Source organism: Esox lucius, chromosome 24 (genome assembly GCF_011004845.1).
Source record: "Esox lucius isolate fEsoLuc1 chromosome 24, fEsoLuc1.pri, whole genome shotgun sequence".
Lineage (NCBI taxonomy): Eukaryota > Metazoa > Chordata > Actinopteri > Esociformes > Esocidae > Esox > Esox lucius.
The window spans coordinates 2,572,323-2,684,865 of NC_047592.1; the positions used below are offsets into that span (position 1 = coordinate 2,572,323).

General features: G+C 41.6%; 12 protein-coding genes and 1 non-coding gene across 19 annotated transcripts; 1 reads left to right on the forward strand and 12 right to left on the reverse strand.

Moving 5' to 3' along the window:
* Nucleotides 1-2,551: 2,551 nt before the first annotated feature.
* On the reverse strand, nucleotides 2,552-5,414 carry LOC106024070. The gene is made up of 3 exons (XM_034290723.1): nucleotides 5,270-5,414; nucleotides 3,691-4,010; nucleotides 2,552-3,318 (listed from the first exon to the last, which is right to left on the reverse strand). The coding sequence occupies exons 1-3, from the start codon at nucleotides 5,397-5,399 to the stop codon at nucleotides 2,563-2,565; spliced, it is 1,206 nt and encodes a 401-aa protein (XP_034146614.1). The 5' UTR covers nucleotides 5,400-5,414; the 3' UTR covers nucleotides 2,552-2,562.
* A 5,725-nt stretch (nucleotides 5,415-11,139) lies between these two features.
* On the reverse strand, nucleotides 11,140-24,383 carry LOC105010231 (myelin-oligodendrocyte glycoprotein-like). Of its 2 annotated transcripts, XM_034290724.1 has the most exons (6): nucleotides 24,044-24,383; nucleotides 16,991-17,082; nucleotides 15,167-15,300; nucleotides 14,959-15,088; nucleotides 14,032-14,172; nucleotides 11,140-12,793 (listed from the first exon to the last, which is right to left on the reverse strand). In XM_034290724.1, exons 2-6 carry the CDS (start codon nucleotides 17,061-17,063, stop codon nucleotides 12,666-12,668), a joined length of 606 nt encoding a protein of 201 aa, XP_034146615.1. In that variant the 5' UTR covers nucleotides 17,064-17,082; nucleotides 24,044-24,383; the 3' UTR covers nucleotides 11,140-12,665. The 2 variants fall into 2 exon arrangements, with proteins under 2 accessions (XP_034146615.1, XP_028973707.1); XM_029117874.2 differs by having other exon boundaries at nucleotides 14,959-15,300.
* A 7,830-nt stretch (nucleotides 24,384-32,213) lies between these two features.
* On the reverse strand, nucleotides 32,214-35,125 carry LOC114830333 (type-2 ice-structuring protein-like). Its single transcript, XM_029117883.2, has 7 exons — nucleotides 35,056-35,125; nucleotides 34,702-34,742; nucleotides 34,453-34,530; nucleotides 33,845-33,933; nucleotides 33,572-33,712; nucleotides 32,913-33,006; nucleotides 32,214-32,561 (listed from the first exon to the last, which is right to left on the reverse strand). Exons 2-7 carry the CDS (start codon nucleotides 34,733-34,735, stop codon nucleotides 32,485-32,487), a joined length of 513 nt encoding a protein of 170 aa, XP_028973716.1. The 5' UTR covers nucleotides 34,736-34,742; nucleotides 35,056-35,125; the 3' UTR covers nucleotides 32,214-32,484.
* A 1,359-nt stretch (nucleotides 35,126-36,484) lies between these two features.
* On the reverse strand, nucleotides 36,485-38,503 carry LOC114830336 (galactose-specific lectin nattectin-like). The gene is made up of 3 exons (XM_029117891.1): nucleotides 38,127-38,503; nucleotides 37,467-37,578; nucleotides 36,485-36,625 (listed from the first exon to the last, which is right to left on the reverse strand). The coding sequence occupies exons 1-3, from the start codon at nucleotides 38,289-38,291 to the stop codon at nucleotides 36,558-36,560; spliced, it is 345 nt and encodes a 114-aa protein (XP_028973724.1). The 5' UTR covers nucleotides 38,292-38,503; the 3' UTR covers nucleotides 36,485-36,557.
* A 2,515-nt stretch (nucleotides 38,504-41,018) lies between these two features.
* Nucleotides 41,019-41,975, forward strand: LOC117593967 (zinc finger protein basonuclin-2; the record flags this gene model as incomplete). The annotated part of the gene is made up of 1 exon (XM_034290778.1): nucleotides 41,019-41,975. A coding segment is annotated over one exon (957 nt), but the record flags the coding sequence as incomplete, so codon positions are not given.
* A 320-nt stretch (nucleotides 41,976-42,295) lies between these two features.
* Nucleotides 42,296-49,020, reverse strand: LOC106023752. 2 transcript variants are annotated; one of them, XM_029117824.2, is made up of 2 exons: nucleotides 48,285-49,020; nucleotides 42,296-43,897 (listed from the first exon to the last, which is right to left on the reverse strand). In XM_029117824.2, exons 1-2 carry the CDS (start codon nucleotides 49,002-49,004, stop codon nucleotides 43,175-43,177), a joined length of 1,443 nt encoding a protein of 480 aa, XP_028973657.2. In that variant the 5' UTR covers nucleotides 49,005-49,020; the 3' UTR covers nucleotides 42,296-43,174. The 2 variants fall into 2 exon arrangements, with proteins under 2 accessions (XP_028973657.2, XP_034146616.1); XM_034290725.1 differs by lacking the exon at nucleotides 48,285-49,020 and adding an exon at nucleotides 44,289-44,385.
* A 12,587-nt stretch (nucleotides 49,021-61,607) lies between these two features.
* LOC106023750 lies at nucleotides 61,608-64,756 on the reverse strand. Of its 5 annotated transcripts, none has more exons than XR_004575347.1 (3): nucleotides 64,666-64,756; nucleotides 63,570-64,254; nucleotides 61,608-62,407 (listed from the first exon to the last, which is right to left on the reverse strand). It is a non-coding gene; the product is annotated as an uncharacterized LOC106023750 (transcript). The 5 variants fall into 5 exon arrangements; XR_003778001.2 differs by having other exon boundaries at nucleotides 64,582-64,746; XR_004575346.1 differs by having other exon boundaries at nucleotides 64,561-64,746.
* An 11,981-nt stretch (nucleotides 64,757-76,737) lies between these two features.
* LOC105010205 (type-2 ice-structuring protein-like) lies at nucleotides 76,738-79,398 on the reverse strand. The gene is made up of 7 exons (XM_029118717.1): nucleotides 79,329-79,398; nucleotides 78,975-79,015; nucleotides 78,726-78,803; nucleotides 78,182-78,270; nucleotides 77,909-78,049; nucleotides 77,248-77,341; nucleotides 76,738-76,896 (listed from the first exon to the last, which is right to left on the reverse strand). The coding sequence occupies exons 2-7, from the start codon at nucleotides 79,006-79,008 to the stop codon at nucleotides 76,820-76,822; spliced, it is 513 nt and encodes a 170-aa protein (XP_028974550.1). The 5' UTR covers nucleotides 79,009-79,015; nucleotides 79,329-79,398; the 3' UTR covers nucleotides 76,738-76,819.
* Nucleotides 79,399-83,198: 3,800 nt separating this feature from the next.
* Nucleotides 83,199-84,888, reverse strand: LOC114830332 (galactose-specific lectin nattectin-like). The gene is made up of 5 exons (XM_029117879.2): nucleotides 84,377-84,888; nucleotides 84,169-84,257; nucleotides 83,899-84,045; nucleotides 83,718-83,811; nucleotides 83,199-83,635 (listed from the first exon to the last, which is right to left on the reverse strand). Exons 1-5 carry the CDS (start codon nucleotides 84,435-84,437, stop codon nucleotides 83,499-83,501), a joined length of 528 nt encoding a protein of 175 aa, XP_028973712.2. The 5' UTR covers nucleotides 84,438-84,888; the 3' UTR covers nucleotides 83,199-83,498.
* A 1,078-nt stretch (nucleotides 84,889-85,966) lies between these two features.
* Nucleotides 85,967-88,882, reverse strand: LOC106024071 (type-2 ice-structuring protein-like). The gene is made up of 7 exons (XM_029117886.2): nucleotides 88,813-88,882; nucleotides 88,461-88,501; nucleotides 88,212-88,289; nucleotides 87,594-87,682; nucleotides 87,328-87,468; nucleotides 86,667-86,760; nucleotides 85,967-86,316 (listed from the first exon to the last, which is right to left on the reverse strand). Exons 2-7 carry the CDS (start codon nucleotides 88,492-88,494, stop codon nucleotides 86,240-86,242), a joined length of 513 nt encoding a protein of 170 aa, XP_028973719.2. The 5' UTR covers nucleotides 88,495-88,501; nucleotides 88,813-88,882; the 3' UTR covers nucleotides 85,967-86,239.
* A 1,438-nt stretch (nucleotides 88,883-90,320) lies between these two features.
* Nucleotides 90,321-94,499, reverse strand: LOC106023994 (galactose-specific lectin nattectin-like). The gene is made up of 6 exons (XM_029117872.2): nucleotides 94,429-94,499; nucleotides 93,940-94,209; nucleotides 93,680-93,774; nucleotides 92,478-92,612; nucleotides 91,274-91,385; nucleotides 90,321-90,427 (listed from the first exon to the last, which is right to left on the reverse strand). Exons 1-6 carry the CDS (start codon nucleotides 94,493-94,495, stop codon nucleotides 90,360-90,362), a joined length of 747 nt encoding a protein of 248 aa, XP_028973705.2. The 5' UTR covers nucleotides 94,496-94,499; the 3' UTR covers nucleotides 90,321-90,359.
* A 5,696-nt stretch (nucleotides 94,500-100,195) lies between these two features.
* LOC105006504 (CD209 antigen-like protein E) lies at nucleotides 100,196-103,426 on the reverse strand. Its single transcript, XM_029117929.2, has 8 exons — nucleotides 103,361-103,426; nucleotides 102,747-102,839; nucleotides 101,740-101,790; nucleotides 101,302-101,643; nucleotides 101,090-101,184; nucleotides 100,854-100,988; nucleotides 100,527-100,650; nucleotides 100,196-100,386 (listed from the first exon to the last, which is right to left on the reverse strand). The coding sequence occupies exons 2-8, from the start codon at nucleotides 102,805-102,807 to the stop codon at nucleotides 100,319-100,321; spliced, it is 876 nt and encodes a 291-aa protein (XP_028973762.2). The 5' UTR covers nucleotides 102,808-102,839; nucleotides 103,361-103,426; the 3' UTR covers nucleotides 100,196-100,318.
* A 2,698-nt stretch (nucleotides 103,427-106,124) lies between these two features.
* LOC105006505 (galactose-specific lectin nattectin-like) lies at nucleotides 106,125-109,688 on the reverse strand. The gene is made up of 7 exons (XM_010865090.2): nucleotides 109,631-109,688; nucleotides 108,515-108,676; nucleotides 108,257-108,369; nucleotides 107,290-107,382; nucleotides 107,068-107,202; nucleotides 106,866-106,977; nucleotides 106,125-106,192 (listed from the first exon to the last, which is right to left on the reverse strand). Exons 1-7 carry the CDS (start codon nucleotides 109,686-109,688, stop codon nucleotides 106,125-106,127), a joined length of 741 nt encoding a protein of 246 aa, XP_010863392.2.
* Nucleotides 109,689-112,543: the final 2,855 nt, after the last annotated feature.

Here is a 112,543-nt window from a genome sequence, read left to right on the forward strand (position 1 = left end):
GTGTTCACCATTTTGAGAAGGGCAGTTCAGTGATTGCCCACCATTTTGAAAAGGGCAGTTCAGTGAATGGCCACCATTTTGAAAAGGGCAGTTCAGTGACCAGCCACCATTTTGAAAAGGGCAGTTCAGTGACCGGCCACCATTTTGAGAACTTTCCTCCCGATCTGTCTATTCTCCTCCCATTTCAGTTTCCTAGCTCCTCCCCATTGCTGGGTTTGGCCCCTCCCTACAGACTGGGTGGTCTACGGAGGCCTGAGAAGTCCAAACAGAGCCAAGGACAACAGGACCAGTCAGATAGCAGTAGGTCTGTGTCTGGGTCTCCCAGCGGTAACCAGGTCGGTCCGGTACCTGTACTGGATGCTGTTAACAGTGTAGTAGAAGGAACAGGAAACAGGACTGGGACAGTAGAACCCAGAATAGATAGAAACGGGACAATTGAACCCAAACATGAATTAGACGGGTCACCAACAAGGTCATCGTCATGGAAGCCACACAGTGATGAGGACCAGTGTCAGCCTACTAGTAATCTTCATGATGAACGTGGCCAACCCAGCAGGCCCAGTAACCTACTATCTGACCCAGATCTTCAGAACCCATCACTTACTCACCCACTGACCAACCCAGATCACCATGACGACAACAACACCAATAACAGCACCTCCTCCTGCTCTCTGTCTATGCTGGCCCAGAGGCTGTTCCGTGTGGGCTCTTCCCCCTCCTGCTCTGCCTCCCAACCTAAGGGCCAGCTGTTCCCTGAGCCGCCCCCCTCCCACCGTAAGGGCAGGGTGTGCTGCGGGGCCTGTGGTAAGAGCTTCTATGATAAAGGCACCCTGAAGATCCACTACAACGCCGTCCACCTGAAGATAAAGCACCGCTGCACCGTGGAGGGCTGCAGGATGGTGTTCAGCTCCCTGCGGAGCCGGAACCGCCACAGCGCCAACCCAAACCCCCGGCTACACACCGGTCCACTCAGACAGACGCTGGCGCCATGCAGGGAGACACACACACTACACACACACTACACTACACACACACTACACACACACTTCGACAGCCAACACACACACTCCAACAGTCCACCACATAACCAACCCCTCAACATAGCTACAGCTGTACCCCCAAAGTACCCCCACCACCAATACACCCCCCAATACCCACCCCTGAGACACCCGGGCTCAGAGCCAGCCGGTTCCTCCAGTCCTGACCCCCACAGCGGGCCCATGTTGCCCAGACCAGGGCATCCCTCAGGGGGCATGACTGTTCCTCTGTCTCCCCTGGAGACTCAGCTGCTGGTTCCATCTCTGGGGGAGGGGAAGACTCTGTCCCAGCTCCATAGACTTACTCTAAAGACCTCCTCTCCTCCTCTTCCCTGCTCCTCTCTCCTGACCTCACCTCCCTCCTCATCCTCTCCCCTCACTGCCCTTCTCTCCCCTCTACCCTCTTCCTCCTCACTCCCAGACCAATCAGAGGATTCCTTGGGGTCAGTGGGAGGGGCCAAAGCTCTCTTGTCATCTGGTCAGGTACTCAGGTGTTTTTCGTCTGACCCCGCCCCCAAGAAGAAACCCAGGAAGTCCAGCATGCCTCTAAAGATCGAGAAGGAAGTGATGGTTGCATCTGAGGAGTGCAGAGGAGAGGAGGAGGAAGAGGAGACAGAAAGAAGAAGGAACAGGAAGTGGTAGCAAGAGGCTGTTGAACAGGTCCCTAAGCATCGAGAGAATACGACCGCACAAAGCGTTCCAAAACCCGAGAGAAACGTGTTGGACAAGAGGAGCAGAAGAAAAAAGACGAGGAGTATGAAGTGTTACAGTTAGAATATAATAAATGTATTGTATTTGCCTACAGATGGAGCCAAATGTGATAATGGGAGCCACAATGACACAACCAACATTTACATGACTTACTTTATTTAATCTTTATTTATTTTGACAGATCTAGATTCATTTTTCATGGCTGTGGTAAATCAGAACTAACTGTATTCACAAATACACTTTAAACCAAGTTAATAAAACTATATTTCAATTGGGACATGGTTTCTGGTCCATAATCAGAATTCCAATACATAGAACAGTCCTGACTCATGTCAGTGATGTAATAATGGAGGAACTGGCAGCCATTTTGACTGTCCTCATAGCAGATGAACAGGGAAATAAAAGCAGAAAGGGAGAACTGACATAACATATTCACATCCAGGTAGATATGCTTTGGAAATGCAACATCAGGCATCAGTCCTGACATTTTTAGTTTAACCACATGACAAACACACTCAGATGGGGAGCTCTCTAACACTTCTCTATGACAACAAATCGAAAGACAGTAAAACATTTTCTAAATGTAAAAGGTGATTGGGCTTTAATTTTAACCTTAATGTAATGTCGCTTTGGATAAGAGCATCTGCCAAATGACTAAAATGTAAATATAACATACAGTAATGTAGAATGTCCATAGTAGTCAGTACTTCCTACTCAGTGAAGCAGCCAACACCAAAGTCATTGGTAGATGGAAAACAATACAAATATTAAACATAGTATGAAGACAACAGGGGGGGGGGGGGGTGATGTGGAGTTATTTATACTCTTTGGGACGTTTGGGTTTCAAAGGAACTACAGAGTCTGATGGGATTGATGGAAGGGACTTGCTTCGTGTTAGTTGAGGCACACATTTATCAAAAATATGGATTGGATTATTCAGCTTTAAATGTAGTTCCTTTTCAATTAATGTTTTAAGTTTGACTTCAAGTTTATCTACGCTATCAAACTCTTCAACCTCTCCATCATCTCTGTTAGGACACAGAGCTCCTCCAGACAGGACAGGGACCTCATTATTTTGATCCATCCTGGTACAGCAGTGGGCACTCCAGTAGTAACTAGGAACATTAACTCTCCCAAACTGCCATGTGTTCCCAGGCACCACCCCCGTCACTACATACAGATTATGACAGTTCTGTATCTGTGTCTGTGTAATCTCTAGTCTAACCATGTCTTTGTCTGATTTGAAGTCACCTCCATATTTTATCCTCAGCTTGGTTTCATAATCATTCCAAGGCCCATTGTTCATTATTTTACTCTGTGGTGCCACGTTGGTAAAGGTCATGGTGGCCTCAGAACCATCTCCTTCAGCGTGGTGACCAGCAGGGTTCAGGTGTCCTCGGTCAAAGGAAGTGAAGTCATCATCGGTTGCCTGGCTCCAGCGAAGTTTGTACGCTATACGGACATCAGGGTGTCTTTCAGGGCATTTATTTACCCCGTTGTGGTCTTTAATAAATGTATTAATATCCCTTATTGATTTCTGCTTAGATTCAGGAGCGTCCCAGTGCACAAGCTGAAAAACAAAAAAAATCACACTTTTAGAAAAAGACATCTGTAAACTGGAATATAATATGACAGTCAGCAATGTGCTGTACATTAGTGTATTTAGATTAACTAACTTCAAGGCCTCATGGGTAATGCTTCAGTGTTGAGTTGAGTGAGGTTTCAGGAGATCTTGACTGACATTTATTATGTGTTAAAATCTGAGCCAGTTTCATAGACCCCAATAAAGCCTAGTCCAGGACAAAAAAAAAAATCTAGTTCAATAGAAAACTCCATTGAGCTTGTTTTTTCAGTCCTAGAATAGGCTAAAACTGTCTGCGAACTGGCCCATTGAGTCAAATGCTTACGTTAATAATGATGTAATGAAGAAAACAGTTCAAACCTGAGGTTCATAGTTGATTATACCTCCTTTCCTTTTAGGAGTCCCACTTCGGTCCATTTTGTAAGCAGAGTAGAGAGGCATTCTTCTAGCTCGGTCGTACAGGGTGGCAAAGTGATAGTTGTCACCAGGTTTGTTGCCATACTTCTGACAGATGTATGCAGGACTGGCAGCCTCATAAGCAGAGAGGAAGTGTTTTTGCAATTCAGGGAAGGCCAATGGATCACTAGGTTTGATATCCGTAATGTTTTTTATAACCTCATTACATGTTTTAATAATGTTTTGCAAATGTTCTTTCAATTTAGAACATTTAGTCTCTTCTGGTAATTCAGAATACGGCCGATAGTAGAACCTCGGATTTAGGAGGAACAGTGTGGTTTTCGTCCGGGCCGTGGAACACTGGACCAGCTCTATACCCTCTACGGGGTGTTGGAGGGTTCATGGGAGTTTGCCCAACCAATCCACATGTGTTTTGTGGATTTGGAGAAGGCATTCGACTGTGTCCCTCGCGGCATCTTGTGGAGGGTGCTTGGGGAATATGGGGTCCTGGGTCCTTTGCTAAGGGCTCTCAGGTCCCTGTACAACCGAAGCAGGAGCTTGGTCCGCATTGCCGGCAGTAAGTCAGACTTGTTCCCAGTGCATGTTGGACTCCGGCAGGGCTGCCCTTTGTCACCGGTTCTGTTTGTAATTTTTATGGACAGAATTTCTAGGCGCAGCCAGGGGCCGGAGGGTGTCAGGTTTGGGGACCACACGATTTCGTCTCTGCTCTTTGCAGATGATGTTGTCGTGTTGGCCCCTTCTAACCAGGACCTTCAGCATGCACTGGGACGGTTTGCTGCCGAGTGTGAAGCGGTGGGGATGAAAATCAGTACCTCCAAATCCGAGGCCATGGTCCTCAGTCGGAAAAGGGTGGCTTGCCCACTTCAGGTTGGTGGAGAGTGCCTGCCTCAAGTGGAGGAGTTTAAGTATCAAGGGGTCTTGTTCACGAGTGAGGGAAGGATGGAACGGGAGATTGACAGACGGATCGGTGCAGCTTCTGCAGTAATGCAGTCGATGTATCGGTCTGTCGTGGTGAAGAAAGAGCTGAGCCGCAAGGCGAATATCTCGATTTACCAGTCAATCTACGTTCCTACTCTCACCTATGGTCATGAGCTTTGGGTCATGACCGAAAGGACAAGATCCCGGATACAGGCGGCCGAAATGAGTTTTCTCCGCAGGGTGGCTGGGTGATCCCTTAGAGATAGGGTGAGAAGCTCGGTCACCCGGGAGGAGCTCAGAGTAGAGCCACTGCTCCTCCACATCGAGAGGGGTCAGCTGAGGTGGCTTGGGCATCTTTTTCGGATGCCTCCGGAACGCCTTCCTGGGAAGGTGTTCCGGTCCCGTCCCACCGGGAGGAGACCCCGGGGAAGACCTAGGACACGCTGGAGGGACTATGTCTCCCGGCTGGCCTGGGAATGCCTCGGTGTCCCCCCGGAAGAGCTAGAGGAAGTGTCTGGGGAGAGGGAAGTCTGGGCATCCCTGCTTAGACTGCTGCCCCCGCGACCCGGCCCCGGATAAGCGGAAGAAGATGGATGGATGGATGGTAATTCAGAAAGAAGCTCCTGACATCGTTGGGGAACTATTTTTAACACTGATTGTATGTCATTTAATTCAGCTTGAACCTTATCAATTCCAGATTTAAGCTCCTGTAATGGTGATTTAAACAGATTCATTTTCTTCAGTGGACATGCTTCTAGACCAGCTTTATAATTTGATAGGAAATTGCTACACCTTTACAGACTCTTTTCTAAGCTCTTCTTTACTGATGGTGACTCCGTCATGAGGTTTGGGGGTGTTCATAGCTATATCAAGACCCAACACTGGTCTTCCTTTAAAGAAAAAATTGTTGCACTGGTTGAAGTTTTCAAACACTTCTCCTCTGACAGCTGATATAACAGATAGACTCAGAACCAACAGGAACAGCCGGGCCATGTTGAAACTAGAGACAGACAACATTAATCCACAGCAACCCACACTAAACTACATAATAACCCAGAACTACATCAATCATTTATCTGACGTCAACACAAAAATACCAAAAGAACAACCAAATAGATTATCTTTACATGTCATATGTTTTTTTTAGTTTATGTTAAACTCACCTTGGACACTTTTGCAGCTCTATAACAATGTCTGCCAGCTCTGCAGAGACCTAAACCAGCCCCTCTCTCTCATCTGTGAGGACAGACACTTTCATCCTCTCCTCATTAAGCACTGACTCAAACAGACCCCTCCCTAATACTCTCTTGCTCTATCATTCATGTACATTTCTCCTGGACACTTAGTAAGGTACAGAGGTATGACCATAAATGGAAATCTACATCAGCAGCCCCCCCACATCCTCGGGTACACCGGTCCTGTCTGTTAGTTAATTACCATTATAATAACTGATAGAATAAATGCATAACTATTAAATTATCTCAGTGTGACACAGTCCAGAAATGAATTCTGTTTTGAATCAAGTGTCAAATTTTAACTTTTATTCATTTGAACTGACAAGTATCTAGGTTAAGTGGTTAGAGCCTCCACTCTATTCCATATACTGTATAGCATTCTTCTTTCTGGTTAGAGGCTCCACACTATTCCATATACTGTATAGCATTCTTCTTTCTGGTTAGAGGCTCCACACTATTCCATATACTGTATAGCATTCTTCTTTCTGGTTAGAGGCTCCACACTATTCCATATACTGTATAGCATTCTTCTTTCTGGTTAGAGGCTCCACACTATTCCATATACTGTATAGCATTCTTCTTTCTGGTTAGAGGCTCCACACTATTCCATATACTGTATAGCATTCTTCTTTCTGGTTAGAGGCTCCACACTATTCCATATACTGTATAGCATTCTTCTTTCTGGTTAGAGCCTCCACACTATTCCATATACTGTATAGCATTCTTCTTTCTGGTTAGAGCCTCCACACTATTCCATATACTGTATAGCATTCTTCTTTCTGGTTAGAGGCTCCACACTATTCCATATACTGTATAGCATTCTTCTTTCTGGTTAGAGCCTCCACACTATTCCATATACTGTATAGTGTTCTACTTCTGGTTAGAGCCTCCACACGATTCCATATACAGTATAGTGTTCTAGTTCTGGTTAGAGCCTCCACACTATTCCATATACTGTATAGTGTTCTACTTCTGGTTAGAGCCTCCACACGATTCCATATACAGTATAGTGTTCTAGTTCTGGTTAGAGCCTCCACACTATTCCATATACTGTATAGTGTTCTACTTCTGGTTAGAGCCTCCACATTTTTCCATATACTGTATAGTGTTATTTTTCTGGTTAGATGCTCCACACTATTCTATATACTGTATAGTATCCTACTTTTGGTTAGAGCCTCATCCACTTTTCCATATACTGTATAGCAGGCATGGGCAACTGGCGGCCTGTGGGCTGCATGCGGCCCCCACTCATTCTTTGTGCGGCCCTCAGATGAATTTAGAAAACTGTAAAAGGATATATACACAAACACATTTTTGTAAAGTTAGTATTGGAACCAAAATCTTTGCAGGAAACCAAACATGAAATAGACTTAATATTATTTTTGTATGTTTACATATGAAACAGTAACAGGTTCTCAGAAAGCTGTTGTGATGTCTTTAAGTGTAGCTGAGATTGGGCTAATATTTGAGCCATAAAACACTTGATTATAACTATAACAGAAGTCTCTGTACAAACCAAAATATCAAAGTAGTGAAAACAGCCAAAAAACCTATAGCGTTCAAAGGGTTAATGTGTTTTATAACACAGCGAACGTGCTGAATCCCGGGAGAGATGAGCAAAGCTGGAAAATGGCACCATGATCAATATTTTTAATTGCCCAGATACAGCTCCGGAAAATATTAAGAGACCACTGCACCTTTTTCTTTCCTTTCCAAAAAAGTTGGAAAGGAAGGTTTTGAGTGAGGAACAGAAGGGTTCAAATTGAAGTGGCCTCTTAATTTTAACCCTTGTGTTCCTCATTCAAAAGCTTCCTTTTCAACTTTTTTGGAAAGGAAAGAAAAAGGTCCAGTGGTCTCTCAATTGTGTCCAGAGCTGTATATGTTATGTTAACTAGCATCAGACCTAGTGTCCTTTAATGCATTTGCATTTGTAATTACATACAATACATGGACATGTGTGTATATACACTCACCTAAAGGATTATTAGGAACACCATACTAATACTGTGTATGACCCCCTTTCGCCTTCAGAACTGCCTTAATTCTACGTGGCATTGATTCAACAAGGTGCTGAAAGCATTCTTTAGAAATGTTGGCCCATATTGATAGGATAGCATCTTGCAGTTGATGGAGATTTGTGGGATGCACATCCAGGGCACGAAGCTCCCGTTCCACCACATCCCAAAGATGCTCTATTGGGTTGAGATCTGGTGACTGTGGGGGCCATTTCAGTACAGTGAACTCATTGTCATGTTCTAGAAACCAATTTGAAATGATTCGATGGTGCATTATCCTGCTGGAAGTAGCCATCAGAGGATGGGTACATGGTGGCCATAAAGGGATGGACATGGTCAGAAACAATGCTCAGGTAGGCTGTGGCATTTAAACGATGCCCAATTGGCACTAAGGGGCCTAAAGTGTGCCAAGAAAACATCCCCCATACCATTACACCACCACCACCAGCCTGCACAGTGGTAACAAGGCATGATGGATCAATGTTCTCATTCTGTTTACGCCAAATTCATCAACAAGGCATTTTCGCACACAGGACTGCCGCATACTGGATGTTTTTCCCTTTTCACACCATTCTTTGTAAACCCTAGAAATGGTTGTGCGTGAAAATCCCAGTAACTGAGCAGATTGTGAAATACTCAGACCGGCCCGTCTGGCACCAACAAACATGCCACGCTTAAAATTGCTTAAATCACCTTTCTTTCCCATTCTGACATTCAGTTTAGAGTTCAGGAGATTGTCTTGACCAGGACCACACCCCTAAATGCATTGAAACAACTGCCATGTGATTGATTGATTAGATAATTGCATTAATGAGAAATTGAACAGGTGTTCCTAATAATCCTTTAGATGAGTGTATGTGTCACTTGAATTCATTTTCTTTGACCAATGATTTTAACATAAAGGTTTTGCTGTACTATGTTACGATTCTGTATAATGAAAATGTGTGATCTTGGAGTTAATACGAAGGTAGTGGTCTAGAAGCAGGTAAATGAGGATCCAGGCATTTCAGATTTGTTCCGTTCTCTAATCATTAGGGTAATGATATTGACTGGGTCATGTTGTTAAAGAGTACTGTTTTGATGCAGTCTACATCCTAATGAGTGAACTGTTTAATCAGAGTTACTTTAAATGATGGGAGGTGTGTAATGACTTCTAATTAACATACGTTTGAATGTGATTGGTTAATTCTGAACACAGCCACATCCCCAGTTATAAGAAGTTTTTATTTTTCCCCCTTGAAGATTTCAGTTTGTTTTTCAATTGAATTGTTCCCATTATATGTCACAGTACAAGTGGGAAAGGTTCTGACATGACTTCTTAGTCTCAATCTTTCACATCACAAGAACCTGGCATTTTAACAGGGGTGTGTAGACTTTTTATATCCACTGTATATGTTTAAAAAAATTACAAAAATGAAGATAAAATATAGTCGCATAGCAACAATGGACAGGGTCCTCCAATAAGGTGAGTATAGGAAAATGGTCACGTGAGGCACACACACTGTATATCTTTGTATGGTCACACAGACGTTTGACTCAGGCCAAGGCTAAGACGTGTGTGTGTCTGTGTATGTGTCAAAGAGACAGACAGTATAGAAGCATACTGACATATGTGTCAGTGTGTGTGTCTGTGTATGCGTCAAAGAGACAGACGGTATAGAAGCATACTGAGTATATACAAATGGTAAGTATGATAAACATTTTCAGATAAGGGACTTTTGTGTCCGTGTGTGTGTGTGTATATACCTCTGAGCCAACAGATTACTGCCTAAGACAAGAGACACAAGCATTGAGGGTGAAAGAGGCAGTGGTAAGGCAGGTGTATGTATGTGAGGGAACGGTATTTTGAGCAGAATTTAACAGAATCAGACTGTGTCAGATAAACATTGAGAAGCATTTCATGTTGTCCAACATATTCTTCTGGATCACAGTATATGGGGAGATGTATCAGGCAGAGGACAAAGAGCATAGAAGGAAAATATGAAATAATAAAAATAACAGGAATTAGAACAAGGTATAAACTGTAAAAAAAAAAAAAAAAAGTTAGTGTATGAAAGAAAATAAAAACAGGAGGTGAACACAGTGGAAGCTGTATTAAAAATACAAAAAAAATCCATGGATGAAACCAACAACAGTAAAATCAACAACAGTTTCAACATGTGTGTGCCGTCCTCTATATGTCTGCTTCATATCCTGACAGCCAGCTAAACTTTTTCCCAACACCAAGATGAATTCTTAATTCTACAGGTTACAAGGAAAATAGTGAAACTGCAACACACAAAAGAGCAATGACAAATGACACCTGAATAAAGGCAAATTTGCACTATTACTGTTGTATTTCGTTTGTACTCATTTTAAAACTAATAAGAAACACATGTGAACTACATTCAGGACAGTATAGCACCTTTACCGTGCAGATCGTTAACAAATGAACAAGTGAGAGCTAGCATATAGCCTACCTAGCCGACGTGCATTCAAACCATCCTCAGATTACACTTTACAAACTTAAAATTATTGTCAAAAATAACAATACTTCCAGGATAATTTCCCAAAACACAAAAAGTATACATACAGACGATGCTACGTCAGACATGAGAAGTAGACAGATAGGATAGAAGCGCCGTGAACACACTCGAGCAAACTGCTGAAACGCGCATGAAGAGCGTGAGTGTTCACTTCCCAACTGCGGATCACGCAATAGGACATTTAGAACAGCGCGATCATCAAGTGACCATTGTGAGGGCAATTTCTAAAATCCAAATAGTTCTATGAAAATGGTAGGTAAGACAGGAAAAATCAATTGCGCAATAAACGGTTTTAATGAAACTTGCAAGGAGAAAGTATACAGGTTACAAAGTAACAGTGAATAGTCTCTGAATAAAAACAGGCAATCGACAGTATTTAAAGACAGGAGAGGGGTGTGACAAATCCTGGACATTCCAGATCAATCAGGACACATTCCCTTTGTTCCATCACACAAGTCAAATGCTATCTTCCCCCACCTTATCCTTCCTGCCATAATGTTTACTGTAGTGTTTACCCAAAGCTTCACACCAAGGACAGCTCTCCTTCCCGCCATAAATACCTTCTTCAACTTTAAGAGTTCTTACAGTATCTGGACAGACAATAGATGCCCTGGTGAGTTCAAACAGATAAGGAGATAAAGAGTAACCCTTTCATCAGCTGACACCAGTCAATGATGCCCCCTAAGCAAATGCCAGATCCCCCACATTCCTCTACCTATCTAAACAGTGGGACTCAGTCCTTTAATCAGTGAGAATACATTGTATTAAGAAATTTCCACAACACCATGACCTAAATAGAAACACATAAGAAATGCATATTCCTGGAACACATTAGAATACTGAAATGCTGACTAAAGGTAAGCACGTTAATCTTCTATAACTTTAAACTTAATGCTTATTTACATGTTGCTATACTTTTGTTTTTAAGAATAGAACAATGTGTGTAAACCAAAGTTGGTTTTGTGTCAGTAGCTCAAATGGTTCAAAGGATACAGCCTAGTAGTTAAAAGTAAGTACACTAATTAGCATATCAATAACCGTTTCATAATTCATAATTCATAGCTTAAACGTATGAAACAAAGTTGCTTTCATGACTGTGGCAGAAACGGTTCAATAATAATGTTGCCAAATTAGGCTACATTATAGTGCATTGCAAAACTATTCTAAACTATGTTTAAACGTATTGAAATTAAGAAACACTAAAGTGATTGTCCTTCTGGCAAATGTCCTTCTTCTGGCACTAATAGTGTGGCATTAGTTATGTGCACAATGTGCCTTCTACCGATCATTGTCAGCAACACCCTTGCTTCTAGTGTGTCAACGGCTCTGCGCTTCTAGTGGTAAATAAGTGTAATACACAACTTCACAATGCGCTTTCACAAAATTATTGATGCACAACTACTGAAGCTAGGTTCAACCACAAATGCTTCAAGTTATATCAATTCATGTAGCCCCTGCTCCTTGCTGGGACAAAGGGGGATTCACAGACTACTAAAACTGTAAATGACATTATCAAAGAATTAAGACCCCTGGGGCTAATTACCCCACTCTAGACTCTGAGGTAGTAAAACTCATCTAAATGTTTCTAGTGATACCAGCCTCCTCTTCATCAGCAGAGACATTTTTCTGTAGCTTATCCCGATTAAAGGAAAACAACCATGTCAGCTGTTCTTCATGCATAGAGCTGGTATCATTGTTAATGTACTCTGTAACATTCAGTTATAAATACTGTCATCATACATTAAATTGTAAAAACCATATTCACAATATAATAATAAAAAACATATTGCATTGTGACTAATAACATGATCACCACTAACCCTCCCACCCATTAATTCTACACCAACTGTACTTCAAAATATCATGTTATTGCCAAAGTACTACATATAAAAATAAAAAAAGTTTATAATAAGGCCAGTTATGGTTTTGGTGTGTATGTGTGAGATGGAGGTAGGATTAGCAGCGCTGGTTAGGTTAAACCCCCATTTAGATGGTTCACTGTCCAGTCAGGAGGTATCTTCATTGTCCCAGGGTTGTTGAACTAACTGCCATTCTATCATGAGAATCTGCAGTGTGTAACTGGGTCCATTATGTATAACACACGGCAGTTACAAGTCTGGGTGTCTTTTACATTCAGAGGAGGGACAGGAACCAACAATCCCCCCGATGAGATTCAAGTAATGCAGGACCAGCAGTAAACCTGAAGAGCTGCCTCCCTCTGTGTCCTAGACAGCATTGTTAGCTTCACGGGGGATGGTGCCATTTTGCTGATTCCCGTTGGGCGGTGCATTCCTATTCAGAAGAGGAATACTGTTCTGTGACGTCCCATTTCTCTGTGGATCCCCATTTACTTCTGAATGGAACAGAATAAGATGATTAGAAAAGGGCCAGTTAGCTAATAGTATGTTTCCCACATTAATATGTTAAATTCAATATTTAGTGGGGAACTACTAAATCTGACCAACTTTATCATACCAAATTTACCATATGTTTTTGGTGTTGGGGAATGTTAAAAGTAACTAATTACAGTTAGTAGTTATGTAACGTAGTTACTTGCTGTAGAAAGTAAGACGTTAAGTTAATATGTATAATTACATAGTCAGTGTCACTCAATGGCATATAACATTATCAATCATTATACAGCAAGATTGTGCAATGCTATTATCTCAAGTAATCATATACCATAATGAGAAACAATATTTGTGTATAGGTGTTTAATCGAGAATCTCTTAAATCTAGAAATTATTTTGTATTACAAGCGCCTCCACATTTTCAGGCTGGCTTATTCAACAGTCTATATGTGCAGACTTCCATACTAGTTAGATCCATTGCAGTGAACAATGAAGAACAAAAATAACAGCTGTAGCCTTGTACACTGATGAATACCTCAAAAATAAAACTGCAATTTGAAATGTTTTTGCAATAATGTGCATAATCAATTAATGTTTCATGATTTATGGTAATTATGATGTAGATTAAATGGTAAACTGCTTCCCAAGCCTGAATCATGCAGCTCTGCCAAGCTCAGCCTTCCGCTGCACAAATCTTTAGTCGACGCTACAGATGGTTTAAATGAATGGGAGTGGGGCGAGTGGCTGTGGTAGGTGTATCATGTCCTTTATCTGGGAGACCTGGTGCAGCCATCTTTGCTTCCATTTGTTGCCACTTGCTACTGGAGAAAATCAACATTTTGTAAAGCTAAGTCTGTCGCACTGAGGGAAATTGAGTAACGTGTTATCTGCTTGAAAATGAACTAGTAAGGGATTACTTAAATTAAATAATGCGTTGAGTTACTCGTTACCTTTAAAAAGTAGTCTGACTACTACAACACATTTCCCCCAACACTGAATGATTTACCTAAATTAATGACTGAACTAAAATGTGTAGCTAAAGCTGGACACCTCTGACATTTTGTTGTCTGTCAAGTTATTTTCCACTAGATTCCACTGTCACATCAGGATCTCATTGGTCACTAGATTCCACTGTCACATCAGGATCTCATTGGTCACTAGATTCCACTGTCACCCAACAAACCTAATTTATCACAAGATCTAACTGTCACATCAAAGGTAACTCCCATCAGTGACTCACCTCTTCCCCAGTGCAGTAGACCTTTATTCTTCAGGATGTAGAGAACTACAGCTACAACAATCAATACAATCAGACCACCGATCGGACCATCAAACCACCAGGACCTCCATGACGACTGGATTGGCTCAGGAAACACTTTTTCTGAAACAGAAGCAATGTAGAAAAATAATAGAAGCATAATGTTTATATTATAAACCCAATAATATAATAACCCCAACCACAAAGCAGAATCCTTTATTACCTTTTGGGAAAAGTTGAAAAACTACCTCACCTGGGACATGAATCTCTGTCCACTAGTCTGGTCTAACAAGGTGTCTGGTATTCAGGTTAACTAATGAAGACCTCACCTGGGACATGAATCTCTGTCCACTAGTCTGGTCTAACAAGGTGTCTGGTATTCAGGTTAACTAATGAAGACATCACCTGGGACATGAATCTCTGTCCACTAGTCTGGTCTAACAAGGTGTCTGGTATTCAGGTTAACTAATGAAGACCTCACCTGGGACATGAATCTCTGTCCACTAGTCTGGTCTAACAAGGTGTCTGGTATTCAGGTTAACTAATGAAGACCTCACCTGGGACATGAATCTCTGTCCACTAGTCTGGTCTAACAAGGTGTCTGGTATTCAGGTTAACTAATGAAGACCTCACCTGGGACATGAATCTCTGTCCACTAGTCTGGTCTAACAAGGTGTCTGGTATTCAGGTTAACTAATGAAGACCTCACCTGGGACATGAATCTCTGTCCACTGATGTTAAAACTATTCAGTAAGTGACTGTATGGGCGCTTTGTAGCTAAAGGCATGATCACTAAAAAGGTTTGACGTAAGGAGGACAAATGCTTTAATAGTTATTTGCCAGTTATTTTATGTGTATATTTGACAGACTGACCTAGACAAAACCCTGATCAATATTTAAATCACTCACCAACAATGAGTTGAACAGATTGTTTGTTATATTGGCTTTCCAGTGTTGGAACAAAGCAGGTGTAGTTTCCAGCATCACAGAGTTTCACTCCGGTCAGTTTTAAGGAGATGTTCCCATTCTTCATTTCTTCCTTAAACAGAGACGTCCTTCCTCTGTAGATGTTATTCTGGTCATCATTATAGTCAACAAGGTTGCGGTAGAAATGCACCTTTTTAGGTTGGAGGTCAGGTCTCTGCCACTCCACTACTCCATCAACAGCGCTGACTGTAGTTCTCAGAGAACAGTGAAGGATGGCATCATCACCTTCGACCACAACTGATTCTGACTGGCAAACCACCTGGACTGGAACAGAAAAACACATGACATTGGGACCATGAGGTATAAACATTTATACAATATACCATGAGGTCTGTATGGTATAAACATTTAATAACACTTGTTATTAAATGGACATGGATATAGTCAGTTATACATAAAATATATTAGTGGTTTCATGCCAGCAGTTTCAAGGACTTCATGGAATAGATACAAAGTAGCATGTTCCTACTGTCAGACTTAATCAATGAATACTTGCATCAATTCAGTGGCCCTTTTACATTTAGTAGGAAACTGAGGAGATATGAGATCTGTCAGTTCAGACACACAAACACACACAAGTTCCAAGCAGGATTTTTTACTTTTGCACTAGGGTGCAGAGAGCTGCCAGAATGAACAACCAGGGAGGATTAAGGCTTAACAACCTTGCTCAAAAACAGAACAATATTTTGCACTTCCCTGGCTCTGGGATTTTAATCCATCTACCTCTGGGTAACAGGCAAGATGCTCTGGTAGAGCCCTACAATGTGACAATTTCACTTGCATATGAAACTAAGCTTACAGAGCGTAAAATAATGTATTCACTCATACAAGTTTATTCAATGGGTGGTTTATTAACCCAGGTATATTGACCACATCATACAGGGAAAACTCACAGGGGAGTTTGTGCCGAATCAACATGACAATTCTTTTATTTGCCATGAGGTGCCATGTTGAACTTCCAGTGACTAGTATGAGGGAGTGTGAGAGCGATGACACCACATTTAACACACCTGCTCCCCATTCACACCTGAGACCTTGTAACACTAACGAGTCACATGACACCAGGGAGGGAAAATGTCTAATTGGGCCCAATTTGGACATTTTCACTTAGGGGTGTACTCACTTTTGTTGCCAGCGGTTTAGACCTTAATGGCTGTGTGTTGCGTTATTTTGAGGGGAAAGCAAATTTACACTGTTATACAAACTGTACACTCACTCCTTTACATTGTAGCAAAGTGTCATTTCTTCAGTGTAAAATGTGAGGGGTGTACTTGCTTTTGTGAGATACTGTACATGGCCAATATACCACAGCTAAGAGCTGTTATTAGGCACAACATCACATAGTATATATCACAAACCCAAGATGACTAATTACTCTTATAAACCAGATACCAGATACCAAGCCGTAAAAGGTGAGTGTGTCATAACCGTGGCATACAATCTTATACCATATGGCTGTCAGCCAATCAGCATTCAAGCCACCTGGATTATATGAGACTGTATCCCAGAAGTATGACATCACATCACTTGGTAAGACACTATGACATCACATCACTTGGTAAGACACTATGACATCACATCACTTGGTAAGACACTATGACATCACATCACTTGGTAAGACACTATGACATCACATCACTTGGTAAGACACTATGACATCACATCACTTGGTAAGACACTATGACATCACATCACTTGGTAAGATACTATGACATCACGTCTAAAGTCAAAATAATTGCAACAAAACTTACAAATTAATATGACAAAAAAGACAATGAAAACAATTAGGTACAGAGTAATCAAGATCACCATATGGGGATATAAATGCAGTTGGGTAAGAAGATCAGACAGTTGGATTTTAAACTAATAAGAGGTGATGAGTGTCTTAATTTATTCAAGCAATTTGTTCCATTGTGAATATATACTAATATATAAAAGTGTGTTTCAGTTTTACCTTCATTCTGTGCTCTGCAGACAGAGAGAAGTATCAAGAGAAGACAGATCACTGGCCTCCGATAATCCTTCATTCCAGCGTTGATGCAAACACTACAACAAAAATTAAAACACTGTAGGTGAGAACCTGTAAATTCTCTGTAATCCTCCACTGGCCTGATCCTAACTGACGTTAGAGGGACATGAAAGCGTTGGCTCAGCTTTCTGCTTTCAATCAGGTTTTTCCAACTGAGATGTTTGAGAAAGAGGAAGTTTCACAACTGGATGCAACACTTGTCTCTGAAAACACAGGCAATGTAATTGGTCAGTTTGATGTCATGGCGGTACTTGATTATTTAATTTAACACATTCACAAATATTTTATTGATGTAGGAGATATAATATGGATATAATGGGTAGGTATGCTACCTCTGGGCCAAATTCTACAGAACAACATTAACCACCACAGCTATGCCGATGATACTCAAATATATATGGCTCTTGAACCATATGACAACAGTTCAACAGACTCTCTGTGTCACTGTATAGAGCACATAAACACCTGGATGAACCAAAATTGTCTACAATTAAACCAAGATTAAACTGAGATTGTGTTTGGCAACAAAAATAAAAGAACAAGTATTAGTAAATTTGTAAAATCAAAGGCTTGGTGTCCCAAAAAGACAGAAGCTCACCCATGTTTTATCTCTAGTAGGGTTGACTACTGTAATGGCCTCTTAACTGGACTCCCCAAAAAGACTGTAAAACAGCTGCAGCTCATTCAGAATGCTGCTGCTCGAATGTTAACCAGGACCAAGAGAACCGAGCACATCACTCCTGTTTTTAAATCTTTGCATTGGCTTCCAGTCAGTTACAGAATAAATTTTAAAGAGGTGCTTTTAGTTTATAAATCACTGAATGGTTTAGGATCCGAATACATTTCTGATATGTTTGAAGAATATAAACCAAGCAGGGCTCTTAGATCCATGAACACAGGTCAGCTAGTAGAGCCCAGAGTCCAAACTAAACATGGAGAAGCTGCATTTAGCACTTATGCTGTACACAACTGGAAAAAACTACCAGAAGATCTTAGACGTGCCCCAAACGTATACATTTTTAAATCCAGGTTAAAAACACTTCCCACGTGCCTATGACTGAGCACTGTTTAGCCTTACAGCTTTTATAGTTCCTATGTTTTTATCCCGGATTTATTCTATTTTCTTATGCTATGTTTTATTATTTTGATGCTTTCATTTGATGTTTTTCATATTAACACACAGAGAAACTTGAATTCGGAGGCTAAGGGTATGCAAACTTAAATTCACACCACATCAGCTGGTGAGTGGTGGAGGAGTCAAAATCTTTCTTCCCAAAACCACCCAGTCGCTACCTTTGCATTGAGAATGTTAAGAAAAACAATCTGATCTGAACCAGTATCATTTTGAGGGGTTTCAGGGTAGGGTAACATGGGACAAGACACCCGCCCATGTAACTCTCACATTCCAGGTAGTTCAATGCTGGAATGAGGAATCCATTACGATTCTACAGGACTGCTTTTAAAGAACAGACTGGCAGATGTTCTGTGATGCCGCTGTGGAATCTGAATATTAACAATTACAATGTGAATGTACGTTTTATTGGAAGTGAATGTGCCTAGATAATGAGAACAGAAACCTCTCTGTTTAGATTCTCTCTGTAGGTTGCACTCTATTAACCCCAGGAATGTTTTACATTGACCATTTGGCATGGGGGTTACTGTCTTGGAAACCTGATCTTTGCTAAGTAGACACACCCTTCAATTTATATATCAGCTCGTAACCAACATTACACACTGAGAAGAGAAGAGATTGAGCCTGTAACATCATGAGCTAATAAACTATCAAATGCTGCAATAAATAACTGAATTACTCTCTCCCTTGACAACCGGGTATTCAATCATTATTTCAACCACTACACGAAACGGCTGATTTCTAACACAGCCGATGGGAACATTGATGAACACACAGACTCTGTCTCAGCATGAATCTCCAAATGCATCGATGATGTCGTCCCGAGGGTGAATGTTCAGACTTTCCCCAACCAAAAGCCCCCAGGTTAATGTTAATATCTGTGCTAAGCTCAGAGCACGGTCCTCCGCCTATAGCTCTGGAGACCTGGAAGCTTTGAGGTCCAGTTATGACCGATGGAAGGCGATCAGAGATACCAAAAGAGACTATAGAGTAGGGCTGTACCCAACTCAGAATTTTGTCAGTCGAATCGGACTTGGCTGTTCAATACAGAGATTCAACTATTCATTCCTTTTCTTTTTTGTTCATAATAGACAGATCAGAAAATCCATTGGCATGAGTTTCAGTCAGTGGTGTCGTTAGGCCTGGGCGTCGTTAACAGCCCAATGTTGCGAAATTAGTGATGATGCTTTGCAAAACAATTCTAAACTATACTGATATTTAAAAGCAAGTGAGTTTCAGTCAATGATCTGCGCCTATAACTGCATAAAGATCCGACCGCCTGTCAAATTCTACAGTGAGTTTGCCCTGCAGGGCTTTAGTGGCAGCACTGTCATCATGTTTTCATACTGATGATCATAGGCAAAGTGGCAGACAACTAAGCATTTATGCTGCACATGTTGGGCATGATGCCATTCAGATTATTTTTGGTGCAAACGCGCCAGGCTTGCCCTGGTAGAATATTAAACAGAGGCCTACATAATATTCCAAGAACTTTTGATTTGAAGGTACTTTTTTTAATAAAAACTGCTTTACCGTTTGTCACTCATGAGGAGTCTGACTCATAATTTTACTCATCGACTTACAGAGGGCAACCCTACTACAGGGATAAGTTGGAGCTTAGCTACCACGGCTCTGACCCCAGACACATGTGGATCAGGGTCACGCCCCCATACATGTCGTTGGAGCTGAGGTGGAGTCTATGAATTCAGGTTTCTCTGTGTGTTCATCAAAGATGACATCACTTGGTCCAGACAAGCGAACTTGGCAGTGAAAACAGCCCCAAAACAACTATACTTCCTGAAGAGACTCAAGAAGTTTGGCATGTCTCTAAAAACTCTCACCAACTTCTACAGGTGCACCATTGAAAGCACCCTCTCAGGCTGCATTACTGCCTGGTATGGCAGCTGCTCCACTGCTGATCACAAGTCCCTCCAGAGGGGTTGAAGTCTGAGGATCGCATCATTAGCTGCCACCTACCCTCCGTGCAAGGCATCTACCATACACAATGCCTTAGGAAAGCACAGAACATCAAAGATCACAGCCACCCAGGCTATAGTCTGTTCACAGTGCTGCACCCAGGCTATAGTCTGTTCACAGTGCTGCTGTCTGGTAGATGTTACTGGAGCATCAGGACACACTTCCCGATTTAAGGCTCCTCAACCAGCAACACTGATCCACGATCACACTGCATAATAGGAATATTACACTCATAAGTATCTATAATACTCCCCATCGTACTCCTAAAATGTATGCTAGTTTATATTTATGTATAACCTATATTACTACCGTACTTGTCATATCTATAATACTCAATACTACTACCGATATTGCTACTACTTTACAGTACTATTTAAACTGTAATTTATATTATTGGTTCTTCTTGCTATATTATCTTCTTACTATATTTTGCTGTGTGTATATATAATTGTTTAAATTTTTTTATTCTCACTACATAGTTGTAGTGTGCTATGTCACCATTCATAAGGATATTACACTCACGCATTATAATATTCAATAATTCTACCAATTGGTGCTAGTTTACACTTGTGTATATTACTGCCATACCCAAATGTTCAATAATACTACCAGATTGCTGCTAGTTAACAGTACTCCTTTTTTTAAACTGCTGCTAATGTAGTGTTCTTGCTATTTTAGAATTTTTTGTCAGGCTAATGTCACAAGAATTTCATTGTGCAGGATGGCACTGTGCTGTTCGGTGCACCTGACAAAACTTGAAACTAGCTTTTGCGACTATGAATAACTAATTAACATTACCAAACGTTGCAATGTGTTCTTCGGAGAGGGGTCATGCGGGCAACATTAGAGATTGCGTAGCAACAATAAGACTTCCGGTTTTAATAATATTAAATGTATCGATTTTGACACTTTGTTTAGTATACATTGTAAAAATGTACTGTAAGAAACGTTCAGGAGAGTAGATAGAATAATTATATGCAAAGAAATCAAGGGGCACTCTGTATTTGCAATTGTTGCCGGCATTTTACTCCACCCATCCTAAATCCAATTGGCCACAATGTAACTCAATGGATATGAAATAAATATTGCCCTGTACAGAAAAAACTATACTACAGGTGCTGGTCATATAATTAGAATATCATCAAAAAGTTGATTTATTTCAGTAATTCCATTCAAAAAGTGAAACTTGTATAATGTTTACATTCTTTCCACAAAGACTGATATATTTCAAGTGTTTTTTTCCTTTTAATTTTGATGATTATAATTGACAACTAATGAAAACCCCAAACTCAGTATCTCAGAAAATTTGAATATTGTGAAAAGGTTCAATATTGAAGACACCTGGTGCCACACTCTAATCAACTAATTAACTCAAAACACCAGCAAAGGCCTTTAAATGGTCTCTCAGTCTAGTTCTGTAGGCATCAGAAGTGTCTCGCCTGGGCTAAAGACAAAAAGGACTGGACTGCTGCTGAGTTATATTCTCTGATGACAGTACATTTTGCATTTCCTTTGGAAATCAAGGTCCCAGAGTCTGGAGGAAGAGAGGAGAGGCACAGAATCCACGTTGTAAAAGTCCAGTGTAAAGTTTCCACAGTCAGTGATGGTTTGGGGTGCCATGTCATCTACCGGTTTTTGGTCCACTGTGTTTTCTGAGGTCCAAGGTTAACGCAGCAGTCTACCAGGAAGTTTTAGAGCACTTCATGCTTCCTGCTGCTGAACAACTTTATGGAGATGCAGATTTCATTTTCCAACAGGACTTGGCACCTGCACACAATGCCAAAGCTACCAGTACCTGGTTTAAGGACCATGGTATCCCTGTTCTTAATTGGCCAGCAAACTCGCCTGACCTTAACCCTATAGGAAATCTATGGGGTATTGTGAAGAGGAAGATGCGATACACCAGACCCAACAATGCAGAAGAGCTGAAGGCCACTATCAGAGCAACCTGGGCTCTCATAACACCTGAGCAGTGCCACAGACTGATCGACTCCATGCCACGCCGCATTACTGCAGTAATTCAGGCAAAAGGAGCCCCAACTAAGTATTGAGTGCTGTACATGCTAAATTTTTCATGTTCATACTTTTCAGTTGGCCAATATTTCTAAAAATCCTTTTTCTGTATTGGTCTTAAGTAATATTCAAATTTCTTTGTGGAAAATTAAACAGTTTGAGTTATGAGGCAATATGTATTCCATATTCAGTCTTGTCTGAATGTTGCCCTTGGAAGGTGTTTTAATACCCACTTTTTATCGAAATTACTTTTAAATATGACCATATTTTAATTGTTGTCAATGTTTTGAAAGGTACCTTTTCTTAAACAATTAATAAACTTAATTTCTCAGTTCTACAAGCGACTTCGTTTTTGTACATTTATGGTCGCTACTTTCCCTTAATGCACGATTGACACGGTCTGCTCACAGCCTCACAATAATGTAAGTGCTGTAGTGTAATTTTCTCTACAAATCCCCACGTGGATCTTTCCCGCCCCTACCTCCCTCCCATTGGCGAAAGATCTATTGAGAATTCCAAACTATGTTACAAGTTTCAACGTGTATTTGTCAAATCCACAGAGCAACACAGCGTCATCCTGAACAATTACATTCTTGTGACATGGCACCCGAGAACTATTTAGTGAGAGTTAAGACGAATATATAAGCAAAAATATAGCCGGACAAAAAATAAATAAAACACTATACATAACACCGCACACTAGCAGCAGTTTATAGATACATGAGTGTAATAAACTACGTAGTGAGAAAAGAAGAAGAAAAATATATACACAGTAAAAATATATCAAGAAGAGAAAGCAATAACATACATAACACTGTACACTAGCAGCAGTTCTAAAAGTACTGTAAATTATACAAGTTATGGCAATAATATACATTTAGATGGCGTCGCAATACATACATTTCCACAAACGTTGTCGCCAACAAAGTGGCCCAATTATGGCAAAATGTGCAACAGACTGTGTACATCAAGTGGTCCGTGATGACTGTAAAGCTCTGTGCAAATACTGCAAAGCAGGATCTATTATGTTCTGTGGACTCAGCTTTGAGGCGGAACAAACTGGGCTGCACAAACCATACACTCCAGAGCTGAGCTGGCTGTTCGCTCAAAATAATAATAATAATAATAATAATATATATAGATACATATGGTACTAATGTATTTTATGCTCCCCCTTAGTGCTCCTGTCCCTTCGTTTTTCATCTCTCCTCTCATTCTGCTCGCAGGTGATCAGAGATGAGTGAATGGTGTCTGCCCTCCATATACACGTTGTTGATCTTAAAATACATGTTTTGCGTTTCAAACTGTTGCAGGCTCATTCACTGAACATAACACGCTATAGCGGAATTGGGCTTGTTTTGGGCTTGTTTATTTAGCTGCGGTTGCTTGTTTGACTCGCAAGAGTTGGCAACACTGGCACATGTCCAAATCCATTTCAAATATTCACGCAGTAAAAAAAGAGGGGTTTGCACAATTCTTATCTTTTCACTTGATGAAAAAGTCATCGTCAAAAATAATGTTAGAACAATCTTTAAAATAATATAAAAAGACGTTACTAGTTACCTCAAATACTTAAGGTTTATTGTACAAGCGATAGTTGAGCTAGCAGGCCTTGTGCAGTTAGCCCAGTTCTGAAGAATATCACAACACCATTAGCAAATCATTAGCAAATAAACACCAAAGTACTGTGTGGAGGGCATGTTTACAAAGTACTTAAAAATCCTGGAAATATGATTAAAACAAAGGCAGTTAGCAGAAACGCTTTCGGGTAATGCAACTGACAGCCACCAACGCAAGAATGGTCGAATACTAAAGCAGCACAGCCTACGCAACTTTAAACACCAACATAAGCTTACCTGTGTTCGGTAGGAATCTTACGAATGAACGCTACACAGCGTTTGTAGTGATGGGCTGCTGGATACTGTTCGACACTCAATTCCAAGACTTCTTTGAGGAAATGGTCTCGTGTGAACGCACCTATCTAGATTGATTGGGTTAGATGCAGGTGTGGTTGGCTATTGCGCAATACAGTGACGCGTTTAATTTAAGCAGCGACTTGAAAACACGCATTATCAGCGCAACAGTTGATATACTTTTGCTGTATTGTGTGTAATGTAGGCTCCTACTCTAATTTTCGAACCACTAGTCCGTGAGGCGAGTGAACCTTTGTCGATTTAAGTTGTGTGACCGTTAGGTGTCATCTGCGTCTTGTGAGCAACATTAAAGAAACACTTCCGGAATTTTTTCAAAATTCCAACGAATTACTTAAAAACTGAGAAAAATTTAGTTTATTAAGGCTACACCATGTTTGATGATGGGGATGGTGTTTTGGGGTCATAGGCAACATTCCTCCTCCTCCAAACACGGCAAGTTGAGTTGATGCCAAAGAGCTCGATTTTGGTCTCATCTGACCACAACACTTTCACCCAGTTCTCCTCTGAATCATTCAGATGTTCAATGGCACACTTCAGACAGGCCTGTACTTATGCTTTCTTGAGCAGGGGGACAAGATCCTCCCGTGTAGTTCTGGGCTGATTCCTCACTGTTCTCCTGATCATTGCAACTCCACGAGGTGAGATCTTGCATGGAGCCCTAGACCGAGGGAGATTGACAGTTCTTTTGTGTTTCTTCCATTTGCGAATAATCGCACCAACTGTTGTCAACTTCCACACCAAGCTGCTTGGGGATGGTCTTGTAGCCCATTCCAGCCTTGTGTAGGTCTACAATCTTGTCCCTGACATCCTTGGACAGCTCTTTGGTCTTGGCCATGGTGGAGAGTTTGGAATCTGATTGATTGATTGCTTCTGTGGACAGGTGTCTTTTGTACAAAATCAGCAGGGGATGAAATATTTTCTTTCCTCACTGTCTCATTTAAAACATGTATCTTTCAATTTAAGGACAAATACATATTCTTTTTACAAATTAAGCTAAGGCTGGAATGTAGTTGCAATAACATAAATCCTTCTAATAAGTTGACTTATTCTAGTACGTAATAGTTGGATATTGGTTATGATTTGACTCTGTTGTAAAAAATTATTTTGCTAATCTAAAAGGTATAAGGTGTAAATGGTCTTTTGGACTCCCCTACATCTCTAAAGGTGGTACAACAGGTTAATGACCAGTTAATATATGTCATTGACAACAACATTAGATCATTGGCTGAATTGTTAGTTAATCACCAAGTGGTGATAATCACCTCCATTAACAAAAGGAATAATGGATCTAAAGGCTATTCAGCTATTTGGAATGTGGCCAATGGAATGGGTGGAGTAAAACACCAGCAACAATTGCAAATACAGAGTGCCCCTTGATTTCGTTGCATATAATCATTGTATAGAGTCTCCTGAACATTTCCTACAATACATTCACCGCGGCGTGTAGAATAGTTTTTTTTTATAGGCCAATATGTATTTCATATCCATTGAGTTGCATTGTGGCCAATGGGGTGGGCGGAGTAAAACACCAGCAACAATTGCAAATACAGAGTGCCCCTTGATTTCTTTGCATATAATCATTCTATAGAGTCTCCTGAACATTTCCTACAATACATTCACCGCGGCGTGTAGAACAGTTTTTCTTCTATAGGGCAATATATGTTTCATATCTATTGAGTTACATTGTGGCCAATAGGATCTAGGATGGGTGGAGTAAAATGCCAGCAACAATTGCAAATACATAGTGCCCCTTGATTTCGTTGCATATAATTATTCTATAGAGTCTCCTGAACATTTCCTAGAGTACATTTTTACAATATACACTAAGCAAAGTCTCAAAATAGATACATTTAATATTATTAAAATCGCGTTTTACCGCAGACTTCTATTTTGAAGGCAAAATCCGAAAACCGGAAGTCTTATTGTTGCTACAGAATCTTTAATGTTGCCAGCATGACGCTAATTTTGGCGTCACACTGCTTTTCTCTATCCAGTAACTATGGGTTCTGGGTTTATTACAGGACTAGCAGTCAGAAGTACAGCAAATAGGGAACAGGATAAGACATTCAATTTCAGTCAGTAGAATAAGCAATCTTTAATCAAAGAAAATGTGAACACATTATGCAATGGGTTTCAGCTAACAAGGCTACTTTAATTTACATTGTGTGTTCTGATCAGCCACAAGATTCAACTAGCTGTAGACATTTTGAATCATGGACGTTGGAACAACATTATGACTGAGGAAGTGATCAGTTTAGCCGACAGGGCCGTTACTACAGCAACACTGAGGCTGTGACGAAGGGCTCAGATCTGTAAGTACTCAAACTCCCAAGCCAATAGAAAACCAGTCATATTACATATTCCATCTGGATTGATTTCCTGCCTGTTGGGCCCTGTCCGGGGCCTCCTCCGGGTAGGGCCACAGTGTCACCGGGCCCCCCCCCCCGTCTCAATTCCAAGGTGTTACGCTGCTATATTATTGTGCTGGGGGATATGAGGAATGCACTAACTTTTCTCAGTCTCCTCCAGTTTTAAATTTTAGGAAGAGATGAGGTCCTGGTCCACACCTGCGGATTACCTGGTTTGGGGGGCCTGTTGCTGTCCCTGTCCTTGTCCATACTTCTGACCTAGTCTAAAATCAAATAGACTCTGGATTTAGCCCAGAGAAATGTATTATTCCAATTGGACTCTTAATATCTCACACGGCATAGCCAGAAGAGGACTGGTCACCCCTCTGAGCCTGGGTCCTCTCTAGGTTTCTTCCTAAAATTCGACCTTCTTAGGGAGTTTTTCCTAGCCACTGAAATTAAACACTACTGTTGTTTGCTCCTTGGGGTTTAAGGCTGGGTGTCTCTGTAAAGCACTTTGTGACAACTGCTGTTGTAAAAAGGGCTTTATTAATAAAATTGATTGACATACAGTATCTCACAAAAGTGAGTACGCCCCTCACATTTTTGCAAATATTTGATTGTCTTTTTACGTGACAACACTGAAGAAATGACACTTTGCTACAATGTAAAGTAGTGGGTGTACAGCTTGTATAACAGTGTAAATTTGCTGTCCCCTCAAAATAACAATACAGCCAATAAAGTGCCCATATTATGAAAAAAAATCACTTTCTGGGTTTTGGGGTGTTCTTGTGTGTCTCTGGTGCTTCCACACGCTTACAAAATGTGGGGAAAAAAACATCCATGCTGTTTTGAGTGAGATATGGGTTTCTGAATGTCCTGTCTTCAGTCTCTGGGTGAGCTGTTCGAAAACTCCTCGGACTGTGACGTTTGAATTTGAATATTCTCACCCTCCATCCGTCCCAACAGAGCATACCTAATGTCTCCACCGTCTATAGGCTCCACCCACCAGGTACAGCAGTAACTTCTTCTCTGATATCCTCCATGTTGTGACTGATTCAGAAGCACCATGTCGAAGCACCCCTTAAACTGTGCTGTTGTTGGCTGTAAAGAGGAGCACAAAACACTCCATCGCGTCCCAGCCGCAGAGGACAGAAGAGCGGCATGGCTTGAATTCATTTTTGACGGCAATGTCCCTGCTACAGTTGGCAAACATTTTTTTTCGGTTTGTGCTAACCACTTTGAGACGGGCTGTTTCTCCAACTTCGGTCAGTACAAGGCAGGATTAGCCAAGAAACTTTTGCTAAAAGAAATTCCAACTTTGCGTGGAATACCTGCAGACGAGGGACATGTAAATAGTTCTATACAATTAGCTGTCTTTATTTTGCATTTCTACACGAACTAACCAATACGTGTTTTGGCAAACTAACATTTTAGCTAGCTAGTGTTTTGCCACATAGTACAAGGTAACGCTAACCACTAGCTCAGTCGGTCAAGCAATACACATCCCCCGCCGGATATAATTTCGGGTATTTGCGCAAATAATGCCTTTGTTAATATTATATTTACAAACGGGAATATGTTAGCGTTGTCTAGGGCAAAACATGCGCAAATTACATTAGACCGTTACTACTACGCTCTCCCCACTACCATGGTAACAGTTAGAGTGGGTGTGGGCAAAGGAGCAGCAGCTAATGAATATGCAATGAGCAGCAGAAAACAGAACACTTTGAAAGGGACTGAAACAGAGTGAAGCGGTGGGGATGAGAATCAGTACCTCCAAATCCGAGGCCATGGTCCTCAGTCGGAAAAGGGTGGCTTGCCCACTTCAGGTTGGTGGAGAGTGCTTGCCTCAAGTGGAGGAGTTTAAGTATCTAGGGGTCTTGTTCACGGGTGAGGGAAGGATGGAACGGGAGATTGACAGACGGATCGGTGCAGCTTCTGCAGTAATGCGGTCGATGTATCGGTCTGTCGTGGTGAAGAAAGAGCTGAGCCTCAAGGCGAAGCTCTCGATTTACCGGTCAATCTACGTTCCTACTCTCACCTATGGTCATGAGCTTTGGGTCATGACCGAAAGGACAAGATCCCGGATACAGGCGGCCGAAATGAGCTTTCTCCGCAGGGTGGCTGGGCGATCCCTTAGAGATAGGGTGAGAAGCTCGGTCACCCGGGAGGAGCTTGGAGTACAGCCGCTGCTCCTCCACATCGAGAGGGGTCAGCTGAGGTGGCTTGGGCATCTGTTTCGGATGCCTCCGGAACGCCTTCCTGGGAAGGTGTTCCGGTCCCGTCCCACCGGGAGGAGACCCCGGGGAAGACCTAGGACACGCTGGAGGGACTATGTCTCCCGGCTGGCCTGGGAACGCCTCGGTGTCCCCCCGGAAGAGCTGGAGGAAGTGTCTGGGGAGAGGGAAGTCTGGGCATCTCTGCTTAGACTGCTGCACCCGCGACCCGGCCCCGGATGAAGCGGAAGAAGATGAATGAATGAAACAGAGGGTAATCGAGGGAGGTAAGAATCTTTTCCTACAAGCTATTTCCAGCAAACAACTTCAGAAACATGTTTTATGGAACTTATCGACCTATTTTAACTTGTTGAAAAGCAGTCATGCTATGGGCACTTTAATGTCTAAACCACTGGCAACAAAAGTGAGTACACCCCTAAGTAAAAATGTCAATATTTTGTGTGGTCACCATTATTTTCCAGCACTGCCTTAACTCTCTTGGGCATGGAGTTCACCAGAGCTTCACAGGTTGCCACTGGAGTCCTCTTCCACTCCTCCATGACGACATCACAGAGCTGGTGGATGTTAGAGACCTTGAGCTCCTCCACCTTCCGTTTGAGGATGCCCACAGAGGCTCAATAGGGTTTAGGTCTGGAGACATACTTGGCCAGTCCATCACCTTCACCCTCAGCTTCTTTAGCAAGACATTGCTCGTCTTGGAGGTGTGTTTGGAGTCGTTATCATGTTGGTATACTGCCCTGCGGCCCAGTCTCCGAAGGCAGGGGATCATGTTCTGCTTCAGTATGTCACAATAATGTTTAGCTCAATAAAGAGTAGCTCCCAAGTGCCAGCAGCACTCATGCAGCCCCAGACCATGACACTCCCACCACCATGCTTGTCTGTAGGCAATACACACTTGCTAGGGGTGTACTCACTTTTGTTGCCAGCAGTTTAGACATTAATGGCTTTGTGTTGTGACATGTAAACTCTTGTAGAACTATGTTCTGGTCTATTTGTTTTGGCAGAGCTATGGATGGTGTCGGTGGAAGGCCTCTGGGAACCATTGTGGAGACCCACCAGCTGGTTCTGAGGACAAACCAAAGGCTGAAACAAGAACACCAACTAAATGGTTACCTTCTAGGGTAAGGCTGTAATTTGACATCACTGGCTCACGTCAAACCTCATGTCTGAAGTCAGATGTTGACATGTCAGTCCACTGGAATTCCATCTGCAAGAATCATTTCAATTAAGGAATCCTCATTTAGACAACCTCAATCTAAGAATGAAGGGCCCAAGTGATTGATCAAGAACAGACCTCAAAAACCAAACCAACGTCATGACCCCCGATCCAGGTGATGCCAAGGTCACTGCCAGTGTGACTCCTTATCATGGATAACAGCAAGCGCTCCCCTGCAAGACTGTGGATGGAGGCGAGGTTTCCCCCCAGCTTCAAACAGTTGTCCTAAAGGAGGAGACATTCATGGTGAGGAGGACAACACCATTCCATCAACAGTATCCAAGTGTGCCAACATTCCTCATCTGAAAGGAGAGCTGCAGGAGAAACCAAAGAGGGTATAGAACCTACCAGGGCTTCGGACCAGTTCATTGGAACACTGAAATACTGGAAGCAGATTGATTGATGGGCCTTCCAGCCATGTTGACAGGAGACATTAGCTGCCAGGGCAGTGGTCAAAAGTCATACACACATCTATGGCTCAGAGAGACTCCACCCAATTGGTCACAGCAGGCCCTGAAAGGAGTGAGGTCAGAGCAGGGGTGTGGTAGACACTCACCTGTAGAGACATGGCCCAGAACACAGGCTGACCATAGAAACAGAAGGGTCAACATCACCATGGTGATTAGTTCCTGACAGAACAGAGGTGTTGGTTGAGTCAGTACTGTTGGAACACGTGGAAGAGTTCTGGGTCTTAGGGAGACATTAGGGACACATTGAAGTATGTTACTGTTGTTAATATAACACCATCTTCCTCAAACTCCATCCTGGGGGCACCAAGTTGGTCACCTCAGGCTTCAGATTGGCTGAACACTGACCTCTGATTTTAATGTCACCGAAACCTCCAGAAATACATGATTCACAAACACACAAGTCCCCATTTAGCACCCAACTACTGATCAGAGCTGCACATGACCAGGGACACTACTCCCTAGGGACCCCAATCAGAAGTAGTGTACTACATAAGGAATAGGGTTCACAGTTGGGAAGCAGGCAGGAATAGTCATTGAAGACCAGACATTAGCCTCTCACCTTCTGAATTCCTCAGATGTCATGTCACTTCTTTAAAGATCTTCACTGGCTAGCAGAATTCTTCCTCTCCTGTCTGTCCTGTTTTAAAGACCGGTCACTGGTGGGATGAATGTCCTTGATTACTGCTCAAGCTTTATTCCAGGTGCTCCTGCTTGACTGATTAATTAAAGGATGTGATTGGCTACTTATTTTCCCTAGGTATTACCATGAATCTATCTGGGGTACCCTGGGATATGACCGTGTCATCAGGTCAGTGAATCTATCTGGGGTACCCTGAGATATGACCGTGTCATCAGGTCAGTGAATCTATCTGGGGTACCCTGGGATATGACCATGTCATCAGGTCAATGAATATATTGGGGCTACCCTGGATAGAACAGGGTCATCAGGTTAGTGAACATATAGAGGTACCCTGGATACAAGGGCCCATTTAGTCAATAGAAAATAGACCAGCGCTGTAGCGTGATGTGTTTCTCAAAATTAAAGGGTTTCAGAGTAGCTTCAAGTCTCTTGGTGCCCAGTAGAGTCTGTCATATTGGATTGAAATTATACAAAGTTTTTAGAGTTTAAGATATATTCATCCAAATTGAAGCATTGAGGAATTACATTTTATAAAATCCTGACATCCAATGCCAAGGTTCCGTCCCAATTTGTTGTTCTTAGCCAATTTGTATAAACTCTTGTCTACATAGATTTGTTTTTTTTAAATGCAGGGCAATTTTAGACACTTGGCTAAGAGCACAGTTGTTTATTAGGCTGGGTACCAGAGCAGTGAAGTCTAGTGTTGATTCCAGGCTTTGCATTTAGTGCTAGTTGTAAGGTAAGCTGGACATGAGGTAGATAATGCATTCAGAGACATGTAAATCAACCATTTCACACAAATTACAGGTGAGCTCCGGGTTTTAACCCATATGAAACTACCAGTTTAATACATCAGAATGGGGGTCCTGTTGGATAAATAAGGATCAGTTCATGATTAATGGGGTCACAGGTAAGACAGTCATGAGTTGTGGTTTTAGGAACACAAAAAAACTTTTGTCTCCTAAACATTGAGTTTCAAAGTGAATTTGTGGTGGCCTAGCGTTTCCCTTAGTGGTCTTACAGGAATGTAATGAACTATTCAATCCTGGGGTTTGTAGTTCATCCAGCTCTACCAACCAGCTGTTATTAGAACCATGAGTCTGTTCTTGTTAATACAAACACCATCTAGTCAAGAGAACCTTCAATACCATGGTTCAACCACTAGTTTGAGACAATACTTGTGGGTTTCACAAAATATGCTTTAATAGATGAATAGCCTGATGTCACAATACAGGAGTTCAGTTAAGTAGACAAATGATGGAAGTCACAGAATCACATTAGAGACCAGGGCTTAGTTCAAACCATGCTGATAAAAACAAGGCACCCTGGTATTGTAGAGGTGTGATATTACTAAAACATTGATTGTATTTATTACATCCTGAATGTAAACATTCACCTGGATAAAGCAGTTACAGTGCAACCAAAAAGATCTGGACCAACATGTTTTGATCAATGGGTCTGGCAGAGGGATGGATGGCGTCTGTGGCAGGGTGCGGGGAACCACAGGGGAGACCCGGCAGCAGGTTCTGAGGACACAAGATGAAATATGGAGTGGTTAGACACCTCACTGCTGCCCCCTAGTGAGTGGAGGTTGTCCATCCATCAGGTTCAACCAACAGCAGCTCCTCTTCCTTCCTTAGTGAAGGAGCAGGATTCCTGAACCTTTCCCCAGCTGTCCCATGTGTTACCTGAAACCCTGAACTGTTCTGAGAATTAGACAATCAGGTGCCATTTCAGGGTTAAAGTAATGGTTTAAGAAAGTGTCTATGTACAGTAGAACAATTAAGTACTAGATGAAGGTCAGGGGGAAAGTGTCAACGTTTCTTTTACAGCAAATGAGCAGAGATTCACACTGCATGATGCATTTCCATGGTTACCTTCTAGGGTCAGACAAAAGGGGGAGGGGCCAGGTCCTTGAGCCAGTTTATGTCTGTACACCGGCGCCGACGCGTCGGTCCACTGGAATTCCACCTGACCAGAACACAAGGTCATTAACCACTCCTCAATCTAGGAATGAGTGTGTAGTCTGTATAAGGACTAGTTAAGACAGTTACCGTGGTCTAATTCAGTGTTATTCAACCCTGCTCCTGCATGTTTTAAGTCTCTCCCTGCCCTCCCATACCTGATGTAGCCCATCAAGGACATGATAATGAGCTGATCATTTGAAACATGTGAGACCAGGGAGATCTAAAACATGCAGGGATCTGTGCCCCCAGGAGCAGGGTTGAAAAACACTGGTCTAATTCACTCTTACAGTGGATTCCCCAGATCTTTGGCTGTTTGTGATCACAGGACTCAACCTGACCTCTGTTGAATGGACCTTCTGTTCAATCTGAAAATTTGTTGTTAAAGCTAAATGTAGAAAGACAGTAAAAATAGGTCTGAAAAGGTTGGCTTGAGGTGTTGAAGTATTTCAACATTCTTGGGGGAACAGGCTACCAGCAAAAGGTGACACCAATTCTGGGACAAAGCTGTTTGGGGAAATCCAGTACAAACAGTCAAACCACATAGATGACCTGCCCTTTTAAGAACCAACCTCATGTAAATAACCAGCCACATGACCCCCAATCCAAGTGATGCCTGCATCACTACCAGTGAGACTCATGGATAACAGGAAGCGCTCCTCTGCCAGGCTGTGGATGGAGGCCAGGTTTCCTCCCAGCTGAAGACAGTTATTCTGAATGGGTGACAGAAAGACAAGCCCGGTCATGGAGAAAACATGCCAAAAAATTATAGTTTGCAGTAAAAACAGAACATTCTTCACTCTGAAAAGGACACCATTAGCCATAAGGGCCAGTGTTCTACATACCAAGGCATCAGACCAGCTCAATGGATTTCTGACATACTGGAAGCAGTGGGGTCCATTTGCCTTCCAGCCACCTGGACAGGAGGGTAGAGCTGCCAGGAAAGGAAGAACAGGTCACATGTTAACACTGCACACTGGTTTCATACAGAGAGCCTGACACTGCACAAGGCTTTCATACAGAGAGCCTGACACTGCACAAGGCTTTCATACAGAGAGCCTGACACTGCACAAGGCTTTCATACAGAGAGCCTGACACTGCACAAGGCTTTCATACAGAGAGCCTGACACTGCACAAGGGTTTCATACAGAGAGCCTGACACTGCACAAGGGTTTCATACAGAGAGCCTGACACTGTACAAGGGTTTCAAGCGGAGTGCTGCCCAGTTGACCATTTAGTTGAGGTAGCTCTGGAAGAGTTCAGATACTTCTGGAACAACTGGCAGTCCAAGGGGGACCAGTCAGGTTGGTTCATGTCTGATCCTTTTCCACACAATTTGAAATGGGTCTGCTGTCTGACGTCGGCCGGAGGTTATGGCCTTTTGTCGGCATCATGTGTAAGCAGCTTCCTTACCATGACTCACGTTAAAGGAAGAATTTCAACAGGACCTCACCTGGGTCACTTCCAGCCACTGGGTCAGTGTTCTGCAACCCACAGCTGATACAGGATCCTTGGGTCAGAGGGCTGAAGACTGATGCATTTGGACAGACCAGAACCAAATTGGTTGAACGGATAATGAAGGTATTGCAACAGTTACACTGAAATATGCTGGGAAAAGGATTAAGAAACCACTATAAACTGTCCAGACACCCAGACCGAAACTAAACACCTCCTACTGAAGGAGAGGAAATGTCACACTTACCAGCACTGAGGAGCAGAACAGTCAACATCGCCATAGTTACCCTGAAGGACAAGGAACAATAAATCCAGAGCACCAACTGAGATCATGTGTGGAAATGTCAAACCTCTACTGGACACCAAACTAATCAGTTTAGGTACATGTGTTTTCTGTCTGAAGAGGTGGGAGTAGTGACACAGCTGGTGGTGATGACATGGGATTTAAATATCTGACCAGGCCATGTCACTAGTGTGCACCTTATTTAAATGTTAGTAATTTACAGGTTTTAAACAGAAGTCTCAAAGGTTCCAAAAACATCCGTTGCCTCTCACTACAACTCACATGTTTAGATCAGTTGAACACAGGTTGAGCACTCACCTTCTGTAGTCTTTATATTCTGTGTCACTTTGTTTAAGATCTTCACTGACTAGCAGAACTCATCTTCTCCTGTCTGTCCTGTTTTAAAGACCTGTCACAGGTGTGTTGAATGTCCTTGATTACTGGTCAGGCTTTATCCCAGGTACTCCTGATAGTCTCGTTAACTGATTAATTAAATGATCTGATTGCATACCTTCAAATTCTCTCAGTTGTTTTAATTGGAAAGACAGAAAGAAATGCTTTATTAAAAGTAAACCTTTTGCATTAACCACCTCCATTAAGAGAACCTCACTCTCTTAATGCTGCCTTGTAACCAGCGCTTGACATTAATGTTTCTGCTCACCAGCCACTGTGGCTAGTGGTTTTCCAAAGTTACTAGCCACTCAGCATTTTCACTAGCCACCGTTTTGTTTTTGGGGAATTACGTTTTATTTGATAAAATGTTACTATGGTGTGCTACATCTTAGCCTGTCATGTTCACTGGTTCAGTCACTATTAATCAAAGGTGGTACCCCACTCTACCGGACAACCTCTCTGTGAAATACTTTATATAATGTGGCTACACACTTGAAAAGGACAACTATTATAGTGTTAAATCTGCCCTGTTGTCCATGTCCACTTGAGCAGCTAATGCACCCTACAATGTCCTCCCTAATATCAACCAAAATATGCAAGCAATACATTTATTATTAACATAACCTAGAACTATTAACATGTTATTCAAAAAGAAATATGAAATCACCCATCAGCTTTATAATTAATCGCAATCAATAATATCGTCTATTTTTGTTATGCTATGTTCTTGTTAATATAGACTTGCATGAAAAAACGAAACAGAGCTGGATTTATAAGTTTTTATAAGTTTTATAAGTTTTCTCCTCATCCTTGCCACATCGTTAATGTCCCTCCACTTCATTCAGCTCTACTAGGCTCTGCTGCTGTCGCTGATCCAGCGTCTTCACGTTCATATATTTATATTGTTAGTAACTTAAATATGTTAATTATATATATTTTTTCTATATATATTGCATATATAGCCTAATGTTTTTGGTGATACCGTAATCTGGCGGTCTTTTCCCCAGTCATCTTCGTTTGTCTCGCGATCTCTCTATAAAAACAAATCTGTAATTTTTGGCTACTAAAAGACACCTGAAAAGTTTTTATTTTTATTATGTGGATTAGATGTAGTTTGAGGTCATTAAGTTTAAATGGAATATTTTAACATGCTTGGGTGTAAAAGAAAACTACGATCCACCTGTTTTTCCGACATTACTCATCCCCGATGTCTGGACCCGTGTTGTCCTGTATGCAGGTTGCCAGATTTCATTGCCCATAAACTGCATTCTGCTGCAGACTCTTCCCAGTGGCCCCCAAGCAAATGTGTGTCATTGGGGTTTTGTAATTGTAGTTAAGAAGAGACCATATTGTAGATTGTGGCTTTATTGAAAATTATCCCACATCCTGAAAGCCTCTTCAAGGTCTTATCTACCAAATTGTAGAAATCACAGCTTTCTGGAACACAGGAAAGGGAACTTATGCCAACAGGCAGCGTCATTCTTGCCACGGTCAGCTGGAAAAGAGCAAAACCAAGAATTATGTTTCATATGTCTTTTGGGGCTTAATTTTCCCTCTTTCTTTGCTGGTAGTTGATCCCTATAGTGTTATTATATTTTTGAGAAAATGTATTGTCATTTTCCTGACATTGCCTTTCATAGACTACAATAAAAGATAAAAATGTGTCAAAGCTATAAAGTTACAAATGCTCCAAAAGATTTGTAAACTACTCATGACATCACAAACATATTCAGGATAACATCTTAGCAGAAGACATTTTTATTTATTTCTATTGTGCAATAAGTCTGTTTTTATTACAGTGTTAATTTAAAAAAATATACAGTGGATAAAAATATATAAAAAGAATCAGAGTAAAAACATAAAACATTATCCATAATGAGATTCTGATGTAATATGAGTATTAAGTGTTTTGGAACATTTTATGACATGACCTGCTTAAACACAATTTCATATTGCGTTGTTGTCTATGCAAGAAGATAATGACAGCAACACAACTTCCTTTGTAAATCAACATTATACAGATACAGAAAAAACTAAGAGACCACTGCTCCTTTTTCTTTCCAAAAAAGTTGAAAAGGAAGGTTTTGAGTGAGGAACAGAAGCGTTCAATTTGCAGTGGTGTCTTAATTTTAACCCTTCTGTTCCTCACTCAAAACCTTCATTTTCAAATTTTTGAAAAAGGTGCAGTCTCTTTTTTCCATAGATGTATAAAAACCCTTCTGAGAATTTCCTACAAGATCACAATAAGTGAAATTAAGGCCACATATAAAAACCTTTAAGATTTATTTTACAACTATCAACATGATGGACTCATATCAAGAGGGAAAACATCCTACCTCCATAGTTAATCTCCATGCAGTTCTCCCTGTTGTTGAAATTAGAGGGCTGCCCCCGACTCCAGTTCTGGTATGAAAACTTGGAACCGTCACTCCACAACCAAACCCCCTCCTAGAGACACAGACAGATACTCAACACTACTGTAATTAGACAAACCCTCCTGGAGACACAGACAGATACTCAACACTACTGTAATTAGACAGACCCTCCTGGAGACACAGACAGATACTCAACACTACTGTAATTAGACAGACCCTCCTAGAGACACAGACAGATACTCAACACTACTGTAGTTAGACAGACCCTCCTGGAGACACAGACAGATACTCAACACTACTGGAGTTAGACAGACCCTCCTAGAGACACAGACAGATACTCAACACTACTGGAGTTAGACAGACCCTCCTAGAGACACAGACAGATACTCAACACTACTGGAGTTAGACAGACCCTCCTAGAGACACAGACAGATACTCAACACTACTGTAGTTAGACAGACCCTCCTAGAGACACAGACAGATACTCCTGTTGTTAGATATAAAACCAGCATATAAAACAGGCTTGCATTGGTGAGGCTCTATTGTGAATGTATTAAACATTTTATTACTGTAGAAACAATGCATATAATATGTATGACGTGAGAAAGACAGAGTCCTCACCTGGACGGCATCGTTCCCTCCAACCCAGGTTTGCTGGTCTTTCTTGCCGCTCTTCTCAATGACGGACAGAAGGAAATGATACTGGTGAGGTCCGTGTACTGAAGCCAGGTTTCCACCTAAGAGCAGACAGTTCCTCTGGAGGGAGAGATAGAGAGAGACAGACATCACAATGTTTGAACTGACTTTTTAGTTTTGTAACTGTTGACCGCCAACTAAACCCATTGACCACAGATTAAACCTACTGACCGCCAACTAAACCCATTGACCACAGATTAAGCCTATTGACCACTGACTATCCCATTGACTACAGATTAAACGTACTGAATCCATTGACCACAGATTAAACCTAACATGACCTTACATGGACATCAGATTACCACCCGAGTCCAGTTTCATAAATTCTCTATCTGGTCTATCTCTCTTGTCTATCTCTCTGGTCTATCTCTCTGGTCTATCTCTCTGTGCTATCTCTCTGGTCTATCTCTCTGGTCTATCTCTCTGGTCTATCTCTCTGGTCTATCTCTCTGGTCTATCTCTCTGGTCTATCTCTCTTGTCTATCTCTCTGGTCTATCTCTCTGTGCTATCTCTCTGTGCTATCTATGTGTAATAGGATTACATGCTTAAAAACTGGACAGAAAGATAAAAGGATTATCTTGAATGGGGACTGTTTTATTAATTCTCTTTCTATGCATGCAGTTATCATCCAGCAAGTGGAATCCAGGCAGACAACTTTGAAAAAACGCTGGCTGCCGATTTCTCCTCAAACTCCTTCAAAGCCAAAGGACTAGAACATTCTGTCGGACACCATGACTGTCCTCCCAACAACTTTACTGACGTTCAAACCGTTCAATGCAGAGCGCCCTTCCTTCCTTCCTTCCTTCCAAAGAATAAAGGAAATATGACAGAACTCAAACAACAACACATTAAATGAATATGGTAATAACCATTATTTAGTGAGTTGTTTTAGTTTTTCAGGGAGGGGGGTGCATCCATTCTAAAATATGGGGTTTTGGTGAAACAAAACCCTGCTGTACTATTTTTCTGATTCTGAGGTACACACAACAACCTCAAATAATTATGCAATTGGTTATGTGTAATAACAACAGGGTAGATTTCTATGTTAGTGAGTCACACCAAAGACTGGAAGGCACTGCTGGAAAGACAAGACTCCCAGCTTTCAGCAGACACCCTGGTTTCCCAGATAGGGCCTGCCATTCTCATATCACACTGCATTTAATTTAGTAACGTAGGTACCCTAGATATTGGGTACAAAGTTAAACCATCAATACTACAACAAATCAACCAAAGGCCCGATCTCAAAGTAGGTATTTGAATCACGCTACTCCTCCCTATTGCCAGTGTCGGTGCTGGTTTTAAACGTGTGTTAAAGGCAACAGACAGGTACCTCGGCGTGGTGCCATGAAGCCTTGAAGGGGATGTAGTGGTAGCAGTGAGTCCCGTGTCCGTGCCAGTCCTGCTCTGTAAAGATCTTCTCCAGCTCTGCAGAGACCTAAACCAGCCTCCCTGTCTCTCCTCATCTGGGTGGGCAGATCATTTACACGTATTAAGTAAAATGTAAGTACAAGTAGGATGTATAGATTAATGCAAATGCACTACATGCCATTCTAAATATGCAGTGGACAATATACAGAAGTTGTACAGATAAGTATGACTATGCAAAAGTGGGATAGATATTAATACAAGTGTAGCCCAGCTGGCAAATCTAAATGTGCAATTAGGGCAAATACACCGGACGGATGTCGTGTGGTCCTCAGGCCCATTTTATGGCTTCACAATGGTGTTATTTAGTGTCAAATCATTCATAAGAGACATTGGATGTGTAGCTGGCAATACATGACATGGCTTCAAATTGGTCACTATGATTTGGTTTCATGATCTGTCCTGTTAGACCATTTTCCTGGTCAAACTTGCTTATGAATTTGTTTTGATCAATATGTCCATGCCACTGCCTAGAGAGTCATCCAGTTAATCCAGGTTGTAAGAGTTCACAGTGCTTTAATCTATCCAGTAACTCCACCTGCTGGGGGTTCTGGGTTTATTACAGGACTAGCAGTACAGCAGAAGTACAGCAAATAGGGAACAGGAGAAGACAATCAATTTCAGTCAGTAGAATAAGCAATCTTTAATCACAGAAAATGTGAACACGTCTTGTAATGGGTTTCAGACAACAAGGCTAATTTAATTTACATTGTGTGTTCTGATCAGTCACAAGAGACTAGCAGTAGACATCTTGGAAAACAGATACGACTAACAGTAGACATCTTGGAAAACAGATATGACTAGCGGTAGACATCTTGGAAAACAGATATGACTAGCGGTAGACATCTTGGAAGACAGATACGACTAACAGTAGACATCTTGGAAGACAGATACAACTAGCGGTAGACATCTTGGAAAACAGATACGACTAGCGGTAGACATCTTGGAAGACAGATACGAAGGTTAGATATCAGACAGGAGCATTACTACTGAGGCTGTGATGAAGGTCTCAGATCTCAACTTGTGGAGAACCACCAGCTGGTTCTGAGGACAAACCAAAGGCTGAAACAAGAACACCAACCAAAAACTGTAAATACCAGCACCTAGTGAACTGAAGTTGAAGGAAGCATTTCCATGGTTACCTTCTAGGGCCGTACAGTGACAACACGGACTCACGTCGAACTTCATGTCTGAAGTCAGAGGTTGACATGTCAGTCCACTGGAATTCCATCTGCAAAAATCATTTTAATTAAGGAATCCTCATTTAGACAACCTCAATCTAGGAATGAAAAGTCCAAGTGATTGATCAAGAACAGACCTACAGAAACGAGCCAACATCATGACCCCCGATCCAGGTGATGCCAAGGTCACTGCCAGTGTGACTCCTATCATGGATAACTGGAAGCGCTTCTCTGCTGTTCCCTGAGCCGCCCCCCTCCCACCGTAAGGGCAGGGTGTGCTGCGGGGCCTGTGGTAAGAGCTTCTATGATAAAGGCACCCTGAAGATCCACTACAACGCCGTCCACCTGAAGATAAAGCACCGCTGCACCGTGGAGGGCTGCAGGATGGTGTTCAGCTCCCTGCGGAGCCGGAACCGCCACAGCGCCAACCCAAACCCCCGGCTACACACCGGTCCACTCAGACAGACGCCGGCGCCATGCAGGGAGACACACACACTACACACACACTACACTACACACACACTACACACACACTTCGACAGCCAACACACACACTCCAACAGTCCACCACATAACCAACCCCTCAACATAGCTACAGCTGTACCCCCAAAGTACCCCCACCACCAATACACCCCCCAATACCCACCCCTGAGACACCCGGGCTCAGAGCCAGCCGGTTCCTCCAGTCCAGACCCCCACAGCGGGCCCATGTTGCCCAGACCAGGGCATCCCTCAGGGGGCATGACTGTTCCTCTGTCTCCCCTGGAGACTCAGCTGCTGGTTCCATCTCTGGGGGAGGTGAAGACTCTGTCCCAGCTCCATAGACTTACTCTAAAGACCTCCTCTCCTCCTCTTCCCTGCTCCTCTCTCCTGACCTCACCTCCCTCCTCATCCTCTCCCCTCACTGCCCTTCTCTCCCCTCTACCCTCTTCCTCCTCACTCCCAGACCAATCAGAGGATTCCTTGGGGTCAGTGGGAGGGGCCAAAGCTCTCCTGTCATCTGGTCAGGTACTCAGGTGTTTTTCGTCTGACCCTGCCCCCAAGAAGAAACCCAGGAAGTCCAGCATGCCTCTAAAGATCGAGAAGGAAGTGATGGTTGCATGTGAGGAGTGCAGAGGAGAGGAGGAGGAAGAGGAGGAGGAAAGAGGAGGGAACAGGAAGTGGTAGCCAGAGGCTGTTGAACAGGTCCCTAAGCATTGAGAGAATACAACCGCACAAATCGTTCCCAAACCAAGAGAAACGTGTTGGACAAGAGGAGCAGAAGAAAAGGATGTAAGATAATGTAAGATAAAGGCGAGAGAGGAGGAAGGAGAAGAGTTCTCCTTCACTGCTCCTCCTTGTTACAGTTAGAATATAATAAATGTATTGTACTTGCCTACAGATGGAGCCAAATTGATAATGGGAGCCACAATGACACAACCAACATTTACATGACTTACTTTATTTAATCTTTATTCATTTTGATGGATCTAGGTTTATTTGTCATGGCTGTGGTACATCATAACTGTATTCCCAAATACACTTTAAATAAAGTAAATAAAATAATATTTAAATTGTGATGTAGTTTCTGGTCTATAATCAGAATTAAAGTACATAAAAATGTCCTCACTCAGGTCTGTGATGCTATAATGGAGGGATATTTTGACTGTCCTCATAGCAGGTGAACAGTGAACTAAAAGCAGAAAGTGACGTCTGACACAACATAGTGACTAAACAGGCCCCACCCAACACTTGTTCTTTTCTATGCATTGTTCTCCGCATCCAGGTAGATATGCTTTGGAAATCAACATTAGGCATCAGACATTGGTTTACAGTCCTGGTCTATTTAATTTAGCCATATGACAGAGATCATCATTAAGGCAGAAGGTGAGCTCTCTAACACTTCTCTATGACAACAAATTAAAAGACAGTAAACATTTTTCTAAATGTAAAAGGTGATTGGGCCTTAATTCTAACCTTAATGCAACCAAATACCAGATCAAATGTCCTCAAGTGCAACCTACAGCCAGGGTATTCATTTTAAGATAGCTAGATGGTAGTAGCTGCCTTTTATGGAGTACTTTACTTAGAACACAACCTCCTGTCTGTTGTCTTTTGTTAACTTTGTATGTCTTATTTTTATTTATTCGTAGGGTCTTTTTCACACTGTCTTTTGCCCATAACTAATAAATTGATTAGAACACACTACTAAACTGTGTGATAGTATCACAAAGCTATCTAAAAATATTGCTCAGGATAAGAGCATCTGCCAAGTGACTACGATGTAAATATAACACCAAATATAACACCAAAGTCATTGCTAGATGGAGAACAATACAAATATTACAAATTATGAGATTCAATTGGCCACGAAGGCAACGGTGGAGTTATTTATACTCTTTGGGACGTTTGGGTTTCAATGGATCTATCGAGTCTGATGGGATTGATGGAAGGGACTTGCTTCGTGTTAGTTGAGGCACACATTTATCAAAAATATTGATTGGATTATTCAGCTTTAAATGTAGTTCCTTTTCAATTAATGTTTTAAGTTTGACTTCAAGTTCATCTACGCTGTCAAACTCTTCAACCTCTCCATCATCTCTGTTAGGACATACAGCCCCTCCAGACTGGATAGGACCCTCATCCTTCCTGGTACAGCAGTGGGCACTCCAGTAGTAACTAGGAACATTAACTCTCCCAAACTGCCATGTGTTCCCAGGCACCACCCCCGTCACTACGTACAGATGATCACAGTTTTTGAATGTCACTGAATTTAAATCTCCTGCTAATTCATCTCTATAATTCTTCCTCAAATTGATTTCATATTTGCTCCAGGCCTCATTGTTCATTTTTTTACTCTGTGGTGCCACGTTGGTAAAGGTCATGGTGGCCTCAGAACCATCTCCTTCAGCGTGGTGACCAGCAGGATTCAGGTGTCCTTGGTCAAAGGAAGTGAAGTCATCAACGGTTGCTTGGCTCCAGCGAAGTTTGTATCTTTCTCGGTAAGCAAGGTACTTCGCGTTGCAGTTTTTGTCACCGTTGTACTTTTTTAATGATTCTTTAACTTTCTTGACATCTTTCTGCTCAGAATCTAGACCAGCATGCACAAGCTGAAAAACAAAACAATCACACTTTTAGTAAAATATATCTGGCCTGTAATAATACTGACATGTTGCATTGGATTGGATTATATAAATGCAAGGACTCTTGGGAAATGCCTTATACAGACTCGGGTGTAGTTTATTTTGGTAAAAATATGTTTAACTCTGATTTTAAACACTCATTCAAAATCTGAAGTTCACCATGGGTCTTCAATATGTAATTAGTTAAACAGTTCATACCTGGGGTTCATAGTAGTTTAAAGAAGAAAGCAGTTCAAACCTGGGGTTCATAGTAGTTTAAAGAAGAAAGCAGTTCAAACCTGGGGTTCATAGTAGTTTATAGAAGAAGGCAGTTCAAACCTGGGGTTCATAGTAGTTTAAAGAAGAAAGCAGTTCAAACCTGGGGTTCATAGTACTTAACATTCCCTTCCCTCTTAGTTATTCCAGTCTGGTCCATTTTATAAGCTGAGCCATTGGTGCCCCATTCTCTTCACAGATGTGAGTAGGTTCAGACTGAGCACATATGACAGACAAGAAGGAGTCTGGAGACGCTGTGGTGAACGTTATGCTGTCTGCATGATCGGTTTGGCAGTGCGTCACAGAAGAAAAATGTCACGGCTAGCGACAATGCAGCCAAACCTGTTCAAGCCAATCTTTAGTCAATCGCCTTTGGTGAGGCGTGACTTGGCTTCATTTGTAAAACCTGCCCGCGATAATGATAATGAAATAACACCAAAAAAACCAGGCAAGCCTAGTTCAGCTGGCCCTCTTTTGCCACTGGCCGTTTTAATAGATAATTGGCCATTCGTGAATGATATTAAACAATTAAACTGACTAAAGTCTCTTACTAAGTTTACCTCCACCACAAATAACGGCTATGTATTGCGTTTGCCACTGGCCATTTTAACAGCGTATTAGCCAGTAATAAGCTTTACTGGAATCTACTAACTTACTGGAATACTCATAAGAATTTAGCAATTTCTAGCGAGTCTGACAAAACTATATAATTTCATGGCATAGGAACGTATTTTTTTCTTTCATAGCAAAACAACATACTTTCATTCATTCATGAATTACATTTATACAATAACTATAAATAAAGGCAATGATAACTAACTTTTTAATCAAGTCAAAAGACGAAAGAATCGTGGAATCTATCAGAAATAATTAATAAATGTCGTTGCTCTCAATAGATTCAAACGTAGGTCTTCCACATGAGAGGCACTGTCTTTAACCACTACTCTACATCATTACACGTTTCAGCAGTCACTAGACTCAATTGAGGATTGTGTTAAATAGGCTTACTAGTATCTATTAACTTCCTAGGAATAATCATAAGAATTGAGCAATTGCTAGTGAGACTGAAGATGAACTTTTCCATACCAGAAACAGTCACAATATAACTGTATACAGTTTCAGTTAAGGCTTAAGATATCGTAACTATGTTGTTAAGCCAGCAAATGTGTTTGCCTATCCTGACCCAAAACGCATGTACTTCGAAAATCCACCAGAAACAGTCGCAATATAACTGAAAACGGTTTTATTTCAGTCTTACCATAATGCAGATACTGACGGTTTTCGTCTATACGGAATAATTCATAATGTGTACTACGCATCACCTGCGAGATACAATGGCTAAGCCCCGAAAGCATTTGTGATCCTAGCAACGCCACTGTTTTTGGTTTTGGTGTGCTACTCCCTGCTGCTGCTGGTTCTGGGGAGGCATGTCCTTGGAGGGTCACACAGACCTCCACATGCTGGCCAACGGTACCCTGACTGCTGTTAGGTACCGGGATGAAATCCTCAGACCCATGGTCAGACCTTATGCTGGTGCAGTGGGCCCTGGGTTCCACCTGCTACAGGACAATGCCCAGACTCATGTGACCAGAGTGTGTAGGCAGTTCTTGGATGACGAAAGCATTAATGCCATTGACTGGCCCTCGTTCCCCAGACCTGAATCCAATTTGGAACCTCTGGGATGTTATGTATCGGTGAATCTGACGCCGCCAAGTAGCGCCACAGACTGTCCAGGAGCTCACTGGACAGTCACAGGAGATCCATCAGGACACCATCTGCCCAAACATTGTCGGGAGTGCATACAGGCATATGGAGGCCATACACACTACTGAGTCACATTGGCCCTCATTTATCAAAAGTACGTACACCAAATTTCCAGCGTACACCTGGCGTACACCCAAAACCAAGGTGACTTTGAGATTTATCAATATGGACGTTGGCGTACGGCACTCTCAAATCCTACGCCAGCTCAGGAGGTGGTGTACGCACGTTTTGAGTTAGTGCGGAAATGCGCATGTTGAGTTATATGTTCTCATCATTTATGTCATATTATGTTGTTTAATTATGATACTGACTGTTGTATACCCAAAATTGTGCAAGAGTTAATTGTGCGCATGTGTGAAGAGACGGGACTTTTATTTTGACCTGTCTCAAGTAAAAAATGTGTAGCCATATACTCAGCCCCTGCTGCTGTTCCCTCGTGCACTGATGTTATGCCAGTGCATTGAGATGTAAACTGAAAATAAAACAGTATTAATAGTTATATTTGGAGTGATCTTTGGTGGATGGATGACAACAACATATTGCACATGGACATGGCGGAGAGAAATGAAACCTTAATAGCGCAGAAAAGAAAATCCTAACGCACTGACAAACTAAAAGATGTGATATATTATGACCTACTGTAAAAAAAAACAACAACATAATTACAAACTTCAGTGTTTATTTTTGTGCAACATGGACTTCAAGGTTTCATTTGTGTGACTTTACCAAAGCATTTGACTTATATGTATTCCTTCAGATGCGAGCCTGTGCGCTTTACATGACGTTTCAGGGTTAGGCCCGGCAGTTGCGCATGGACTGGGTTCAGTAATAAAAGGCTTTAAATTACCAAAATATAATTCAGACTGACAAAATAATAAAAATGACATTCTTCTTCTTTTAGACAATAATAGAAATAATAATAATAACGACATTCTTCTTCTAAATAACAATAAACGTCATTGATAAATATCATAAAATAATAAGACGAATATTACAAATTGTCATGCAGTTATTAATGTGAATGAATGGTACTCCACATCACATGCCCAGACTTCCCTCTCCCCAGACACTTCCTCTAGCTCTTCCGGGGGGACACCGAGGCGTTCCCAGGCCAGCCGGGAGACATAGTCCCTCCAGCGTGTCCTAGGTCTTCCCCGGGGTCTCCTCCCGGTGGGACGGGACCGGAACACCTTCCCAGGAAGGCGTTCCGGAGGCATCCGAAACAGATGCCCAAGCCACCTCAGCTGACCCCTCTCGATGTGGAGGAGCAGCGGCTCTACTCTGAGCTCCTCCCGGGTGACCGAGCTTCTCACCCTATCTCTAAGGGATCGCCCGGCCACCCTGCGGAGAAAGCTCATTTCGGCCGCCTGTATCCGGGATCTTGTCCTTTCGCTCATGACCATAGGTGAGAGTAGGAACGTAGATTGACTGGTAAATCGAGAGCTTCGCCTTGTGGCTCAGCTCTTTCTTCACCACGACAGACCGATACATCGACTGCATTACTGCAGAAGCTGCACCGATCCGTCTTTCAATGTCGTTATTATTATTATTTCTATTATTATTATTATTATTTAAAAGAAGAAGAATGTCAATTTTATTATTTTGTCAGTCTGAATTATATTTTGGTCATTAAAAGCCTTTTATTACTGAACCCAGTCCGTGCGCAACTGCCGGGCCTAACACTGAAAAGTAATGTAAAGCGCACAGGCTCGCATCTGAAGGAATACATATAAATCAAATGCTTTGGTAAAGTCACACAAATTAAACATTGAAGTCCATGTTGCACAAAAATAAACACTGAAGTTTGTAATTATGTTGTTGTTTTTTTTACAGTGGGTCATAATATATCATATCTTTTAGTTTGTCAGTGCGTTAGGATTTTTTTTTCTGCGCATTTCTGCACTAACTCAAAACGTGCGTACACCACCTCCTGAGCTGGCGTAGGATTTGAGAGTGCCGTACGCCAACGTCCATATTGATAAATCTCAAAGTCACCGTGGTTTTGGGTGTACGCCAGGTGTACGCTGGAAATTTGGTGTACGCACTTTTGATAAATGAGGGCCGATGTGTGGTTTTAAGCAGTGTATATATACAGTACATTGTTTTTAAATAAATATTAGAACTATATATTTGTTAAGTGACAGGTATAGTTAATGACATTCAATTAATTAATTAAATAGATTTAACAGGTAAAATAAGTCCTGTATTGAACATTGAGTCTAATGCTGTTATTCAAAGAAGAAAGCAGTTCAAACCTGGGGTTCATAGTAGTTTAAAGAAGAAAGCAGTTCAAACCTGGGGTTCATAGTAGTTTAAAGAAGAAAGCAGTTCAAACCTGGGGTTCATAGTACTTTATGACTCCTGTCCTTTTAGTGTTCCCAGTCAGGTCCATTTTGTAGGCGGAGTAGAGAGGGATCCTTCTGCCTCGGTCGTACAGGGTGGCAAATTGATAGTTGTCACCAGGTTTGTCGCCATACTTCTGACAGATGTATGCAGGACTGGCAGCCTCATAAGCAGAGAGGCAGATGTTTAGATCTTCTTGTGGATCCTTTAAGGAATCAGGTTTATTTCTGAAATCCTGGATTTTCTCTTTAACCTCCTTCGATGTTTGTATAATTGTTTCCAATTTGGCTTTTAATTTATCATTGGTTACTAAATTTGATAGATCTTGACATTGTTGGATAACCATATCTAACGCTGATTGTATGTAATTTAATTCTACTGGAACTTGATCAATTCCACATTTAACATGCTCTAACAGTGTATACACATTAATGTTGTCCTGTGAACATGCTTTTAATAAATCAGTTTTATAATTGTTATTGTGTAGTATATTGTAAATTTCTTGGTACAACTTTACAGACTCCTCTCTAAGCTCCTCTTTACTGATGGTGACTCCGTCATGAGGTTTGGGGGTGTTCATAGCTATATCAAGACCCTGAACCGGTTTTCCTTTAAAGAAAAAACGGTTGCACTGGTTGAAGTTTTCAAACACTTCTCCTCTGACAGCTGATATAACAGATACACTCAGAACCAACAGGAACAGCCGGGCCATGTTGAAACTGTAGAGACAGACAACATTAATCCACACCAAACCTCCAAACTATAGACAATAACCCAGGACTATATACAGTGGGGAGAACAAGTATTTGATACACTGCCGATTTTGCAGGTTTTCCTACTTACAAAGCATGTAGAGGTCTGTCATTTTTATCATAGGTACACTTCAACTGTGAGAGACGGAATCTAAAAAAGATCCAGAAAATTACATTGTATGATTTTTAAATAATTAATTTGCATTTTATTGCATGACATAAGTATTTGATCACTTACCAACCAGTAAGAATTCCAGCTCTCACAGACATGTTCTTTTTTCTTTAAGAAGCCCTCCTATTCTCCACTCATTACCTGTATTAACTGCACCTGTTTGAACTCGTTACCTGTATACAAGACACCTGTCCACACAATCAATCAAACAGACTCCAACCTCTCCACAATGGCCAAGACCAGAGAGCTGTGTATGGACATCTGGGATAAAATTGTAGACCTGCACAAGGCTAGGATGGGCTACAGGACAATAGGTCAGCAGCTTGGTGAGAAGGAAACAACTGTTCATCCTGGTCAAGAACTACAGGAAACATATGATCTCTGCAATTGCAAACAAAGGTTTCTGTACCAAATATTGAGTTCTGCTTTTCTGATGTCATGCAATAAAATGCAAATTCATTACTTAAAAATCATACAATGTGATTTTCTGGATTTTTGTTTTAGAATCCTTCACACACAGTTGAAGAGTACCTATGATAAATATTACAGACTTCTACATGCTTTGTAAGTGGGAAAACCTGCAAAATCGGCAGTGTATCAAATACCAATAACAACAGATAACATAAAAATACAAAAAGAGCAACCCCAAATGTAACTCAAATGTCTTTACATAGAATAAAGAATGTAGAATTCTAGTTAAAGTCTCACCTTGTGAACGCTTCACCAGCTCTGCAGAGATCGTAACCAGCTTCTACCTCTATATACTCGTCTGGACAGACAGACACTTTCATCATCTCCTTATCAAGCACTGACTCAAACAGACCCCTCCCTAATTCACCCTCTCTTGTTCTCTCATTCTATTACATCTCTCCTGGACAATAAAGGTACAGAGACGTATGACTATATATGGAAGTGTACATTAACAGCCCTCCCACATGCTCTGGTACACCTGTCCTGTCTGTTGGATAATTTACATTATAATAACAGAATAATGGATATCTCAGTGTGACACAGTCCTGAACTTTTATATTGAGTCAATGTTAAAATGTGAACTTTTACTTATTTAGACTGAAAAGGATCTTATTATTTACTGTAAATGTATCCAGGGTATCGTATATCATATTGTATCAGTAACAGTAATTACAATAATAGAACGTCTCTCTATGAATTAGGTTAAAAGACCGTTAATAAAATAATATTTTAATTAGTTTTTTAACTTTATGGTTATTTATATTAACTGTTTGACATGTTGTTTCTGATCCATAATTGGAGTTAAAATATGTAGAACAGTTTTCCTGGCTCAGGTCGATGATGACATAATGGATGGACTGGCGAATATTTTGACTGTTTCCATACCAGCCCCTCAGATCACTCAGATGGTGACCTCCCTAGATACTTGTATAATAATTGATTAAAGTTGTGCTACATCAGTTATTGACATGATTGTTACAGTTTAGGTGTTTAATGTACAAATGTTGGAAATCATGATAGGAACTACAAATGACATTGCAAGCCCATCATAGTGTGACTTACATGCCTGATAAAGACTGTAATGCAGATGTTTCCTGACACCAGTGTCTTGAAACCAGGGTGGAGCTAGGACTCCAGAGTAAAACATTATCAGTTATGACTTGTCAGTTTATATTATACAATTAATCTTACTCGTCGGTGAAAGTTACAAGATTTGACATTTCCAACTTTGCATTGTATAAGGTCTCCACACAACTGTATTCCATATTCTGTATAGTGTTCAACTTCTGGTTAGAGACAATTCCTTTACCCTCAGCTTTTCTTTCATCTCTGACATCCACTTTCAACTATGAGACCTTATATTCACAGATGTATGTCTTTTCAAATCAATTTCTGGTTAGAGACTCTACACTATTCCATATACTGTATAGTGTTCAACTTCTGGTTAGAGCCTCCACACTATTCTATATACTCTATAGTGTACTACTTGGAGTTAGAGCCTCCACACTATTTCATACTGTGTGCTGTATAGTGTTTAAATTCTGGTTAAAGCCTCCACACTATTCCATATACTGTGTAGTGTTCAACTTCTGGTTAGAGCCTCCACATTATTCTATAATCTGTGTAGTGTCCTACTTGTAGTTAGAGCCTCCACACTATTTATATATACTGTATAGTGTTCAACTTTTTGTTAGAGCCTCCACACTATTCCATATACTGTATAGTGTTCTACTTCTGGTTAGAGCCTCCACATTATTCTATAATCTGTGTAGTGTCCTACTTGTAGTTAGAGCCTCCACACTATTTATATATACTGTATAGTGTTCAACTTTTTGTTAGAGCTGCCACACTATTCCATATACTGTATAGTGTTCTACTTCTGGTTAGAGCCTCCACACTATTCCACATACTGTAGTGTTCTACTTCTGGTTAGAACCCCCACACTATTCCATATACTGTATAGAGTTCAACTTCTGGTTAGTCTCCACACTATTCCATGTATTGTATATTGTTCTAGAACTGGTTAGAGCCTCCACACTATTCCACATACTGTAGTGTTCTACTTCTGGTTAGAACCCCCACACTATTCCATATAATGTATAGTGTTCAACTTCTGGTTAGTGCGTCCACAGTATTCCATAGTCTGTCATCTTTAACCATTTTGAAAAGGGCAGTTCAGTGTCCGGCCACCATTTTGAGAACTTTTCTGCCATTCTGTCTATTCTCCTCCCATTTCAGTTACCTAATTCCTACCCTTTGCTGGGTTTGGCCCCTCCTTACAGACTGGGTGGTCTACGGAGGCCTGAGAAGTCCAAACAGAGCCAAGGACAACAGGACCAGTCAGATAGCAGTAGGTCTGTGTCTGGGTCTCCTAGCGGTAACCAGGTCGGTCCGGTACCTGTACTGGATGCTGTTAACAGTGTAGGAGAAGGAACAGGAAACAGGACTGGGACAGTAGAACCCAGAACAGATAGAAACAGGACCAGTAGAACCCAGAACAAGGAGAAATGGGACCGGGACAGTAGAACCCAGAACAGAGAGAAACGGGTCGGACAAGGGAAGACAGGAAGAACAGTTGTAGGAGGAGAGACAGAAAGTGAGAGAAAAGAGGATGACAACAAAGGAAGAGAAGAGATAATAGAAAATATTTGTAATTTCATTAAATCTGTATTCATTTAGACTGATAAGGATATCATTATTTGATCCAGGTTATCTTATATTGGATTTTACTATACTCACAATGTATGAAAAACTCTGTTTAAATAAAAAAGTAAATGTAATCAAATAATATTTTAATTGTATAACATACGTTTCTGGTTCATAATAGGAATTAGATTACATAGAACAGGTCAACATGTCAAGGATGACCTGTTTCTCTCTGTTCTCATTCCTCCCCTCCTCCTCCATCACTACAACACAGAGAATAACATGTGAACCAGTCTATGCAAATTGTACTAATTAATAAATGCTTGTGGGCTGTGTCCAGAGCAGTGATTCTGTTGCATTAATTTTAAAGGGGCACACTGCCATGGCTGTCACGGTCGTGAGATGAGAAGGACGCAGGCGCAGAGTATAGGTAGTGAAGATAATCCATGTTTAATGAAAAATAAAGAAGGACTCCAACAAAACAAAAGGCAGCAACCAGTGACGTGGGTATTCCTTACACAGGATAAACAAAACCAAAATGAACCACACCTCTGGGCCTACAAACTGAACTTAAAAAGGGTCCCCAATTGGAGGCAATAACTAACACCTGCCTCCAATTGGGGGGCTATGCCCCGAGCCCAGCGCAGAGATGGCTAGGGGCACAGCCAGGACGTGACAGTACCCCCCTTCCAAAGGCGCGGGCTCCTGACCGCAAGACCGGGACGACCACACCCGGACCGGCGGAGGCTCAGCGCCCGGAGCTGCCGGCACAGACCGGGGAGGCAGAGCCGCAGGGACAGGCCGGGGAGGCAGAGTATGTGTAACTAACACCTGCCTCCAATTGGGGAAACCAAAAAAAGGATTAGAGGTGGCTAAAGGCCACCTCCTGTCCTGTCCTGGCTATGCCCCGAGCCCAGCGCAGAGATGGCTAGGGGCACAGCCAGGACGTGACAATGGCAACATTTTTCCCGTCATGTTCCTCTGGTTACTGGCCTGATCTCTATCTATAATGTGTGTTCCTCTGGTGTCAGGCCTGATCTCTCTGTCTATAATGTGTTCCTCTGGTGTCAGGCCTGATCTCTCTGTCTATAATGTGTTCCTCTGGTGTCAGGCCTGATCTCTCTGTCTATAATGTGTTCCTCTGGTGTCAGGCCTGATCTCTCTATCTTTACCATGTGTTCCTCTGATGACTGGCCTGATCTCTTCGTCTTCTTCCTGTTGGCAAACACTTGGAAGTTATTTGTTTGTGTAGGGAGAATGAGAGGTGTTTTGAACACGGTCAGGACATCTGTGTTCCTGATTCAGCTCGTCTGCAACGAGTGTATTTGTGACTACTATGAGAGTAAGATCTGTGTTCCTCAAATCACATGCAGTAAAGAACTCTAGGGTAAAGGTTTGGGTTAAGGTTAGGGTTAGGTTGTTTCTAAACTGAAATGTTCGTTTTAGGACATAAGACACAAAGATATTTGTTGGCCGATCTTACAGTGAACCTTGTCGTATGTTCACATCCCAAAATACTGTGAGAGTCCTCAGTGTTACCCTTGACCCTAATCCCTCTTTTGAGTAACATAGAAAATATATTTCATAAGCGGCTTTTTCTTCTGAATCCAACACATTACTCCAGTACAAGCCTCTTTACATTGGCTGCCTGTTAAGGCTAGGGCTTAATGTTAACCTATAAAGTATTCCATGGACTTGCTCCTACTTACCTTTCTGAATTTCTCCAGCCATACATACCTACATGTATGCTAAGGCCACAAGACACAGCCCTCCTTACTGTACCTAGAACATTTTCAATTGGATTCAGGTGTGGGCTCTGGCTGGGTCATTCCAAAAAGTTAATCTTCTTCTGGTGAAGCCAATCTTTTGTGGATTTGGATGTGTGCTTTGGTTCGTTGTCATGTTGAAAGGTGAACTTCCTCTTCATGTACAGCTTTCTAACAGACGCCTGATGGTTTTGTGCCAAAATTGCCTGGTATTTGGAACTGTTCATAATTCCCTCCACCCTGACTAAGGCCCCGGTTCCAGCTGAAGAAAAACAGCCACAAACCATGAAGCTGCCACCACCATGCTTTACTGTGGGTATGGTGTTCTTCGGGTGATGCAGTGTTGTTTTTGCACCAAACATACCTTTTGGAATTATGGCCAAATAGTTCAACCTTGGTTTCATCAGACCATAAAACATTTCCAACGTGCTTTTAGGAGACTTGATGTTTGTTTTTGCAAACTTCAGCCTGGCTTGGATGTTTTTCTTTGTAAGAAAAGGCTTCCGTCTTGCCAGGAAAATCCTACTAAAACAGCTGAATTTTATTTGTGATTTATCAGAGTCACTTTAAATGATGGCAGGAGTGTAATGACTTCAATTTAACATGAGTTTGAATGTGATTGGTTAATTCTGAACACAGCCACATCCCCAGTTAAAAAGGGGTGTGCACACTTATGCAACCAGGTTATAGTAAGGTTTATATTTTTCATTATTCCCCCTCAAAGATTTCAGTTTGTATTTCAATTGAATAGTTCACATTATCGGTCAAATTAAAAGTAGAAAAAGTTCTGACATGATTTATCTTTGTCTCATTCTTTTACATCACAAAAACATGGCATTTTACCAGAGGTGTGTATACTTTTTATATCCACTGTATGTGGTATGGAAGACAATGTGCTACATAATTAAATACACATTTGTATTTTCATTGTGTGTTCATTGCATTTTTACCTCAGGGAACTCATTGCTGCTATCCCTGCATATCCCTGCAAGTTGTACATGCTACCTAACTTCAATTTGTCTCGTTTGCACAATGCCATTTAGAATTGCCATTTGTACCCGAACAACTATTTATCCCACATGTATGTACATTATACTTAATACTTGTAAATGTATCTGTACATTCCACTTGTATTATACTTATACTTCCATCCATCCATCCATCCATCCATCTTCTTCCACTTATCCGGGGCTGGGTCGCGGGGGCAGCAGTCTAAGCAGAGATGCCCCGACTTCCCTCTCCCCAGACACTTCCTCCAGCTCTTCCGGGGGGACACCGAGGCGTTCCCAGGCCAGCCGGGAGACATAGTCCCTCCAGCGTGTCCTAGGTCTTCCCCAGGGTCTCCTCCCGGTGGGACGGGCCCGGAACACCTTCCCGGGAAGGCATTCAGGAGGCATCCGGAACAGATGCCCAAGCCACCTCAGCTGACCCCTCTCGATGTGGAGGAGCAGCGGCTCAACTCTGAACTCCTCCCGGGTGACCCAGCTTCTCACCCTATCTCTAAGGGATCGCCCAGCCACCCTGCGGAGAAAGCTCATTTCGGCCGCCTATATCCGGGATCTTGTCCTTTCGGTCATGACCCAAAGCTCATGACCATAGGTGAGAGTAGGAACGTAGATTGACCGGTAAATCGAGAGCTTCGCCTTGCGGCTCAGCTCTTTCTTCATCACGACAGACCGATACATCGACCGCATTACTGCAGAAGCTGCACAGATCTGTCTGTCAATCTCCCGTTCCATCCTTCCCTCACGCGTGAACAAGACCCCTAGATACTTAAACTCCTCCACCAACCTGAAGTGGGCAAGCCACCCTTTTCCGACTGAGGACCATGGCCTCGGATTTGGAGGTACTGATTCTCATCCCCACCACTTGACACTCGGCTGCAAATCGTCCCAATGCATGCTGAAGGTCCTGGTTTGAAGGGGCCAACACGACAACATCATCCGCAAAGAGCAGAGATGAAATCGTGTGGTCCCCAAACCTGACACCCTCCAGCCCCTGGCTGCACCTAGAAATTCTGTCCATAAAAATTACAAACAGAACCGGCGACAAAGGGCAGCCCTGCCGGAGTCCAACATGCACTGGGAACAAGTCTGACTTACTGCCGGCAATGCGGACCAAGCTCCTGCTTCGGTCGTACAGGGACCTGACAGCCCTTAGCAAAGGACCTAGGACCCCATATTCCCGAATCACTCTCCACAGGATGCCGCGAGGGACACAGTCGAAGGCCTTCTCCAAATCCACAAAACACATGTGGATTGGTTGGGCAAACTCCCATGAACCCTCCAGCACCCCGTAGAGGGTATTGAGCTGGGCCAGTGTTCCACGGCCTGGACGAAAACCACACTGGTCCTCCTGAATCCGAGGTTCTACTATCGGCCGTATTCTCCTCTCCAGTACCCTGGTATAGACTTTCCTGGGGAGGCTGAGAAGTGTGATCCCCCTGTAGTTGGAACATACTCTCCGGTCCCCCTTCTTATCTCATCCACCCCCGGTGCCTTGCCACCGAGGAGTTTCTTGACTACCTCAGTGACTTCAGCCCGGGTGATGGACGAGTCCACCTCTGAGCCCTCAGCCTCTGCTTCCTCAATGGAAGACGTGATGGCGGGATTGAGGAGATCCTTGAAGTACTCCTTCCACCGCCCGACAACATCCCCAGTTGAGGTCAACAGCTGCCCACCTCCACTGTAAACAGCGTTAGTAGGGCACTGTTTCCCTCTCCTGAGGCACCGGACGGTTTGCCAGAATCTCTTCGAGGCCAGCCGATAGTCCTTCTCCATGGCCTCACCGAACTCCTCCTAGGCCCGAGTTTTTGCCTCCACAACCACCCGGGCTGCAGTCCGCTTGGCCTGCCGGTACCCGTCAGGTGCCTCAGGAGTCCCACAAGCCAACCAGGCCTGATAGGACTCCTTCTTCAGCTTGACAGCATCCCTTACTTCCGGTGTCCACCACCGGGTTTGGGGATTGCCGCCTCGACAGGCACCGGAGACCTTACGGCCACAGCTCCGAGTGGCTGATCCAGTCGAAGCTCTGCCGGAGGTGGGAGTTAAAGATCTCTCTGACAGGAGACTCGGCCAGATGTTCCCAGCAGACCCTTACAGTACGCTTGGGTCTGCCGAGTCTGTCCAGCTTCCTCCCCCACCATCAGATCCAACTCACAACCAGGTGGTGATCAGTTGACAGCTCCGCCCCTCTCTTCACCCGAGTGTCCAAGACATACGGCCGCAGGTCAGATGAAACGACAACAAAGTCAATCATCGACCTATGGCCTAGGGTGTCCTGGTGCCACGTGCACTGATGGACACCCTTATGCTTGAACATGGTGTTCGTTATGGACAAACTGTGACTAGCACAGAAGTCCAATAACTGAACACCGCTCAGGTTCAGATCAGGGGGGCCGTTCCTCCCAATCACACCCCTCCAGGTGTCACTGTCGTTGAAGTCCCCCAGTAGAACGATGGAGTCCCCAGTCGAAGCACTTTCCATCACCCCTCCCAGAGACTCCAAGAAGGTTGGCTACTCTGCACTGCCGTTCGGCCCATAGGCACAAACAACAGTGAGAGACCTATCCCCGACCCGTAGGTGCAGGGAAACGACCCCATCGTTCACCGGGGTAAACTCAAACACATGCCGGCAGAGCTGGGGGGCTATAACCAAACCCACACCAGCCCGCCGCCTCTCACCATGGGCAACTCCAGAGTGGTGAAGAGTTATAATTATACTTAATATTTGTAAATACTTGTACATTTTCTGCCCTCTATTTGTACTTCTGGTTAGATACTAATTGAATTTTCTTGTACTGTTCCATGACAAAGTTAAATTGAATCTAAATTGCATTTCAAAAACAATGTGGTGGTAGGACTTTATAGTGGGTATGGGGTTTTAACTGTAATTGTTTAAACTCTGGTTGGCTTTGAGTCAGCTCTGATTCTAGTGTTCTGGTTCTGTGTGTTCTATATCCACCTCTGATTCTAGACTTCTGGTTCTATGTATGCATCGTCTATCCATTTTGATTCTAGTTTACTGAATCAAGTTATTGGTCTTCTATCCACCTCTGTATGATGGTGTACTTATTTTACTGAACTTCATTATATAAATGCATGTTGTAATACATTTCTGTCTTGATCTTTTCTTTTTTAATTGTATCATTGAAGCGGTCAGTTCTGAACAATGGTATCCTCAATTCACTATGTTGTAGTGTTCTTATCTAACTAGAAGTAAAACCCTATAATACATGGAACCACTAAGCCAAGATTCTTGTCAGTCTAAATAAATAAAGGTTAACATTTGACTCTTGCTTCAACACAGAAAACAATGCTGGACTCTCAAGCTGATATATCACCTATCAGTTAAATGTAAATTAGCCAACAGACAGGATGAAATGGTCTGTCTGCCTAGATGAGGAGAAAGAGGCAGGTTTTGGTCTCTGCAGAGCTGGAGAAGATCTTTACAGAGCAGGAGAAGACAGATATTTACAGAGCAGGAGACGAGAGTCCAATTTTTAACAGAAATTCTAATCCTTTATGATGCTTTAAGATCATCCTTGTGGTTATTGTTGGGGTTATTCTTTTGGTGTTTTTATGTGTTATTCTGTAGTTTTTTGTTTTGGTGGACATCTAATTATCAGCAACAGCAACACTGAGGCTATGATCAAGAGGAGACGGGGAGAGGAGGGAACAGGAAGTGGTAGCCAGAGGCGTTTCAACACGCAAAGTGTAAGAATCCAACTACGCAAAGTGTACCGGAACCAAAACAAATGGGTAGGACAAGAGGAGTTGGGAGGAAGAGTTGAAGGAGAGACGGAATGTGAGAGAAAAGAGGAAGATGACAAAGATGACTGCTCCCCCTTGTTAAAAATGATAATATAATAAATATTTTGTAGTTTAAGATGGTGCCTATATTTATGATTTAACCAAATTGACATGAACCACTCAAACATTGAAATGTCTTATTTAATTTAATCTGTATTTATTTACACTGATGAAGATGTAATTAGTTAATCCAGGTTATGTTACATTGGATTTTACTACACTCATAATGTATGAAAAGCTCTCTCAAAATGAAGTTTTAGTTAATCAAATAATATTTAAATTGTGTGACATATGCTGTTTCTGGTCCATAATAAGATTTAGATTACATAGAATGATTCAGGTCAAAGATGCTATAATATGTGGAATAGCTGCCATTTTGACTATGCCCATAGGAGCAGAGCCGGAGGTATACAGTTGTGCTCAATGGTTTGTGTACCCTTGAAGAATTGGTAATATAGGTACTTTTTTTTTTAAGATAACATGAGTGAGCAGGCAAAACACATTTATTATATTTCTTATGGGATTCACATTCAACTGTAGGTTAAAACAGAATGGCACAATCATAAAACAAAACATGGCAACAAAGAAAAAAATGACCCCTGTTCTAAAGTCTGCATACCCTTAGATCTTAATACTGTGTATTGCCCCGTTTATTATCAATGACAGCTTGCAATCTTTTGTAATAGTTGTCTATGAAGCCTCAAATTCTTGCAGGTGGTATAGCTGCCCATTCGTCTTGGCAAAATGCCTCCAGGTCATGCAAAGTCTTTGGTCGTCTTGCATGAACCACACATTTGAGATCTCCCCAGAGTGGCTCAATGATTTTAAGGTCTAGAGACTGTGATGGCCACTCCAGAACCCTCACCTTTTTCTGCTGTAACTACTGGAGGGTCAACTTGGTCTTGTGCTTAGAATCATTGTCGTGCTGGAAAGTCCCTGAGTGTCTCATGCGCAGCTTTCGTGCAGAAGAATGCAAATTGTCTCCCAGTGTTTTCTGATAAGATGCTGCATTCATCTGGCCATCAGTTTTCACCAGATTCCCTGTGCCTTTAGAGCTCACACACCCCAAAACATCAGTGAGCCACCACCATGCTTCACAGTGGGGATGATATTCTTCTCACTAAAGGCCTTGTTGATCCCTCTCCAAACATAGCGCTTATGGTTGTGACCATAAAGTTCTATTTTGGTCTCTTCACTCCAAATTACAGTGTGCCAGAAGCTGTGAGGCGTGTCAAGGTGTTGTCGGGCATATTGTAACCAGGTTTATTTGTGGCATTGGAACAGTAAAGGCTTCTTACTGGCAACTCGACCATGCATCTCATTTTAGTATTGTCGTATTGTGCTCTTTGAAACAACCACACCGTCTTTTTCCAGAGCAGCCTGTATTTCTCCTGAGGTTACATGTGGGGTATTTTTTGTATACCGAACAATTTGTCTGGCAGTTTTTGCTGAAATCTTTCTTCACAAGTGTGGGAAATTGACCTTTAATTGCCATTTTCACCTGTGTGTGTCACCTTGTGTGTCTGTAACAAGGCCAAACATTCAAGGGTATGTAAACTTTTGATAAGGGCTATTTGGGTGATTTCTGTTATCATTATGATTTAAAAAGGAGCCAATAAATGGCTTCATATGATCACTATCCTTAAATAAAAGAGATTTTCTTTGCATGATCAGTCATATTTTCAAAATCAATGCCAAAATGTCACTTTTTCTGCCAGGGTATGCAAACTTATGAACACAACTGGAATCAGGAAGTCTATTCATGACATAAAAAACTGTGAATTTCAGATCAGCAAAAAACTCAGTGTTGACATCCAGAAAGGTTTATATAACAAGTAATTCATTAACAACAGCTATACACATGATTGTTCCAGTTTAGGTGGTTAATGTGTTTTCCATTACAGATGTTCATTACCTTGACAGCCATTCAGAATGAGGGTGAATAAAATCAGACATTTTTCGATATCCTAAAAGGAATTGCGCATCACTTTGCAAGCCATCATACTGTGACTTACAGGCCTGACGTGGCTTGTAAACCAGGAGTTTCCTGACACCGGTATGATGTGGAGGAAACCCATCAGAGTAAAAACATTGATATATGAATGTTCATACACACAGACCTCAGATTCTAGTTCTTTAGACCCATGCCACCTAGGTTTTGCAAGGTGATACAACCATACATTAATTTATTCCGTAACTTGTATCCTTACACCAGAACCATAGAGTGGGATAGAGGTCTAATAACCAGAAACAGTACACCAGAATCATAGAGTGGGATAGAGGTCCAAAAACCTGAAACAGTACACCCGAATCATATAATCCTATCAAAGCCTGTAGTAACTTGGCCAGGAAGGTTTTAAACCAGATTACAGTTGTCAACTGGGTGGGCTGGTTTTTCTAAATGTATCTTCCTGGATTCACTTATTGGATGGATTAAATACAACAAGAAGTTGACTACTAAAAATACATGCAAGCCAACCAGTCCAGTTTTACCAGACATGATATATGTATATAGGTAAATATAAAGCTCTGGAAAAAATTAAGAGACCACTGCACCTTTTCCTTTCCTTTCCAAAAAAGTTGAAAAGGAAGGTTTTGAGTGAGGAACATAAGGGTTAAAATTAAGAAACCACTGCAAATTGAACGTTTCTGTTCCTCACTCAAGACGTTCCTTTCCAACTTTTTTGGAAAGGAAAGAAAAAGGTGCAGTGGTCTCTTATTTTTTTCTGGAGCTGTATATGTGTATATATATGCTAGATGCCAAGCCTGATCTACCAAATGGAATCCCATTGAAATGGGATCAAGGAAGTGAACAGAAATTAAATTATTGAAGTTGAGGCACAGTTGTCAAAAATGCTGATGGGATTAGTCAGGTGTATCTGTAGTTGCTCTTGAATTAATTCTTTAAGCCTTTCTTCAAGATCTGTAATTCTGTCAAACTCTTCAACCTTTCCATCATCTGTGTTAGGACACAGAGCCCCTCCAGACAGGACAGGAACCTCCTTACCATTATTGATCTCAGTACAGCAGTGGGCACTCCAGTAGTGACTAGGAACATTAACTCTCCCAAACTGGAATTTTTTTGTTGGAACAACCCCCGTCACTACATACAAATTATCACACTTTTGTTTTTCAATGTTTTCAGTATTCCTGTCCTTCTCATCTCCTGCTGTAAATTCACCTCCATATTTTATCCTCAGCTTGGTTTCATATTTGCTCCAGGCCTCTTTGTTCATTTTCTCATTCTGTGGTGCCACGTTGGTAAAGGTCATGGTAGCTTTAGAACCCTCTCCTTCAGCGTGGTGACCAGCAGGGTTCAGGTGTCCTCGGTCGAAGGAAGCAAAGTCATCATCGGTTGCTTGGCTCCAGCGAAGTTTGTCTGTTTGTTTGTAAGCAGGGTACTTCTCGTTGCATTCATTGTCCTTGTTGTATTTTTTTAATGAGCCTTTAACTTTCTTGACATCGTTCTGCTCAGATTCTAGACCAGCATGCACAAGCTGAAAAACAAAACAATCACACTTTTAGTAAAATATATCTGGCCTGTAATAATACTGACATGTTGCATTGGATTGGATTAAATAAATGCAAGGACTCTTGTACTTATACTGACTTGGGTGTAGTTTACTTTGCCAAAAATACACCCCTCACACTTTTGCAAATATTTGATTACATATTTTCATGTGATAACACTGAAGAAATGACACTTTGCTACAATGTAAAGTAGTAAGTGTACTGCTTGTATAACAGTGTAAATTTGCTGTCCCCTAAAATAATTCAACACACAGCCATTAATGTCTAAACCGCTGGCAACAAAAGTGAGTACACTCCTAAGTGAAAATGTCCATATTGGACTTCCCCGCTGTCATGTGACTCATTCATGTCACAAGGTCTCAGGTGTGAATGAGGAGCAGGTTTGTTAAATTTGTTGTTATCGCTCTCACACTTCCTCATACTGGTCACTGGAAGTTCAACATGGCACCTCATGGCAAAGAACTCTTTGAGGATCTGAAAAAAAGAATTGTTGCTCTACATAAAGATGGCCTAGGCTATAAGAAGATCCTGAAACTGAGCTGCAGCACGGTGGCCAAGACCATACAGCGGTTTAACAGGACAGGTTCCACTCAGAACAGGCCTTGCCATGGTCGACCAAAGACGTTAAGTGCACGTGCTCAGTGTCATATCCAGAGGTTGTCTTTGGGAAATAGACATATGAGTGCTGCCAGCATTGCTGCAGAGGTTGAAGGGGTGGGGGGTCAGCCTGTCAGTGCTCAGACCATACACCGCACACTGCATCAAATTGGTCTGCATGGCTGTCATCCCAGAAGGAAGCCTCTTCTAAATATGATGCACTAGAAAGCCCGCAAACAGTTTGCTGAAGACAAGCAGACTAAGGACATGGATTACTGTAACCATGTCCTGTGGTCTGATGAGACCAAGATACACTTTTTTGGTTCAGACGATGTCAAGCGTGTGTGACGGCAACCTACAGTCAAGCATGGTGGTGGGAGTGTCACGGTCTGGGGCTGCATGATTGCTGCCGGTATTGGGGTGCTACAGTTCCCCAGTGTGAGATACTGTACGTCTAACTCTGATTAAACACTCATTCTAACTCTGAAGAATCATTAGTCTTTAATAATTATTTAGTTAAACAGTTCAAACCTGGGGTTCATAGTAAATTACATCCCCTTCCCTCTTAGTTTTCCCACTCCGGTCCATTTTGTAGGCGGAGTAGAGAGGGATCCTTCTTCCTCGGTCGTACATAGTGGCAAAGTGATAGAGGTTTCCTTTTTTCTGACAGATATGTGCCGGACTACCAGTCAAATAAGCAGAGTGACAGACTTTCCTAACTTCAAGGTCATCCTTAATATTCTGTAAAAGTTGTTCATCATTTTCAACAGACGTTTTAGATTTCGTAATGTCCTCTAACTCCTTAGTAATACTATCAAATGCTGGTTTAAGTTTCTGAAATATTTCTGGATGTTTCTGTAATTCTGATTTAGCCTTCTCTGATTGAGATTGAATAAAGTTCAACTCTGGATTAACCTCATCTATAGCTATCTTAAGTGGCTCTAATACTAACTGAACCTCCTTAAATTCCTTCTGAAGTTTAACTTTGTTATACATCTTTTTGTACAACTCTACATACACCTCTCGTCTTTTTTCGAGATACAGATCTTCTAGGGAAAGTGGTTCGGGGGTGGGCAAAGCTATATCAAGACCCTGAACTGGTCTTTCATTAAAGAAGAACTGCTTGCACTGGTTGAAGTTGTCAACCACTTCTCCTCTTACAGCTGATATAACAGATAATGTCAGAACCAACAGGAACAGCCGGGCCATGTTGAGACTGCAGAGAAAGACAACATTAATCCACACTAAACCACCAAAAATTTGACATATTTACCCAGAAATACATTAACCATATATTTGATCGTTTTCTTTTTCAATGACTATCAGGATTAATTGTATATGACCATGATGATTAGATTTCCACCACAAGCCAAACTACAGAAAACAACATAGAAATACCAAAAGAACAACTCCAACAATAACCAAAAATATTATATTCAGATTTCATAAAGGATGTACAATTATCTATCTTTGTAAATACTTTCATTAGCTCTGTAAATACCTTCACCAGCTCTGTAAATACCTTCACCAGCTCTGTAAATACCTTTACCAGCTCTGTAAATATCTTCACCAGCTCTGTAAATATCTTCACCAGCTCTGTAAATATCTTCACCAGCTCTGTAACTACCTTCACCAGCTCTGTAAATACCTTCACCAGCTCCGCAGAGACTTAAACCAGCTTCAATCCTCATCTGGGAGGACAGACCCTTTCATCATATCCTTATTAAGCAGAGACTCAAACAGACCCCTCCCTAATTCACCCTCTCTTGCTCTGTCATTCATTTACATCTTCTCTCCTGGACATTTTGTAAGGTACAGTGAGAGGTATTCCCATGTATGGAACTGTCCATCAACAGCCTTTCCACATGCTCTGGTACACCTGAACTGTCTGTTATATAATTACCCTTATAATAGCTAATAGACTAACGGGTAACTAATAGATGATATCTCAGGGTGACACAGTCCTGCATTGTATTGTCTGTTGAATAAAAGGTCAAATGTTAACTTATTTATTTAGACTGACAATGATCTTGGTTAATTTAACCAGGGTGTCCTACATCGGATGCCACAGTAATTAAAATGTAAGAATGGCTACAAATACCTTTAAATACATTTTATGAAATTATATTTCAATTGTTTGACATGTTGTTTCTGGTCCATCCTGACTCAAGGCAATGATGCATTAATGGATGGAGTGGCAGGTGTTTTGACGGTATCCATTCCAGCCCCTTGCATAACTCAGAGGGTGACTTCCCGAAATGCTTGTATAATGATTGACTAATGCTGTGCTACATCAGTTATTGACATGATTGTACCAGTTTAGGGGATTAATGCACACCAGGGGCTGTATTTACAAGAGAGAGAGAGGTGTTAGTGAAATTCCTGATCTTTTCATTATTCCAGGTTGTGACCAGCAGCAACAAAAAGAAGCGCTGCGAAGTGTGTGGACCCAAGATGGACAGAAACACACAATATAATATGTATCAAGTGCAAGAAGTACATATGCAACACACACACCGTAAAAATCTGCCCCTCATGTGTTCAGCTTGTGTTGTGTAAACTGACCTGAATGGGTTAAATTTCTAATTAAGTTCAAATAAATAAAAATCTATAATTATGAAAAACCTTGCTTCATTTGTAAATATGTTGAATTATTTTTCCACTCATATCTTGATTAGAATTGATTTCCTTTTTTTTTATTATAATTTTTTTTTAAACAACCAAAAAACTTCCACCAGACCCATGAACACTGGCTGAAAAACACAAATATGAGCACCACACAAGGTTTAAGTGTACCTGTAAAAAACTACTCGGTTTCATTGCTGACAGCTGTGGGATTTAAGTGTTTCACAAATATATTATATATATATAAGAATAAACGGACGATAGTTTTAGTATTATTTTTTTTCTTTGTAAGTAGCTAAGCCAGTGTTAGTGTTAGCTAGCTACTGGGCACGTACGTCGAAGACTTGAGCTAGGTTATACTGGAGGTTCTACTTTTAGCCTTAAGATGTTTTGTGAATACAGCCCCAGAAGTTTCCAGACACCAGTGTTAGGGTGAAACAAGAGTGTAACTAAGACTTAAAGTAAAACACTATCATTCATGAGTTGTGAATTAATATTATTCTATTCTTCTTTATCTTTGAAAGTCACAAGATTTTACACTTCCACATTTGCAGTGCATATACTCCACACTATTCTATATACTGTTTAGTGTTCTACTTCTGGTTAGATAAAACAATACTACCACAATAGTGAATATGGAGGATACCATTGTTAAAAATATTCACTTCAATTATGCAATCAAAATAGAAAAGATTAAAAGACAGATATTGCATTTATATAATCAGGTTCAGTACAATAAGTACGCCCTCTTATTGATTTGGAAAGAGGACCAATAACTTGATTCAGTACACTATAAATCAAAGAGGTTGGTTGAGGATGTGAAGGATTGTTCAATTATTTTAATACTGTTCTAATAATTGAATATTGTATGCAAAATCTATTCTTTGCTTATGTTCTGCACTACATATGACTGAAAATGAACTCTTAGCTTGTGTACCCAGATAGAAAATAGCCAGGTGGGCATTGAACCTTTCTGTGACCCTGTTCTTTACATTGTGGTAAATGTGTAAACCTGGTGGAGACTTTCGCCCGGTGATTTCGCCCCTTGCTTTTAAGAAATGTTGATTCCGAGAATAGTGGTAGGGGAGACCAGGGACAGTTGTAACACTTACTGCAATTTTCCCAATAAATCAAAAACCATTACCACTGGAATGGCCAATTTGCTATATTATAAACTTCAATGTGTCAACTACTGAAACAATGTATTTAAGGGGTTATATAAAATCTGTATAGGTTGCAAAATGTATTTATATATAGTCACTCCACTGTTACAACCGTCCCAGTGTACAGGGACGGTTGCAACACATGCCAGGGATGGTTGTAACACATGCCAGGTATTGTTGTAACACATGCAAGGGACAGTTGTAACACATGCCAGGGACGGTTGTAACACATGCCAGGGACGGTTGCAACACATGCCAGGGACGGTTGTAACACATGCCAAGGACTGTTGTAACACATGCAAGGGACAGTTGTAACACATGCCAGGGACGGTTGTAACACATGCCAGGGACTGTTGTAACACATGCCAGGGACGGTTGCAACACATGCCAGGGACGGTTGCAACACATGCCAGGGACTGTTGAAACACATGCCAGGGACTGTTGAAACACATGCCAGGGACTGTTGTAACACATGCCAGGGACGGTTGTAACACATGCCAGGGACGGTTGTAACACATGCCAGGGACTGTTGTAACACATACCAGGGACTGTTGTAACACATGCCAGGGACGGTTGTAACACATGCCAGGGACGGTTGCAACACATGCCAGGGACGGTTGCAACACATGCCAGGGACTGTTGAAACACATGCCAGGGACTGTTGAAACACATGCCAGGGACTGTTGTAACACATGCCAGGGACGGTTGTAACACATGCCAGGGACTGTTGTAACACATACCAGGGACGGTTGTAGCACATGCCAGGGACTGTTGTAACATGTCTAAAATATACATAATTAATCAAATACGCAAAATGAAAAAGATTATTTATCATTTCCCTTATTGTGACTATTCATTTATTTTTTGTTTTAAATTATTACCTTTTTTCACATTACATGACAAAGAAGAGGGGAAGCCGTCAAATTATAATGCATAAAAAATTATTTAATGGCAAGGAAACACATCAAAAGTTAACATGAAATCAAAATGGATGAGTTTAAGGACAACATTCCCAACAAGAGGGGGGGGGGCTCAGTTGTCCACATTGATGGAATCATTCCGACTCACAGTTGGGCTCCAGTTAGGAAGCACAAGCTACTGTGAATCAATGTCACCTGTTTTGGTGCAAATGAAAGTGTCAACAGGTGCACTGGAGAGGCAACAGCAAGACAACCCCAAAAAGGGAATGGTTTTGCAGGTGGAGGGCAAAGACAATTTCTCTCTTCTTATCCTTATCCAGCTGGCTACTGGTGTGAATGTTTTTGACCAAACTGTACGAAACAGACTCCATGAGGGTGGCATGAGTACCTGATGTCCTCTATTGGGACCTGTGCTCACAGCCCAGCACCATGCAGCTCGATTAGCATTCACCAGAGAACACCAGAATTGGCAGGTCCACCATTGTTTCCCCGTTCTCCTCACAGATGAGATCAGGTTCACATCAGGTTTGACAGATGTGAAAGAGTCTGGAGACGCTGTGGTGAACGTTATGCTGCCTGCAACATCATCCAGCATGATGGGTTTGTTTGTGGGTCAGTGATGGTCTGGGGAGGCATATCCTTGGAGGGTTGCACAGACCTCCACATGCTAGCCAACGGTACCCTGACTACTGTTTGAAATCCTCAGACCCATCGTCAGATCTTACTCTGGAGCTGTGAGCCCTGGGTTCCTCCTGGTGTAGGACAATGCCCTGCCTCATGTGGCCAGAGTGTGTAGGCAGTTCCTGGATGACAAAGGCATTTGAGCATCAGTGTATCTGTGCATCCAAGTACCACTCCCAAGTAGCGCCACAGACTGTCCAGGAGTGCACTGATGCCCTCATCCAGGTCTGGGAGGAGATCCCCCAGGACAAATGGACACAGGACACATGAAGAACTGTCTCCAAATCCTAAAAGAATGGGTTTCTGTAACGAGGACGCGCGTGGAAGACGCGCGCCAACCCCGCAACGTGGTTTTCGGCGTGCGTCATCGCCGGCCTTCTAACCACGCCGCTCCTCCTCCCACGGCACTGTCATGTCTTGTTATTGCACACACCTGGTGTCCATTCCCTCATTAGGTTGCCTATATTAGTTCCTGTGTTTCTGGGTGTCTCTGTGTGGTATTGTTCTATGTTTGATGTATTGTACTGTGCGATCAGAAGAACACGTTATCCGTTTGTTTTGCTCTTTGATGCTTTCTTTCTTTTGGTTACTGTACGGATTGTGTTCAGTTGTTCTCCTTGAACTGGAATTATTTATTTACTTCTATAAAGTTATCATGTACTACAACTCCTGCTTTTGGCTCCTTCTCCCTGCACACCACCACAACATCATTACAGTTTCAATATGGCAATGGCCCTGAGCTGGAAAAGCTACCTCTACCTGAGGACACCATCCGCCGTCTCATCAGGAGCATGCTCAGATATTGTCGGGAGTGCATACAGGCACGCGGGGGGGGCATTGTGATGGCAATTCCATCGATTAGTACTCTTAAAGGAGTAAAGACAGAGACAAAATTCTCTTGCACAATTTAATAGTTTATTTGCAAATAGAGAGACGCATCAAACGCTTACCGAATAATCATCTGTGGAGTCTCTAACTTAATACATGACAATCATCAGTACTTATAGTGGAAAAAGGGGTGTGGTAAGATGCTGCCCATCTGTCTTGTCAATAAAACACATTCCCTGTGTTCTGCCAATACCTACGCTTCACACAAGGGGCAGGCTGTCCTCCCCCACATGGGTAACCTCTTGAACTCTAAAGAGCTCTTACAGTATCCAGACAGACAATAGATGCCCTGATGAGTTATACAGATTAATGTGTAACCTTATAATCTGCCCATACCAGTCAATGATGCCCCCTAGGCAAATACCAGATCCCCCTCTCCTACATTCCTTTTCTCATGCAAACATGGAGACTGTGATGGCAATTTCTAAAATCCAAATAGTCCTATGAAAATGGTAGGTAAGACAGGAGAAATCAATTGCGCAATAAACGGTTTTAATCTTGCTTGCAAGGAGAAAGTATGCAGGTTACAAAGTAACAGTGAATAGTTTCTAAATAAAAACATCATTTCGACAGTATTTATTACATAGGAAAAAGGGGTGTGGTAAGATGCTGCCATCTGTTTCATGTCAATCAAACACCTTTCCCTTTGTTCTATCACACAAGTCAAATGCTATCTTCCCCCACCTTATCCTTCCTGCCATAATGTTTACTGTAGTGTTTACCCAAAGGGGCCAACTGACCTTACTCCCCCCAAGGACCACATTCCTGAGGAACAAAAGACTGATACCCTTCTTCTAGGCAGGAGGACATGGCCCAAATACCTGTTAATCCTCTGATATTATGAAGACGTGTGTCAAAATAAAAGTAAAGATCTACATATCAGCCAAATGGAAAGACAGACATTTCTCAAATGTACCTTAGTTCAAAATTACCATAACAAGACTCAGTACCTTTAACTAGTAACCCATTTATACATGTATAGGACCAAGTATACATCAGTTCAAGAATTTCCACAACACCATACACACTACTGAGTCACATTATGAGTTGGTGTGATGAAATTCACGCCAGTTGGAACAGCCTGTGATTTTAATTGTTTACTTAGATTTTCGGTGTGAGTTCGAATCCAGTCCTCAATCGGTTGGTGATTTTGGTTTCCAATGACTGAATTACAGAATGTACAGTAAAGATTTTAATCTTTAATATATTTCATTCATCGAGACCCAATGTGTAATTTAGGTGTTCCCATAATTATTTGAACAGTGTATTTAGCATGCTGTAAGCAAATATGGTTTCCACTGATAACTCATAAAATTTGCATTTCATCTAGTTTATTTAGGCCTGTAGGTTTTTAAAATATAAATTAAAGTTCAGGGACAGTTGTAACATTGCGTTACAAACGTCCCAGTATCACCAACCATGTTTTTACCCGCCTGGCTTATTTTGCCTGACTGCTAGTTTGACATTTCTATTTAGTCATTTCTATTTGTAACTTACAAAACAGTGATTCTAATAATATTTTTTGGATTCCTAGATATTTGATCTCACGACAAGATCCAAAAAATACATCTGATAGAAAAGTGACATTTTGACCTAAAATAAACTATTTTGCTGGTAACTTTCTCTGGGAGTTTCAAATATGGCTTCTTTTTTTGTAAGCAAGAAGACAATCCAACTGAGCATGTGCAGAGTGAGTGTAATCACTCTAGCTTGTTTCTAATTGTAGGAAATTCAAGGTGTTACAACCGTCTCATGTTACAACTGTCCCTGGTCTCACCTATGTCTGCATCAGCAACAGAAAACAAGGTGAATTGATCGACACTGCCCCTTTTTGATGTTTGTCACGTGTGATAGGATTTTTGCTTTCGCTTCTGTACTATGAAGGTCAGTCTCCCTGCCAGAACAGGGAGATAAAGGTAGTTTGACCTTGCATGAATGGTTAATACTATCTACCCTCATAGCTGTGAAATAAACCTCAACAGAACTCTTGACTCAGAACAATCTTTTCCAGTAATATTCAAATTCCAGTACAATGGAATCATGGAAGGGGATATGAAACACATGCATGGAACCAGAACACTAGAATCATAGAAGGGGATATGAAACACATGCATGGAACCAGAACACTAGAATCATAGAGTATACTCAAAGCCAGCATGGCCAAGCAGCTCAATGGTTTTCACATGCCCACACGCACACAACCCAAAGAAATACATTTCCACGCCCTACTGCTATTGAAATGCAATGAGCACACAATGAAAATACAAACGTGTATTTAATGATATAGCACATTTAGTCTTCCATACCACATAGGTACATGTTTGGAACATGAACACCAAATTAACATTCTATTTCTACCCCCAGACAGACATAGTGTTACATATCAGATGATTCCTCTGGGTCAGTGGGAGGGGCCAAAGCTCTCGCGTCATCTTGTAAGGTACTCAGGTGTGTTTCAGCTGACCCTGCCCCAAGAAGAAAGCCAGGAAGTCCAGCATGCCTCTAAAGATCGAGAAGGAAGTGATGGGTGCAGCTGAGTGCAGAGTTTGTCATGTGGTTGTGTGGTTAAACTAAATAGACCAGGACTGTAAACCAATGTCTGATGCCTAATATTGGATTTTCAAAGCATACCTACCTGGATGCGGAGAACAATGCATAGAAATGAACAGGTATTGGGTGAAGCCTGTTTATGTTGGACATGTTATTTCTGTTGTCACTTTCTGCTTTTAGTTCCCTGTTCATCTGCTATGAGGACAGTCAAAATGGCTGCCAGTTCCTCCATTATGACATAATTGACCTGAGTCAGATTCTTCTTTATCTTCATCATCTTCCGCTTATCCAGGTCGCGGGGGCAGCAGTCTAAGCAGGGATGCCCAGACTTCCGTCTCCCCAGACACTTCCTCTAGCTCTTCCGGGGGGACATCGAGGCGTTCCCAGGCCAGCCGGGAGACATAGTTCCTCCAGCGTGTCCTAGGTCTTCCCCGGGGTCTCCTCCCGGTGGGACGGGACCGGAACACCTTCCCAGGAAGGCATTCCGGAGGCATCCGAAACAGATGCCCAAGCCACCTCAGCTGACCCCTCTCGATGTGGAGGAGCAGCGGCTCTACTCTGAGCTCCTCCCGGTTGACCGAGCTTCTCACCCTATCTCTAAGGGATCGCCCAACCACCCTGCGGAGAAAGCTCATTTCGGCCGCCTGTATCCGGAATCTTGTCCTTTCGGTCATGACCCAAAGCTCATGACCATAGGTGAGAGTAGGAACGTAGATTGACCGGTAAATCTTCACCACGACAGACCGATACATCGACCGCATTATTGCAGAAGCTGCACCGATCCTTCTGTCAATCTCCCGTTCCATCCTTCCCTCACTAGTGAACAAGACCCCTAGATACTTAAACTCCTCCACTTGAGGCAGGCACTCTCCACCAACCTGAAGTGGGCAAGCCACCCTTTTCCGATTGAGGACCATGGTCTCGGATTTGGAGGTACTGATTCTCATCCCTACTGCTTCACACTCAGCTGCAAACCGTCCCATTGCATTCTGAAGGTCCTGGTTTGGAGGGGCCAACACGACAACATCATCCGCAAAAAGCAGAGACGAAATCGTGTGGTCCCCAAACATGATGGCCCAAACCCTCCGGCCCATGGCTGCGCCTAGAGATTCTGTCCATAAAAATTACGAACAGAACCGGTGACAAAGGGCAGCCCTGCCGGAGTCCAACATGCACTGGGAACAAGTCTGACTTACTGCCGGCCATGCGGACCAAGCTCCTGCTTCGGTCATACAGGGACCTGACAGCCCTTAGCAAAGGACCCAGGACCCCATATTCCCGAAGCACTCTCCACAGGATGCCACAGTCGAATGCCTTCTCCAAATCCACAAAACACATGTGGATTGGTTGGGCAAACTCCCATGAACCCTCCAACACCCCGTAGAGGGTATAGAGCTGGTCCAGTGTTCCACGGCCCGGACGAAAACCACACTGTTCCTCCTGAATCCGAGGTTCTACTATCGGCCGTATTCTCCTCTCCAGAACCCTTGCATAGACTTTCCCGGGGAGGCTGAGAAGTGTGATCCCCCAATAGCTGGAACACACCCTCCGGTCCCCCTTCTTAAAAAGAGGGACCACCACCCCGGTCTGCCATCCCAGAGGCACTGTCCCCGACAGGTTTTATGTATTTTTATTCTGATTACGGACCAGAAACCATGTCACAATTTAAATATTTTATTTACTTTGTATAAACTGTATTTGTGAATACAGGTGGTTCTGATTTACCACAGCCATGACAAATGAATCTAGATCTGTCAAAATAAAGATGAAATAAAATAAGTTATGTACATTTTGGTTGTGTGTAAAAAGCTGGTAATACGTTACATGGCTTCCAACTGGTCACTATGATTTGGATTCATAATGTGTTCTGGCAGATTATTTTCCTAGTTAAACATGCTTATGAATTTGTTTTCGTCACTATGTCCACACCACGGCCTAGAGAGTCATCCAGTTTATCAAGGATGTGACAGTGTTCACACTGCTTTTCCTTAACCAGTAACACCTCCACCTGTGTGTGGTTCTGGGTTTATTACATGACTAGTAGTCAGAAGTACAGCACAAGATAAGACATTCAATTTCAGTCAAGAGTAAAATATTTAATCAAAGGTAATGTGAACACATTTTGCAATGGGTTTCAGACAACAAGGCTAATTTAATTTACATTGTGTGTTCTGACTCAGTCACAATAGATACAACTAGCGGTAGACATCTTGACATTCATGGACGTTGGAACATCATTACTATGACAGAGGCCTGAGTTGAGAAGTGAGTCTGTTTAGCCTGTTAGATATCAGACAGGACCGTTACACAGCCTCAGTGTTGCTGTAGATGAAGGGCTCAGATCAAAGTAGATTGACAGTTCATAGTACTCAGCTAAACAAATCTGTACAACTAATTATTACATGTTAGAACATTCCATTGCTAAACCAATTTAACAGGGACGTGGGATCTCTTGTAGAACTATGTTCTGGTCTGTTTTGGCAGAGCGATGGATGGTGTTGGTGGATGGCCTCTGGGAACCATTGTGGAGAAACCAAAGGCTGAAACAAGAACACCAACTACAAACAATAAATACCAGCACCTAGTGAACTGAAATTAAAGGAAGGATTTCCATGTTTACCTTCTAGGGTAAGACTGTATGCTGACATCATGGACTCATGTTTAACTGCACGTCTGAAGTCAGATGTTGACATGTCTGTCCACTGGAATTCCATCTGGAAAAATCATTTTAATTAAGGAATATTCATTTAGACAACCTCAATCTAGGAATGAAGAGTCCAAGGATTGGTCAAGAACAAACCTCGAAAAACAAGCCAACATCATGACCCCCGATCCAGGTGATGCCAAGGTCACTGCCAGTGTGACTCCTTATCATGGATAACAGGAAGCGCTCCTCTGCCAGGCTGTGGATTGAGGCGAGGTTTCCCCCCAGCTTCAAACAGTTGTCCTGAAGAAGGAGACATTCATGGTGAGGAGGACAACACCATTCCCTCAACAGTACCTAAGTGTGCCAACATTCCTCATCTGAAAGGAGATCTGCAGGAGAACCCAAATAGGGTATATAACCTACCAGGGAGACACTAGAGACATATTTAAGTATTTTAATGATGTTAATATAACACCATCTTCCTCAATCTCCATCCTGGGGACACCAAGTGGGTCACCACAGGCTTCAGATTTGGCGAACACCGACTTATAATGTTAACATGTCACCAAAACCTCCAGAAATACATGATTCACAAACACACAAGCCCCCATTTAGCACCCAACTACTGATCAGAGCTGCACATGACCAGTAACACTACTCCCTAGGGACCCCAATCAGAAGTAGTGTACTACATAAGGAACAGGGTTCACAGAATAGTAATGGATGAACAGATATTAACATCTCACCTTCTGAATTCCTCAGATGTCGTCTCACTTCTTCATTAAAGCATGCGATTGGCTACTTAATTTCCCTTTAGGTATTACCATGAATCTATCTGGGGTACCCTGGGATATGACCGTGTCATCAGGTCAGTGAATCTATCTGGGGTACCCTGGGATATGACTGTGTCATCAGGTCAGTGAATATATTGGGGTACCCTGGGATATGACCGTGTCATCAGGTCAGTGAATATATTGGGGTACCCTGGGATATGACCGTGTCATCAGGTCAGTGAATATATTGGGGTACCCTGGGATATGACCGTGTCATCAGGTCAGTGAATATATTGGGGTACCCTGGGAAATAACAGGGTCATCAGGTCAGTGAATATATTGGGGTACCCTGGGAAATAACAGGGTCATCAGGTCAGTGAATATATTGGGGTACCCTGGGAAATAACAGGGTCATCAGGTCAGTGAATATATTGGGGTACCCTGGGAAATAACAGGGTCATCAGGTCAGTGAATATATTGGGGTACCCTGGGAAATAACAGGGTCATCAGGTCAGTGAATATATTGGGGTACCCTGGGAAATAACAGGGTCATCAGGTCAGTGAATATATTGGGGTACCCTGGGAAATAACAGGGTCATCAGGTCAGCGCTGGGTGGAGGACATGAGGGACTAGTCAGTCAATAGACCAGCACTGTTGCATGATGTGTTCGTTAACTAGAAATTAGTGTTTCAGAGTAGCTTCAAGTCTCTTGGTCCCCAGTAGACAGTCTACCACATTGGATTTATAATTTATTATACAATTATAAAGTTTAAGACATTTTCATCCATATTGGATGAAGCATTGAGGAATTACATTTTATAAAATCCTGACAAACAATGCCAAGGTTTCTTCCTAGATTTTGATGTTATTCTGAGCCAGTTTGTATTAACTCTTGTCTATATACATTTGATTTAAAAAATACAAGGTAATTTGGGACAATTGGCTAAGAGCACAGTTGTTTATTAGGCTGGGTACCAGGCCTCTCTTCTTTTTTTATTCCAGGCTTTGCATTTAGTCCTGGTTGTAAGGCAAGCTGGACATGAGGTAGATACTGGATACATTCAGAGACATGTAAATCAACCATTTCACACAAATTACAGGTGAGCTCTGAATTTTAACCCATATGTTTAATACATCAGAATGGGGGTCCTGTTGGATAAATAAGGATCAGTTTATGATTTATGGGGTCACAGGTAAGACAGTCCTGAGTTGTGGTTTTAGGAACTCTCATCTCTTAAAAATTAAGTTTCAAAGTGAATTTGTGGTGGCCTAGCGTTTCTCTTAGGGGTCTCACAGGAATGTAATGAACTATTCAATCCTGGGGTTTATAGTTCATCCAGCCCTACCAACCAGCTGTTATTAGAACCATGAGTCTGTTCTTGTTCATACAAACACCATCTAGTCAAGAGAACCTTCAATAACATGTTTCAACCACTAGTTTGAGACAATACTTGTGGGTTTCGCATAATATGCTTTAATAGATTAATACAGCAGTTACAGTGCAACCAAAAAGATCTGGACCAACGCGTTTGCTCAATGGTTCTGGCAGAGGGATGGATGGCGTCTGTGGCAGGGTGCGGGGAACCACAGGGGAGACCCGGCAGCAGGTTCTGAGGACACAAGATGAAATATGGAGTGGTTAGACACCTCACTGCTGCCCCCTAGTGAGTGGAGGTTGTCCATCCATCAGGTTCAGCCAACAGCAGCTCCTCTTCCTTCCTTAGTGAAGGAGCAGGATTCCTGAACCTTTCCCCAGCTGTCCCATGTGTTACCTGAAACCCTGAACTGTTCTGAGAATTAGACAATCAGGTGCCATTTCAGGGTTAAAGTAATGGTTTAAGAAAGTGTCTATGTACAGTAGAACAATTAAGTACTAGATGAAGGTCAGGGGGAAAGTGTCAACGTTTCTTTTACAGCAAATAAGCAGAGATTCACACTGCATCATGCATTTCCATGGTTACCTTCCAGGGTCAGACAGAAGGGGGAGGGGCCAGGTCCCTGGGCCAGTTTATGTCTGTACACCGGCGCCGACGCGTCGGTCCACTGGAATTCCACCTGACCAGAACACAAGGTCATTAACCACTCCTCAATCTAGGAATGAGTGTGTAGTCTGTATAAGGACTAGTTAAGACAGTTACCGTGGTCTAATTCAGTGTTATTCAACTCTGCTCCTGCATGTTTTAAGTCTCTCCCTGCCCTCCCATACCTGGTGTAGACCATCAAGGACATGATAATGAGCTGATCATTTGAAACATGTGAGACCAGGGAGAGATCTAAAACATGCAGGGATCTGTGCCCCCAGGAGCAGGGTTGAAAAACACGGGTCTAATTCACTCTTACAGTGGATTCCCCAGATCTTTGGCTGTTTGTGATCACAGGACTCAACCTGACCTCTGTTGAATGGACCTTCTGTTCAATCTGAAAATTTGTTGTTAAAGCTAAATGTAGAAAGACAGTAAAAATAGGTCTGAAAAGGTTGGCTTGAGGTGTTGAAGTATTTCAACATTCTTGGGGGAACAGGCTACCAGCAAAAGGTGACACCAATTCTGGGACAAAGCTGTTTGGGGAAATCCAGTACAAACAGTCAAACCACATAGATGACCTGCCCTTTTAAGAACCAACCTCATGTAAATAACCAGCCACATGACCCCCAATCCAAGTGATGCCTGCATCACTACCAGTGAGACTCATGGATAACAGGAAGCGCTCCTCTGCCAGGCTGTGGATGGAGGCCAGGTTTCCTCCCAGCTGAAGACAGTTATTCTGAATGGGTGACAGAAAGACAAGCCCGGTCATGGAGAAAACATGCCAAAAAATTATAGTTTGCAGTAAAAACAGAACATTCTTCACTCTGAAAAGGACACCATTAGCCATAAGGGCCAGTGTTCTACATACCAAGGCATCAGACCAGCTCAATGGATTTCTGACATACTGGAAGCAGTGGGGTCCATTTGCCTTCCAGCCACCTGGACAGGAGGGTAGAGCTGCCAGGAAAGGAAGAACAGGTCACATGTTAACACTGCACACTGGTTTCATACAGAGAGCCTGACACTGCACAAGGCTTTCATACAGAGAGCCTGACACTGCACAAGGCTTTCATACAGAGAGCCTGACACTGCACAAGGCTTTCATACAGAGAGCCTGACACTGCACAAGGCTTTCATACAGAGAGCCTGACACTGTACAAGGGTTTCAAGCGGAGTGCTGCCCAGTTGACCATTTAGTTGAGGTAGCTCTGGAAGAGTTCAGATACTTCTGGAACAACTGGCAGTCCAAGGGGGACCAGTCAGGTTGGTTCATGTCTGATCCTTTTCCACACAATTTGAAATGGGTCTGCTGTCTGACGTCGGCCGGAGGTTATGGCCTTTTGTCGGCATCATGTGTAAGCAGCTTCCTTACCATGACTCACGTTAAAGGAAGAATTTCAACAGGACCTCACCTGGGTCACTTCCAGCCACTGGGTCAGTGTTCTGCAACCCACAGCTGATACAGGATCCTTGGGTCAGAGGGCTGAAGACTGATGCATTTGGACAGACCAGAACCAAATTGGTTGAACGGATAATGAAGGTATTGCAACAGTTACACTGAAATATGCTGGGAAAAGGATTAAGAAACCACTATAAACTGTCCAGACACCCAGACCGAAACTAAACACCTCCTACTGAAGGAGAGGAAATGTCACACTTACCAGCACTGAGGAGCAGAACAGTCAACATCGCCATAGTTACCCTGAAGGACAAGGAACAATAAATCCAGAGCACCAACTGAGATCATGTGTGGAAATGTCAAACCTCTACTGGACACCAAACTAATCAGTTTAGGTACATGTGTTTTCTGTCTGAAGAGGTGGGAGTAGTGACACAGCTGGTGGTGATGACATGGGATTTAAGTTTCTGACCAGGCCATGTCACTAGTGTGCACCTTATTTAAATGTTAGCAATTTACAGGTTTTAAACAGAAGTCTCAAAGGTTCCAAAAACATCAGTTGCCTCTCACTACAACTCACATGTTTAGATCAGTTGAACACAGGTTGAGCACTCACCTTCTGTAGTCTTTATATTCTGTGTCACTTTGTTTAAGATCTTCACTGACTAGCAGAACTCATCTTCTCCTGTCTGTCCTGTTTTAAAGACCTGTCACAGGTGTGTTGAATGTCCTTGATTACTGGTCAGGCTTTATCCCAGGTACTCCTGATAGTCTCGTTAACTGATTAATTAAATGATCTGATTGCATACCTTCAAATTCTCTCAGTTGTTTTAATTGGAAAGACAGAAAGAAATGCTTTATTAAAAGTAAACCTTTTGCATTAACCACCTCCATTAAGAGAACCTCACTCTCTTAATGCTGCCTTGTAACCAGCGCTTGACATTAATGTTTCTGCTCACCAGCCACTGTGGCTAGTGGTTTTCCAAAGTTACTAGCCACTCAGCATTTTCACTAGCCACCGTTTTGTTTTTGGGGAATTACGTTTTATTTGATAAAATGTTACTATGGTGTGCTACATCTTAGCCTGTCATGTTCACTGGTTCAGTCACTATTAATCAAAGGTGGTACCCCACTCTACCGGACAACCTCTCTGTGAAATACTTTATATAATGTGGCTACACACTTGAAAAGGACAACTATTATAGTGTTAAATCTGCCCTGTTGTCCATGTCCACTTGAGCAGCTAATGCACCCTACAATGTCCTCCCTAATATCAACCAAAATATGCAAGCAATACATTTATTATTAACATAACCTAGAACTATTAACATGTTATTCAAAAAGAAATATGAAATCACCCATCAGCTTTATAATTAATCGCAATCAATAATATCGTCTATTTTTGTTATGCTATGTTCTTGTTAATATAGACTTGCATGAAAAAACGAAACAGAGCTGGATTTATAAGTTTTTATAAGTTTTATAAGTTTTCTCCTCATCCTTGCCACATCGTTAATGTCCCTCCACTTCATTCAGCTCTACTAGGCTCTGCTGCTGTCGCTGTTCCAGCGTCTTCACGTTCATATATTTATATTGTTAGTAACTTAAATATGTTAATTATATATATTTTTTCTATATATATTGCATATATAGCCTAATGTTTTTGGTGATACCGTAATCTGGCGGTCTTTTCCCCAGTCATCTTCGTTTGTCTCGCGATCTCTCTATAAAAACAAATCTGTAATTTTTGGCTACTAAAAGACACCTGAAAAGTTTTTATTTTTATTATGTGGATTAGATGTAGTTTGAGGTCATTAAGTTTAAATGGAATATTTTAACATGCTTGGGTGTAAAAGAAAACTACGATCCACCTGTTTTTCCGACATTACTCATCCCCGATGTCTGGACCCGTGTTGTCCTGTATGCAGGTTGCCAGATTTCATTGCCCATAAACTGCATTCTGCTGCAGACTCTTCCCAGTGGCCCCCAAGCAAATGTGTGTCATTGGGGTTTTGTAATTGTAGTTAAGAAGAGACCATATTGTAGATTGTGGCTTTATTGAAAATTATCCCACATCCTGAAAGCCTGTTAAAATGATATTATAACACATTTCTTATTTCATTAAATCTGTATTTACTTATACTGATGAGGATGTAATTAGTTTATCCAGGTTATGTTATATTGGATTTTACTATACTCACAATGTATGAAAAACTCTCTAAAAATGTTTGAATAAAAAATTTTATGTAATCAAATATTATTTCAATTGTGTGACATACGTTGTTTCTGGTTCATAATAGGAATTAGATTACATAGAACAGGTCAACATGTCAAGGATGACCTGTTTCTCTCTGCTCCCATTGACTCATTCCTCCCCTCGTCCTCCATCACTACAACACAGAGAATAACATGTGAACCAGTCTATGCTCATTGTTCCTGATCAACACTCAACCATTTGGTGAATAAACTATATGTATTTTCAATCAATCAAATGTATTTATAAAGCCCTTTTTAAATCAGCACTTGCCACAAAGTGCTTTTACAAAACATCCAGCCTTAAACCCCAAGGAGCAAACAACAACAGTGTTGGAGCACAGTGGCTTGAAAAAACTCCCTAAAAGAAACTTAGGAATAAACTTAGAGAGGAACCAGGCTCCAAGGGGTGACCAGTCCTCTTCTGGCTGTGCCGGGTGAACATTTGAAGAGTACAAATTGAAGTAATTAATAAATGCATGTGGGCTGTGTCCAGAGCAGTGATTCTGTTGCATTCTGTTGCATTAAAGGGGCAGGTTTCGATGGCAAAATCCTTCCCGTCACGTCACGAAAAAAATAATAATCAAAACATTTTGTTAGACAACGCACAAATAATTTGTCAGTGTACAAAACAGTTCTTATGGGAATTCAGTGCATTGAGTTCTTTACTGCATGTGATTTGAGGAACACAGAGCTCACTGTCATAGTAGTCAGAGCCACAAATACACTCATTGCAGATGAGGTTAAGGTTAGGTTATTTAATAAACAGACGAATCTGATGTGCACTGGCACAAGCAAAATGTACAAAGAATTGGTAGGACTAGTATACAAATACTTTAGTGACTAGGCACATTAATACATTTTGAGCGTGGCATGGTTGTTGGTGCCAGACGGGCCGGTCTGAGTATTTCACATTCTGCTCAGTTACTGGGATTTTCACGCACAACCATTTCTAGGGTTTACAAAGAATGGTGTGAAAAGGGAAAAACATCCAGTATGCGGCTGTCCTGTGGGCGAAAATGCCTTGTTGATGCTAGAGGTCAGAGGAGAATGGGCCGACTGATTCAAGCTGATAGAAGAGCAACTTTGACTGAAATAACCACTCGTTACAACCGAGGTATGCAGCAAAGCATTTGTGAAGCCACAACACACACAACCTTTCACTAAAGATTAAGGATTCTGGCATTAATTATGCTACAGAAAACATTTCCCAAGTTACTACTAAAGAGATGTCTCAATAGTTATTTGGGTCAAACTTTTAATCACTTTTGAATATATGTGTAATAAAGATTTGGCTCCAGATCTCAGGGCAGTCACAAACACTCACTACCAGGTTAAAGAGCCTGACAATATCTTCTCTAAGCTCAGGACTATTGTTTTTAAGCCTTTCTGTTTGACTCCTGTTTGGCCCACTGGCTTTACCACTCCTGAGGTCCATCAGATTATCACGTTGTTCAGTCATATAATTGTCCAGTTAATTGCATAATTTTTCTTTTATTGCTAATTCTGACAGTTTTAATTGTTTTATTACCAATATTTTGGGCGGGGTAATGTTATTTTCCTGTGAGTGTTTCGAAATGCTGTTTCCAGATATTGCCATCTTTGTTTGGGAGCTCCTTTTCCCCTCCAGAGATATCTAACTACATTTAGTTATACATTTAAATAATATTTAGTTATCTAATCACAGTGGTCACTGTGTCTCTCTCAATGTGTGTGTCTTTTTTTCTGTCTCCTTTTGTCTCAGACTCTCCCTGTCCCTTTTTCATTCATTTACATCGTCACTCCTGAACACTTTGTAAGGTACAGCAAGAAAGTATAAATGAACATCCCTCCTACATGTTCTGGTACACTTGGCTAAGGGTCCGTTGGCTAATTTACATTAAACTGATAGGTGATATCTCAGCGTGACAGTCCGGCATTGTTTTCTGTGTTGAATCAAGTGTAAAATGTTAACCTTTATTTTGACAAGAATATTGGCCAAGTGGTACCTTATATTGCATAGTGTTCTACTTCTGGTTAGATAAAACACTACAACATAGTGAATATGCAGAAAAGCGTTAAGAACTGACTGCTTCAATGATACAATCAAAATAGAAAATGTATAACCTGCATTTTTATGATCAAGTTCAGTAAAATAAGTACATCCTATAGAGGTGGATAGAAGACCAATAACTTGATTCAGTAAAGTAGAAATCATAGAGTTGGATATAGAACACATACATAGAACCAGAGATCTAGAATATATAGAGTTAACTCAAAGCCATCATGAACAAGCAACTCCCTTGAGAGGATAGTAGCAATGAGTTCTGAGGTAAAAATGCACACAATGAAAATACAAATGTGTGTTAAATGTAGTACATTGTCTTCCATAACACATAGGGAGAGGTTTGTGACCAAGAACACTATGAACTTTGTATTTCTACCACCAGATGGACAGTGGTACTCTATGGGAATAGTGTGGTCCTCAAGCCCATTTTAAATCTGAAAGTATTTAAATCTGTTCAACCAATATAAGACCATCTGATATTACATGTTAAATTATTCCAATAAGGCAGTGTAACAGGGACGTGTGATCTCTTGTAGAACTATGTTCTGGTCTGTTTTGGCAGAGCGATGGATGGTGTCGATGGCTGGCCTCTGGGAACCATTGTGGAGAACCACCAGCTGGTTCTGAGGACAGACCAAGAACACCAACTAAAAACAATACCAGCACCTAGTGAACTGAAGTTGAAGGAAGCATTTCCATGGTTACCTTCTAGGGTAAGGCCGTACACTGACATCATGGACTCACGTCGAACTTCAGGTCTGAAGTCAGATGTTGACATGTCAGTCCACTGGAATTCCATCTGCAAAAATCATTTTAATTAAGGAATCCTCATTTAGACAACCTCAATCAAGGAATGAAGAGTCCAAGTGATTGATCAAGAACAGACCTCGGAAAACAAGCCAACATCATGACGCCCGATCCAGGTGATGCCAAGGTCACTGCCAGTGTGACTCCTTATCATGGATAACAGGAAGCGCTCCTCTGCCAGGCTGTGGATGGAGGCCAGGTTTCCCCCAAGCTTTAAACAGTTGTCCTAAAGCAGGAGACAATCATGGTGAGGAGGACAACAACATTCCATCAACAGTATCCAAGTGTGCCAACATTCCTCATCTGAAAGGAGATCTGCAGGAGAAACCAAAGAGGGTATAGAACCTACCAGGGCTTCGGACCAGTTCATTGGAGCACTGAAATACTGGAAGCAGATTGACTGATGGGCCTTCCAGCCATGTTGACAGGAGACATGAGCTGCCAGGGCAGAGGTCAAAAGTCATACACACACCTATGGCTCAGAGAGACTCCACCCAATTGGTCACAGCAGGCCCTGAAAGGAGTGAGGTCAGAGCAGGTGTGTGGTAGACACTCACCTGTAGAGACATGGCCCAGAACACAGGCTGACCATAGAAACAGAATGGTCAACATCACCATGGTGATTAGTTCCTGACAGAACAGAGGTGTTGGTTGAGTCTGAACTGTTGGAACATGTGAAGTTCTGGGTCTTTGGGAGACATTAGGGACACATTGAAGTATGTTACTGGTGTTAATATAACACCATCTTCCTCAAACTCCATCCTGGGGGCACCAAGTTGGTCACCTCAGGCTTCAGATTGGCTGAACACTGACCTCTGATTTTAATATGTCACCGAAACCTCCAGAAATACATGATTTACAAACACACAAGCCCCTGTTTAACACCCAACTACCGATCAGAGCTGCACACGACCAGGGACACTACTCCCTAGGGACCCCAATCAGAAGTAGTGTACTACATAAGGAATAGGGTTCACAGTTGGGAAGCAGGCAGGAATAGTCATTGAAGACCAGACATTAGCCTCTCAACTTCTGAATTCCTCAGATGTCATGTCACTTCTTTAAAGATCTTCACTGACTAGCAGAATTCTTCCTCTCCCGTCTGTCCTGTTTTAAAGACCGGTCACTGGTGGGATGAATGTCCTTGATTACAGGTCAGGCTTTATTCCAGGTGCTCCTGCTTGACTGATTAATTAAAGGATGTGATTGGCTACTTATTTTCCCTAGGTATTACCATGAATCTATCTGGGGTACCCTGGGATATGACCGTGTCATCAGGTCAGTGAATCTATTTGGGGTACCCTGGGATATGACCATGTCATCAGATCAGTGAATATATTGGGGCTACCCTGGATATAACAGGGTCATCAGGTTAGTGAACATATAGAGGTACCCTGGATACAAGGGCCCAGTCAGTCAATAGAAAATAGACCAGCGCTGTAGCGTGATGTGTTTCTCAAAATTAAAGGGTTTCAGAGTAGCTTCAAGTCTCTTGGTGCCCAGTAGAGTCTGTCACATTGGATTGAAATTATACAAAGTTTTTAGAGTTTAAGATATATTCATCCATATTGAAGCATTGAGGAATTACATTTTATAAAATCCTGACATCCAATGCCAAGGTTTCATCCCAATTTGTTGTTCTTAGCCAATTTGTACCAGAGCAGTGAAGTCTAGTGTTGATTCCAGGCTTGCATTTAGTGCTGGTTGTAAGGCAAGCTGGACATGAGGTAGATAATGCATTCAGAGACATGTAAATCAACCATTTCACACAAATTACAGGTGAGCTCCGGGTTTTAACCCATATAAAACCACCAGTTTAATACATCAGAATGGGGGTCCTGTTGGATAAATAAGGATCAGTTTATGATTTATGGGGTCACAGGTAAGACTGTCATGAGTTGTGGTTTTAGGAACTCAAAACTTTTGTCTCCTAAACATTGAGTTTCACAGTGAATTTGTGGTGGCCTAGCATTTCCCTTAGTGGTCTTACAGGAATGTAATGAACTATTCAATCCTGGGGTTTGTAGTTCATCCAGCCCTACCAACCAGCTGTTATTAGAACCATGAGTCTGTTCTTGTTAATACAAACACCATCTAGTCAAGAGAACCTTCAATACCATGTTTCAACCACTAGTTTGAGACAATACTTGTGGGTTTCACAAAATATGCTTTAATAGATGAATACAGCCTGATGTCACAATACTGGAGTTCAGTTAAGTAGACACAAATGATGGAAGTCACACAGGATCACATTAGAGACCAGGGCTTAGTTCAAACCATGCTGATAAAAGGCACCCTTGTATTGTAGAGGTGTGATATTACTAAAACATTGATTGTATTTACTACATCCTGAATGGAAACATTCACCTGGATAAAGCAGTTACAGTGCAACCAAAAAGATCTGGACCAGCGTGTTTTGCTCAATGGTTCTGGCAGAGGGACGGATGGCGTCTGTGGCAGGGTGCGGGGAACCACTGGGGAGACCCGGCAGCAGGTTCTGAGGACACAAGATGAAATAAGGAGTGGTTAGACACCTCACTGCTGCCCCCTAGTGAGTGGAGGTTGTCCATCCATCAGGTTCAACCAACAGCAGCTCCTCTTCCTTCTTAGTGAAGGAGCAGGATTCCTGAACCTTTCCCCGGCTGTCCCATGTGTTACCTGAAACCCTGAACTGTTCTGAGAATTAGACAATCAGGTGCCATTTCAGGGTTAAAGTAATGGTTTAAGAAAGTGTCTATGTACAGTAGAACAATTAAGTACTAGCTGAAGATCAGGGGGAAAGTGTCAACATTTCTTTTAAAGCAAATAAGCAGAGATTCACACTGCATCATGCATTTCCATGGTTACCTTCCAGGGTCACACAGAAGGGGGAGGGGCCAGGTCCCTGGGCCAGTTTATGTCTGTACACCGGCGCCGACGTGTCGGTCCAATTGAATTCCACCTGACCGGAACACAAGGTCATTAACCACTCCTCAATCTAGGAATGAGTGTGTAGTCTGTATTAGGACTAGTTAAGACAGTTACCGTGGTCTAATTCAGTGTTATTCAACCCTGCTCCTGAATGTTTTAAGTCTCTCCCTGCCCTCACATACCTGGTGTAGACCATCAAGGACATGATAATGAGCTGATCATTTGAAACATGAGACCAGGGAGATCTAAAACATGCAGGGATCTGTGCCCCCAGGAGCAGGGTTGAAAAACACTGGTCTAATTCACTCTTACAGTGGATTCCCCAGATCTTTGGCTGTTTGTGATCACAGAGGACTCAACCTGACCTCTGTTGAATGGACCTTCTGTTTAATCTGAAAATTTTTTGTTAAAGCTTAATGTAGAAAGACAGTAAAAATAGGTCTGAAAAGGTTGGCTTGAGGTGTTGAAGTATTTCAACATTCTTGGGGGAACAGGCTACCAGCAAAAGGTGACACCAATTCTGGGACAAAGCTGTTTGGGGAAATCCAGTACAAACAAACAGTCAAATCACAGATGACCTGCCCCTTTAAGAACCAACCTCATGTAAATAACCAGCCACATGACCCCCAATCCAAGTGATGCCTGCATCACTACCAGTGAGACTCATGGATAACAGGAAGCGCTCTTCTGCCAGGCTGTGGATGGAGGCCAGGTTTCCTCCCAGCTGAAGACAGTTATTCTGAATGGGTGACAGAAAGACAAGCCCGGTCATGGAGAAAACACTCCAAAAAATTATAGTTTGCAGTAAAAACAGAACATTCTTCACTCTGAAAAGGACACCATAAGGGCCAGTGTTCAGCATACCAAGGCATCAGACCAGCTCAATGGATTTCTGACATACTGGAAGCAGTGGGGTCCATTTGCCTTCCAGCCATCTGGACAGGAGGGTGGAGCTGCCAGGAAAGGAAGAACGGGTCACATGTTACCAGTGCTGGATTATACAGAGAGCCTGACACTGCACAAGGGTTTCATACAGAGAGCCTGACACTGCACAAGGGTTTCATACAGAGAGCCTGACACTGCACAAGGGTTTCATACAGAGAGCCTGACACTGCACAAGGGTTTCATACAGAGAGCCTGACACTGCACAAGGGTTTCATACAGAGAGCCTGACACTGCACAAGGGTTTCATACAGAGAGCCTGACACTGTACAAGGGTTTCAAGTTGAGGTAGCTCAACTAAATGTTGAGCTACCTCAACATTTAGTTGAGGTAGCTCTGGAAGAGTTCAGATACATCTGGAACAACTGGCAGTCCAAGGGGGACCAGTCAGGTTGGTTCATGTCTGATCCTTTTCCACACCATTTCAAATGGTTCTGCTGTCTGACGTCTGCCGGAGGTTATGGCCTTTTGTCGGCATTACGTGTAAGCAGCTTCCTTACCATGACTCACGTCAAAGGAAGAATTTCAACAGGACCTCACCTGGGTCACTTCCAGCCACTGGGTCAGTGTTCTGCAACCCACAGCTGATACAGGATCCTTGGGTCAGAGGGCTGAAGACTGATGCATTTGGACAGACCAGAACCAAATTGGTTGAATGGATAATGAAGGTATTGCAACAGTTACACTGAAATATGCTGGGAAAAGTATTAAGAAACCACTATAAACTGTCCAGACACCCAGACTGACACTAAACACCTCCTACTGAAGGAGAGGAAACATCACACTTACCAGCACTGAGGAGCAGAACAGTCAACATCGCCATAGTTACCCTGAAGGACAAGGAACAATAAATCCAGAGCACCAACTGAGATCATGTGTGGAAATGTCAAACCTCTACTGGACACCAAACTAATCAGTTTAGGTACATGTGTTTTCTGTCTGAAGAGGTGGGAGCAGTGACACAGCTGGTGGTGATGACATGGGATTTACATTTCTGACCAGGCCATGTCACTAGTGTGCACCTTATTTAAATGTTAGCAATTTACAGGTTTTAAACAGAAGTCTCAAAGGTTCCAAAAACATCAGTTGCCTCACTACAACTCACATGTTTAGATCAGTTGAACACAGGTTGAGCACTCACCTTCTGTAGTCTTTATTGTCTGTGTCACTTTGTTTAAGATCTTCACTGACTAGCAGAATTAATCTTCTCCTGTCTGTCCTGTTTTAAAGACCTGTCACAGGTGTGTTGAATGTCCTTGATTACTGGTCAGGCTTTATCCCAGGTACCCCTGCTTGTCTCATTAACTGATTAGTTAAATGATCTGATTGCATACCTTCAAATTCTCTCGGTTGTTTTAATTGGAAAGACAGAAAGAAATGCTTTATTAAAAGTAAACCTTTTGCATTAACCACCTCCATTAGGAGAACCTCACTCTCTTAATGCTGCCTTGTAACCAGCGCTTGACATTAATGTTTCTGCTCAACAGCCACTGTGGCTAGTGGTTTTCCAAAGTTACTAGCCACTCAGCATTTTCACTAGCCACCATTTTGTTGTTGGGGAATTACGTTTTATTTGATAAAATGTTACTATGGTGTGCTACATCTTAGCCTGTCTTGTTCACTGGTTCAGTCACTATTAGGCAAAGGTGGTACCCCACTCTACCAGACACCCCTCTGTGAAATACTTTATATAATGTGGCTACACTCTTGAAAAAGACAACTATTATAGTGTTAAATCTGCCCTGTTGTCCATGTCCACTTGAGCAGCTAATGCACACTACAATGTCCTCCCTAAAATCAACTAATATATGCAAGCAATGTATTTATTCTTAACATAAGCTAGAACTATTAACATGTTATTCAAAAAGAAATATGAAATCACCTATCAGCTTTATAATTAATCGCAATCAATAATATCGTCTATTTTTGTTATGCTATGTTCTTGTTAATATAGACTTGCATGACCTGCTTTGATCTCACTGAGAAACACTGATTGGTTGATGGACATTTGTAGACAAATGATGGTGTTCAAGAAGCACTATCTATTCATTAATAGATAATACATACATAATAATACTATTTATATAATATTTAACCAGAAATGCTGCTATGTCAGCAGGAGGGATAGGTCAGAGTTCAGGGGTCACACAGGCATTTCCCACTAGTAAATACCAGTTAGAGATGAATAGAGCTATGTGGACACACCTGGTAGACCTATGCTGATACACCTGGTTTACCAATGATTATACTCAATTTTAATTGGCAGACATCTTTCAGGACACTGACTGAGATCTGACTGATCAATAATGGGTCTAAAAAAAGTCAAGTGCTATACATGAAGTCATACATAAGTTAAACTAATAGGCCCGCCCTCTTCCCTGAGCCCGCCTTCTTCCCTGAGCCCACACTCTTCCCTGAGGCCCGCCCTCTTCCCTGAGGCCCGCCCTCTTCCCTGAGGCCCGCCCTCTTCCCTGAGGCCCGCCCTCTTCCCTGAGGCCCGCCCTCTTCCCTGAGGCCCGCCCTCTTCCCTGAGGCCCGCCCTCTTCCCTGAGGCCCCCAAGCAAATGTGTGTCATTGGGGTTTTGTCATTGTAGTTAAGAAGAGACCATATTGTAGATTGTGGCTTTATTGAAAATTATCCCACATCCTGAAAACCTCTTCAAGGTCTTATCTCCCAAATTGTAGAAATCACAGCTTTCTGGAACACAGGAAAGGGAACTTATGCCAACAGGCAGCGTCATTCTTGCCACGGTCAGCTGGAAAAGAGCAAAACCAAGAATTATGTTTCATATTCGTTCTTTTTTCTTTTGGGGCTTAATTTTCCCTCTTTCTTTGCTGGTAGTTGATCCCTATAGTGTTTTTATATTTTTGAGAAAATGTATTGTCATTTTCCTGACATTGCCTTTCATAGACTACAATAAAAGATACAAATATGTCAAAGCTATAAAGTTACAAATGCTGCAAAAGATTTGTAAACTACTCATGACATCACAAACATATTCAGGATAACATCTTAGCAGAACACATTTTTATTTATTTCTATTGTGCAATAAGTCTATGTTTTTATTACAGTGTTAATAAAAAAATATATATACAGTGGATAAAAATATATAAAAAGAATCAGAGTAAAAACATTATCCATAATGAGAAACATTTTGAAGTGTTTCGGAACATTTCATGACATGACCTGCTTAAACACAATTTCATATTGCGTTGTTGTCTATGCAAGAAGCTGATGACAGCAACACAACTTCCTTTGTAAATCAACATTATACAGCTACAGAAAAAATTAAGAGACCACTGCACCTTTTTCTTTCCAAAATAGTTGAAAAGGAAGGTTTTGAGTGAGGAACAGAAGCGTTCAATTTGCATTGGTCTCTTAATTTTAACCCTTCTGTTCCTCACTCAAAACCTTCATTTTCAAATGTTTGGAAAGGAAAGAAAAAAGTGCAGTCTCTTTTTTCCATAGATGTATGAAAACCCTTCTGAGAATTTCCTACAAGATCACAATAAGTGAAATTAAGGCCACATTTAAAAACTTTTAAGATTTATTTTACAACTATCAACATGATGGACTCATATCAAGAGGGAAAACATCCTACCTCCATAGTTAATCTCCATGCAGTTCTCCCTGTTGTTGAAATTAGAGGGCTGCCCCCGACTCCAGTTCTGGTATGAAAACTTGGAACCGTCACTCCACAACCAAACCCCCTCCTAGAGACACAGACAGATACTCAACACTACTGTAGTTAGACAGACCCTCCAGGAGACACAGACAGATACTCAACACTACTGTAGTTAGACCGACCCTCCTGGAGACACAGACAGATACTCAACACTACTGTAGTTAGACAGACCCTCCAGGAGACACAGACAGATACTCAACACTACTGTAGTTAGACAGACCCTCCTAGAGACAGACAGATACTCAACACTACTGTAGTTAGACAGACCCTCCTAGAGACAAAGACAGATACTCAACACTACTGTAGTTAGACCGACCCTCCTGGAGACACAGACAGATACTCAACACTACTGTAATTAGACAGACCCTCCTAGAGACACAGACAGATACTCAACACTACTGTAATTAGACAGACCCTCCTGGAGACACAGACAGATACTCAACACTACTGTAATTAGACAGACCCTCCTAGAGACACAGACAGATACTCAACACTACTGTAATTAGACAGACCCTCCTGGAGACACAGACAGATACTCAACACTACTGTAGTTAGACCGACCCTCCTGGAGACACAGACAGATACTCAACACTACTGTAGTTAGACAGACCCTCCTGGAGACACAGACAGATACTCAACACTACTGTAGTTAGACAGACCCTCCTGGAGACACAGACAGATACTCAACACTACTGTAGTTAGACAGACCCTCCTGGAGACACAGACAGATACTCAACACTACTGTAATTAGACAGACCCTCCTGGAGACACAGACAGATACTCAACACTACTGTAGTTAGACAGACCCTCCTGGAGACACAGACAGATACTCAACACTACTGTAGTTAGACTGACCCTCCTGGAGACACAGACAGATGCTCAACACTACTGTAGTTAGACTGACCCTCCTGGAGACACAGACAGATACTCAACACTACTGTAGTTGGACAGACCCATCTCAAGACACAGACAGATGCTCAACACTACTGTAGTTAGATATAAAACCAGCATATAAAACAGGCTTGCATTGGTGAGGCTCTATTGTGAATGTATTAAACATTTTATTACTGAAGAAAAAATGCATATAATATGTATGACGTGAGAAAGACAGAGTCCTCACCTGGACGGCATCGTTCCCTCCAACCCAGGTTCGCTGGTCTTTCTTGCCGCTCTTCTCAATGACGGACAGAAGGAAATGATACTGGTGAGGTCCGTGTACTGAAGCCAGGTTTCCACCTAAGAGCAGACAGTTCCTCTGGAGGGAGAGATAGAGAGAGACAGACATCACAATGTTTGAACTGACTTTTTAGTTTTGTAACTCTGTTGACCGCCAACTAAACCCATTGACCACAGATTAAACCTACTGACCACCGACTAATCCCATTGACTACAGATGAAACGTACTGAATCCATTGACCACAGATTAAACCTAACATGACCTTACATGGACACTAGATTACCACCCGAGTCCAGTTTCATAAATTCTCTCTCTGGTCTATCTCACTGGTCTATCTCCCTGTGCTATCTATGTGTAATAGGATTACATGCTTAAAAACTGGACAGAAAGATAAAAGGATTATCTTGAATGGGGACTGTTCTATTAATTCTCTTTCTATGCATGCAGTTATCATCCAGCAAGTGGAATCCAGGCAGACAACTTTGAAAAAACGCTGGTTGCCAATCTCTCCTCAAACTCCTTCAAAGCCAAAGGACTAGAACATTCTGTCGGACACCATGACTGTCCTCCCAACAACTTTACTGATGTTCAAACCCTTCAATGCAGAGCTCCCTTCCTTCCTTCCAAAGAATAAATGAAATATGACAGAACTCAAACTACAACACATATATGGTAATATGGTAATATGGTAATAACCGTTGTTTTAGTTTTTCAGGGAGGGGGGTGTATCCATTCTAAAATATGGGGTTTTGGTGAAACAAAACCCTGCTGTACTATTTTTCTGATTCTGAGGTACACACAACAACCTCAAATAATTATGCAATAGGTTATGTGTAATAACAACAGGGTAGATTTCTATGTTAGTGAGTCACACCAAAGACTGGAAGGCACTGCTGGAAAGACAAGACTCCCAGCTTTCAGCAGACACCCTGGTTTCCCAGATAGGGCCTACCGTTCTCATATCACACTGCATTTTATTTAGTAACATAGGTACCCTAGATATTGGGTACAAAGTTAAACCATCAATACTACAACAAATCAACCAAAGGCCCGATCTCAAAGTAGGTATTTGAATCACGCTACTCCTCCCTATTGCCAGTGTCGGTGCTGGTTTTAAACGTGTGTTAAAGGCAACAGACAGGTACCTCGGCGTGGTGCCATGAAGCTTTGAAGGGGATGTAGTGGTAGCAGTGAGTCCCGTGTCCGTGCCAGCCGTGCGGACACACTCTGTAAGGATGCTCTGGAGAGGGAAGAGATCACGTCAGTCATCCGCATGAATTCCCGCGTTGCAGCCGTTACGTTACTAAGGAGACCAGTAAAGCTCTGAATGTGTTATTTAAAAAAAAAAATTAAGTCAACAAAATTTTCACATTTTCCGTAGGTTTCAGGGAGCAGGAAGTATTACCTATTCGCAAGTGCCGTATCAGCTTCTCCATTATTCTTCTCTCGTCATCTCTCTCCTCGCTACTCCAGGACATTAGTTTCTCCTCGCTGCTCCCGTCACGACGGTGGAAGTATCTTTCTTTGCTCCACCAACCAGGCCGGTGAATGTATCGTTCTCTGGCTCCCCAACCAGGCCGGTGAATGTGTCGTTCTCTGGCTCCCCAACCAGGCCGGTGAATGTATTTCTCCTCGCTACTCTGATCAAGTCTCGCGCCCATCCATTCACCTGAGCCTATGACAACACAGATAATAATGAAGAGATAATGACAGGTGCGTTATTTAAACAATACTTAGCCCGTTAAAAAAACAATTTTGGAAATTCAGTGGTAGCCATAACCAGGAACTGGCTCCAGTGGCGATTAAACCAACACCTATTGATTCAAAGCTGTGGTCAAGGTCACTAGGTAATTGTTACGGTTGTACATTTTTAAGTATGAACAGATCAACAAACCTCTGAGCAAACCCCAACCATCTCGGTGATTCCAGAAACGATGATTATTCCTATGGCCCCAGTTCATCAAATTGTGCCGATTATTCAAGCCAAGATGATGGTTGTGATGGTTATGAATTAAATGTCGTCTCCGATTTGTTTTCACAAGACCTGTCGAACCAATAGGTTTAGATGCTGGGATCAGCAAATTATTTGAGGGTTCTGCAAATATAGTGACCTTAATAAAGATACAACATTTGTATCTTTATTTGTTTAACTATCAAGAGAAAAACGGAAGGCTTTGAGGTAGCTACATAGATATATGAAATAGATCTAGAGATGAGGCCTCTTTTCGTCTCTTGTGTCTACATATCAATGAATGTCTCTGGTATCTACACCATTCAGCTCTCTTGGTGAAACACAACACAGGTGTAAATTGTGAACTAGTGTCTCTCTTACCGTTGGCATCACCCAGAACAAAGACAACACTGAGCAGTAGGAGGATGGTCAACATCCCCATGTTGACAGTTTCCTAATTAGAAGAGAGAGATAAAGGGGGAGAGTGAGGGGGAGAGAGAGGGAGAGGCAGAGAAACCAAAGAAAGGTATGAAGTGGGAGACGAAGAGTGACCGAGATGAAGGAAAGATAGACAAAAGCCGCCGAGATGAATTCTGTGTCTGAATGCAGTTTTTCTTAAAGCCACTGAAGTGCTCCCAGCCGAGCGGTGTCAAGGGACCCCAGGACTGAACTGGGGAAACTGCCTGTCACACTCCTGTGTGGATGACAAGCTGTTCCCATTCTAGTGCACTCATTTCTACTGAGGCCTATGAGGGGCTCTGGTCAGAAGTAGTGTACTACAAGGGGAACAGGGTCCCAGCTGGGACATAGTTACACTATTAGATGAACAGGTGTTGAACTCTCACCTTCTGAACTCCTCAGGTGCAGCGTTGCTTCTTCAGAGACCTTCAGTGGTCTTTACCGGGTCTCGGTCTCCTGTGAGTTGAGTTCTAACACTCGTTCCTCTCCTTTTTAAGAACCGTTCCAGTCAGACCCCTCCCTCTCTCTGACTACATCCTTTTCCGTTCTCCTTCAACTGGATTTGGAGTTTTGGTTCACTTCCTGAACTGACTGACCAATGGGAATATATTTAATATAAATATAACGTTTTCTCTCAGTTTACAATGATTAACAAAGTTTAACAGGTATATTTTCCCTTTCTGTAATACATGTGATTTCCTATTTTGTGTTTGTAACACTCGGGTTAGTGGTCACTAGACTTACTGCTGAACGTCATGGATTTACCTCATATCTGTTGATAATGACTGACGCCTCACTGGAGATACAACCACCAAGGGCACGCTGATAATTAACGGTTGTTTTGTTTCGAGGACATCCTGTGAAAACTGTATGCTGCTAAAGTTCTGACCCCCGAAAAAACAAAGGCAAATTCGATGTGAAAATGTTTCTGTTGAATAAGATATAAAATGTTTCTGTTGAATAAGATTCAGTAATTTGATTGAACCATTTTGTGGAGACAGAGTTACCTTAAGGATTTGTGTCAACTGAGATTATATTAAGTGAAAAGTTATTAACTTCATCCAATAAATGATTTTTTTCATAAAACTATGATTTGCAAGACCTCCTTGAACAACAGTAGTTTGGATTGGACAAACATAAACATTTTCCGTATGTAATTTGTTTTGTAATAGCTGTCAGTGACTCAATGTTTTAATAGAAAATCCTGCTAATATGAATTATTGAACTCAACATAAGTTATGAATACCACCCCCACTCTGCATCTGATAGTAACACTTTTTTATATAATAACTATTTGTGGTCTATTAAATTGCCAAATACAATTTCACTTTGGTCGTTTGATTGTTAATTGTTTCTAACAGTCTTTCTGGTTGATTTCTAAAATAATTTTCTACAAGACTAAAATATTATCAGTAAAAAAATCCTAATAAGAAATAAAGACCTAGCTAGACATTAAATAACACCACAGACGGAAGAAAAAATATAAACTAACAGAGTAAACTTCTATTTACTTGTGGACACTCTAGAGGAAAATGCTGGAACAAGTAGCTAGCTAGTCTCATAAACCAGGTCTCTCTGGCATCTGGAACAAGGTTGAACTAGATTTGTTAAGAGGAAAGGACATTTCTATTGGTTTATTTAAATTAGACCTCATGTGAGGTCACATAAAACCCGTAATATTATTCCCTCCTGGTTTCAAGTGTTTGACAAGGGGACCAGTAACTTTTGGATTAGACTTTATCAATATAGAAAGAACAGTTATGTTTCATACTTTGGTATGATTTGATTTAATAACTTTGTCATCAGATATTATGAAAAACATGACATTTATTGTTCAGGAGCTTGAGTTCAATTTTACACAATTCTTTTTTTTTAAGTTTCTTTAGGATAATTAGAGAATTTCTTTTGTTTTGTGATCATTTAGTTCATCTTGTTAATTTTTAAAAAATACATACTATTATTTTTTTCAGATTATTTATAATAATTTAACATATTTTAAACATTTTATTATTTTACACAAAGTTCTATACTGTAGATGTTTGAAGAAAGAATTTACCTTAACTAAGTACATTCAACATTAAAATGTTTGTTACTAAAACATCAAGGACACATTCCCTCTATAGTATCTGTTATTTTTGTTGAATTCATTTTTACAGTGATACTGCAATTCTGTTTGACCACTTACATGAATATTTGATCTTCCGCGAGAACATTAGCAGGTCCCAGATACGAATGTTAGACTGGGAGATGTAAGCAGAATGTAACTGGACCTAACATTCCACCAGACTTGGGTGTTTTGATTGTGGCCCAGTTCTCCTCAAACAGCGATTTGAAATCTCCTCTCACAGGACCCGATGTTCCAGCCAGGAGGACGACCAGAGGACAACACATTAAAACGTCATGCTACTACGTAGTGAAACAAAACAACCTGACTTAACACTTCATAATGCTACGTAGTGAAATAAAAGGACCTGACCAAACACTTCATAATGCTACTTAGTGAAACAAAGAGATCTGAGCAAACACTTCACAATGCTACATAGTAAAACAAAGGGACCTGACCAAACACTTAATAATGCTACATAGTGAAACTTGACTTCATAATGCTACCACCTACTGAGGAAGTATTTTCATTGTAATCTTCTAAGACGAGACCCTTTTCTTCTCCTGAATCTGACCTGTCTGCACAAACAACCAGTACAGAAACTATCAGTTTCCTCTTTGGACAGCTCCTCAACATTCGGATTAAAAATCTTTAGGCCATGCAATTATTTGCTAAGAACCTACTCAGACCAATGTTCTTAAATTAAATAACATGAAGTGGCACATTTGATCCATAAGAACGCAAATGATGAATGAAATCCTGACATTCATGTCCTAATTAAATGGTGTGATTAATAAGCCGCCTCCACCCCATCGCTGTCAGCCGCTGTGTCAGAACGTTTCAGGGGTCTCTAAACATCCGTTACCAATAACACAATCAACACACTGAGGGGATTTAAACCGCTATCAAAATCTGTATTTTAATGCCCTTTGTTTTTCATAATGATCTAGACCAGGGCTGCTCAGTCCTGTTCCTGGAGAGTTACTGTCCTGGTTGTCTTCTCTCTAAGCCTGATTTTACACACCTGATTCTAATAAGGAGCTGGTTGAGAAGTTCAGTCAGGTTGGTCACCACAGGGTTGGAGAGAAAACCTACCAGTTGGTAGATCTCCAGGAAGAGGGTTGAGCAGCCCTGATCGAGACGACATATTAAATAATCATGTTCACTATATATCATTGAAAAAAACATCTCACTACATCTCTACACATCACCACTGGGGCAACACCCATGTTTAACGTTTCAGTTTTTTAAAAATTGTTCTTACATTTTAAGACTGCTGTCACCAAAGCAAATCAAGGGTCAGCAAAAGTTGAGTTGACATCCAGGATGGTGTTGTGTATTCCTGCCCTACACGGCTGAAGGACTGATTCAAAACAGTCTTTTAGATGTTGTGTATTCCTGCCCTACACGGCTGAAGGACTGATTCAAAACAGTCTTTTAGATGTTGTGTGTTCCTGCCCTACACGGCTGAAGGACTGATTCAAAACAGTCTTTTAGATGTTGTGTGTTCCTGCCCTACACGGCTGAAGGACTGATTCAAAACAGTCTTTTAGATGTTGTTTTATGATTCAAAGTACAGGGTGACTCATCACGTCTTTTATATATAACAGGGATCCTTTTAAAAATGTTGACTAACAAATGACCGAAAAGTAGTTTTATTTCCTGTTGCCTGCTACATTTATGCGCAATGTTTTGCTCAAGTTGGGCTGGAGTCATGTTTCATCACGCCAGGTAAGTGGCTAGGCAACCAGTGGAAACTGGATAGCATGTTTTCAGCCCACCTGGTGAAATCTTTCATTTCTGTGAATCGGATTGGTCAAAACCCACACAGAGCCTACTGATGTCACACAAAGAGAGACGAATTGCATTCCAGTTGACAAATAATGAGGCACGTTGGAAAACAAAACAGCATTGAGTTAATATATTATATAAAACGCAATCAAGTGAATAAATATAATGCAGTTTGATGCTGCCCACCCAAATGAAAAGTTAAATGCTGCTAGGCCATATTGTTCTGGTTGATCTGCTTCAATGCTCTGAAATCCTTACATGAACTGACCAAAAGGAAAAACCTCTGCATCACAGGTCACACCATTTCATCTTCAGATTATTACACAAATGATTACAAAATGGATATCCCCGTTGAGGACATTTAACGTTTAAATTCATTGGAACTTCTCCAGATTTATTGTGACCAGGCTGATCATGTGACATCCGAGGTTATTAACGCTGATCATGTGACATATGAGATTATTAAGGTTTTTAAGTCACGACAACTTACACTGAGGCTTTATAATCATAAATAATAATTTTATAAGCAGAACATGACCACATCGAACATGCAGTTCGACACACATACCACATGGCGGCAGTAGAGATCGAGAGATTGACACAACCTCAGAAGACGTTTGGAGAACTGCTGTTAATCAAGCACCCATTCAACAACTCTATGCAGTTTCATCAACATTCTGCCATTCATTTCTATGGAGGAAAACAGGAAAAGTAACCCAGATCCTGAGATGTACTTTAGAGTGTCGTCATTCTTTAATTTACTTTTTCATATTTATTATTTTTGCTGACATCCTGGTGTGGAGCACAGTAACCAACAGCCATGGACACAATTATATGCTGGCAGCACTCAGATTTTTCTTTATCACAATAAAAGACATCACTGAAATGTATAAGGCAATATAGTTCTAGTCTGTAAAAAAGAACAGACAAGAACCACATTGAAACAGACATTAAACAGAAAATGACAGACTAGATTAACTGACTAGATTTTTAACTATATTGCCTTATATATTTCAATGATGGCTTTTATTTTGAAAAAGAGAATCTGAGTTAGCACTGCTAGCATAATATCCTGCTGCTAGAAGAACAGTAATGACGCCTTGAATGACCGTCACTATTAAATCCTACATTTAATGCACTTGTGGAGATCTGAGTCAATTTCCATTTTACCTTGTAAGTTGATAAAGAAAACAGACCAATTCACCGGAACAACATGGGAAAAATTAGTAAATGTAATAATGATTTTAATCAAGCCCATTAGAGAACAGTTGGTGTAATCTGGTATGAATGTGGAAATACAAATGACTGATGACAAACAAAAGCATTACAAAGTGAGAAGAACCTGGTCGATGGATGCAGGTTGAGTTTGGTAGAAATGACCACTAAGAAACAGGCAATATTGCAAAACGTGGCTTTATTTTAAATAATCCCATGTTCTGGGAGCCTATTCGATGTAGTTTCTATCCCAAAATGTAGAAATCACATCTTTCTAGAACACAGGAAGGGATGTTTTTGGCGGCAGCAGGCATCATTCTGACCGCGGTCGGCTGGAAAAGAGCAAAACGCAGTGAAAGCCAGTCGTTGAACATTTGTTTTTAAATGTGTACATTACTTTACAATTTTATTTCATTTTTTTAAGCTGAAGACATCCATGTTGGATGTTAGTTGTGTGGTCCAATACTCCTACCTCCATAGTTAATCTCCATGCAGTTCTCCCTCATCCTATATTGGCCCCTGGAATTAGAGGGCTGCCCTCTGCTCCAGTTTTGGTAGTGGAACCTGGACCCGTCACTCCAGACCCAAAACCCCTCCTAGAGACACAGACAGACCAGCAGACATTCAACACCGTACTGAACTCACACAGCAGCCGCGGCCAAAAAAACGAACGATGGAACAACGGTTTGACGCGACACAGTGTTTCGTAAAATATAAAACAAGGAATTTATTTCACATCATATTATTGAAGGATCAATGCATCTTGTATGTGTGACTGTTAGAAAGACAGAGTCCTTACATGGACGGCATCGTTCCCTCCAACCCAGGTTCGCTGGTCTTTCTTGCTGCTCCTCTCAATGACGGACAGAAGGAAATGATACTGGTGAGGTCCGTGTACTGAAGCCAGGTTTCCACCTAAGAGCAGACAGTTCCTCTGGAGGGAGAGGGAGATACCATATTATTGTCGTTCCCTATAGCTGACAGCCATGTTAACTTGTTTTAAGTAGCTTGCCATAAAATTATTTTTTCAGGTACCTCAGCCTTTGTCCATGACGCCTTGAACGGGACGTAGTGGTAGCAGTGAGTCCCGTGTCCGTGCCAGCCGTGGGGGCAGACTCTGTGGTTAGGCTCTGGGGGGAGAGAGATCACGCCAAGTAACGCTGTTAAGCCAGTGAAAGTAACAAGTGAGTGGAATATTAAAATTGCCGGCGTGGTTAAAAACCGTGAGGTTGAGAGTGGGATCTTACTTATTCGCAGGTGACGTCTCAGGTTCCTTATGAAGTGACTCAGACTTTTCCGACCTCGCAGTTCAACGCCGTCTTCCTCGCTTTTCGACCCAGACCAAGGTATTTGTTCCTCACTGCTACTCCGATAACGCCTGGGAAAGTGTCTCTCCTCGCTACTCCGGTAACGCCTGGGAAAGTATCTCTCCTCGCTACTCCGGTAACGCCTGGGAAAGTATCCCTCCTCGCTACTCCGGTAACGCCTGGAAAAGTATCTCTCCTTGCTACCCCGTTCATGCGAAGAGATGAATCTCTGCTTGCCATCTTTCCCCAATTTAATATCTTGCTGTTTCTTCGGTTCCTCAACTTATGTGGATTAAGACATGTTTACAAACACATGGTCAGTCACAGGACTATGAAAACACAAAATATAATGAGATGATATATGACAAGACAACAAACCTTTAATATTCAGATTCGTCTGAGGTTGCAGATTATTTGCAGATATAATTTCTGTAGGTGAAAGACAACACAGAGACTGTTAGTCCAGATTTGTGGTGTAGTGTCCCTCTACTGGACAGGTTGTGGTACTACATGTTGACATCCAGGGGACTTATTTTGACACTATTTCTACCAGGGCAATTCAACTCTTACCCTGCAAGGGTCAGAGCCTGCTGGCTTTCTGTTCTATCTTATCATTTACTGCACACTTGCATTTCGATAGAAAAAGGTCTCTTCATTGTGATTCCTACTTTGTGGTCCATTTTATAGTAGTGCATTCCCATCTTTTTGATGTACTTCATCAAATTTCATCAAATTACAAATTACAGAGGCCTGAATAAATGATTGACAATAAAGTTGTGGTTTAACACAGCAGGTTAGCGACACTCCCAAACGGTCTGTACCAAAAGTCAGTATATCTCAAAGTTTTTGAACCGACTTTGAGATATAATTCGTCCCAGTCACTGGGTATGGCGAGTAGCGGCTGTATTTAAGAGACAGTGGCAGTGAACCACAACCCCCTCCATGTTTCTCAGCTAGTCACTTGGTATAGATTCCTATCCCTTCATTTGAGTGTGCTGAAAAACAAATTGAAGTACTTAAGATAAACTTACCAAATAATGCACAGATACTGTATTCACAGAAAGTATATGTGCAGAATATATGAGTTAAATATATAAAGACGAGACCTCTTTCTGTTCAGGCACTGACAGTGTTTACATCATTCATCTCTCTAAAAGCAAAACACTGGTGTAAAGTGTGAACCTGTGGCATCCCCCACAACAAAGACAACACTAGTGTGAAGTGTGAACCTGTGGCATCCCCCAGAACAAAGACAACACTGGTGTAAAGTGTGAACCTGTGGCATCCCCCAGAACAAAGACAACACTGGTGTAAAGTGTGAACCTGTGGCATCCCCCAGAACAAAGACAACACTGGTGTAAAGTGTGAACTAGTGTCTCTCTTACCGTTGGCATCGCCCAGAACAAAGAAAACACTGAGCAGTAGAAGGATGGTCAACATCCCCATGGTGACAGTTTCCTAATTAGAAGACAGAAAAACTGAAAGAGAGAGAGAGAGTGACAGACGGACATTGATAGATTCAGTAATTCAGAGTCCAGGTGAGTGCCGTCTCTCCCCAATCTCCTCATTAGATTAGAACCCCCAGCCACATCGTATGTCTCAGAAATATGACATCACAGCTGATTCTTTTACTAAACGCCTCAGAGATTCGCTGACCATGTGAGACGGATGTGGTTGTACTGGAATACATTTAAACACCGGTAGAACACTGATACATTTAACCGCTCTAGGTTGCCGGTGTTACTCAGGACCAGAGGAATGGGATCATGTTTTGGACTTCGGTTGAGAAACACAGAGGAACAAAATACTATTCTGCTGCCAAAACCAAACGATCATCTTTTTAACAATGTAGACACATCCATCACAATGGAACCAGGATGCTGCCCAACTGCACACTAAACACGACCACTGCCTGGTCAGAAGTAGTGTACTACAAGGGGAACAGGGTTCCAGCTGTGACACAGTTACACTATTAGATGAACAGGTGTTGAACTCTCACCTTCTGAACTCCTCAGGTGCAGCGTTGCTTCTTCAGGGACCTTCAATGGTCTTTACCGGGTCTCGGTCTCCTGTGAGTTGAGTTCTAACACTCGTTCCTCTCCTTTTTAAGAACCGTTCCAGTCAGACCCCTCCCTCTCTCTCTTTGTCTCTCTCCATTCTCCTTTAACAGGATTTGGTGTTTCGGTTCACTTCCTGAATTGACAGTGTAATGGGAATAATAAAGTTAAAATTCTGTTTGTAATGATTAACAAAATGTTTAGTGTATCAATGTTCTGTTATGCGCATTCATTTAAGTTTTCTTTTAATGACAGGTTTATGGTCACCAGTCGTAATGCTACATTTTATGGATTTAACATGCGTTGATAGTGACTGACGCCACACTGGAGATACAAAAATCGAGGACGTGCTGATTATCAGTGGTTGTGTTGTTTTGAGGACACAGTGTGATTCCCTAGCATGTAGCACAGTTACTGCCTTTTGTTTTGGCTTCCTAGAAAGTCTTAACATGTGTTGCTTATTGAGTGGTTAATATAAAATATTCTTATAAAATGTTTATTTCTGGGAGGTTCTTTGAGAAAAATATATCCAAATTGTTCCTGATAATGTAATCAATGCTTCCCCATTACCACATCAAATCCCATTTGTTTCAGTTTCATTTTACATTGGGCAAATACATGTTCACCAAACACCTGATTTAAAAATGATATGTCAGGAATATACACAAAAAGTATATTATATGAGCCTACCAAGGTATTGGTCAATGTTATTAGGCTGGAGTTTTATTTTCTGATAATTAGCTTTATCACCTGTGGTCATACTACAGTGTAATGGCTGGAGATAATGACCTGAATCATGGGTAGTTCCCATCAGTATTTGTCCTTATGATATCTAGATCAAAGTGTTTTATATGCTGGAACATATTGAACAGCGTCCAAAACGTATTCAGTCATGTCCCCTCTTCGTCATTCTTGCAGGATGATTGTAATTAGGTTACACTAACATTCTTACTGCTTTCCCCACACTTTGTTTCACAGACATGATAAGATAGAAAGAATGGTGAGTCAGACTTCAAGACCCTAACAAATCAGAAATCAAGACCCTAACCAATCAGACTTCAATACCCTGACGAGTCAGAAATCAATCAATCAATCAATCAAATGTATTTATAAAGCCCTTTTTTACAACAGCAGTTGTCACAAAGTGCTTTTACAGAAACATCCAGCCTTAATCCCCAAGGAGCAAACAACAGTAGTGTTGAATTTCAGTGACTAGGAAAAACTCCCTAAGAAGGCCAAATTTCTGGAAGAAACCTAGAGAGGACCCAGGCTCAGAGGGGTGACCAGTCCTCTTCTGGCTGTGCCGGGTGAGATATTCAGAGTCCAATTGGAATAATTAATAAATGCATGTGGGCTAAATCCAGAGTCTATTTAAATTTAAACTAGGTCAGAAGTATGACCAGATGGACAAGGACAGGGACATCAACGGGCCCCCAAACCAGGTACTCCACAGGTGTGGACCAGGACCTCAGGTCCTCCTAAAGTTTAAAACAGGAGGAGACTGGGAAAATTCTGAAAACGCATTCCTCATATCAACAACGATTTATAGTGGAGAAGGAGAACTTAGGGGGGAAGGAGAACTGACCCAATCTCCCAGCACAATAGTATAGCAGCGTAAGACCTTGGGACTGAGACGGGGGGGTCCGGTGACAAGATCCTAACCAGTCAGACTTCAAAACCCTGGTGAGTCAGACTTCAAAACCTTAACCAGTTAGACTCTAACAGAACATTAATAAAAATAATTTATCAAATTGCATTGGTTTCTGGAGAGTGATTCATTCAGATGAAGCCACACCTGCGCTAGCTCAACCCTGCACTCCCTGAGTGACAGATGATGCACGGCTAGTCCACAACTACATCAAGCCATTTACCTCAGACACATCTTGGAATATTAGTGATTCCCCTTTAAGGAACTGTATTTTGGCCTTCAATGGCTTTTCAGTTAACTGGGGTATGAAAATGTGCATTTAAAACCCATTCACTGTTTCATTTATCACCATGCCATAAGAACTCACAAATGAGAAGGTATTTCATCAGGCAGTGGATAGAAAGTCATATCTAAATACCAATATATATATATATAGATGCACTTCCTTAACCTCTTAATTACGAAAGCTATTTGATACATTTTTAGGTCTTAGAAAAACACTGGTTGATTAATCATTATGTTGGAAAACAGTGAATGCACTGACTGGCTTTTAATTACTGCAAACAAGGAAATTAGTGATGCCTTTAACCATTAACAATTCAGCTGATTTTTATTTTATTTTAAACAAACAGTGGTTTATTTGAACCTCGTCATTCTCTTCTTCATCTCCAGATGACATAGTGGAACATTTGTTAAATGTTAATTAAACTTTAAACTCCCAGAACATTACCATGACTACAACTATTTTACAACTTTAAAAACTCCACTACTAATAAGCACAACAGATTTACTTCAGTAAATATGTTTTATTTGTATTTACATTCTACAAAAAAAAACATGACAATTCTCCAGGGGTCTTGTTGAAATTGCCACTGAACAACAAGTAATTCTGCAGATTGTCGACGAGACAACTAAACAATAGGTAATATTGCAACCTGTGGCATTATTGTTAATATTCCAGATATTATTGGGATTATTATTGATAATAATCCATATAATATTGGGATTATTCTTTATAATATTGTAGGAGCAACTGTAAGTCTCTCCAAAACTGGAAATCACAGCTTTCTGGCGCACAGGAAAGCGAACTCGTACCAGCAGGGGGCATCATTCTGGCCGCGGTCAGCTGTTAGAGAATGAAACACAGACATGAAAATGACAGTACTATTTTTTTTCCATTGTTACTCCACTGTGAATACATATTTAAATGATGCTGTTTACAACAATAACAATGAAAGCATACATACATATACATATATATATATATATACATATATATATATATATATATATATATATATATATATATATATATATATATATATATATATATGTATATACAGCTCCGGAAAACACTAAGAGACCACTGCAAGTTTTTCTTTTTTTTTGGTTTTGAGTGAGGAACAGAAGGGTTAAAATTAAGAGACCACTGCAATTTGAACTCTTCGGTTCCTCACTCAAAACTTTCCTTTTCAACTTTTTTGGAAAAGAAAGAAAAATGTCCAGTGGTCTCTTAATTCTTTCCAGAGTTGTATATATATAATTTTTTTTGCAAAGGCATAATTCCAAATGGGGTTCTGATGTAATATAAGTGTATGTTGTCTTGAATTTTTTGGCTAATATGCTTTAAACACATTTTCATAATGCACTGCAATCAGTTAAACAATAGCGATTAACAGGATAAACTAAAACTAAGGGCACAAAAAGAGTTTGAAGCCACATTTTAAATCCTCATCTTCAGAATGTATTTTACGACTATCAGAAGGTTTGAGACATAATGTGAGAGAGGCAGATTGTACCTCCATAGTTCATTTCCATGCAGTGCTCCTGGCCTTTGTAGTTTGAAGGTTGTCCTTCACTCCAGTTGTGGTATTTAAACCTGGACCCGTCGCTCCACAGCCAAAGACCCTCCTGGAGACACAGACAGATGTATCATCAGAGACTGTAGTTACAGACAGAGAAAAGTCTTTAAAACAAAACAAGGCAGGCAGAGCTTCTCACCTGGATGGCATCGTTAGCTCCAACCCAGGTTCGCTGGTCTTTCTTGCCGCTCTTCTCAATGACGGACAGAAGGAAACGATACTGGTGAGGGCCGTGTACTGAAGCCAGGTTGCCCCCCAGGATGAGGCAGTTCCTCTGGGGGGGAGACAGACGGAATGAGTTTGACCCGGAATAAACCCAGAGTTTTAAATTAGCCAAGATTTTCTTGCAATTTCCAGTTACCTCAGCGTCAGGCCAAGTTGTTTTGAATGGGACGTAGACATAGCACTTTGGCCCATGTGCATGCCAGCCTGTCGGACAGGGCTTGGGGGAGGACTCTGGGCGGGGGAAAAAGTCACATACCATTAACATTACATAACAGTATGAAATGGTTAGCTCGAATCAGATAATAGGATTAAATAACTGTATGAAATGGTTAGCTCCAATCAGATAATAGGAATAAATAACTGTATGAAATGGTTAGCTCCAATCAGATAATATGATTAAATAACAGTATGAAATAGTTAGCTCCAATCAGATAATATGATTAAATAACAGTATGAAATGGTTAGCTCCAATCAGATAATATGATTAAACAACAGTATGAAATGGTTAGCTCCAATCAGATAATAGAAATTAATAACAGTATGAAATGGTTAGCTCCAATCGGATAATAGGATTAAATAACAGTATGAAATGGTTTGCTCCAATCAGATAATATGATTAAATAACAGTATGAAATGACTAGCTCCAATCAGATAAAATGATTGGTTAACAGTGTGTTCCAGCTGTGATTGGGAGAGAAGAATTGAGACGTTTTACCGGACGGCAGGTTGTTCAGAAGGTTTTCGATAATACGTTTCCCGTTATTTTGAGGAGACATTTCTTTCTTCTCATTCATCCGATCACGCCGGGAAATTGGTTTTTCCTCAGAACTCCAATCATGTCCAGGTTTCATTGGCGATTGGTATTTTGTGTCATGCAAAGGCCTCTGGGGTGGGAGGGGTTTCGTCTCAGATCTCGCAGGGATAACGGGTTTGGTGTCGAGTCTCTGAGGAGGAATGTATTGTGTATCGGCTCTCAGAGGAGGAATGTATTGTGTTTCGGGTCTCTGAGGAGGAATGTATTTTGTGTTGGGCCTCTGAGGAGGAATGTATTTTGTATTATATTGCTGTGGAATAATGTGTTTTTGGGGATTCATGGGTCTCACAGGGAATATGGGTTGTGTGGAGGGGCGAAGGGGTTTCTGCGGAGGACTGGCCATCCAGTCATCATCTTCATCATTATCATCCACATCATCTTCAACCTCCTCGCGGGAGTACGCTACAACACAAGAGGGATGAAAAAAACACTTTGTAAAGTAAATATCAAATAAAACTTTTGCAAATTCCGTTAATGGTGACAAGCCACTTAAGTAATCTAGTTGTCACAAAGACTGCAGGTAACGTCATTGCAAATGTTATTTTACTGGATGACGGGAGGTTGCTCATCAGCTCCTCCATGAAGCGTTTTTCGTCATCACGATGAGACATGTATTCCTCCTCGTTACTCCGGTCATGCAGAGAAACATGTGTTTCATCGCTACTGGGATCGATCCACGAAATGGCTTTTTCCTCGTTACTCGAGTCCACTGTTACACAGAAGAGCAAACAATGAACACACACACATGCTGTCTAAAAAGGCCTGGTCAGTTTGAAATCCCACAACTATGAAACCCCATTTTTGCTAATTCTGTGGTAGCCACAACTGGCCACCTGGGATTGGTGGCCGTCAGACCAGAACCTAAACCGTTATGCCGAGAGATCCCAACCTCTCCTCCAGGACACTTGGTGTTGTGTTAGGCTATGATAACAGTACATTTGATGGGTTTGAACATCAAACCAAACCTTTCAGTAAAGTCCAATCGTTCATATCGTGCCAACCATGACGGTTATGGCCGAAATGACGGTTGTGACGGTTGTGACGGTTATGGCGGTTATGGCGGTTAAGACGATCATGATGACCAAGGCGATCATGGCGATCATTCCAACCTGTGATAGTAGAATGGTGTCCCTCTCTTTTCCTAGAATCTGGATGAAACACACAAGCAGATTTAGTTACAGACTAAACCAGGATTCAACCTGTTTTAGGGTGGACATGGCTACTGAGGGTTTCCACCATTTTAAACTGGTCAACTGGGTGAGGATTATAATGGATCAGTCAGCAATCAGAGGCCAGCTTGACAAAAGCACCGTATCTTCCTGGATTCATTGTGTCTGTTCTAGTCATTACATTTCTATGCATAAAATATTAAATCTTCTAGTGGCCACAATGAAGAATGGCATCAGATTTGGACCTGGACTCATAGACGTTAAACAACTGTTTTACTTTACACCTTTTGTAAAAACAAGAGAAATGTCCACTTAAAATGCAGATGGTCTTTATATAGCCACAAAGTATGTAACACAAATATGCCATAATAGTACAAGTACAAAGACGAGTCCTCTTTCCATCTCTATGTCGGCACATCATTAAAAACTTCTGGTGGGCATCATCTCTTTAGGAGCACTGAACTCAGGTGTAACGTGACTTATGTCTCCCTTACGTGCATCAGCCAGAACCAAGGGAGCGCTGAGCAGTAGAAGGATGGTCAACATCCCCATGGTGACAGTATCCTGACAGAAACTGACATTGTGAGAGAGACAGAGATGGAAAATATACAGAGTCAGAGAGAGTGTGAGAGAGAAAGATGGAAAATATATAGAGACAGAGTGAAAGAGACAGAGATGGAAATTATATAGAGAGAGAGTGAGAGAGGCAGAGGTGGAAAATATACAGAGTCAGAGAGAGTGAGAGAGAGAAAGATGGAAAATATAGAGTGAAAGAGCGATGGACAATTAGAGGGACAGAGATAATATACTAGATTCAACTATTGAACAGCTTAGTGATTCGTTGACTCATGTGAATTAAGTGTCCCAGAGATCTGGCCACGAAAAAGAAAATGCATGGTTCCCAAATTCTAAACATTGTACAAAAGCCCTCAATGTGCAAATTCTTGGTTAATACATATTTTTATTATAATCATAAAAGCAAAAATTGCTCAAAAGTTTGAGGTACATATTGTAAATATATAAAGCTGCTTCTCTTTTATAATAAACCTGTGGAATCATTCATCATATTTATCAGCAAGGACAGTCAATTTAATTGGTTAAATAAAATAATTATTATTTTCGGACCCAAGACTACTACTATTCTTGTAATGGCAGTATAATCAATAATTTGTTGTAACCAACCCCTTACCTATAATTAGTGGTATTTTATTTAGACAAATTTGCAAATTCATATCAAATTTAAGTTTACATTAGGTTTGTCAGTAAAACAGAATACATTACAAAATGCTATTGTAAATGTTGTTTATTCTAATGACCATGTTTCCCATTCCAGACTGTTACGCCTCACCGTACAGCCTGAGTATGGGGACAGTTATTGTGACTAAGAGTACTAGACAGGGAAAATGGATCAGACACTAATAAACCGTGTGACAATCTGCACTCTCATCACTGTAAGTTCCTCTATGAGAGCATCTGCTAAATTAAGTTAAATGTAAAACATTTCAGACACAGACAGTTACGCTATTAGATGGACAGGTGTTGAACTCTCACCTTCTGAACTCCTCAGGTGCAGCGTTGCTTCTTCAGGGACCTTCAATGGTCTTTACCGGGTCTCGGTCTCCTGTGAGTTGAGTTCTAACACTCGTTCCTCTCCTTTTTAAGAACCGGTCCAGTCAGACCCCTCCTTCTCTCTGTCTACATCCTTTTCCGTTCTCCTTTAACTGGATTTGGAGTTGCGGGTTCCTACCGAATATTTTACTCAATATTTCATATATATAAAGGTAATTTGTAGCTTGGATCATTTAAAAAAAAATACATATTTTCCCATTCTGTAATACTTCCTGTGTTATTTTTGGTAACTAGACCATGCTAAATATTGTGGATTAAACTCATATCTGTGGATAGGGACTGACCCAGACTGAAGATAGAAGTCTCAAGGACACAATGATTATTCACTTATATTGTTTTGAGGACATTAAGTACACAGTGATTCTGTAGCCAATGGCTAACTGACCAAATTTTGTTTTGACTTCCTAAATACATTGGTGTAACTTTGTTTCCCTTATATAAGGGTTATTCTATTAGAAAATGGTGTGAAATTTTTGTTTTTGGAGAATGTTCACAGTTAAATACATCCAAACCATTCCTGATCATTTGATCAATATATTCCAAAATAACTGGAATGCTGATACTTTCTTCTTTGTTTAAAGTTGTTGTTCTAACTCTCAACACTTCACTACAAAACCCAAGCTTCAACTAAAGTTAAATGTCATAGCTGATATTCTGTTTGTGTACTCTTCACTATACTCTGTCCACTTCGGTCAAAATGACAGCTCTTTCGCCACACTATGTCAGCCTTCAAATGTCTTTTAAACATGATATGGAGCAAGTTACCTAAAATATAAAGAAGCTAATTTATTTTAATTGTTTAGCTTTAAGTATGAATAATGTGGGAAATATAACACCAGACAAGTAGTCGTGACCAGACTACATTAAATAATTTAGATAAGAGTCCAGATCAGAGGCAGTGGGGACAACCTGGGGTGTTCTCTAGATCAGAGGCAGTGGGGACAACCTGGGGTGTTCTCTAGATCAGAGACAGTGGGGACAACCTGGGGTGTTCTCTAGATCAGAGGCAGTGGGGACAACCTGGGGTGTTCTCTAGATCAGAGGCAGTGGGGACAACCTGGGGTGTTCTCTAGATCAGAGACAGTGGGGACAACCTGGGGTGTTCTCTAGATCAGAGGCAGTGGGGACAACATGGGCTGTTCTCTGGATCAGAGGCAGTGGGGACAACCTGAGGTGTTCTCTACATCAGAGGCAGTGGGGACAACCTGGGGTGTTCTCTAGATCAGAGGCAGTGGGGACAACCTGGGGTGTTCTCTAGATCAGAGGCAGTGGGGACAACCTGGGGTGTTCTCTAGATCAGAGGCAGTGGGGACAACCTGGGGTGTTCTCTAGATCAGAGGCAGTGGGGACAACATGGGGTGTTCTCTAGATCAGAGGCAGTGGGGACAACATGGGGTGTTCTCTAGATCAGAGGCAGTGGGGACAACATGGGGTGTTCTCGAGTTAAGTGTACGACCTGGACCCTTTCCCTCTCCCACTGAAAATGTAAACATAACAATGTCAGACTAAAAAGGTCAGACGAATATGTAAGCCTACTACCACCAACACCCCACAAACACCTCAGTTGTCAGTTGTTTAAGTGTCTTTAGATATTTTTGTCAGATGTCACTATGGTATACTGAAGTATAATTACAAGCATTTCATGAATGTCAAAGGCTTTTATTGACAATTACATTAAGTTTATGCAAAGAGTCAATATTTGCAGTGTTGAACCTTCTCTTTCAAGACCTCTGCAATCTGGACTCAGAATCTGTTGGTCTTTGTTTGTCCACCTCCTG

Coding starts and splice junctions, on each gene's coding strand:
- LOC105010231 (XM_029117874.2), bottom strand. CDS start 17,063: ATGAAGGATTATCGGAGGCCAGTGATCTGTCTTCTCTTGATACTTCTC. Junction 15,301..16,990: donor CTGCAGAGCACAGAATGAAG/GTAAAACTGAAA, acceptor TTTCTGTTCCAG/TCCAGGTGGTTTGCCAGTCA. Junction 14,173..14,958: donor ATCTGTTCAACTCATTGTTG/GTGAGTGATTTA, acceptor CTTCTGTTTCAG/AAAAAGTGTTTCCTGAGCCA.
- LOC114830332 (XM_029117879.2), bottom strand. CDS start 84,437: ATGGTGATGTTGACCATTCTGTTTCTATGGTCAGCCTGTGTTCTGGGC. Junction 83,812..83,898: donor ATGTTGGCTTGTTTTCCGAG/GTCTGTTCTTGA, acceptor TGATTTTTGCAG/ATGGAATTCCAGTGGACTGA. Junction 83,636..83,717: donor GTACGGCCTTACCCTAGAAG/GTAACCATGGAA, acceptor GTCTGTCCTCAG/AACCAGCTGGTGGTTCTCCA.
- LOC105006504 (XM_029117929.2), bottom strand. CDS start 102,807: ATGGGGATGTTGACCATCCTTCTACTGCTCAGTGTTTTCTTTGTTCTG. Junction 101,644..101,739: donor GACGAATCTGAATATTAAAG/GTTTGTTGTCTT, acceptor AATCCACATAAG/TTGAGGAACCGAAGAAACAG. Junction 100,387..100,526: donor CATGGAGATTAACTATGGAG/GTAGGAGTATTG, acceptor GCTCTTTTCCAG/CCGACCGCGGTCAGAATGAT.
- LOC106024071 (XM_029117886.2), bottom strand. CDS start 88,494: ATGGCGATGTTGACTGTTCTGCTCCTCAGTGCTG. Junction 88,290..88,460: donor TGTTCTGCTCCTCAGTGCTG/GTAAGTGTGATG, acceptor CAAATGCATCAG/TCTTCAGCCCTCTGACCCAA. Junction 87,469..87,593: donor TGAGCTGGTCTGATGCCTTG/GTATGCTGAACA, acceptor TCACCCATTCAG/AATAACTGTCTTCAGCTGGG.
- LOC114830336 (XM_029117891.1), bottom strand. CDS start 38,291: ATGTCTGTCTCTCTCTATCTCTCCCTCCAGAGGAACTGTCTGCTCTTA. Junction 37,579..38,126: donor GAGGGAACGATGCCGTCCAG/GTGAGGACTCTG, acceptor CTGTGTCTCTAG/GAGGGGGTTTGGTTGTGGAG. Junction 36,626..37,466: donor CATGGAGATTAACTATGGAG/GTAGGATGTTTT, acceptor GCTCTTTTCCAG/CTGACCGTGGCAAGAATGAC.
- LOC114830333 (XM_029117883.2), bottom strand. CDS start 34,735: ATGGCGATGTTGACTGTTCTGCTCCTCAGTGCTG. Junction 33,934..34,452: donor AGTGGCTGGAAGTGACCCAG/GTGAGGTCCTGT, acceptor CTTTCCTGGCAG/CTCTACCCTCCTGTCCAGGT. Junction 33,007..33,571: donor TGGCTGGTTATTTACATGAG/GTTGGTTCTTAA, acceptor TGTTCTGGTCAG/GTGGAATTCCAGTGGACCGA.
- LOC106024070 (XM_034290723.1), bottom strand. CDS start 5,399: ATGAATCTGTTTAAATCACCATTACAGGAGCTTAAATCTGGAATTGAT. Junction 4,011..5,269: donor GGAGCTTCTTTCTGAATTAC/CATCCATCCATC, acceptor ATTCTGAATTAC/CAGAAGAGACTAAATGTTCT. Junction 3,319..3,690: donor TAATCAACTATGAACCTCAG/GTTTGAACTGTT, acceptor TTTGTTTTTCAG/CTTGTGCACTGGGACGCTCC.
- LOC105006505 (XM_010865090.2), bottom strand. CDS start 109,688: ATGGGGATGTTGACCATCCTTCTACTGCTCAGCGCTCCCTTGGTTCTG. Junction 107,203..107,289: donor CAACTTGGCCTGACGCTGAG/GTAACTGGAAAT, acceptor TCTCCCCCCCAG/AGGAACTGCCTCATCCTGGG. Junction 106,193..106,865: donor CATGGAAATGAACTATGGAG/GTACAATCTGCC, acceptor ATTCTCTAACAG/CTGACCGCGGCCAGAATGAT.
- LOC105010205 (XM_029118717.1), bottom strand. CDS start 79,008: ATGGCGATGTTGACTGTTCTGCTCCTCAGTGCTG. Junction 78,804..78,974: donor TGTTCTGCTCCTCAGTGCTG/GTAAGTGTGACA, acceptor CAAATGCATCAG/TCTTCAGCCCTCTGACCCAA. Junction 78,271..78,725: donor AGTGGCTGGAAGTGACCCAG/GTGAGGTCCTGT, acceptor CTTTCCTGGCAG/CTCTACCCTCCTGTCCAGGT.
- LOC106023994 (XM_029117872.2), bottom strand. CDS start 94,495: ATGAACTGGGGCCATAGGAATAATCATCGTTTCTGGAATCACCGAGAT. Junction 94,210..94,428: donor TGGTTGGGGTTTGCTCAGAG/GTTTGTTGATCT, acceptor GTGTTGTCATAG/GCTCAGGTGAATGGATGGGC. Junction 93,775..93,939: donor GATACGGCACTTGCGAATAG/GTAATACTTCCT, acceptor TTCCCTCTCCAG/AGCATCCTTACAGAGTGTGT.
- LOC106023752 (XM_029117824.2), bottom strand. CDS start 49,004: ATGGCCCGGCTGTTCCTGTTGGTTCTGAGTGTATCTGTTATATCAGCT. Junction 43,898..48,284: donor TAAAGTACTATGAACCCCAG/GTTTGAACTGCT, acceptor TTTGTTTTTCAG/CTTGTGCATGCTGGTCTAGA.